We start from the raw sequence: 144,179 nt of genomic DNA on the forward strand, positions 1-144,179 counted from the left end.
AAAGTCTAAAGAAGAATAAAAAAGAAGTGCTAGAACTTAACGCTGTAACAAAAATCAGGAATACTTTTGAAGGGCCCATGAGTAGATTGGGCATGGTTGAGGAAAGATCTCTGAGCTTGAGAATATGTTAATAGAAATTTCCAAAAAAGGAAGTGCAAAGAGAATAAAGACCAAAAGAAAGAAAGAAAACAGAATATCCAAGAACTGTGGGACAACTACAAAAAACTGTAACATGCTTAATGAAAATACCAGGAGAAAAAGACAGAGAAAAAGGAACAGAAGAAATATTTGAAGCAATAATGATTGAGAATTTTTCCGAAATTAATATCAGACACCAAACTGCATATTTAGGAAATTCAGAGAACATTAAGCAAGATAAGTAAGTGCCAAAAATAAATAAGCCTTACCCCTAGGCATGTCAAATTTAAACTGTAAAGAATTAAAGATGAGGAAAAAATCCTCAAAGAAGCTTAGGGGTTAGGAGGAACACCTTACCTTTAAGGACACAAAAATAAGAATTATATCTGACTTTTTCTCAGAAACCATGCAAGCAAGAAGAAAGTGAAGTAAAATATTTAAATATTTATAGTGTTGAGAGAGGGGAAAAAAAAGAACAATCACCAACCTAGTATTTTCTATCTCTTTCTAAAGTGAAGAAGAAATAGACATTCTTGGATAAGCAAAAACTGAGGGACTAGGTTGACAGTAATTTGCAATAAATGTTAAAATAAGTTTTTCAGAGAGAAAGACAATTTAGAAATTCAGATTCTACATAAAGAAAGAGCATTAGAGAAGGAATAAGAGAAGATAAAATTTTATTTTCATATTCTTAATTGATCTAACATAATATGCTTTTGTTCAAAATAATAATAGCAATAACACAGTTAATGAATATAACATGTAAAAGTGAAAATAATGACAGCAGTAATACAAGGGGTGGGGAAACAAATTAGGAATAGTTTGTTATTATATGGTACTTGAACTATTCATGAGGCAATATAACGTTATTTGAAAGTAGACTTGGATTAGTTGTAAATGTGTATTGCAAATTCTAGGGCAAGTCTAAAAATGTTTCTTTTTAAAGTGTAATTATAAGGAGAGAACATTGAATCATGTTCAATCAAAACCATAATAGCCAAAAAAAAAATTAAAAAAGAGAGGGGAAGACAAAAACAAGAAAAAAACACACACAAAGGCAATGAATAAAAAAAACAGTAACAAATATTGTAGATATTAATCCGATGATATAATAATCACTTTAAAAGTCAATGATCTAAATGCACCAGTTAAAGGACAAATTTTAAGTCAGAATGTATGAAAAAGCAAAACCCAACTATATGTTGTCTATCAAAAAATACTTTAACTATAAAATACATATAAATTATAAGTAAAGGAAAGAAGAAAGATATACCATACTAACACTAATCAAAAGAAAGCTGGAGTGGCTATATTATAGTCACACAGGGCAAACTTCAGAGCAAGAAAAATTATCAGGGATAAAGAAAGACATTACATAATGATAAAAGGGTCAATTCTCCAAATACAACAATCTCCAAGAAAATACAACAATCTCCAATTGTTCATTTGACAGAGGGTCAAAATGCATGAGGCAAAATTTGATAGAATTGCAAGGAGAAAAAGATAAATCTGCTATTACAGTTGGAGACTTTAACATCCCTTTCTCAGAAATAGACAAATCTAGCAGGCAGAAAATCAATAAAGACATAGTTGAACTCAATGGTAACATCAATCAACTGGGTAAAATAGACATCTGTAGACTACTTCATCCAACAACAACAGAATATACGTTCTTCGCAATCTCACATGAATATTCACCAAGAAAGACCACATTTCAGGCCATAACACAACTCTTGGCAAATTTAAAAGAATGAAAATTAGTCACTATACACTCTCAGAATACAATAAAATGAAAGTAAAAATCAGCAACAGAAAGATAGAAATTTTCAAAATACTTTGAAATTAAACAACAAATATGCTTTTAAATAACACATGCTTTAAATCATAAATCTCTAGAGAAATTTAAAAATATTTTTAAGTAGAGAAAAAATAAAGCTTATCAAAATTTGTAGGACGCAGTAAAAGCAATGCATAAAGAGAAACTTATAGCACTGAATGCATGTATTAGAAGAGAAAAAAAAAATCAAAATCAATCACCTAAGTTTCTACCTTAGGAAACTAGAAAAAGAGAGTAAATTAATTCCAAAGCAGGTAGAAGTAAATAAATAATAAAAAATAGATCAGAAATCAATAAAAATTAAAACAAAAAAATCAATAGAGAAAATCTACAAAACTAAAAGCTGTTTGAAAAGATGAATAAAATTGGTATGCTGCTAGTCAAACTAAGAAAATAAGAAAGAAAACACACATGACTAATATCAAGTGTAAAAGAAGGAACAGTACAACAGACTACATGAACATTAAAAGGTTAATAAATAATACTATAAATAACTCTATTCCTGCAAATTTGATAACAAATGAAATAGAACAATTCTTTGAAAGACACAATATGTGAGAATTCACAGAAGAAAGAGACCTTCTGAGCAGACTGATTTCTATTAAAGAAACAGAATCAGCAGTTACTGTCCTTCCAATACATCAAACACTACGCCCAGATAGGTTCTTGGTACAACCTACCAAATATTGAAGAAAGAAATTATACCAATTTTCAAGTCTTTTCCAATAAATAAGAGCAAGGGAAATATTTCCTAACTTATTCTATGAGGCCAGTGTTACCTTAATACCAAAATCAGACAAAGACATCACAAGAAAACTGCAGGCCAATATCTCCCATGAAAATAAATACAAAAATTATCCACAAAATATTAGCAAATCAAATCCAAAAATGTATAAAAGGAATTATGCACCACAACCAAGTGGGAATTATCCCAGGTATACAAGAATGGTTCAACATTTAAAAACAATTAACTTAATCCATCACATCAACATGCTAAAGAAGAAAAATCACATGATTATATCAATAGAAAAGGCATTTGACAAAATCCAACACGCATTAATGATAAAAGCTCTCAGCATACTAGAACCAGGGTGGAACTTCCTCACTTGGATAAAGAACTTCTTAAAAAGCCTACAGCTAATGTTATACTTAATGATGAGAAACAAAGCTTTCCCATGAAGGTCAAGAACAAGACAAAGATACCCCCTCTCACCACTCCTTGTCAACATCATACCAGAAGTCCTAACTGATGCAATAAGACAAGGAAAGGAAATTAAACATATACTGATTGGGAAGAAAGAAATAAAAGTTCAAAAGAATTAGCAAAAAAAAAAAAAAAAAAAAAAAAACCTCCTGAACTAATAAGCAATTATGATTGCTTGCTGAACAAATTATAGCAAGGTTGCAGAATATAAGGTTAATAAACAAAAAACAATCATTTTTTTATATACCATAAAAGGCTGTATACCATAGGATTCCAACTATATAACAGGTAGAATTTGAAATTAAAAACATATTACCATTTACATTAACACCCCATAGAATGAAAAATACTTAGGTATAAGTCTAACAAAATATGTACAAGATATATGTGGGGGGAAAAACTACAAAACTTTGATGAAAGAAAATCAAAGAGCTAAATAAATGTTTATGGATAGAAAAACTGAACATTGACAAGGTGACAATTCCTCCCACCTTGATCTGTAGATTTGAAGCAATTAAAATCCCAGCAAGGTATCTTGTGGATATTGACAAACAGATTCTAAAGTGTATCTAAAAAAGAAAAAGAAAAACCTCAAAAGCCAACACAGTATTAAAATAGAAGAACAAAGTTTAGGACTGACACTATCCCACTTCAAAACTTACCATTAAACTACAGTAATCAAGAAAGTGTGATACTGGTGAAAAAGTAGAGAAATGGATCAAAAACTAGAATAGGGACCCCAGGAAAAGATCCATAGAAATATGGTCAGCTGTTCTTTGACAAAAGGGTAATTGTAATACAATGGAGAATTCACAGTCTTTTCAACAAATAATGTTAGAACAGTTAGACATCTACATGTAAAAAATGAATCCATCTCTCTCATCACTGATGTTCTATCTCTTTTTATCTCCCCCTTCCTCTCTGAAATCAAGAAAAATATATTTTTTAAAAAGTGAATCCAGACCCAGATCTTACATCCTTCAGATGTCTGCGGGGGGTGGGGCCAGTGAGTGGGTGACACCGGGCCAGCCAAGGTGGGTGCCAACGGGAAGAGGGAGGGGGCGGCGATCAGGGGGCGGTGGCAACCGGTGGCAGCGGAGGAGTGATTGGGAGACTGTCTCCCGATGGCCCCTCCGGTCCCCCCACTGGTTGCCTCCCACAGAGGGCTCCCCTGAGGGCTCCTGGACTGTGAGGTTGCAGGACCCCCCAAGTGCACGGCTTTTTTACTGGTTTCTAGGATTTTCTATGTACACTAATATGCCATCTGCAAATAGACAATTTTACTTCCTTTCCAATTTGTATGCCATTTATTTATTTTTCTTCCCTTCTTACAATAAATAAAACTTCCAGCACAATTTTGAATACAGGTGGTGAGAGTGGATAGTCCTGCCTTGTTCTTGATTTTAAATAGAAAGCATTGAGCTTTCAACCACTAAGTATGATGCTAGCTTCTCAGTTTGAAAGTTCCCTCTCTTTACTTCCTGGCAGCTTTCATTATAAACAGTTGTTAACTATTGTCAAATTTTTTTTTTTGTACCTACTAATATGATTACATGGCTTATCTCTTTTGGGGTTTAATAAGTTGAATTATATTGATTGACTATGAAATGTTGAACCAGCCTTGTATTCTCAAGAATAAGTGTTTCTTGGTCATGTTTTACTGTCTTTTTTATATATAATTGATTTGACTTTCTAAAACTTTGGTAAGAATATTTTATCTATTTTTATAGGAGATAATTGTCTGTAGTTTCATCTCCTTGTAATCTTTTTCTGGTTTTGTATGCTGGCATTGTAGACCTTATAGAATCACGTAGGATTTTATTTCCTTCTTTATTTTCTGAATAAGTTTGTGTTGAATTGGTATTATTCATCTTTAAATGTTGGCATAATTTATCAAACTATAACTAAAAATTTTATTTTGTGGATATTTTTATTTGATATTAAATTTATTTAATTTATATAGATTTTTCTAAGAATTCTATCTATTCTTGTGTAAATTTTCAAGATTTATATAATTCAGGGAATTTGAATCAGACCTCTTATCGCACAGAACAAAAAAAAAAAAATGAAAGACAGCCAGGAACAATTGCTTTGTAGACTGCTTGACACTGCAATGCCACCCAGCCCTAATAATTATCTTTGATCATCATTAAAAAAAAATTGAAACCACATTGTAACTTTATCTATCCTTTCTGATACATTCATCTCCATACTGTTATGTTCCCCAAAAAAAGTATTCTCTCAACCCAACCTCCCAATTTTCCCCACTACTTCAGGACATCCGTTACTTGACCTCATTGAGAATTAAATTATTGGGTTTCCTCCTATTCTGTTTACTCTCTTAGCTCTTTTCTGCTTCACCTTCCCTCTATCCCTCTATCATTTCAGCATCTCTTAGCAATGTCTGCAACTTCTTTGTGCTGTTATTCTCTTACATCAGCCCAGCAAAATTCAACCATGGATCAGCCTTACTTCACTTTCTCTGTTCCTACTTGTCGACTTCTAAGAAACAGTGAAGGAAATTACATAATCTCATGAACGGGCATGACCTCGAATCCACAAGAAACTCCCCCTGAGTCTTCAGCACTCAGGGATAATTTGTCTGTTCCTCTCATTAAGTTTACCCCATTTTTCATGGTGGGTATCTCAAACCTACTCCATAGAAAATCTGTACACGACTTCATACCCTTCTGTGCTTCAACAGACAGCTGGCCTCCTGCCTCATAGTCCACTAGAAATGATAACATGGAAACTCCTGTTTTTCTGCCTTCTCATCTGCAAACTTTCCTGTTTTCCAACAGGTCATGTTCTCATCTTTCCTTCTGCATGAAGCTAACCCCTCCACTTATGACCTGGATCCCACTTCCAACCATTTCTTCAGGGATTTATCAGTATCAATGATCTCCTTTCTCATCTAAAGTTTCAACACAGTATTCTACACTTGGCCTTTTTTTTTTTTTTTCTATCAGCATTTAAATGTGCTTCTCTCCCATAATGTATTACTTAACTTAAAAACTCTCATAAACAAATGCCCCACACCCAATCTTGTTCTCAATTCATCTGCTCTTCACAGACAAACTTTTGGGGAGATGCCTGCAGTAGCTGCCCCAGCCAGGAGCACTCAGCACCCAGAAGTCCGGCTCAAACCTTTCTGCTGAGACTCCCTTACTCGGGATTGCCAGCCCTCTGCTTGTTGCTAACTCTAATGGGCACATTTAATCGTACTTGGCAAAGGGCCTCAGAAAGATGAAAATTAAGTTGAATCAGGCAACTAACTCATGGACAAGCTCAAAAGCAAGGGTGCCAAGTACAGCTGGCATAACTCAGAGGTTGAGTGTTGACCTCTGAACCAGGAGGTCACGGTTTGATTCCCCGTCAGGACACATGCCCAGGTTGCGGGCTTGATCCCCTGTGTGGGGCATGCAGGAGGCAGACAATCAATGATTCTCTCTCATCATTCTGGTTTCTATCTCTCTCTCCCCCTCATCCTTCTTCTCTGAAATCAAAAATATACTTAAAGAAATTAAGAATGCTGATCTAAATGCAAAATCACTTTTTTAAAAAAGCAAGTGTGCCAATATTAGTATCAAGTGGAGTAGAATTTAGAGCAAAACTATGATATAGGAAAAAAAGTCATTTTGTATTCATAAAGTTTAAAACTAACAGAAAATTTACAATTAATTTGAATTTTTATGGATGGGATGGGATGGGATGGGATGGGATGGGATGGGATGGAAAAAATGCTTGTAATTGTTGGAAAAAAACTAACAAAAAATTAAAACAAGTGATTTAATTCTCTAAGTCTTTGTAAGATTAAGCATTTCCCCACAAAAGCATGCAGAATCAATCAATAATATAATTAGTAAGTCTAAATTAAGAGGTGGGTAGAGTTTGGTTTTATATTGTTTTATTAAGTACTATTAACCATATTTAAAAGCAAAGAAAATGTAAATAAATTTCTCCCAAAACAAATCATCTATGTCGTATTCTGTGGCCATTAAAACAATAAAACTAGATATTAGAAACAAAAATGTAAATGAAAAAACTCAACCACATGGAAATTTTAAATGACTGTGATGCATCACTACTCATAGAATGAGGAAATCAAAACTGAAATCATAGTTCCTTAGAAAATAACAACATCAATATTAAACATCCATACTTATTGGATATACACAAAGCCAAACCCTAGGAAAACCCAAAGCTTTAAATTATTTCATTATAAGCTAGATGTATTGAAAATAAATTATTTTATCCAATAGGGGAGGTTTTAAAAAAATAAAACAAAATAGAGATAAGTGTTAGAGAGGACTGATACAAACAGAAGAAAATTCAGTTAGAAATAAAAGCTGATTAATTAGTGAAGCCAAGAGCTGATGTATTTACCTAACCATACAACTGATAGAGCTCTGGTGAAGTTCACTCTGCAATCTCAAATTATACTAACCTAGAGGCCCGGTGCACAAAATTTGTGCACTCAGAGGGGGTCCCCCAGCCTGGCCTGTGCCCTCTCACAATGCAGGAGCCCCATGATCGATTGCCCCAAAGAAGTAGGCCCCACCCACCCATCCGAGGCTTCTCGATGGATTGCCCCAAAGAGGTAGGCCGGAGCTGGGGGTCCCGCTTCCCTGCCATGCACGCAGCATCAAGTCCCTGCCCGCTCGTGCACACCTTGCCACGCACGCAGCCCTGCCCACCCATGCGTTGCACACACAGCCTCCTGGTGATGGATTGTGACAGTGAGGGCATCACTGTGCGATGATGTGAGGGTGTGATGACCATTTGCATGTTAGCTCTTTATATGTAGGATGAGAAAGGGTATGGAGCCACAGATGGCGATGAGAGTTATAAATATAAATTGCTATGTACAAATTTAAAATCAATGTGATATACTCAATGAAATAAATATTTTCCAGCAAAAAAAAAAAAAAGTTTCAAAATTGACACAAGGTTGATAAGAGAAATATCCACACAAAAAATGGTTAATGATTTTAAAGAACCCCCAAATGATGCTGGGCTCAGGAAGTTTATCAGTAAATTCTAGCTAACATAAAGTGACAGATACTTCGGGTGGTATTTTAATTGTCTCAGAGCAAGTGAATTGACAGAAAGCTAGCATAATCTTGATACCAAAACCTGGAAAATATTGCATTTAAAAAACTTAGACAAATTCCTAATTATGACTCTAGAGGGAAACTGGTAGGGAAAGTATTAGCAAAGCAAATCTAGACATAAATAAATCACATACAATGAAAACACAATAGTCTTTCTCTAGAATTACAAAAATGAATCAGTCCTTAGAAAAATCTATGAACATAATTATATTAGTGGATCAAAGGAGATTTTCTGAAGCACATAATTGTCCTCTTAGATACTAAAAATATTTTTGAAATGGAAAATATGTTTCTAACTTCGTTTAAAGCATGGCTTTTAAAAATAAAAACAGAAGAATATTTAAGTAATGAGATATATTACAACTCTCTGAAACCAACAGCACATATCACTCTTAACCCTTTATTCTTAGGGGCATTATTATTAAAATTAAGAGTAGTATCAACACCAGCACCACTGTTATTTAAAATAAATTTAGAAGTCCTTGTACATACAATCAGAAGAGAATATGTGTGTGTGCATGTGTGTATGCATACATATACATATGTAAATATGTGTCTATCTATGTTGGAATTATGGAACAATGCTATCATCATAAACACAATAAAATGCATTAATTTCTGTAAATCTGAAAATCACAAATGAGAAACTATTGAAAATAATAAATGATTTTTTTTGGTCACCTGAACAGAATATATAAAATTCAATAGCCATTTCTCATACCAATAATGAGCAATATATTATTCAAGACTCTTTTGGTTGCAAATAACAGAAATCATTCTGAGCTGAATTAGGCTTTGTTCTTGGGTTTTATGAGCTGTCAGGGACAGTCATGCCCAGCCAGGAGATCATAGGCCTCTAGTCTCCTGGAGGCAGGGCTTAACAGTGGGAGCCTCCACCTTCTGCTTGCCTTCATCCTCAGTGTCTTTCCTGGTAACTTGGTTTCTCTGCCTGGCTTGAAAAATGGCATTCCCCAGCTCCCGTGTCTCGCTTCCCACATCTTCCACCACCAGAAAGGGACTTAGTCTCTAGATTTCAAGTGTAAAGATACTTGGGAAAGACACTAGCTATTCTTGTCCGGGTGAAATTTCCACCTTTGACCTATCACCTGGAGAGGGGAGTCTATCAAAACGCGACAGCTCCTGGTGAGTCTCCTGGCGGGAATGGGGGCCTGAAATCCCCCCAAAAGGAGAATGGGAACTGACAGGAAGTGCATTGGAAAAGGAAAGACCAATATCAACATGATAATAAACAACTTTAGGGACTTTAAAATAACTGTAAAAAATATTTAAAAATGTTTGGAGAAACTAGCAAAACTTGACTGAAGAAAATAAAAGACTAGCAAAGAAGTTTTCTTTAAAAGTTTTTTTATTCCTTTATCAGATGTTAAAATGTATTTAAATCTAAAAAAAAAAGGTACAAGTGAAGAAATAGATGAATAGAAAAAGATATAAAGTCCAGCTAAAACAATAAAATGCATGGTATTTACGTATAAAAGAGATGGAATTACAAATTGTAGGCTATAATGGTTGGGGAACAACTAACTATCAGAGAGAAAAAAATCAAAAAGCCTATGACACCAAAAGCAGAAAACATAAGGTAAACACTAATAGATTTAGTTATAAAAAGTAAAAATATTTGTGAGCCAATAAACACATTAAAGATGTAACTTACAATACAGTCAAATGCTTAATATCTTTAATATAAATTTTCTTTTAAGGCTAGATATCAAGGAGGTTAAGAACCAAATTGCTTTGGTAACATCTTAACTATAAAATTTACAAATCGTGTATTTTTTTAACATACTTCTTAAGCTCCCTCAGTTTCTCTATCAAAAAGTAAGTAAAAATTGTACCTAATTTATAGAGGAGTTATAAGGCTTAACAAAGATAATGGATATAAAAGCTTAAAATTGTGTCTGGCACAGAATAAATGCCAAATACTGCCTATGATTAAATGTTATCCATTAATATATAAAGGATCCTTAAACCTGAGTAATAAATTAAATACCCCAATAGAAAAAGACATGGACTAGTACCTCACATAAACCAGCAGCTATTAAAGTAATGTTAATAATCAATGAGGATATAAGGCTTTATTCAGCCTTGTAGTAATGAAAGAAATGTAAGCAAAGATATTAAAATAACATTTTTCTTTTTAATACATACAAAAAAATTAATAATATCAGAAAGAAGCAACAACAGTAATTAGTATCTTTGAGATCTGTCAAACTATGTTTCTTTAAACTTAAAATTGTGCATGCTCCTTAACCTAGAATATCCACTTTTCATTTAGACATTTCATCTAAAGAAAATAACTAAGATTTTGTGCAAAGCTTGTTTCTAAGGGTTCACAACAGCACTGTTTGTAAGAGAAGAAATATTCTTAATCTAATTATCCAAAAGACAACGAAGGACACCTAGAAATGAAATGCAGTTGACCTTTGAAAAACATGGGTTTGAACTGTGTGGGTCCACTTACACAGAGACTTTGGTTTCAATGAATATTCTAAATGTGCCTTCTCTTCTTCATGATTTTCTTCGTGTTTTCTTTTTCCAGCTTACTTTATTATAAAAATAAAATACATAGTACATATAACATATAAAATATGTGTTAATAGATGGCTTATGTTATTGGTGAGGTCATCACCAGTTGTTAAGTTTTGGGGAGTCAAAGTTATATGTAGATTTTCAACTGCATAGGATTAGCACCCCTAACCCCCATGTTGTTCAAGGGTAAACTATACTATGTTGCCCTCACATATAAAGCTGTGGAAGTATTTATTCATATTTATGTAAAGATCCTTGGCACCCTTTTAATGTTAAATGTTTCTCTGTAAAAGCAAGAGTCCTCAAGATATTTATTTAAAAAGATATTTATTTAAATGGTCATTGAGAAAAAAATAGTTAAACATGATTTCACTATTTTTCTCTGTCAAGGAAGAATGGCAGTGTCATTAACACAAAGAAAGTGGAAGTGAGAGGATGGCAGTGTAGAAAACATGGTACTCAATCCTGAAATCTAGCTGAACAGAAGCCCTAGAACTAGGGATTTAAAGAAGAAGCCACATTGAGACTGATAGGAGAGGCAGAAACATGGAACATGCTGGTCCTACACACACATGTGCCAGTTTAAAATTGGGATAGATATCTCAGCTTTGAGGCCCCCATGAGCAGTGCAGGGTCCCAGGACCACACTAGGCCTCCCAGTCCAGGGTTCCAGAGTTAAGGACAGAAATCCCTCTAACTTCTGGATATAAAAACCAGTGGGGATTATGGCTGAGTAAAAAGAAGTTGCTAGAGTCCCAAAAAAGTTCCTCTTAAAGGGCCTGAGTATTATCTTACTTGGACTCATTCCCTCTGAGCTCCAACATTGGGGCAGCAGCTTAAAACAAACCAGGGACATGCAGGGAGACACTGAATTGTCTGGCATTAGGGTTACAGCTGGGAGGGCAGCTTTATGTCTGACAAAAGTGCTGGCAGAGGACATTGTTCCTTTTCTAAGACCCCTCCCTGCCAACAGAGTGGGCAGGTTGGCACCATATCTGAGTCTCTATCAACCTGGCTCACATTGTTTGCCATGCCCCTGTAATTCCTTGAGATCTGGCCCCACCCAATTTTCTGGCCAAATGGTTTCCAGTAGCTTTTCCATACAACTGGCCTCTCTTGTCTCATGCTTCAGACTCCTAAAATCTTTCAAACAAGCACCATCTGGTCTCTGTGTACCCTGTACCTCTTGTTATGTGGCCCCAACCCAGTACTAGTGGCAGCTGGCTTTGGCTCTCCGCAAACACACCTGAATGCATAGTTTGGGTGACTGGGGAGACTGCACCACTGGGCCCTACAAGACACCTACTATACCAGGCAACTATAGCAAGTGCAGGAGACATAACAGCTCTACCTAATACATAGAAACAAACACAGGGAAGCAGCCAAAATGCAAAGACACAGAAAGATGTCCAAAATGAAAGAACAAGGAAAATTTCCAGAAAAAGAACTAAATGAAAAGGAAGCAAACAAACTACCAGAATACAGAGTTTAAAACAATGGTTATAAAGATGCTCAGGAAACTTAGTGAGAAATTCAATGGCATGAAAAACAACATAGAAACCATTAAAGAAGAACCAAGCAGAAATGAAAGCTACACTGACTGAAATGAAGAATAATTTACAAGGAATCAACAGTAGAGTAGATGAAGCCTAGAATCTTGCAATTTGGAATGTAAGGAAGCAAAAAGCATCCAATCCGAATAGCAAAAAATAATAAAAAAATTTAAGGAGACTCTGGAACAGCTTTAAGTGTAACAACATTTGCATCATGGGAGAAGAGAAAGAGCAAGAAATTTTAAATCTCCTTGAAAACAATAGTGACAGAAAATTCACCTAACCTCGTGAAGGAAATAGACATATAAATCCAGGAATTACAGAGAGTTCCAAATAAGATGAACCCAAAGAGATCCACACAAAGACACATTATAATTAATATCCAAATGGTTAAAGACAAAGACAGAATCTTAAAAGCAGCAAGTGAAAAGCCATTAGTTGCCTACAAGAGAACTCCCAAAAGACTATCAGCTGATTTCTCAACAGAAACTTTGCAAGCCAGAAGGGAGTAGCAAGAAATATTCATAGTGATGAAAAGCAAGGACCTACAATCAAGATTATTCTACCCTGCAAAACTATCATTTCAAATAGAAGAACAGATAAGGAGCTTCCCAGACAAGAAAAAGCTAAGAGTTCATCACGACCAAACCAGTGTTACATGAAATGTTAAAGAGTCTTCTTTAAGAAGAAGGAAAAAAGATCAAAAATATGAACAATAAGAGAACCAAGATGGCGGCATAGGTTAACGCCAGAGTTTGCTGCTTTGAACAACTACTTCAAAAGTGAAACCAAAAAACGGAAGGGACATCACCCAGAACCACAGGAACGCTGGCTGAGTGGAAGTCCTACAACTAGGAGGAAAGAGAAACGCATACGGACACTCAGAGGAGGCACAGTGCTGAAGTCAAATTCTGAGGTGCGGAGTGCGAGGAGCGGGCTGGCGGTGGAGGGCACGGTTGGCGTTTTCAATCAGGAGGGAGTCGCAGACTCTGAGCTCCAGATACAGGCGAGTCTTTAGGGACCCAGACTCAAACGGGAGAAGCGGGACTGTCTGGCTTCGGTCAGAGCGAGTGCAGCTTTCTCTCCGAGGATTGCAGCCATTGCTGGGACACAGAGAGGCAGAGCCCCTGGGGACAGGACTGAGAGCCACCATAACTGCTCTCTGGCCCACCCTGTTGATCCTGTGCGACCCGCCCCGCCCAAGCCCTGCACAGAGGATAGCCTGCTGTCCTCTGCCGGATAGCCTCAGGCAAAGGCTAGATTAGCACCTCCCTAGAGGACAGAAGTTCTCTCACTGCTGACACAGCTGATTCTCATAGCCACTTGGCCTGGAGGTCAAACCCTCCCTGGAATTAGCTACAACAAGATTTAACTATAAGACTGCGAACAAAGACCACTAGGGGGTGCACCAAGGAAGCATAACAAAATGCGGAGACAAAGAAACAGGACAAAATTGTCAATGGAGGATATAGAGTTCAGAACCACACTTTTAAGGTCTCTCAAGAACTGTTTAGAAGCCACCGATAAACTTAATGAGATCTACAAGAAAACTAATGAGACCCTCGATCTTATATTGGGGAACCAACTAGAAATTAAGCATACACGGACTGAAATAACGAATATTATACAGACTCCCGACAGCAGACCAGAGGAGCGCAAGAATCAAGTCAATGATTTGAAATGCGAGGAAGCAAAAAACACCCAACCGGAAAAGCAAAATGAAAAAAGAATCCAAAAATGCGAGGATAGTGTAAGGAGCCTCTGGGACAGCTTCAAGCATACCAACATCAGAATTATAGGGGTGCCAGAAGATGAGAGAGAGCAAGATATTGAAAACCTATTTGAAGAAATAATGACAGAAAACTTCCCCCACCTGGTGAAAGAAATGGACTTACAGGTCCAAGAAGCGCGGAGAACCCCAAACAAAAGGAATCCAAAGAGGACCACACCAAGACACATCATAATTAAAATGCCAAGAGCAAAAGACAAAGAGAGACTCTTACAAGCAGCAAGAGAAAGACACTCAGTTACCTACAAGGGAATACCCATACGACTGTCAGCTGATTTCTCAACAGAAACTTTGCAGGCCAGAAGGGAGTGGCAAGAAATATTCAAAGTGATGAATACCAAGAACCTACAACCAAGATTACTTTATCCAGCAAAGCTATCATTCAGAACTGAAGGTCAGATAAAGAGCTTCACAGATAAGGAAAAGCTAAAGGAGTTCATCACCACCAAACCAGGATTATATGAAATGCTGAAAGGTATCCTTTAAGAAGAGGAAGAGGAAGAAAAAGGTAAAGATACAAATTATGAACAACAAATATGCATCTATCAACAAGTGAATCTAAGAATCAAGTGAATAAATAATCTGATGAACAGAATGAACTGGTGATTATAATAGAATCAGGGACATAGAAAGGGAATGGACTGACTATTCTTGGGGGGGAAGGGCGTGTGGGAGATGCGGGAATAGACTGGACAAAAATCGTGCACCTATGGATGAGGACAGTGGGTGGGGAGTGAGGGCGGAGGGTGAGGCGGGAGCTGGGAGGAGGGGAGTTATGGGGGGGGGGGGAAAGAGGAACAAATGTAATAATCTGAACAATAAAGATTTAATTAAAAAAATATGAACAATAAAATGGCAATGAATACATAACTATCAATAACTGAATCTAAAAGAAGAAAAGAAAGAAAGAACAAGCAGGACAGAAACAGACTCATAGATACAAAGAACATTTTGACAGTTGCCAGATGGGAAGGGGGTTGGAGGTATGAGTGAAAAAGGTGAAGGGATTAAGAAGTATAAATTGGTAGCTACAAAGTAGGTATGGAGACGTAAAGTACAGCATAGGGAATATAGTCAATAATATTCTAATAACTTGTATGGTGTCAGATGGGTACAAGTTTTATCAGGATGATAATTTAGTAAGTTAAACTATGTCTAAATTATGGCATGTACACCTGAAACTGATATAATATTGTATGTCAGTCAGCTGTAATTGGAAAATAAAAATTATTAAACCAAAGAAAGTGAAAGTGAAGATTGGATTGCAGAAAAAAATGAAATCAATGCAGTTAAGCAGAATGGAATGGGAGAATTGCACGTGGATTTATAAGAAAGACAAATAGAAATAAAAACAGAACACAGAAGAAAGATCAATCCTCTCCATAGAGTTCAGTTTACTTTCTGTATAAATGCATAAAAGTGAGTGAAAACCTCAGAACAGTGCATAGGAAAAAAGACCTGAAAGCAAAAGTTGAGCATTGAGGAAAGTCTGTTACTGGGCAGCAAAAGGTGAAAGAGGATTCAGAGGCCAAAGAAGGCCAGGTCAGAGGAAAAACAAACAAGCGGGTAGACCAGAGCAGTGTTCTAGATCCACAATTGTTGACAAGCCTATGTTGCAGCATTTCCCAAATTTAAAGGACCAGAGAACACTTATTTAGAGTGAAGTCTATTGACTTTTCATAGAAGGAGCATTCTAAGATATAATTTGGGGCACACTTGTATAAAGGTATGGTAATCAAAGCAGGAAAGAACTTTAAGAGGTTGTGAATGGTTATAATGCAATCGCACACAGAAATGAAATGGCTTCATTACTCAATGGCCTAGAAGTCTCCTTACCACCCATACATAGCCAGAGTTCTTTCAACAATCAGGATATTCACTTACTCCAGCATCTAACAGTTATGTGCACAGTGAAAAAGTGAGCATTTAAAATATTTGAGGGTGTATTTGAGCAGTGCTGATCACAATGTAATAACAGATTCTCCATTTTGCTCCCTTGCTAATTGTGACTAAGACATCTGGCAGCTACTGGAATATCCTAGTAACATGCATATGATGTTTTTTATTCTCAGTCCTTCTTCTAATGCAGAGAAGAAGAAAAGAAAGATGAAACAAAAGAAAATAAGGAAAGGGAGAGAGGAAAGAAGGAAGAAGAGGAGGGAGGGAAGGAGGGAAGGAGCAAGGAAGGGAGGGAGGGAGGGAGGGAGGAAGGGAGGGAGGGAGGAAGGGAGGGAGAAAAAAGGAAAGGAGGGAGGGAGGGAGGAAGGGAGAAAGAAATGAAATATTAGATTGTTGTCTGACTATAGCCTGCATCTAGAGAATACTTTATCACCATTCAAGCCTCTATCGAATTCTTAAAATCACTTGAAAAGCTGAACATAATGATTAAAGTTGAAAATATCTACATATCTTGTTTTCAGAGATTTTTACTCTAGACCTGACTTAATTCTGATGCCAGGAGGGAAGCGAGCCGGACTGATAATAGCATCTCATTGCACCTCCAGAGCCAAAGGGCTGTTTGGTTTGGTTTTTCCCTGAGATTTCCCTCACAAAAAAATTTTTTTGAAAAGAATAAATTTCTCAGGGCAAGTAAGTTAGGAAGTCTGCGTTGCTGTGATGACTGGCAGAGCACATTGATCCGAGGTAGATACTGGCTGTCAAACTGCCACCGGCCCAGCCAGACCCCAGCAGGCCTTTGATATGGAAATCCGAAGGGTGGGATGGAAATCTGAAGGGTGGGATGCCTGTGAATGGGCTTTCGCAGCCTCTGCTGCAGACAAAGAATAGAAGCAGATTCAATACAGTCCTATTCTTGTTCATGGAAGCAGCTTGGAATTCAGCTTCCTGTTAGCCGGATCCTTTTGATTCTAGTGACATCTATGGGCTGTGCCTCAGCTGTGCTCTTTCTTTCCCTTTCTTTTCAGATCCATTGTCCCAATTCTCCTCTTTTTTAAGTTTCTTAACGTCATTTTTAAAAGACAATGGAGCCAATCTAGTGGTGCTCCAAGGGCTGCTCTCCTCTCTGTCCAGCAGAGACAGGGGAGTGGAAAGATTTCTCACCTTGGAAGCTTCATCCTGGGGTTTGATGAGGCTGTCCTCCACCCTGCTCTGCTTCAGGCACTACAGAGAGTGAGCTATATGGACAAAGGATCTTGGCATACAGACAGTATGTCGTTTTGGAACATCCTATCATCACATACTACATTTCATCTACCTGTTAGCCAAGGTTGACTGCTTTTAAGGACTGACAAGCAATTTTTTGGCACCTGGCACAGCTCTTGAACTAAACCTGGAGAGCCTTTCTAACCGTCAATGAAGGCTAATCCTCTGGATTTTCCATTTGGAAACACATGGCCATTCTATTCTCTCCTCTGCTCCTATCCCATTTTCAGCATCTTTGTTTCCTTCTCTAACTCCTGCTCCATTTGCAACCAAGTCCCCCGTCAATTCCACCAATTCCAGTCATCAATTCAGAGCACACAATAGTTCTCTATCCCGACATCCATGTCTGCTCCAGCCGCTGAAATCACACCTGTCTTACTTTAAGTGCACATGTGCGCTGCCCAGGCACTCCCTTCTTTGACCTGAGACCCCACATTTATTTCTGAATGCAGAGTATTCCACTCCTTTCTTAAAGCGCTTTGCCACATGTCAACGTTTCACTCCACAAAGCAGAAGAGGATTTTCTTTCTGAATCAAACAGCCTAGAGTCTTTAAGCTGCACTGGGTGTAAGCACAAATCTCGCATTTGAGAGGACGAGAAAATTTGCAAATCACAAATGGAAATATGAATGGCAACATGGCCCAGTGGGCTAGGCTTCAGCCAAGAACTGCAGGGGCCCCAGCCTCCAATTTGGCACTGTAATCACCAGTGACAAACACAAGACTGGAAGGTTAGAAGACACACTCTTGGTTTAAAAATCCACCTAAGTGAGAGGAACGGTGGATCAGAGGACCGTGGACTCCCTCTTTACTTGTAGGCATGACACAGCAGTAAGATCATGGACTTTGGGGTTAATAAAGCTGAGTTTGAAACCTGGTTCTCCTACTTATCATATAGGTGAGCTTAAGCAAGTCATTTATTTTATACTAGAGGTGCATGAAATTTGTGCACAGGTAGGGTCCCTAAGCCTGGCTGGCAATCAGGGCCGATCAGGGCCTTCCTTCCCTTGGCTTTTGGCTGCCGGCCAGGGCCTTCCTTCATTCCATGTTGCCCCCTGGTGGTCAGCCCATGTCATAGCAAGCAGTCAAACTACCCAGGGAACAATTTGCATATTAGCCTTTTATTATATTGGATAAGCTTTACATTCATCCGCTGTAAAATGTAAAGAATAAGGATTTGAACCACACAAATATTTACATTTCTGACATAAGCTACACCCTTTCTAGGTCTAGTCCAAAACTAGCCATCACATACCTTAAAATGACATTTTACTAAAAGAAAATAAGACCAATAATCATTGAACAGTGAGAAAGGACCAAGCCAACTTGGGACCTTCTATACTCCCTGCTGGGCTTCCATGTGCCACGACATCCTACACCCATGCTTCTCAAGCCTGGCTCGTGCCCAGCCTCAGACAGAGAACTATTACAATTAAGTGTCCCTGAGCCCTACCCACTGATATTCCAATGAGGTCCAGAAATGGTCCAGGAATCTATGTTTTCAATAGTGCGCCCAGGTAATATTAATAACCAACTAGGTTTGGGACTTACCGACCTCCTTACAGAACAACCTAGGATTCCTTTGAGATCATGAAGTGATAAATCCATTTATCCAAGACTGCTCCCTCTCCCCTAAGCTGCTAAAACAAGAAGACCCTCCATGCACAACTGCTTCACATTTTCTGTGTGAGCTATGGGTTCTCTGAGATCAAGGAGCGCACTGTCACTCAGGTAGGTTAACTGGATTCTCAGTGCAGGCCTGAAGTGTCTGAATTCTTACAGGAACCTGGGTGCCCCTTACCTTAGAGACCACACCCAGGCTTGTGCCTCCCGAAATCACAAGATACCAGTACTCCTTCTCCACTGAAGCTGAGTGTAGATATAGTTCAATTATTTGCCAGCCACCTTCCAGCTGAAATTCAGTTCCGAGTCCAGCCCTTTCAGCTTAGTATCTGCTCTAGAAATAAGCCTTCCATTGAGGAAACACACAAAACATCAGCATTCCAGGTAAGTAAGGGGCCTTGGTCGTAAAGGAGCTGGTTTGCATTTGAAACTCAGGAGCCAGAAGGTTGGAATTGAAGCCTGGAGAGTGCGTGTGTTATTTGTAAATTATATTCTTATGCCCAATCTCACACCAGGATTTCCACCCAGATCCCTTGAGATTAATCTGTAACGGAAATATACCTTACCTATTCTTCTACACCACATCGCCTTCCTTCTCTTCCAAATAAATAAAGCATTAAAAGATGCTAAATCCCATCGGACAATTTTTAAATGTGGGATTGTTTTAGCCTGGAGGTTAAAGGAGGCGGCAAATGTGCTCAATGTGAAAACTCTCCACCTAGAAAACTCAAAACAGAATTGTCTTGGTGTCAGACTCGGCCCCCTGACTTTGCCCAGCCCCCTCGCCTCCAGTCCCCCTTCTTTCCTCTGGGCCAAGGAGATGCTGACAGTTTAAACAAAGGCCGGGTTGAACAAAGGAGCCCTCCAAGGGATGAGCCTCACAGCCTCTCACCCAGCCTCACCCGCCTCCTGCCCCTTCGCCGGAGTCTCAGGCCAGAGGTTCTTCATCTTAATGAATAACTGCAGTTTTGGATGATGAACACGAGCACTTTAGCATCATTTTTTAAAATACACCATTAAGGTAGCCTGACGCTGGAGTCCTGGTAATCGGATTAGGGTGTATTGCTCAGACTGTCATTCAGAGCCCAGGTCCCTTCATCTCTTTGCTGATATGAAGCTAAGCTTCTTGACTTACTTTGCCGCTGTCTCTTTAGAGTCATCAAGAATCTGACTTCTTCAAGCCAACAATTTTATTTGCTTAATCCTGGGTGAAGAGATTAGGGATTTAGAGGATTTTCAACACCCCTGCCATTCCTAGTGAGAAGGCAGATTCTTCCCTCCTGCACACTTTCTCCCTCAGCCATCAACACGCACAACCCCACTCACAAGCACACACACACACCCCCCAAAGCAATGCAAGCCACTAACACACACAATAACACATACTCAACACACACAAAACAACACAGACATACAGCACACACACACCCAACACATACTACACAGTACACACAAAACACACACGTTGCACACACACAACTTAAAGACAGAGCGATTCAAACCTGCTAATTTCTTTAAGAAAATGGCATTTCCACAGATCCAGTGGAGCAAATCTCAGAGCTTAGGAAGCCACTGAAATCCGCTGCCCAAAATGATGCCCCTTCGTTGGAGGGCCTGCGGACCATCCAGCTGCTTACACTTGCCTACTGTGTCAGAGGTCAGCTTGAGTCACAGCCTGGAGCTTTGAGATGGAGAGCCCAAGTGACTAATGTGGCGGGGGAATGCAAAGCTTCACACTACCATGGCCTCATCAGTAGCGCTCGGCGAATTCCCTGATTTCCATGGTGTGTCAGTCGCCATTTTGCATTAGAATATGTGGTGCTCAATCCAAACCAAGCTCTCTAGCTCCACTCAGCCTCCGTGCACGACAAAATCAGGCAGCCACAGCGTAGACAACAACTCTCCTCACCTGAGAACCACCGGGAAAGTTTTATTCAAACTAGAGCTGGTTCAGAGAAGAGGGCTAGAATCAGCCGTGGGCAAACTACGGCCCGCAGGCCGGATCCGGCCCATTTGAAATGAATAAAACTATTGAAAAAAAAGACCGTACCCTTTTATGTAATGATGTTTACTTTGAATTTATATTAGTTCACACAAACACTCCATCCATGCTTTTGTTCGGGCCCTCCGGTCCAGTTTAAGAACCCATTGTGGTTCTTGAGTCAAAAAGTTTGCCCACCCCTGGAGCAGGCTGTGAAGCACCTGGAGGGGGAGCAGGTGAACTCAGGTGCCCCCGTGTGGCTGGCACCAGACACTTGTCCTTTCTAACACTTTCTCCATCTCCAACATGGGGAGAACGACAGCCTTCTATCTGCTTTGCCCTCTGCTTTGTGAGGTGTCTGTGGGTCAGATGAGATCATGCATAAAATCTCCGCACGCTGATGAAGATTGGTCACCAGGAACTCGTGTAATCAGTGGAAGAGTCTGGAGAGGCAATAAATAGATGCCTGCTGGCTGCTTTCAGAGTCTTCTCAGCTGTGTGGAAGAGGCAACAGATTGCCTGTGTATGTTCGGGGAAGAGCTCCTACAATATCAAATTACAAAGAGGTGGATGGAAACCCAGCTCATCAACCCTGTTCCATAGACACTTACTGCGCACCTCCTGTGCGCCGGGCATTCTGCCAGGTGCTCACCTGCATCCAGAGGCATCACAGAGAAGGAAATCACGGAGAAGAGCTGTCTGCGATGGGATGTAAATGATGTGTAAGGCTTCACCAAGAACGCACGGGGTAAAGTTATCACAGAGGAAACAGGACCCGCCAAGGGACATGCGAGAGAAAGTGGGAGCGGTGTTTGGACAAGAGTGGCTACTTTGCTGTAACATCAGAGGGTGTTCGAGGTGATGGCAGAAGGATCTGCAGCTGAGACTTAGCAGATCAGCTGAGGCAAGGCTTGCGAGGCTGTGTACCTCGTGCTAGGGGTTAACTCTATCCCAGTGGTTCTCAACCTTGGCTGCACGTTAGAATCACCTGGGAATCTTTTTAAAACCCTGATTTCTGGGGCTCATCCTTCGGAAACTCTGTTTCTTTGTTACTAATGTTGTGGCCCCACCCCATAACAAAGAAACAGAATTTCCGGAGGATGAGGCCCAGAAATCAGGATTTTAAAAAGATCCCCAAGTGATTTTAATGTGCAGCCAAGGTTGAGAACCACTGATCCAGAGGCAGTGGAAGTAGAGGAAGTTTATGGGCAAAGAGGCAACAAGACTAGATTTGCGTCTTAGAAAATATCTAATACCTACCACCACCCCCGATGAGCACTGAGAACACAAATGTGAAGAGGACACTGTGAGAGGTGTGCACTTTGTCTGCGATCCACAGGTGTGAGGGTCGGCTCCCTGGAAACCCAGGGTAGAGCAATTTGAGGTGTCCAAACTTAACAGCTACAAATAGAGGGGGTGCGTCACAGGCACAAATGAGCTCATGAAGCTCCTATAAATACACTCATGTTTACAATTATAAAGGTTTTCCACTAGGTACGAGAGTACCGATGGCATTTCTCTGAACTGGCAAGAGTGCTTTGCACTCATATTTTACTAACACATCTGCTGAGATGTGTGTAAATCTGCATTGCGGTGTTGCTGATGGATGTCATTCCCACTGAATGACCTTCCCCTCAGGACTAGCTCTGCATCTAAATGCCCAGGAACTTCAAATGGGCGGCTCAGAATTGTAGGGTCTCTCCTTCGACCCTGCCTGTCTCTCGGACTCAGAGCAGGGACATCAGATACGCTGACTGTGCTGCCCAATGTCAGGCAGTATTCTCCTCCCCAAGGTACAGAGCTACATCGCCTCAGCACCGCCCTGCATAAGTGTGTTGTCACACACGTGGTGCCTTGGGCCTCCAGGTGAGAGAACAGGTCTCAATTTCTGCTTTGCTTTCCCTCATCTGCCTTCCCTCTCCTCGGTTTCCTTGCAAAGTCTCTGTGGTATACACTAGCTCCTTTACGCCTGGGCTGTGTTGGGAGGAAAATTAGTGGAAGGTGGGACTCCTAATGGCAATACAATATGGTCAAAGTGACTTCACAGACTAAAATCGTTGACTCATAGTGACTCCAATAATATCTCCCATAGCAACATGTCCAGAGGAAGGTGGCTGCCGGGTCAGTACAGTGGGCCAGCCATGCTTCGAGGCCCGGCTCCTTCACCTTTTTATTTGCTCCTCCATCAGCAGTTGACCTGGTCCTTAGGCTACATGCTCAGGAGCACACACTGGCTGCTGCAGCTCCAGGCATCACACCTTCACACAAAGACCTTCGAAGGCAATAAGGGCCATTTTTCTTTGTGCATCTCTGCTAGTTGCCTTCCCTGAAGCATTTAGTATATTTCCCTTTGATTTCACTAGCCTACATTTCATAGATATACAGTATGTGTGTGCCCAAGCCCATGCTGCAAGAAGTCTATAGAACAAGTATCTGATATGACCAGGGTTATGATACGGAGCAGCCTCGGTCATGAGCAGGCAATTAAGTCAGGTGACCAACTCATGCCAGTTTGCCAAGACTCTCCCAGTTTCAGAACTGAAAGTTTCATGTCCTGGAAAACCCCTCAAGTCCTGGGAAAATTGAATGATGTCACCATGTGTCACTGTGACACGGGCAGGTGGTGGAGGGGTGAAAAGGGGTAAGGCTATGTCTATAGCCTCGAGGAGGGACCGAGGCATTGCCAGTGGCTTGGGAGCAGGAAGTGGGGCTGTGGCATGGGCTGCCCTCTGTAAAATGGACAGGGCACGATTAACATTTGGCTGGAAAACCCCAAGGAGATCCAAGCATCATTGGCGACTCCAGGGGTACCATCTTAAAAACGAGAATGCCTGTCTATTACCTCACAGTCACAGAAGTCTGGGCACATGTCCTGGCCAGGTAGCTCAGCTGCTTAGAGCATCATCCCAATATGCCAAGGGTGAGGGTTTGATCCCTGGTCAGGGCACATGCAAAAAACATGCAAGAATCCACCAATGAATACATAATCAAATGGAACAACAACTCGATCCTCTCTCTCTCTCTTTCTCTCTCTCTGTCTCTCTCCCTCTCTCTCAAATCAGTCAATATATTAATTTAATTTAAAAAAAAAAAAAAAAAGAAGCCTGGCACAGCATAGATCAACTGGTCTTGTGCTCAGGGTCTCATAAGGCTAAATCCAAAGGTCTAAACTTTGATTTATTGGCAAATTTCTGGTCCTTGCAGATGTAGGATTGAGGTACTAGTTTCCTTGGCTTGTGACCCCCTTCACCTTTATACCAAGATCACTGCATCCTATCCTTTTCCTGCCTCAAATCTCTGATTTTCCCTTGTGCTGCCAGCTCTAGTATTTAATTAAACTAGGCCCACCCAACAGTCCAGGGTAATCTTAACATCCGTGATCAGTAACCTTATTGGCTTCTGCAAAGGCCCTTTTGCCATGTAACATAATATATTCAGGAAGGGAAGGTCATGGGGACCAAAAGTCTGTGTCATTCACAAGGTGGAACTACTAGGAAGTCATTGATGACATTCTGCCATGGAAAACAGGAAAAAGGTTTTTAACAATAGAAATCCAACTTCAATTAGATGGTCCATTTTATCAAAAACTGAGCCCTCCACCCTCCCCACCAAAAAAATAATGTGGAGCTATTTAGAGTGGCCTTTAAAGAAATTCCTACACTGAGGAAGAGTGGCACTGGGTGATTCCTAAGGTTGTATCTAACTCTAAGATCCAAACTGTGGCCGGCCTGCCAAGTGGAGGAAAATGTAATATGTTTGATGAATGAAGAGACAGAACTTTGCAGAAGTTGCTCAGACTATTCTAATACAATGTTCTGACTTTCCGTGTAAACGGCTTGCAGTCTAACTTCAAAGGACCTGCAGAAATTGGTCCTTCCTTTCCCATTTCATGGTGTTATTGGTTCAGAGGCAAGGTCTGGAGACGTTTAGAGGTTCCCAATATTGCCTGTCTTAGACGAGAGCTGGGTGATTGGACGATATTATGAAACACTCCCTTGGAAAAGGCTGTTAGGGTATCTCACCAATTTGTCGTGCGGGGACCTTTCCCCCTCAGGTGACAGCCTGAGTGCTGAAAGTGGAACCAGACCCGGGGCCTCCCTAGTCTGGGCTTTATTGATGGTAAATGCAGGGAAACAGTTGCAGCCTGGATGGGGCCATGAGGAGCAGATGAGGGCTCATAAAACTTGGCATGGAAAATAGAAACCCCCGTGGCTCTATAGCCCCGTAAGAGTGGGAATGTTAACAGAATATCTTCTCTCCATACTAAGTGAGCTCTAATACCAAAGCTAGGCTCAGGGCAGGGTGAAGAACAGCGTGGCTTAGGAAACATAGCTGAAGTGCAGTAACTCTCATGATCTGCTCAGATCAGACAGCAACATGAAGTGAACGCTGCGAGGAAAACTGTCGGTGGATATTCATGAAGGTGGGTAAATGTTGGGTCCTTGCGTGCCTAGAAATGTGCAAGGGAGATGGCAGACTCCCTCCCTGCACAATTTTGGAGAGCATAATGTTTCGTCTGACAAGGCTGAGCAAGTAAGAGCAGAGTATGTCAGAATGTGTCCAAGGGATGGGGATTGCAAAGAAGGAGCCCCATAATACAGTCAGTCGCTGGACAGAAGAACCAAGACATCACAGCTTCCTAAATGTAGCACAGACTATCAGGGAATGAGCAATAAACAGCAGGAAGTGCTGAAACAAAGGTGCAGAGGTTGAGGCAATTGGAGAGGGAAGTGGTTATAATACGCTCCAACATACAGCGCACTGGCTGTGCACCAGGCCGCTCTCCACTCTGCACGCATCAGCTCCCTTCACCCCCACAGTGAGGCTCTCAGTGAGTGGCCAGCTCATGCTCAGCAGGGCACTGCACAGGGCAGCTGGTTCTGGAACACACACTCTTAAGCATGACATCACTCTAGCGCAGCTTAGAGACAGCACGTGATGCAGAAGGCTAGCCTCCCAAAATGTGTCCGGCTTTTTCACCACTATCTATGGAAAACCGCGAGAATCATAGGATCTTCATGCCCGACAGGACCACAGCAGTCACCCTTGCTCCAATTCCGGGCCCATAGCGGTTACCTTCCACAGCTGGTGACCCTCCAGGCCTGCCTGTGTTGAAGCCGAACCCATTCATGCACAGACAGCTCATTCCACTGCTGGCCATTTATAATTGTGAGATACCTCTTCCATCAGCCTGCACTCTACATCCTCTTCCCATTGCTCAGGAGTCTAGAGCTATACAGAAAAGGCCTAGCTTTCTCCACATATACAATGCAGGACGAAGTGGAAGGCTGCTGTCGCTGCCCCAAGTCCTCACCTCTCCAGGGGAAATATGATCAATTCCTTCAACCATTTTTGAAAGAAACATAGACTAACAATGTCACCATGGCCACAGTCACCAAAACCACACTGCTGCTGCTACCACTAGTCCTTCTAGTATTTAGGTGTATGAAAATATTTAATAGGTCAAAGAAAAGTCCCCAACAAAAGATAAGTATTAATTGCCCCACTACAAAAGATTGAAATACTTAGAAATGAAAGCTCAAGAGGTTTGAATAAACATTTACCAAACAATGAAAAGCAATACATCCAATTTGAGGTTTTAATATATGAATAGTAAATATACACTAGACCAGCGATGGCAAACCTATGACACGAGTGTCAGAGGTGACACACGAACTCATTTTTTTGGTTGATTTTTCTTTGTTAAATGGCATTTAAATATATAAAATAAATATCAAAAATATAAGTCTTTGTTTTACTATGGTTGCAAATATCAAACAATTTCTATATGTGACACGGCACCAAAGTTAGGGTTTTTCAAAATGCTGACACGCTGAGCTCAAAAGGTTCGCCATCACTGCACTAGACCATTAATCATTTGGGATATGCAAATTAAAACCAAAATAAGATTACCACTACATATCTACTGGAATGGCTAAAATTAAAAACACTGACAATGTCAAGTGCTGACAAGAATACAGAGCAACTGAAACTCTCATACCTAGTTCTTGGGACCAGAAAATTGTGAAGACAGTTTGGAAAACATGTTGGCAATATCCTATACAGTAATAAGTAATGATGCACCTGTCATATGATCCAGCAATCTGATGTCTTAGAATCTATTCAAGGGAAATGAAAACATATGTCCACACAAAAACCTCTATGTGACTGTTTATTCGTAATAACACAAAGCTGGAAACAACCCAAATATCCTCCCACTGGAGAAAGAGTAAACAAAGTGTGGTCCCTCCATACAATGGAACTCTACTCCGCAATGAAAAGGACAGACTCCTGACTCACACAATAAACGGATATATCTTAAATGCATCTTTTTAAAGGAAAGAAGCCAGACCAAAATGCTACATATTATACAGTTACACTTATAGGCTATTCTGGGAAAGGGAGGCCAGTGATTGAAAAGGCAGGTTAGTGGTCGCCAGGGGTTGGGTAGGGGAGAGGGACTAACTACAAAGCATGAGGGGTTTGGGGGATAAGGAAACTGGTCTGTACCACAGCTGCGGCAGATACACGACTTCACGTTTCCATCAAAACTCATACAACAGGAAGAGTACGTTTTTCTAAACATAAGTTCTTAAAAATCAATCAAGACGTGAGGTTGATACAAAAGCAGAATACAAACTGTAAGAAAATGAACCTGACTGTATTACACATTAATAAGAGAACTGCTGTGAAGGCAACAGGAAGAAAACTAACCTAAGTAACTTTGGAAAACTCTACTTTGACTAGATGTCATAAGACTAAAAACTAAAAGAACTGTGCACTGCTACTGTACCCAGGTTAGTAATTTTTCTCTCGCAGATGTATGGGTTAGCAATTCTAAAAATACTAGGGTTGAACAAATAAATAAATATAATGTATATAATAAAAGGAAGGTTTCTCCTGTTGGAGAAAGAAGTTACAAAAAAGGGAAGGGGGAGAGTAGAATGAGCCCTGTGGTGTTGGATTGGAATTAGATATATCGACATGAACACAGGGGTAAAAGTAAATAATGAGAGAGACGAGAGAGGGAGGAAGGAAGAGAGAGAGAGAGAGACTTCTGTGAATACATAGATTAATATAACTCTTGTATTCATGAATTTCTAGTCTCCACTGAAAGGGCCTAGAAGCCATGACATTTCAGTAGCAATGAGCACACCCATTGCCTAGATCTTGGTTGCTAATTACCAGTCTTTAGTGAAAAAGAGCCAGAGCTTTTTAGAGAAGTAGGTATTTCCAGAACTGGGGCAAGAAAAACAGAAGACAAACCTGTAATGTCTCGTGGTTAGAAAGTAAGAAAGTGCTGAAGAAAGAACGGGGCGTGTGGAAAGGACACAGAATTGATATAAGGAAGCTCCCAACAGCCAAAACATGAATAAGTTGAACAACAAAGTAAATAACAATAGTGTTGGATTAAAATCAATAGAATAACATAAATATTCATGAGCCTATTGAGATATAAATTAACAACTGAATAAGTAAATAGAGGGTGGAGAAGAAAAGCTATTTCTGACAGAACACTTCCAGTTAACAAATGCAAAAGAAATGAGAAAAGGAATGGAAAATAACCATCATTAGTAATTTTAGACAAGATCCAACAATGGAGGCTAAGATTTATGGGGAAAGTTTGAGGAGAAACAGAATATGTGAACAGTTCAAAAGTTTCTCCCTCATGACATATGACAATAAGAATAGAATAGTATAGAATAGAATAGAATAGAATAGAATAGAATAGAATAGAATAGAATAGAAAAATAAATAAAAGTAACTTTACTTTGGAGAAAGTTAGCAGACCTCAACCAAATGATCACAGCTAGCATCCAATAATAAGACACATCATCATCGTGCATACCTGCATTCCTGCATACCTGCATACTTCTGTGGGGCTCCTGTCACAAATCCGTAACTTCAATCTAATCATGAGGAAACATCACACAGGCCCAAATTGAGGGACATTCTACAAAGTGACTAATCAGTATGATTCAAAGTGACAAGGTCCTGAAAGACAGACTAAGGAACGGTCCAGATGGGAGGAAGCCAAGGAGATTTAACAATCAAATGCAATGTGGGGCCCTGGATTGGAAAACACTAACGGAAAAACTGGTGAAATCTGAATGAAATGTGTAGTTGAATTAACTGTATTACCGACGTGAATGGCTTAGCTTTGATAACTCTTCCATGATTGTATAAGATACTATATTACGTTCGAGAAAGCTGGGAAGCTCTATAGTAATTTTGCAACTTTTCTGTAAATTCAAAAATATTTCAAAATACAAAGTTTAAAAAACTGCAATTGCTGCCCCTTTAGAAAATAACAATAATATTTAAAGTTATGACTCACATACAGTCCAAGCTAAATTCAAAGAGAAAAATCTAACTTTTAAATGTCTTTTATTAAAAAGAATAAAAGTGAAAGAACTAAAGTTTTAGTTTAGGACATTTAAAAATATACACATATAGACATACATCTAATGATGGCAGCATCAGCGTCCAGTGTCAGTTCCTTCTATGCTCAACCCAGCAACCATCCCCTCTTCTCTGGCCTGGCTCTGATTGGCCTGGCCCCATTTGGCCTTGATCGCCCACCAGGCCTAGGGACTCCACCCATGCATGAATTTCGTGCACCAGGCCTCTAGTACAATATAAATGTTTAAGTTCATATTACTGTCTCATAGAGTTTCAATTCCCATTTTTGGAATTTTATCCAATCCCTTTCAAATATAAAGATTCAAAAATACAGAAAACAGAATAAAAATAAATTCTAAAATATTTGAGTCATTCTGTTTGTCCTGCGTTACCTCTGTCTATTGCACCTTTTGCCCAGGGAGAGGCCCCACATACTACCCTTAAACTCTCACTCGGATGCAACCTCAGAAGCCCCGCCTTCCTGAGGTTGGCAGGCTGCAGTGCTTTCCACTCTTACACACACACACCAGCCACTCTTTCCCATCGTCCTCTGTATTATAACTCTCCTTACATCTCGTGTACGTGTCCTTTCACAATGTGAATTAATTAGAAAGTCTAGCCACATTGATTTTTACAGATGCCGCCTCTGTTTCTTCTTCATTAAAAATCATTTGTAATTATATTGTTAGAATTTAATTTTTGAAAGTGTAAGTCCCCCCTAATGATTGCAGGTTAGGAGTAATGGCTCTTTTCCCTGGAAAGCTTTTGAAATTCGAAGACCCTGAGCAAGGCGGCACATCTAAATGAGGTGAGGCTTCCCTTCAGGGTTTGTGAGATGATACTCTTTCCCCAAAGCTTTTTTCAGTCCTACTTACACAAAGACTTGTACGAGTTGCGCAAAAGTAGCAGTTTCACTATACTGTACTTACCTTTTTTGTAATTCTCACCCAAGGAGATATTTTTTCATTGATTCTAGAGAGACAGGAAGGAAGAGGGAGAGAAAAGAAATATCTATTTGTTGCCTCACCGGTTGCATCAATCAATTCCCTGACCAGGGGTTGTACCCACAACCAGGGTATGTGCCCCGATCTGAATTGAACCCGAGACCCTTCAGTGCACAGGAAAAAGCTCTAACCACTTAGAAATACCAGGATGCTATACTTACTTTTTTTATTTTTGAAAAGATGGGATTTCCCAAATCTTGATCTTAAAAATCTTTTTCTTTCTTTCTTTTCTTTTCGGTTAATCCTCACCCAAGGATATTTTTCCATTGATTTTTTTTTTTTTTTTTAGAGAGAGTGGAAGGAAGACACAGAAAAAGAGAAACACAGATGTGAAAGAGACACACAGATGTGAAAGAGACACTTTTATTGGTTGCCTCCTGCACACGCCCTTGACTGGAATCAAACTCGAGACCCTTCACTCTGCAGGCCAATGCTCTAACCACTGAGCAAAACCAGGTTGGACTAAAAAAGTCAGTGCTTCCTCTTTTTCATGTACAAAGTAAGCCTATGCTGACATCCACTTCTCTGTCAGTGGTACTAACAGCAGTCAACAGCTCTGGAAAGGTACAGAGCCTACCTAGCCCACAGCGAGGTCTCTCACAATTTAGCTAGAAGGACTGCTTTCCATTTCCCAGCGGTAGGTGCCCCACCGACACTCCAACTGTGCAGAGATGAGCAGCACAGTGTCCCCGTGGGCTGCAGAGAGCAGCAGGGTTATCACAGAAGATCCGGGGTTCCCAGGGGGGTTCCTAAACACAGAGGACCCGGGGTCAAAGGCTTCACTGTGGAACACACCCCGCCCTTGCGCCCTTGCCAGGAGGAGCAGTGAAGCAGCCGCCTGCTGCCCAGGAGGGGGAGGCGAGGGGAAGACCCTGAGCACGCGCAGGGGAGATGGGGGCTCCCTGCTCCGCTCACCTACCACGCTGAGCTGAACCCCGAAGACGCGTGCCGGGATCATTCATTTGTTGTTGGTTTGTGGTGGGTTGTTTTCTGTCTCCTTTCTTCTCACGGCCTGCATTCCACACAAAGAGATGCTAAGCCCTTACTGGCTTTTCTGTTTTAAAGTAGGGGGTGGAGGGGAGAAAACGTGACATATCTGAATACCCACTATCCAGAACTAACAAATATTAACTTTTGACCACTTTAGCTGCAGAATTTTTTTAAACAACAAAAATAAAACATTGCATATGGAGTGTTATCTGTTCCCCTTTCCAGTGCTACCCCTTACCCTCTGCAGAGGAAATTACACACATACACACATGTATGCATGCATCCATGGACAGACTCTGTGCACTTATAAATGGATAAACAATGTTTTGGGTTTTATGGAAATGTAAATAAATGTATCATATGGAACATATATCTTCTTTTCCCCTCTCAACATTGTGTGTGGAGGATTTATAGATATGTTGATACATTCAACTCTAGTTCTCTCATTTTTATGTCCAGGAATGTATTCCAGAGCATGAACACACCACATTGTATTTATGCATTCCCATGTTGATAAACATCTGTGTTGTTCCTAGATTTCTGTTATTACAAACAGGCTCTTGGGTCGGGGGGTAGGACAGCCTGTGAGAGCTGAGTGTATGCATCTAGAAGTGGGGTCTCGCCCAGAGCACCAGATAGCGAATGCCTCAGGCTCTGCGGCCAGATGCTCTGTCAGGAGCCTCCACTCACCCTCTAGCAGGAAGGCTGCGGGGACGTACAGAGGCCAGCGGGCCTGGTGTTCCAGTGAGGCTGCCAGCTGCCTCCCGGGGCCCTGTGAGCTCGGCATCTGTCCCTGTCCCCTCAGACTGCAGGGGGCTCACTGCCCTGTCCTGTCCCCTCAGGCTGCAGGGGGCTCACTGTCCCTGTCCTGTCCTGTCCCTCAGACTGCAGGGGGCTCACTGCCCTGTCCTGTCCTGTCCCTCAGACTGCAGGGGGCTCACTGTCCCTGTCCCCTCAGACTGCAGGGGGCTCACTGTCCTGTCCTGTCCCCTCAGACTGCAGGGGGCTCACTGCCCTGTCCTGTCCCTCAGACTGCAGGGGGCTCACTGTCCCTGTCCCCTCAGGCTGCAGGGGGCTCACTGTCCCTCTCCTGTCCCTCAGACTGCAGGGGGCTCACTGTCCCTGTCCCCTCAGACTGCAGGGGGCTCACTGTCCCTGTCCTGTCCCCTCAGACTGCAGGGGGCTCACTGCCCCTGTCCCTGTCCCCTCAGGCTGCAGGGGGCTCACTGTCCCTGTCCTGTCCCCTCAGACTGCAGGGGGCTCACTGTCCCTGTCCTGTCCCCTCAGACTGCAGGGGGCTCACTGTCCCTGTCCTGTCCCCTCAGACTGCAGGGGGCTCACTGTCCCTGTCCTGACCCTCAGACTGCAGGGGGCTCACTGCCCCTGTCCTGTCCTGTCCCCTCAGACTGCAGGGGGCTCACTGCCCCTGTCCTGTCCTGTCCCCTCAGACTGCAGGGGGCTCACTGTCCCTGTCCCCTCAGGCTGCAGGGGGCTCACTGTCCCTGTCCTGTCCCCTCAGACTGCAGGGGGCTCACTGTCCCTGTCCTGTCCCCTCAGACTGCAGGGGGCTCACTGTCCCTGTCCTGTCCCCTCAGACTGCAGGGGGCTCACTGTCCCTGTCCTGTCCCCTCAGACTGCAGGGGGCTCACTGTCCCTGTCCCCTCAGGCTGCAGGGGGCTCACTGTCCCTGTCCTGTCCCCTCAGACTGCAGGGGGCTCACTGTCCCTGTCCTGTCCCCTCAGACTGCAGGGGGCTCACTGTCCCTGTCCTGACCCTCAGACTGCAGGGGGCTCACTGTCCCTGTCCTGACCCTCAGACTGCAGGGGGCTCACTGCCCCTGTCCTGTCCTGTCCCCTCAGACTGCAGGGGGCTCACTGTCCCTGTCCTGTCCTGTCCCCTCAGACTGCAGGGGGCTCACTGCCCCTGTCCTGTCCTGTCCCCTCAGACTGCAGGGGGCTCACTGTCCCTGTCCTGTCCTGTCCCTCAGACTGCAGGGGGCTCACTGCTCCTGTCCTGTCCCCTCAGGCTGCAGGGGGCTCACTGCCCCTGTCCTGTCCCTCAGACTGCAGGGGGCTCACTGCCCTGTCCTGTCCTGATCCTCAGACTGCAGGGAGCTCACTGCTATTGTCCCTGTCACTGGCAGTGCATTTCAAGCCCCGGCAGGAGGACTATCAATCAAGGACGACCTCTAAGACCCCCGGACATGACAAGCTCTTCCTCACAGTCACAGGCAGCGGAGCTGACAAGGGGAGGATAGAGATTGGGGGTAAAGAGAGAGCATGGCCTGACTTCTCAGAGTGAACAGTGATGGTTCCCAGGCAAATGCTGAAACGGTGGGTTTTGCTGGATCCTTCGTGCGCTGGGTGAAAGCTACTCTCCTCGCCAAAATGTACAGGAAATAACACCAGCACACTCTCCTCTGATGCAGGGAGAATGGGAGGCATCTGCCTGAGGCTCAGAAAGAGAACTTGGGGCTGGGGTAGGAGGGAGCCAGGCCAGGCTTGAGAGTGAGAGCGAGGCAGGCCCAGGACACCCAGCCAGGCAGTCAGGGAAAGATGCTGCCCCTGGCCACTCCTAAGGGACCCAGGTTCAATCGGGGATATGCTGTGGAATGGACTGTAGCCAGCATTCTGTAACTCCAAAGTGATTCCTTTAAATCCCTGTCCCTTCAGTAAACATGGCAAAAACCTCTGCCACTGTGTGTGTGGTCTCCGTGGCACAGGGCAGTGAAGGTCTGAGCCGGGACAGGGCCAGGAAAACCCAGGGGCGCTGCTGTCCTGAGTGCCAAGGGCAGCGGGGCAGCCCCCTCTCTACCACTTCCTGGCGGGTCTGCAGTGCCAGGCAGAGGCAGCGCCCAGTGAGGAGATGGGCCCTGGAAGCAGAAAGCGTTTGGACAGCGAGAGTTTTGGCTGCAAACGGAAGAATGTCTTTCTACTTAGAAATTCCATTGGGAGGGAACGCAGAAAGCCAAGACCAACTTTGCAGCCAACTAGAAAGTTTGCAGAGAAATGATTTTTAAAAATACAAGTGAAACTGAGAAGCATTATCATAATAATGAATCCCTTTAATTTGGCTGATGCCTGACAGTTTGCAAAACACTGACATTTGTCATGTCATGGTAGCCCTGGGAGGGCTGCTTCCCTCCTGTGTGGAGGCGTGCAGACCGCAGTCGTTCTGAAAGGATGCCCTGCACAACTGAGGTCCCACATCAACCCTGGCTCATCCTACCGTCTCGTCTCCACTGCCCCACCCAACCCAAGGCCCAAGAACAGCCCAATAAATCAGGACATGTTGGGGGCCATCCCTCCGCCTCACAGTGGTTCCTGCCTCTGTAAGCACAGGACTCCCCCTGGCCTGGAAGCGAAGGTCTTGGGCCACGGAGCCCACTCTCACGGGTCCTGCATCAGGAAGCACAGATGAGACCAAGGCCTTAATTAGTTGCAGACTAGAGCAGTGGTCGGCAAACTCATTAGTCAACAGAGCCAAACATAACAGCACAACGATTGAAATTTCTTTTGAGAGCCAAATTTTTTAAACTTAAATTATATAGGTAGGTACATTGTTATTAACTTAATTAGGGTACTCCTAAGCTGGCCTTTGCTAAAAACATCCTCAATCTGATTAAGGTACGTTCCCTGAGGTCGACCCCTCCCAACTTTCCCATCCACACTTGTATACGTGTTTCGTCTAACTTCTTTCCGAAAACTGACTTCTGCACGTGGGCCATGAAGTTTCAATCGCACTGTACGTGCATGCCCGCACGTGGTATTGTGTGGAAGAGCCATACTCAAGGGGCCAAAGAGCTGCATGTGGCTCACGAGCTGTGGTTTGCCAACCACTGGACCAAGTGCATGAAATTCATGCACCGGGGTGGGGGGGGGGTCCCTCAGCCCGGCCTGCACCCTCTCCAATCTGGGACTCCTCAGGAGATGTCTGACTGCTGGTTTAGGCCCTATCCAGAAGGGACATCTCTCTCGAAATCCGGGACCACTGGCTCCTAACCGCTCACCCGCCTGCCAGCCTGATCCCCCTAAGTGCTCTCCCCTACCAGCCTGATCACCCCTAACACCTCTGTCTCAGCCCCACCACCATGGCTTTGTCCAGAAGGACATCCAGAAGGTCGTCTGGAAGACATCGGTCTAATTAGCATGTTACCCTTTTATTAGTATAGATTATTCTCATGCGCCGCATGCGGCCCCTGCCACCTTGCTGATGGCATTGATGGAGAGATCATAAAGAGCAGGCTGTCTTCTCTGCAGAGTGGCATCCTTTGCAATTACACGATAATAGAGGGAAGTTTGGGATGAATGTGCTGCCTGCAATGTTTCCTGAAACCAGGAGTTAAATTTTTAACACCAAAGCCGTTCTGCCATGTGAACCAGGGACCCAGGTTGGGGTTGGTGAGATAAGGTCAGCAGATCAAGCAAAGCCCTGTCTTAGCCCAGCGAGGTGGTGAGCCCCTTAGCACCTTGTCAAACACTAAATTTAATCCCAGTTTTGTTTTCAAATCGCCTTTTCAAAATACACTAACCATTAAGCAATAGGAGGAAAGGTCCCTTTAAAATGATTTATGATGTGTTAACAGCTAAAGAAAACCTAAACAGTGTCTCCATAAACACCCATGATCACGTTTTTAATTAAGAGCCACACTTTTAATAGAAAGCATAATATGCCCATTCATGTCGGGTGCCCGCCGACGCTGGGTAATCCAGCAGGCGGACTTGATCCACACCTCGCAGTCCTCCGTTAAATAAAATAACAATAAAGTGAGATCCCTTTAAAACTTGAGTTTGGGAATTTCAAGCCAGAGAAAGGATACATTTTGTTTCATTACAGGGACATTTGTTACAGTTCCTGCGCCCACAATAGCTCACTCAGTGCTCTGAGTAACCCAAACACCCTTTAAGTTTTAATATGCAGCTAGGTCATTCTAAATGTGTCCTGTGTGTGACCCGGCAAATTCCTGTATACACGCTGGGGAGGCTGTGCCCTCTGAGAAACAAACTGTTACTCTTTCTCAAGCTGTCCCCTTAAATGCCTTTCCTCCTCTAGCCCTTTCACTGAAGACTAAATGTCCTGATGCAGGAGGGCAAGGAAGAATTGACAGCGTCCGTCAGCATCTACATCAGGCCGGGAAAAGCGAAGAGCTGCAGTTGTAAGAACCAGGTGAGCTCAAATGGACAGACCAGATGGCATTGCGGAGGAAGTTCAGAGGAGGGCGCCCCTGCTCTGGGCTTGAAAACAGAGTGGGATTCAACCTTGATCTTCAAGGACACTCAGCGTTTCCATAAACAGAGGGGAGGTGAAAGGGAAAAGTGGGTTGTAGAAGCCAGTGTTTGCCTAACTTTGTGCCATTATTAGCTAGGACAAGGGCCTCGAGGTCTGAGCAGTTCTCACTAACGCATTCTCGCTGACTGTTAAAATGCAGCGCAGCATTGTGCAGCTGCAGCTGTAAACAGGAACCCGACCAGGTAAGTGGGACCAACTGCAGAGAAGAAACCAATGTGTGATTGACCAAACAGTGTATCTACACAACGGCTGAGCCTCCCTTCAGGGAGACAGAGGTTTGGGTAGGAATCCTGCTTTTTTTGCTGCAAGTGAATAACATCACGCTGTGAAAACCACATCTCGCTCTCGAGAAGCGCGCCCCAAGCAGGGAGCCCCTTGAGTTGGGTAACACCAACGTCAGGGTTTTCACTACACCAGCCGTGGGCAAACTACACCCCTCGGGCCGGATCCGGCCCGTTTGAAATGAATAAAACTAATAAAATAAAAAAAGACCGTACCCTTTTATGTAATGATGTTTACTTTGAATTTATATTAGTTCACACAAACACTCCATCCATGCTTTTGTTCCGGCCCTCCGGTCCAGTTTAAGAACCCACTGTGGACCTCGAGTCAAAAAGTTTGCCCACCCCTGCACTACACCCACATGCTACCTCGACACTCCATGTGCCAAATTCCTGGCTAGAAACTCTACTATCATTTCTCAGTATTTTTCTTAAACTATATCACCTTTTTTTGAAGGAAAAAAAAAGGATTTTTAAGGGGAACTTCATATCAATACTGTAATTTGAAAAATAAAAGCATGTAGTCGAAAGTCAAGGCATAAGACCTCCCTGCGTGCAGAGCTCAGGCAGCTGATAGTCATCCCCGGGCAAACACACCTGGGCACCTCTTTTTCTAAAGAAACCGAAAGCACTTGTTAGAAACAGTAAATGTAGGCAAGTGTCTTAGAAAACTGGTTTAGACATTGTCTTGAGAAAAACAATGTCTGTTAATACCCCAAACTTGCCTCCCTCTCCCGCAGGCAGAGAGGACGGCTGGTGGGGCTAGAACTGCATGTTTCCTCGGGGGACTGCATTGCAAACAAACCAATGTCCATTTTAGGAAAGTCACTTATGCGGGTTGGTCTCGTATCCCAGACTGAGCCTGAGCTGTTCCACGTCAAGTGCAGGCAAGTCCAAGCGCATCTAGCACAGGCTGGGTGCCGGGGGCCAGGAGTGGGCTGCCCTGAAGCCTGAGGAAGGCCCCAGGGAGAGCTGAGTGGAAGGGAAGGCACCAGCACAGCATGAGCCCAGGACAAGGACCTCCTGACAGAGGAGGGGTCCCGTGAGCTGCCATCTGTGGTCAGCGCTCGAATTCGTGTCTGGTTTTCAGAGAGGAGCTGAAGTCTACAAGGTGTTTCCATGGAGCATGCCAGCACTCCAGGGAGCGAGCACCTGTTGGTCACCCATCTAATACAAGGGTGGGGTCTCCTAGAGGGAAAGGAGCCCTCTGTCTCCTCACTTCTGCTGCCTAGGCCACCACAGACCGGAGAGGCCATCGCTGCAGGACCTCGGAGGCCCCATGGTGAGCATCACGCCGAGGAAGCAGCACGTGGAAGGTGCCGGAGAGGAGGGGGGAGTCCATGAGTGCCTCCCTGTGCCTGGGACACCCTCCTGGGCCTGCAACCCCCCTCCCTGTGCCTGCAACCCTCTCCCTGTGCCTGCAACACTTCCCATGCCTGCACCAACCTTGCTGACTACCATGCCCTGGACACCCCCAAGCCCTGAGTTCTGCGGGCGGGGCACCCAGCACACAGAGGTCAGGGGTGAAACTAACACCACCACTCAGCATCATACTAGTAGAGGACTAAGAAATTAAATAAAAACACCTTCCTGAGCCATACCTGATAGCCCCCTTATTGCCAACAAAATTATCTATAATCAATTTTTTACGCAAAAAGAGGGTTTTAAAAACCTCATAGAGTTTTGTTCTTCTTGAGGAAAACAATTTCTCTGTTAAGAAATGATTTTTCTGAATTTAAATCCGTAAACTAGGTGACTATGTTCCAGATAAAAGAAAAGTAGATGTACATTTGCAACATTTGCTGTTTGTTTGTTAAGGATAAATGCTCTTTAGTCATTCATCGCCTTCCTTCTCATCTCCATCACATCCTCCTCAAGTTGGTGTTCCAGTGTGCTGGTTCTGGGCCGTGCCCGAGCAGGGGAATCCCACCTCTGCAGAGAATGGAGGCTTTGGTTCCTTTTGTGGCCAGTGCCCCACTTGTAAAATGGAAGTGTAAATACTACCCTCCTCAAGCGGTTGCTGAGGGGAGTAAAGCAGTCAGTACAAGCACAGCCCTCAAAACAGCATCTGCCACATAGAGAACAGTCACTAAATGTTATGAAAATCATTAGCATCACAGAAGGTCAGAACTGACAGGTACTTTAGGGTCAGTGAGGCCCCCACCCTGCTTTTTTGCTTTTTGTTTTGTTTTGTTTTGTTTTGTTTTGCTTTGTTTTGTTTTGCTTTGCTTTGTTTTGTTACCAGCAGAGGAATCTACATTTCAAAGAGCTGTTCTGAGCCAGAGTCTGGATTTCAAATCAAGAGAATCTCTTTGACACAAAATAGGCACATAAAACAGAAAGCAAGTGCTGCTCTTCCTTTGGCTACTTTGAAGACTGTCGTGAAAGAATTCCTTGGCAACGTGGTTTAAAACATTATTCTCTCAGGAAACAGGAGACAAGCAAACCTCTTCCCCAGATCTGTGTGCGGGGAGCTCTCAGAAACCAGAAAGTTAGCGAGGAGTCACTGGGTGGGTAGGTTCTCTGGGAAGCTGAGGTATCCCTTTCCCCACTGGTGCTGGGGGTGGAGTCCTTACGATATCTCAAGAAAAAGCATTTTCTGAGACTCGCAAAGGAGGATAGATGATTTTTATTTGCATGGAATTACATCCCGGGTTTCCAAAGTCCCATTTCCCGTGGTCCAGTCCTGGAAGTACAGCTGGTGAGTCAGTAAAGCTAAAAGCAAGCCAGAGTCCAGAGTTTTCATTGCATTTTGGAGCTGGGTCCAATTCAGCATCAGGCTAGTTGCAGTCCATTAGTCCACTGTGTGGGGTCCACATGAGCGTGGGCCACGTGGGCAAATGCAGGAAGCAGGAGCGAGAGAGCTCCACATGCCAGGAGTCAAGCACAACAAGAGCCAAGAGCCAAGAGAGCTAACTTCTTTGTTTAGGGGACTAAATAGCCCAAAGTTTACGCCATTGCAGTGGCCATGCCCATTCTGGCCCATGACCTAATCCCAGGTGCAACTGACAGGTATTTACCTTCCCATATCCCCCCAACTTTACTGGGCATGCATCTATCTTCCCTTTGCCCAGACCCTTAGTTAGTGTAAAGTTATAGCTTCCTGGCAAAGCTAGCCAAGTGGCATGCCTATAATACTTAGCCTTCCCTCTGCTCCTTTCCTGTTACCAATAACTAGGTTAATTACAATGGTATTAGGCAGCCAGGTTTCCCTAGGAGCAGAGTCCAATCTGAGTCCTCCTGAAAGGCCCGCCCACCAAGGCAACTCCTCCAGCTTCCTCAGAGCCCAGGCAGCTCTGCTCTGAGAAACAATGCTTTTCCCTGCAGGCCCTGGTAGGACACAGAAGTAGCTGCCCAGCACCACATGCCTCAGCCGGAAGCTCACTGAACACCTGTACTTTATTACAAAATAAGTCATGGAAGTCCCTATGTTGCTCATTTACACTTTTCAGAAATTAGAGCGAGCCCCCCGTTCCCCAGTGTAGCATGTCCTGCTCTCACTCCGGGCAGCTGCAGAGCTGGTCCCGCTGGAGGGAAGCAGAGGAGCCCGCTGGCAGGGCGCGCCTGCGTTCACTGACTTTCCGGCTTTACGGGGGATAATTGACAGGGGGAAGCCACACAACTCTGAACACAGGAGCGGGTCTCACATTTGACATCAGCTTGCATACAGGTGACAGTAGAAAAGATCCCCAACTGGGTTATAATTCCCAGTCAGCACCTAGGATTTTACAAGTTCAGTTTGGGTTCGTTTTCCCTGGATAGATCATCTTGCTTTGCTCTCATGAAAACCAGTAAGATAGCTCAGAAGGGTCTAGATCTGAATGCTGAGCTTTTAGGGAAGGCGCACTGGCTCCCCTGAGAAAATAAAATCATTTTTGTTCTTGACCACATTAGAATGTTAGAATCTTGCCTCTGGGATTGTTATGAGGATTCTAATTAATTTTTTTGCAAAGTGCTTGACAAAGTAGGTGTTCCATAAATTAAATTAATTAAATGAGGAGGCTGTTATGTCCAGAAGGCTTTGGTGGATAAACCCAAACCTAAGCCTGCAAGTGTATCAAGGCTGGAACATAGAAACATGGTGGCAGAGTAGGAGGATGCTGCACAGACATGCTTCCAGGAACAAGCTGGAATTACAATTGAAATATGGAAAGGCTTCCTGAATAATCAACGAAAAACTCACAAGAGAGAACCCTGATACCCAAGGACAGAAGGTGGAGACCGCATAGAGACTGGTAGGAGTACTGGCTGGGCACCCATAGATGGCAACTGAAGTCCCCGAGAGATATCTCAGCTGGTGGGGGGGTGGGGGGGATGCCACTGAGAACTCTGGGATCTAATCCCAAAGCTGGGCTCTCCAGCAGAGAGCACCAAACTGAGAGGGTACCCACATAATATCTGGCTGTGAAAAGCAGTGGGGTTCTATCTGCCAGGGAGTGGCAGATGACAGTTCGGCACCCTCTTAAAGAACCAAGGCACAAAAATTCCCTGTGGAGCCACCCACCTTGTGCTCTGGCAGAGGGAGGGTGAAGTGGACTGGAGCTGTGAGAGCAGAAGTCAAGACTGGGGACTTGGGGGGTAGAGCTCAGAAGACAGACACCCCAAGTTTCCTGGGCTGAGTCATTCCCTCACACAACTTTCCCACATAGACATCTGCCTTGCCTGGGGAGAAGACAGTCGACACACCCTATTGGAAAACACCTTGCCCTGAGGCCACTTAAGAGATTAAAAGTTACAATTAGCCTCCAGGCAGAAGCAACTGCCCCACCTTGATGAAAAACACTCTCGCCACACCTGAGGATGATTGCCTGGGGGCAATTCAAGTTGAAATCCTATCAGTCTGTAGATAGAGGCGGCCTCTGGAGGCTTTGAGTCTTTGCCTGATCCAATTAGTCAGAAACAGCCTTTAACACTGTCCTGCACTAGAGATTGAGAGGTGTAGAGGATCTACCTAATATATAGTCACAAACCCAAACAGAAAACCAAAATGAGGAAACAAAGAAACAACCCCCAAATGAAAAAACTAGCAAATTCTCCAGAAGAGATAAATGAAGCAGAGATAAGAAATTTATCTGAAACAGAGTTCAGAGTAATGATGCTAAAAATGCCCAACAGTATGAAAAAAAGATATAGTAACTATGAAAAAAGAACAGAATGACATAAAACAAAGAAAAAAACACATTGGAAAGAATACACAGCAGATTAGGGGAAGCTGAGGATCGAATCAGTGAATTAGAAGACAGAGTTGAAAATATCACTCAATTAGAGAACCAAAAATTAAAACAATTAAAAAACAGGAGGACAGCTTAAGGGAGCTGTGGGACAGTGTGAAACGTAACAATATTAGAATAGCAGGTGTGCCAGAAGAGGCAGAAAGGAAGAAAGGAATAGAGAAGGTGTTTGAAGAAATAATGGCAGAAAACTTCCCTAATCTGGTAAAGGAAAAAGTCACACAAGTTCAGGAGGCACAGAGAACCCCAAACAAGAAGAACCCAAACAGACCCATGCCCAGACACATCATAATTAAAAAGGCTGGGACATTGAAACTTAAGCACAGCCAATCACAGACAGACAACCAGGGTTTAATCCAGAGCCTAGCAAGCGATTTCTTGCTTTGCTTCTGAGTTTTCTGCAAGTCCTTCCTCTAGTCCCTGTCAGCAGGGCACTCAGAACTACCCCCAGTTTGGTAGTGCTCAATTTGAATGGGTTTTTTAAAGCTTAATAAAACTCTTTAAAAAATGATTTTAATCCTCACCCAAGGACATGTTCATTGATTTTGAGAGAGAGAGAGAGAGAGAGAGAGAGAGAGAAATATCTATTAGTTGCCTGCCTCCCACACCTGCCCCAACCGGGCCAGGGATCAAACCTTGTAATGCACAGGATGATGCTCCAACCAACTGAGCTACACCAGCCAGGGTTTAAAATTTTTAATATACCTCAGTTTACCTTTGAACAAATAAGTAGTCCCCTCTTATCTGTGGGGATACATTCCAAGACCCCAGTGGATGACTGAAAGCACGGATAGTACCAAAAACTATATATTTAGTGTTTTTTCCTATACACACTCACCTATGATAAAATTTAATTTATTAATTAGGCACAATGAGAAATTAACAACAACTAATAATGAAACAAAACAATTATAACAGCCCGACCAACATGGCTCTGTGGTTGAGCATCGACCTATGAACCAGGAGATTATGGTTCAATTCCAGGTCAGGACACATGCCCAGTTTGTAGGCTTGATCCCCATTGTGGGGCATGCAGGAGGCAACCAACCAATGATTCTCTCTCATCATTGAGGATTCTATCTCTCTTTCCCTCCCCCTCCCAGTCTGGAATCAATAGAAAAATATTTTTTTAAAAAGAACAATTATAACAACATACAATAATACAACTGATCTGAATGTGGTCTCTCTCTCTCTCTCTCTCTCTCTCTCTCTCTCTCTCTCTCTCTCTCTCTCAAAATTCCTTCTTGTACTGTGCTCACCCTTCCTCTAGTGATGATGTGAGATGATTAAATGCCTTATTAAGCTGAGATTCACCTTTTCACCTAAAGGAGGCACTTTGCCGCTTCTCTGTGGCAGGTCCAAATGGCCAGCATCACTGCCCTTGTGCTTCGGGCCTTCACTTAGTAACATAAGGGTGACTGAACGCAAGCGCTGCCGTTCCCAGCCAGCGGATCTGATCACCGAGAGGGCTGCTCAGTGACTAACAGGCCGGGAGCCTTTAGTGTGGAGCCACTGGACAAAGCGGTAATTCACGTCCCGGGTGAGATGGAGCAGGACAGCTGGGGATTTTATCATGCTACTCAGAACAGCACACGATTTAAAACTTGAAATTTGTTTATTTCTGGAATTTTCAATTTAGTATTTTTGGACCGCGGTTGACCACAGGTAATTGGAACGCTGGGTAAGTGGAGACTGATGTATATTTTCACTTGTAAGGTAGATAGAGCCACCCTAGTACCTCCACTTTGAGGAAACAGAGACTCTGAGAGGTTTAGTAGTGCCAAGATCAAAGAGCTAGTGAAGAGCTATAGACCTTCCCAGAAAGAGACCTGGTGGGGCAAGGACAGTGGGCATGGGTGGGAGTGATGCCAGCGAGTGTTTCAACCTGACCCAGGCTCTCGTTGCGGAATGAGAAGGAATTGAAGAGCATGACGGAAACATTTAGCGAAGCACAGTAAATGAATTACAGTGACAGTAGGCACTCAGCAGTGAGAGCTGGAGTCCTCAGACCTAAGCATGGATGGAATCTGGGTGGAAGGTTTTATTAAATGTGGGCAAGGGGGTGGGTGGGGTGGTCCTCTGCTTCTGACGCTGGTGGGGTGACGGTTGGCTCGGCTCATCCTTGTCTCTCCTCTCCAGATAGCAATTTTTGGGTCCTCCCAATTGCAGGAAACTGGGGAGTGGGAGGGGGAAACAAGGGGTCAGTGAGGGTTGCATCTGTGATGTTCCAACCAAGATGGAGCAGGGGAGGGGCAGAGCTCTAGCCTTTGTTCCCTGTTCTAACTTTCCTGCCTCAGCAGTGAGAACCAAGCTAACTTAGATTGCCTGGTGATTACCTGCAGACAAAACCTGTGGAGAAAGAAGAGGTGATTATTTAGGTGAGGGATGGAAGACAAGCTCCTGAGAATTCTTAGTGGAATCTGAAACAAGAGGCTTCTCAATTGTGCCAGAAATAGGGAACTTCCTGGGGGGGGGGGGGGGGGGAGCTAGAAAACACATTCCCAAGGGCTTGGCTGGAAACGCATTCATTCACAACTGCTGTCCCAAGCAGGTCCTGCAGAAACCTGTGGAGTTGAGGGATCCCCAGAAAATCCCCGTCCCACTCTCCCCCCCCCACACACACTTTCAATAAAACCTCTACCGCCCACAATCTCAAATCCTGCATCCTCCCACTGGCTCTCCCCTTTGGTAGTAAAGAAGGGAGCAGAGAAGGTGTGGAATCTACAAGTAAAGGCCCTTAAAGTTGCTGGAACACTAGTATTTAAGAAGCCCCTGCCCACTTCATAAACCCTGCTTGAAGAATGGTGGGTGGATGAGGTGGGGCTTCGCTTCAACTGTTGGCGAAATTGGTTGTTGAGTTTACTCAATATGAGCAAAGTGGGCCTCACTCCCCAAGACCACATGGCCAATCCATGATCTGATCACTGACGCACCCACCATGTGCACCTGTGGAAACTGTTGAACATTTCTGAGGTTTTATTTCATTCCCTCTAAAAGCAAAATAAAGTCTATAATATATAAGTTAGACATTTTTAAAAAGACAAACACTGTGAATGTTTGGGTCATTTCCATCTGCATTGAATCATTTGAAGCTCACCTTAAAAATAAAAACCTTTCCTTCACCCCACCACCATTTAGATCCTGACACAGTTTCCCCCTCTCCCTCTCAGCAACCTGTCTCGAGGGATAGCCATACGCATGTGTCCCCTTTCTCCCCTTTATTCTTACACCCTCTGACTTGGCTTTTATCCCCACCAGTCCAAACATTGTTCTTGACAAAGCTGTTGATGATTTCTATTTTGCCAAACCCATGGACAGTTTTCAGTTAAAATTATCCATGTGCTAATAATACCAAAATAGATTTTTCCATCTCAGATCAGTCCTCTGAGATCCCAGCTTTACTGTGTGGCTTTGATATAGATCACAAAATCAGGTGTGCACTTCCCCTCAAAAAGCAGTTCATTGTCCTGTAACTACCAATCATATCCATCTCTTTAAATGATACCACCTTCTACACATACAAAGCCAAAAACCTCTCCTTGGTTCTGGTCAGACTCTACTCTTCAATATCAAGTCCAATAGTAAGTCCTACAGAGTCTGACTCCACAGTACATCCCACATCCACCTGCCCCTGCGCGGGAGGATGTGCTCTCCGGCTAACCCTCTAGCTGGACCCAGGCAGCTGGAGGCTTCTCACCCCCTTCCTTGCTAGAATACACCTCCTGCCCACCTCCCCACGCAGACACTGCTCTTCAGGAGGCAGCCTTCAGCGAGCACCCTGTTATTGAGACCATGTGGATTTGAATACATGGCTGAACCCGGTAAAGGCTCTGTGTAAACTTCTAAGATTCTGGCAGGTGAGTGCAGAGACCTACTCATCCTGCAGCTGCCTAAGACAAGCTTCACAAGTAAGCTCCCTTGCTTCTTAAACCTGCTGCCTCTTAACATGGAGTGAGCCACCTTCCCCCAGTCTCTCCTTGCCCTCCTCAGACAGGGACTAGTTTCATCTGGGGAACGTCCAAGGTTTTGAAATAACAGCCGGGCTCAGGACTGATCCTCCCAGTTCCACCTTCTTTCCTCCTTTCCATCTTTTCTACACATGAGAGCAAGAGAGATCTTACCATGTGAACCAGAATGAAGCACTCCATCTGCTTAAAATGCTTTAGTGGCTTTCCATCCACTTAGAATTAAATCTCAACTCCTTACAATGGCCCTGCCTTTGCCGGCTCCCATCTGTCCACCCTCCGATTGCCCCCCACTCACTAGGCTCTGCCCCTCTGCTTGTTCAATTCCTTGACTCCTCAGCCCTCTTTCGCACCTGGAAATAAGTGGAGGCCAACCACATGAGAAGAAGCAAAGACGACTAATTCAGAACTTCCTGTAGCCAGAGAGTCAGCCAGCATCACCTGCATTTTGGCAAAGACTCTGAGACAGGCAGAGGAGTGGGCAGGATCCACAGAGTGAAAAGGGAAGGCACTGGCCGGAGGCTGTTGGCAGGAGCCGCTGTAGAACAGCCAATCGGAAGTGGGGCATCCAAAGTGTTTGCTTACGGACTCGTATTTGCTTTCTGCAATTGGTTCTAAACTGGAAATGAGGACAAAAATTAAGAAAGCTGTTGTTCCTTAATCAATTTTGGATCATTATTGTGGCTCGGCTTCCAAGATAGTCTGCTAGGGATAGTAGGTGGTCTGAGTCCCTACATGTCTGACTTCTGGAGAGCAGGCTGGCATCCTGGGCTGGTTTCTGTACTTAAGGGGTTGGTTTTCTGAGATGAATGCTGCAGGCTGAGGGTCAGTTCTACTTTTACATGTGGTCTGGCCCTGTCCATTTGAGTATTCCGCCTCATGCATCAAGGCCTTTACACAGGCTGCTTTCTTTGCATGAAGGTCCTTTCCCCATTGCTCATTACATCCTCCTCCCACTTGTCAGGTATCAGCTTAAAGAAGGTGACAACTTTCTCAGAGAGGCTCGACCACCCTATCCAAGTCAAACCTCTTGTTTTTTCTCCATCCCATCTCCTTATTGGTATGGTTTCTTTTGTAAAACTTGCCAAATTTTTTAATTGTTTCATGTATTTGTTTATTTTCTTGACATTTTTAATCTAATTAGACTTGAGAGGTATCAGAAAATATGCCACCCCAAAGTATGCCATTGTAGCATAAGTATTATTTTAAGCTGAAGGTAACTGAGAATCATCAGATGTAGAAAGAGTTTCCTGCCTTCCTTGTCTTCCTGAAAGCAGGGTGTACCTCCCTTTTGTCACCGGAAAGGGCCTGGGACCGAGGTGGGTCTGTCCCGGCATAAGTGTGGAATATGTGGGTTCTTGACTTTGTGCAGGAAACATTTCGTGACATGAGTGCGGGAGAGATTTCACAAGGTGATTCTGAGAGTCTGTTTATGAAAGCTGGGACAGTGAACCTAAGGAAGGGCTTCATATAGAAAAGGCAAGGTCATGGCCACAGAAGTGAGCCGAGGCAGAGCTGCCGTGGCCCTTTGGAAAGGAAGTCACAGAGGCTGGGCTGCGTGGACTCAGGAAACAAGTTACAGAGGCAACAGGTGGGCCCTTGGAGGCGGGTTTATGGGGTTAGCCCTGGACGAGCTGCCACTGCCCACAGCTCCCCTGGTTGCAAGTCTCATGGGAAACTTTAGAGCTTAGGAGAAAGAAAGCAAAGATACACACCCGAGGAAAGAATGGGAGAAGGGCTCAGCCTGTTCGAGGGACAGTGTGCACTGGGTCCTTTGTCTTCAGGGTTTTTATCTGTTTTCTAAAGGTGGGGATTTTAGAGGAGGTCTCAATCAGAATACTCATCGGCCTTCCATTGGATATGCTGATGCATTAAAATGAGTGTACACAGGGATCAGGGTCAATCTCTAGTCAGTTTCACCTTCAAAGAATGTCACCTGAGAGGGACTGGGACCAGGACCAGGGTGGGCCTGCCCCACCCCCACCCTCACACTGTCTGGGATGTGGAAACCATTTGCTCCTAAGTGCCCTTGGTTAGAAAAGATAAGATCTTGCCATTTATTAGCTGGCTGTAAATTGCTCGGCTGGCTGTTCAGTTAACTGTCTCCGTTTTCCTATTCACTTGCCGAAGAATTTTCCTGGCTTCTTACTCATCTGCCTCACTTTGAGAGAGATGTCCCCATACCAGAGACAAATAATTGACACCAAAATATCTTTGCATAAACAGACTTCATTAAAATAGCCCTTATCTTTAATTAGGTTTCCTTATATTTCTAGTCGCTTCCCCATTATTTATCATCCCTTTAAGCCCAAACCTTTTCATTGTTAAAAAGGTATATAAGCCTCTGAGTTTAACCACTTCTTTGGGTTTCATTTCTTTTCTGTGAACTCCCATGCATGTAAAGATTAATAAAAACTGCCATTTCTCCTGTTAATCTGTCTTTTGTTTACCTTGCAGGATCTGGGAACTGAACGGAAGCTGGTAAAGGAAATTTTTTTCTTCCCAACAGAATGTAAAGCGTTTCCAAAGATTAGGGTTGGTTGGGGAGTCGGGGTAGCATGAGAAATAAGATAGAAAAGGGAGGCAAGAGTCAGACAGATCACGGAGCACCTGGCATGTCCTGCTCGGGAGTGTGAGCCTTATCTGGTGAGTCAGCAGTTTTCACTTTGCTCAAAAGGCTGCCGCAGCAGAATTGTCTAAGGCCTGTTGTTATGCAGCTTCCTGGGATTCCTTCCAGATCCATTAAATCTGAGTCTTCAGACAACAGGGAGCATCAAAGCCATTTAGGATGAGAGGTCACTTTTGGGATGAAACCGTAGATCCACCTCATCATAGTAATGAAAGGAGTTGGAAAGGTTCTGACCAGAGGGAGCAGTATTATGATTTGCCCTGCAGGGAGAGGAAATCTCTTAAATTCGATTAAACGCTGTCAAAGGAAGGCCTACCTGAGGCAGGGCTTTAGCTTGTTTCTTTTAAATGTTATCACCAGCCTTCCATGTTCAGTTGAAATCCTTAGCAAAATATTAACCACGGTGTCCTCAAATTCTGCCCTGGAGAAAACAGTCCGGGGGCAGTCGCGCCTTTATTTACCTTCCCTTTGATTTGGGAGATTTCCCTCCACCTGCCCAGAGAGGAAGCTGTCCCTTTGTCTGCTCTCAGCTGGATTGCTTTGTGCCCAAGACTGTGAACAAGAATTCCCAGTTTAGCCAGAAAGTTTGATCATGTATCTTTCAACAGCAAAGTACAAATTTATTCATTCAACAAATATTTACTGAACATCTACCAAGTGGTGGCTCTTGGTAGGCACTGAGCACAGAATGAAAGACACTTTGTTGCTACTGATACCATTTCAGTCATTTACCGTCATAGATTGTCAATTGTCAGCTCCCCAGAAGACCACTAGGAAAATCCCTAGTTTGTCAGATCTGGTGCAGAGTCCTGGCGGGAGTGCTACCAATTTAGATGGCCCAGGACCCCGCTGTGGGGACTCCGTTCCCCAGAGGGACCCTCTGTCCTTCCCCAGGTCCTTTCTCCATTCGGTGTTGCTGAGCCAAAAACGAACTGAAGCTGAGTGTTCAGCAGCCAGAGAATGGAGAAGAGGGAGTCAGGCTCACAGATCAGCTTCTCATTCTAGAGAAGTCCAAGGGGATTATTATGGGGGCCACATAATGAGGGGGAGGCACATGCATTTGTTTTCAGAAATGGGTCGGTCTCTTTCCAGTAATGGGGGGCCTCCCTTTCTTTCCTTCTATGGTCCCAGGGAAACCTGTCATGGCCCAGCGGTGCCAGTCCGCACTCTAATGGTTATGATCAGGGTGTGATGAGGGCAGGGTCTCCTGGAGACTAGACCCAGCACCATCATGGCTCAGGCTGGCTCTGGTCAGGTTTTGTTATTCCAGCTTTTCTTTCTCTCTTTCTTTCTTTCTTTCTTTCTTTCTTTCTTTCTTTCTTTCTTTCTTTCTTTCTTTCTTCTCCCTTCCTTTCCCTTCCTTCCTTCCTTCCTTCCTTCCTTCCTTCCTTCCTTCCTTCCTTCCTTCCTTCTTTCTTTCTTTCTTTCTTTCTTTCTTTCTTTCTTTCTTTCTTTCTTTCTTTCTTTCTTTCTTTCTTTCTTCTTTCCCCCGTAACTGCCAGGGGCCTGCAGCCATGGTGATGGTGGAGAAGTGAGGGAAGGTATTTACAGTTTTAGGGCCAAGTGGTTTTGAAGAGACTCTTTCATGGCAGAGAACACAGCGGGACTTTGGATTGGAGGGCCGGCATGGGGAGGGAGGCAAGTCTTGATGAGCTAGCGTTACTGCAGGTAAGCACACAGTACGCTGCCTGGGTGGCTGTCAGTTACGTTGAAGGGGGAGGTGTTTCTAGGGTAGGCAGGTAGGTTAATTTTGCTTGGTCTCTGTATTGTTTACCACTGGAATAACAACTTATGTTGGTTCCAGTTCTCAGCATAATAGTGTAAGTGAGAACGGTGTCTAAGCCTTACTCTAAGAACACAGGCTGACCTAGTTGGAGACGTACATGATTATATTGCTGGTCCCGCTTTCCACCCTTCCTGTGCCCACACCCTTTGCCATAATACCTTGCACTGTGCGCAGGCCCATTCCCCGCTCTGAGCTTGTTTTGGTCACTGGGATGTTTGGTCATAAGCAGCATCGTGAGGTCGTGTATGGTTGAGTTTTCTCACTTTCCCACTTCTGCCCACCCCCCCAGGAAGGATGTGCCCAGGCCAGCCTGCTGGGACCAGGAGAAGGAAAAACATGTGGAGTGGAGGGGATCACACTATGATGCCCTGCCCAGCCCACCGGGACCAGAGTCCCAGCAGAGCCCTGAGTGATGAGCGAGTCCAGGTGAAGCTGGCAGAACCATCTGCCCAACCCCAAAGAGATGAGCCCTGCAGACTCTCAAGAAGGAGCTGTTCACCACCGCATGCCACTGAGGATGTGTAGCTGTTGTTCGACGTAAAGAGATGGTACTCTCGGCCTCTGGGGAAAAGGACTGCAACCGAGACTGAGGGCGGGACATGGAGGGACATGGAGAGGAGAGCCAGACCGAGAGAACGCCGCAAGCTGATGCAGACAGCGGTGTGCACAGCAAACAGATAACAGGGCCTTGTACAGATGGAGAAGAGCAGTTGACATGGAAGGAGGCAGCTGAGGCTGAAGAGGTGAGCAGGACCAGATTAGAGTCCTAAAACCACACCAGCGCTTTTCAACGGCTACGCCGCAAGAATTTCTAAGACCTGCCATCCCTGGCTCTTTAGTCAGGGGCTCTGACCTCTTCTCCCTTGGATTGTCAAGTTAAAAATGACAACAGCCAACACAGCAATAGCCATCTGATGTAAATCAACATTCACATGTACTTTTTTTTGTCATATCAGCCAAAAATATAATACATTCTTTTGGTGTGCTGCAGAATTTTAGCAATTAGTTTATGTGTGCCATGAGATGAGAAAGGGTGAGAATCACTGAGCCACATTAATGTGACATTCCAAGCACTGGCTCCCTGTATAGATGTGTATCCACACAGCCCTGGGGCCCGGTGTGTGTTTCTTGTGCCATCCGGCCCTCATCCACCCCTGCTGGGGGAACTGGTCCATGGACTGCCTCACTCTCTCAAGAACTAAAAGATGGTCGACTGGGAGGGCTGGCAGCTTGTCTCATCGATGGGCTGTGCTTAGCACCCAGATCTGGGCGTGCTCAAGTGGTGGAGAACCCTAATTTGCAGCGTTGGCTGGTGTCATGATGCAAAGTCTCCCCGGGCCATTTCTAAGCCACCAGCATGACTTCCTGAGGTTGAGGGGGAAGGCAGAGGGTGCACAGTCAGTGCAGGGAGCCAGTGCGAGCTGGGACAAGGAGCGCCAGCCTTCTCAGCATATTTGGAACAGGTTACTGAGTTATTGGCTCTTGATGAGGCAACAGGAAATGTCCTGCTAAGATAGAAGCTGAGCTCGGCTGGTTCAGTGGTTGAGTGTCAGGGTTCAACTCCTGGTCAGGGCACATGCCCAGGTTGTGGGATTGATCCCCAGTGAGAGTCGTGCAGGAGGCAGCCAATCAATGATTCTCTCTCATCATTGATGTTTCTATGTCTCTCTCCCTCTCCCTTCCTCTCTGAAATCAATAATAAAATATACATATATATTTTTTAAAAAGATAGAAGCTGAGCTGAAGAAGTTGATGACACCATCAGCAGGCAGGCATTTGGGGAGCATGGGCCTTTTGGAGCCTGCGAGAGGTTAAGGAGAGGCACGCAGAGTGAGATGGGATGATAACTCCTTACCGTAGCGAGAAAGTTAGGGAAGGGCACCATTGGCGTCAGAATGCCCCTCTCAAGGGAAAGTCTCCCTGTGCAGGGCCAACACGCTCAGACGGCTAAGCCCAGTTATGAAATTCATCTGTCCTGTCGCTTGGGAGCCCACTGACTGAAGTAACCTGGCCGAGATTCTTCCTCAGTGAAATGTTAGGAAACAGTGACTTTCATAACTGCAGGGGGAGTATCCTCTGGGAAGTCAAGATCTGGGAACCTCATCAAAACACCTCCCCTCTGCACCCTCCTCACCTGCTTTTACCTAAACTCCCACTAGCATACTTGTAGGGGCTGATTTATGCCTCCACAGGATTCCTAGGTTGAAGTCCTGACCCCCAAGTGCCTTGGACTGTGACCTTATTTAGAAACAGAATCCTCGTATAGGTATTCAAGCTACAATGAGGTCCTTAAGATGGGCCCTAATTCAATACAATGGGTGTCCTTATGAAAAGGAAGCGTGGAAGCAGACGCACCCAGGGAGAGCGCCATGGGAGAGCCAAGGCAGAGATGAGGCGATGCCTCTAACATTCCAAGGAAAGCCAAAGACTGCCAGCCGCCACCAGAGGCCAGGCGAGAGGCAGGAAGGACGCTCCCTCACAGTCCTCCAGAGGAACCGGCCCTGCCGACACCTTGCTCTTGGACTTCTGGCCTCCAGAACTGGGAGACAATAAATTTGTTACAAGCCACCCAACATGTGGGGCTTTGTTACAGCAGCCTTAGCAACCCCATACAGACACCAAAGCATGGCCTTGAGGGTTCTGAGCTGAGAACTCAGTATATCCATAGAGGTTTATGAATGAATACATAAATCCAAGAATAAGATAACTGAGGCTCTTGGTGACTCAAATCACAGAATGCCTATAAACAATTTGTAGTGAATGTAGGTATTGCTTCCTCTCCGGTGAGGAATAATCCCTTCCTACTTGTGTGCATGCGTGCATGTGTGTGTGTGTGTGTGTGTGTGTGTGTGTGTGTGTGTTTAATTTCTGAGAGGAAGGGAAAGGGAGAGAGAGCTAGGAACATCAATGATGAGAGAGAATCGTTGATCCACTGCCTCCTGCACGCCCCACACTAGATTGAGCCCGCAGCCCAGGTAGATGCCCTGACTGGGAATCAAACTATGACCTCCTGGTTCATAGGTCAAAGCTCAATCACCGAGCCACACCGGCTGGGCCCTTCCTACATGTTGTGTTCCTGGCAGTATGGAAATCATGGTACCCACTGCCTCCCTCACACGGCAAGTATGTGACCTAGGCTGGTAAGTCAGAGAACCCCTGGCTCTAGTGATCATCTCAGAGCTGAGCAAATGACTCAATCTGGCCAGCTACGCATGTGTTAGTCCTTAGCAGGAAGTCTGATTCTCGTCTTTGGGATTTGGGCTGGAGAAGGTGGACAGCTGGAGCTGGTGGTAGTCACCTGACCTAGTGTTCATGCGGGTTTCATCTGCAGGGGGAGGGAAATTGGCCGTACACTCTGGGAAGCAGAGCTCAGGACGGGGCGCCCATACCTGCAACCTCTGCCTTCACTGTTCCCACATCAACCACTGCTTCCTGCGTATAAAAGTTAAAACACTTCCTGTTCTGCTTAAGCTGCCTTAAATTATGTTCCTGCCACTTTCAGGGGGAAGAATACTGTGGAATGCGATGCTGTTGCTTTTAAGAACGGCTGTCAGTAGACTGAGCATATCTATTACTGTGCACTTCTTAGTAAATCCCTCCAGAGAATACAATCTACCTGATTGCTAACGTTTTTCCCTTCCAACTAACTGTTCCCACTTCACATGTGGTTCAAATGACATACAGAAACATCCCATGATCCCTTGCCGTATACTTTGCTTTAACCCTTACTGTCCTTTAACTGTCATGCATTGAGATTCATGCAAATCCAATCCATGACCGGAGCTAAGTGGCTCCAGAAAACGGAAGAAAATCCATCCTTTTTGGCCCTTCTCTCCATTCAATATCAGCACCTCTTGGAGGTACACATGGGAATGTTGGTTTGAAGATGCCGCATGCCTTAGGGTGGCCCTGAGGGAGGAAGACCTCCGGGGCCCCTCAGGAGGGTGTTGACAGACTCTGTGTCCCGCCTTCTGTTCAACCCAGGAAGCTCTTCTTCAAATCACTTTATACGTTGGAATATGTAATTACTTAATACATTGGAATAGACTGTAATATATGAAAATAAACTGCTGTTACAAGAACATTTCTTAAGACCCTCTCGGGCAGTGGATCCTAAGTGACTACTTATTGCATCAGTAAATAAAGGGGTAGCCTTTTGAGGACGGAGGTTAAGACCCTTGGCCAACACCTGCCCATGTGCTGTCACTCCGGGCCTGACACACGTGAAGCAGAGGTTGGGGGGGGGGGGCGGGGGGGGGGGAGACTAAGGGAACCAGTGCCTAATGAGTCCCAGCGCTGCTCATTATGTGATCTTGGACAGGTGACTCAACGCCTATAGCTCCCTCACCATCAACTGAAGGTAACAGTATTGCCCTGACATAGGATCTCTGTAAGCACCGAGTTCCTCTAAGCATAGAAAACGTTGACAACAGCGCCTGGCCCACGCGAAGCCCGCGGGAAAGGCGCGGCACCCAGGCCCGGCCGGCCTCCTCCCGAGCACTTTGCGCACAGAACACGCTGGGAGAGGAGCCCTGCACACGCAGAAGGAACGTCCATCACACACGCCTGAGGCTGTGCAGCGTGGGTCAGGGTGCCTGACTCCTCTGCACACGTTTTCCATTAAAAAGAGAGAAACTCTGTCACGGTCCAGTGCATCCGTCCCCTGGGTCTTGTGTAGGGCAGGGTTAGCGGTGACTAATCTAATATCAGAGGTGGCTTGACATCCAAGGATGTAATTTACGAAGTGTTTAGTGCATTCCTGACAAAGACTGGCTCCAACATACGGACACACGCTCATTCATGCCTTACGGCTCCCCGCTGCAGAGCCGCGGCCATAAACACGCCTGTTGGAAGGCAGGTGGGGCTAGGAGTGGATTTCCAGAGTCAAGGTTTCGTCACAGTGGGCCGGAGAGCCCGGCTCCCCGGGCGGAGGGCCGAGAGGACACCAGCCCCCGGGGCGGAGCAGGAGGAGGGCTGCAGACCTCTGGCCTGTCGGAAGGGGCTCCTCAAGCTCACTGTCTCTGGAATTTTTCTGCTGACGATGGAGGGCGAAGGGCACAGGTGGTTTAATCTCTCTCCAACTTGTAGATAAGAATGCAAGGACCCAGGGCTTCGTGGGCTGAACTTGTGTAACAAAAGGTGGCTGAAAACATCAAGCATGTTTGGCATGGAGCCTTGCCCAGGCTGAGGAGAGGTGGCTGCAGGGAGAGGGTGGGCAAGGGGGGAGGCTAAGGGGCAGTAGCTTGCGGTACCTGAGTTGAAATAACTGTGGGATGCCTGGTTGATAGGTGAGTAAATGGATGGCTCTGTGCACATTGTTCTCTGCGGGGACGTGTGTGTTATGGAAAGCATGCCAGGCTGGGAACGAGAACGTGTGAATTCTGAGATCGTCAGTGACAGGTCCTGGTTGTGTGATGCACCAAACCTCCCTGTCCTTAAGCTCCTTTACCATGGAATAGAGCTGCCCATCCTGACCCCTCCTCAGGGCTGCTGTTCAGCTCACGCACTCTCGTGTTCGGAAGCACAGCGTCAGCCACACAGCCAGATTCCAACACAAAGGAGCGGAATGCGGGTTACAGTGCCAGCTCTGGCTGTGTGGTGTCGGGGCCGCGGCTGCAGGGGGAGGAGCTCAGGACAGGACAGCAAAGGCAGGGCTCAGCGCAAATAGTGAGCCCTCCACCAGGTTGGATAAGATGCAAAGGAATCGTTTAATTTAATAATGCAAGGTATCCTCCTGGTTGGGCGTGTATTGAACAGGCATCTGAATTCTATGAAGTTGTGTAAATTGCAGGGAGTTTGTAGGTTGTTATTAAATTCCCCTTGCCTTTTATTTTATTTTTTTCTGATTCGTGTTATAGCACATTTCTATTGTGCCCTGACTTTATTCTCCTGGCAGAGACCTTGGTTGTATCTGAGAAGTTACGCAAGGCTGCCAGGAGCATCATAAAGACTAAAAACAGGTGGGCAAAATGGGTGTCAGAGGTCAAAGGGGGAAACTTCCAGGTATGAAATAAGTAAGGCCTGGGGGTGTGACGGACAGCACAGGACGATAGTTAACACTATGTTGCCTATTTGAAAGTTACTAAGGGAGGAGATCTTTAAAGTCCTCATCACAAGAAAAACACCAAACATTTGTAAGCCAGCCTGGGAATGGATGGTAACTAGACTCATTGTGGTGATATTTCACAATGTATACAAATAGTGAGTCATTATGTTGTGCACCTGAAACTAATATAATGTTATATCAAATATATCTCAACAAAATAAATGAAAATAAATTACTTTTTTAAAGTAAAAACAGAAAGAAAGAAAGGAAAAAGTGTCTTAGTTTGGGTTCCTCTTCACCCCCAGTTGAACCTGACACCAGGATTTGGGTGTAAGCAGCTTGGCTGGGAGTGACTCAGAGGGCAGTGTGCGAGGCCAGGGCAGTGTGTGAGGGGAGGGCAGTGTGCGAGGGGAGGGCAGTGTGTGAGGGGAGGGCAGTGTGTGAGGGCAGGGCAGTGAGTGAGGGGAGGGCAGTGTGCGAGGGGAGGGCAGTGTGCGAGGGGAGGGCAGTGTGCGAGGCCAGGGCAGTGTGTGAGGGGAGGGCAGTGTGGGAGGGGAGGGCAGTGTGCGAGGGGAGGGCAGTGTGTGAGGGCAGGGCAGTGTGCGAGGGGAGGGCAGTGTGCGAGGGGAGGGCAGTGTGTGAGGGCAGGGCAGTGTGCGAGGGGAGGGCAGTGTGCGAGGGGAGGGCAGTGTGCGAGGGGAGGGCAGTGTGTGAGGGCAGGGCAGTGTGCGAGGGGAGGGCAGTGTGCGAGGGCAGGGCAGTGTGCGAGGGGAGGGCAGTGTGCGAGGGGAGGGCAGTGTGTGAGGGCAGGGCAGTGTGTGAGGGCAGGGCAGTGTGCGAGGGCAGGGCAGTGTGCGAGGGGAGGGCAGTGTGCGAGGGGAGGGCAGTGTGTGAGGGCAGGGCAGTGTGTGAGGGCAGGGCAGTGTGTGAGGCCAGGGCAGTGTGTGAGGGGAGGGCAGTGTGTGAGGGGAGGGCAGTGTGTGAGGGCAGGGCAGTGTGTGAGGGGAGGGCAGTGTGCGAGGCCAGGGCAGTGTGCAAGGGGAGGGCAGTGTGTGAGGGCAGGGCAGTGTGTGAGGGGAGGGCAGTGTGTGAGGGGAGGGCAGTGTGCGAGGGCAGGGCAGTGTGTGAGGGGAGGGCAGTGTGTGAGGGGAGGGCAGTGTGTGAGGGGAGGGCAGTGTGTGAGGGGAGGGCAGTGTGTGAGGGGAGGGCAGTGTGTGAGGGCAGGGCAGTGTGGGAGGGCAGGGCAGTGTGTGAGGGGAGGGCAGTGTGCGAGGGTAGGGCAGTGTGTGAGGCCAGGGCAGTGTGTGAGGGCAGGGCAGTGTGTGAGGGCAGGGCAGTGTGCGAGGCCAGGGCAGTGTGCAAGGGGAGGGCAGTGTGCGAGGGCAGGGCAGTGTGCGAGGGCAGGGCAGTGTGTGAGGGCAGGGCAGTGTGTGAGGGGAGGGCAGTGTGCGAGGGGAGGGCAGTGTGTGAGGGCAGGGCAGTGTGCGAGGCCAGGGCAGTGTGCAAGGGGAGGGCAGTGTGCGAGGGCAGGGCAGTGTGCGAGGGCAGGGCAGTGTGTGAGGGCAGGGCAGTGTGCGAGGGCAGGGCAGTGTGCGAGGGGAGGGCAGTGTGTGAGGGCAGGGCAGTGTGCGAGGGGAGGGCAGTGTGTGAGGGGAGGGCAGTGTGCGAGGGCAGGGCAGTGTGTGAGGGGAGGGCAGTGTGCGAGGGCAGGGCAGTGTGGGAGGGCAGGGCAGTGTGCGAGGGCAGGGCAGTGTGTGAGGGGAGGGCAGTGTGCGAGGGCAGGGCAGTGAGTGAGGGGAGGGCAGTGTGTGAGGGGAGGGCAGTGTGGGAGGGCAGGGCAGTGTGCGAGGGCAGGGCAGTGTGTGAGGGGAGGGCAGTGTGCGAGGGCAGGGCAGTGTGCGAGGGCAGGGCAGTGTGTGAGGGCAGGGCAGTGTGTGAGGGCAGGGCAGTGTGTGAGGGGAGGGCAGTGTGCGAGGGCAGGGCAGTGTGCGAGGGCAGGGCAGTGTGCGAGGGCAGGGCAGTGTGTGAGGGCAGGGCAGTGTGTGAGGGGAGGGCAGTGTGCGAGGGCAGGGCAGTGTGGGAGGGCAGGGCAGTGTGTGAGGGGAGGGCAGTGTGTGAGGGCAGGGCAGTGTGTGAGGGGAGGGCAGTGTGCGAGGGCAGGGCAGTGTGGGAGGGCAGGGCAGTGTGCGAGGGCAGGGCAGTGTGCGAGGGCAGGGCAGTGTGCGAGGGCAGGGCCTGTGCCTGGGGAAGAACAGCCAGTGGCTGAGTGTACCACTGAGTGTGTCGCTGCTGCAGATGGAGGGCCCCTCCCGCTGGGCCGTCCACAGAACAGTCAGTCGTGAGGCAAGGAAGCTGACATTTACCCCCAAGTCCCTCCTGTCACTCCCTCGGGGTCTCTTCTAAGAATCTCTCCCTGGTGCTTCCGGCGCCTGGAGCCCAGGCTGAGGACACCCTGGATACCAGATGAAGCCCTCAGGCCGAGGTAGGCAGGCTCACAAGGAGGAAGCTTTAAGGTGACGGAGACCCATCCACTGACGATGCGGGTGCAGATGTGGGATTGCCAGTGTGTGTGGGGGAGGCCGTGAGGGGGGTGGGCACAGCAACAACGTCTACCACACACAGGAGGCAAACAGGGAGCGAGGAGCCTGACATTATCAATCGCCGCATACCTACTCCTGGTCCCAGTGGGACCTGCTGGAGTCTAATGGTTCTGAGCAGCATGGAACCTAAGACGAGAGGCTGCCGTTTGAAAGGACCAATAACGAGCGTTTCTTCACGTGCAGCCCGGGGCCTCCTGCTCCAGAGCCCCCTGAAGGGGCCTGTGCGGAGTCAGTATTCCTGGCCCGACCAGACCTTCCACATCTGAATCTGGGAGGTGGGTGCTGGGGTGCCTGTGTTTATAATAAACACGGAGTGAGTGCTCCTGACAGAAACCACCTTACAGTCCTCAGCCCAGCCCTCCCTCACTCTCCGCAGCTCACCCCTCCACCACACAGGGGATGCCCCACACCCCTTCGCACAGCACCCCCTGCCATGGCACATCCCAGTCACGGCCTTCCTCCAGACTCTACAGGCCTCAACCCAATTCTGCCCCATCCATGGCCTGGTTCCTTTTCCATCCCCAGGGTGGGGGGCGGAGGCCCTAGAGACAGCCAGGGGAATGGCCGAGCACACCGTGAAGCACCCGGGGGCTCAGCAAATGAGTGAGTCTGTGTGTTCTCCTTTCCTCCTTCCCCTCTTCCTCTCTTCACCTCCCTTCAACCTTTCTTCTATAACCTTCCTCCCCTCATCCTTCCTCTTGATGTGACTGCAACATGGACTTCAACTGTATGCTGGTGTGCTATTCCTGTCAAATGTAATTCTCTTTCCTTAATTACAGAGTACATAAGGCATTTCAGATGCAGGTCTTTCTCTCAAATGAGTCTACTTGGACATCTTAGTTCTGAAAGGCTTTCTTGTTAACATAGGAAGCTCTCAATATATTTCCCCCATCGGTGGACATTGCTGAAAGAGAAACTTTTCTGAATGTATTACTGGGTGAAAACACACAGATCCCAAATGTCTCAGGATAGTGCCAGGAAGGAGCGTAAGGATGTGGCTTTATTCCATAATACCCACCTCATCTCCTCTGAACCCCAGCCCACACCCGGAGAATTGCCCTTTACTCCGCGTGGCTGGCCTGAAGTTTGATTTAAAGAAGGGAGCATCGTTCAGAAATGCCCGTTTATTTACAGCTCTCTTTACATAAGGGTTTATTGTTATGCCCAGAATTCAAGATCCCCAAGAAACCACGCCAGGGAGCCAGTCCGATGCAAAAGCAGAAGGTCCTTTATTGAGTTAGCTAACCCGACCCGGGCCTCCAGTCGACGCAGCGACCAGAAACCGAGTGCCACCCATGAGAAAATCAGGGCTTTAATAGTGAGGGGAGGGGAGCTGACTGTGGGCCCTGCCGATTGGCCAGGCGCAAGTCGGGTCTTGTTACACAGGATGTGGTCATCTCTATGGCGCGCACATCCCTTGCTTGTCATTGGTTAGTTCAAAGAAATCCCGGGCGTGGCCAGCAGGGGCCTGGGCTTCTGGGAAGAAGGCACTCTTCTGAGCACATGGCCTCTGCCCCAACATGGAGGATCCAGGGTAAGATGGAGGGCATAGCCCTCGCCCTTTCATTTATAAACTAAGAAGAGTTGGGGAGGAAAATAGGGACCTGGGTGGGAGCACAAAAGGTGAGTCAGGACGCCTTCCACACATCCTTTTAGAGTCAAGTGCTGAGTCTGATGATTTACAGCTTCTACAATAGAGCAGACGGGAGCCAGGAGGCTCCCAGGGCCCTGCTCCGCACGCCTGTGCTGGGAGGCCCTGAGGAGCCCAGAAACCCTTCAGACTAGACCCAGTGCTCTGGGCCCATCCTCCTGTCCAAGGCAGGACCCGTGCGGCTCCTGGTTTACATGGGAAAGCTGAGGGCTGGGGGTGACCATGGGGCCACCTGCACCAGGTCTCCTTGGCTGCACATTCCTGGCTAACTTCAGAACCCAAACCACCCACACTTTAAAAGGAGCAGTAAAAAGGCATCCGAGGAGATGGGAGAGGAAGGACAGACATCGTGGGAGGTGATGTGGCCACTTTAAAGGGGAGCTGAGTTCACCTGAGCATCCTGAACCTTCTCTGCCCCTTCCAGACCTCCACATGAGGAAGACAGCGCAGTTCCCTTTAGCAAGACCCCTCCTTCCACTCAGGGTCAGGGGAGGGCTGGGGAAGGAAGGGGCCCTACTGGGCCAGCAGTGGCTGCACACCTAGGGCATCGGGCAGAAAAAGGAGGGGCAAGGTCCATGGCCCAAAGCTGGTCTCTCTCCTCCACTATCTGGAGGAAGGGAAAGGATCTGTGCTCATTTCATTTATTCATTTTCCTTTTATTATGCTGCTAAAATTTATTTTATTTTTTATTGAATTTATTGGAGTGACATTGGTTAATAAAATTATATAGTTTCAGAAGCACAATTCTATAATGCATCATCTGTATATTGTACTGTGTGTTCACCACCCCAGTCAAGCCTTCTTCCATCACCATTTATCCTCCTTCTCTCTCTTCTGACTCCCCCACCCCACTTTCTTTCTGGTAATCCCCATGCTGTTGTCTGTCTATGAGGGTTGGTTGTTGTGGGATTTTTTTTTTTTTTTTTTTGCTTAATCCCTGCATCCTCTTCACCCAGGCCCCTTCCCCCTCCCCTCTGACAGCTATCAGTCTATTCTCTCTATCTATGAGTCTGTTTCTATTTTGTTTATCCATTTATTTTGTCCATTAGATTCCACATATAAGTGAGATCATGTGGTATTTGTCTGTCTCTGACTGGCTTATTTCACTTAGCATAACACGCACTCATTTTAGTTTATTAATATGTTTTTTTGATTTTTTACAGAGAGGAAAGGAGAGGGATAGAGTTAGAAACATCGATGAGAGAGAAACATCAACCAGCTGCCTCCTGCACATCCCCTACTGGGGATGTGCCCACAACCAAGGTACATGCCCTTGACCAGAATCGATCCTGGGACCCTTCCGTCCACAGGCCGACTCTCTATCCACTGGGCCAAACCGGTTAGGGCATCACCCACTCATTTTAATGCCAGGCCATGCACGCATTTCAGCCCTCAAAGTCACACTGAGGACAAACACGCACACACACACACACACACACACACACACACACACACACACACACTGAGCCACAATGCATACTCACTCACACTAACTGCTCACACACTCAGGACATTTACAAAAGGGAAATGGTGAAACCTAACCCAGCAGTGTGGAGCCGAGTTCCCAGGGCACTGCCTTCTGAGGCACTGAGCAAGTCAGAGGAAGGCACGTGGGCAGGGGCACAGCTTGGTGAGCAGCTCAGTCCTGTGCTGGGGAAAGATGCCTCTTCCTCCGTGTGGACACAGCCCACGGCAGAGGGTATGGTGGTGAGAGCAGCGCAGGCCAAATTTTCACCCCCGCACCTTCTGGGCACCTTTTGCAATGTCCAAACTGCACATCTGCGCCTGCAGCCTGAGAGTGTGGGGGCACCTTTTGCACATCTGTACCTGCAGCCTGAGAGTCTGGGGGCACCTTTTGCACATCTGTACCTGCAGCCTGAGAGTCTGGGGCAAACCCAAACTTTCCCCAGGTATCCAGCCTTGCGCTTCTCAACTTGGCTCTGTCTCTGCTTCCCAAAGGGCTCAGCCTGAAATACATCTTTGCCTGAAGTTGTGTGGTGCATCAGTTATTGCTGTGCCCTTGGACCTGGCTGCACGCAGTAGGCAGATGGGCGGGGACCAGGGCAAGGGCAGGGGTCTTCCTAACGCTTCTCTGCGAAGTCCTCCAGGGTTGATTACATCAAGGCACACACGGTACGTGTGTCCACACCTGCGGACTGAGAAAGCCCGGACTTGAAGCAAGCCACACCCAGTCATTCCACAGAGAGGCGGTGGAGCCGGGGCTGTGACAAGCGCCACGGAGGGAAGAGATGCTGCTACCATCTGTGCCCCTAGAGTCAACCTCAGGTTTCCTGTGACCCTAGGGAGGACCAAAGAAAGTTTCTACATCCTGGACCACAGTGCCCCCTTTCCTCGTGTGAATCCAACCTCAAGTCAACAAGGACTCCAGGCCTACGGGATCCAGGACAGTTGGAGGCCCGCAGGCCAGTTGCTGGGACTGCTTTGCCAACCCATTTCCCGAGCCATTAATAATGGGGCAGAGGTGCCAGAGCAGGTGGGGGGCTAGAGGGTGTGGGGGGATATGGGAATGTTCCTATAACTCGGAGAAGGCTCCTGGCCAGGACGAGAATGGAGCCGGGGCCTGCACTGGGGTGTGATGAAGTGTGCCTCCAGCAGGGAAAGCGGTTATTTTCCCCCAAATGGAAGTTAGAGGTCCCTCAGGAACCCCTCCCTTTTTCATTCTAGGGGAGATGGGTACTGTTCCGGTTAAATACAAGCCGGAGGAGCACTTAGGAGGATGAGGGGAGGTCCTCAGTCCCTGTCCAATGGCCGGGGGCGGGCCCAGCTTCTGCATCGGGTCTGGCCTCCCTGCGCTCTGGCTGCTCAGACCAGTGACCTGGGGTGCCCACTACTCCCCACCAAGGCTCTCCAAACACATGCACTTACCACGGGGCAGCCAACTCCCGGAAACAGCAGGCAAGTCTGGGAAATATTCACACGACTGCCAGCCAGTCCCTTCTCCAGGTCAGCTAAGCTCAGGCCGCAACGGGCTCAGGGAAATCAACATCACCTGGCCTGGAGGTGGCCCATCCCAAGCTCCCCAAAGCAATCACTAGCTGGGCTCACACACACTCACACACACACTCACTCACACACTCACTCTCACTCACACACACACACACACTCACACACACACTCACACACATACACACACACACATACACACACACACTCACACACACTCACACACACTCACACACACACTCACACACTCACACACACACACACACACTCACTCACACACTCACACACACTCACACACACACACTCACACACTCACATACATACACACACACACACTCTCACATGCACACTCACACACTCACTCTCACTCACACACTCACACTCACACACTCACACACACTCACACACTCACTCACACACTCACTCACACACTCACTCTCACTCACACACACACTCTCACACACACTCACACACACGCACTCACACACACTCACACTCACACATACTTACATACTCACACTCTCACATACACACTCACACACACACTCACACACACATACACACACTCACACACACTCACACACACTCACACACACTCACACACACTCACTCACACACTCACTCTCACTCACACACACTCTCTCACACACACTCACACACACGCACTCACACACACTCACACTCACACATACTTACATACTCACACTCTCACATACACACTCACACACACACTCACACACACATACACGCACATTCACACTCACATGCACACGCACACCCACAATGTGCCCTCTGTGCACTCTGAGTCCCTGCTATCCTTTAACAGGAAGAGTGGGTGCTAACCTGGGTCCCAGTTTCCCTGACGTATTATGCTTGATAAGTACCAGGGGCTTGTAAACGTGACCCACTGGCTTGAAAGGGAGAGTCCACGAGGGAGAGGGACAGGGAGGCACCTGAGCTGTTGGAAGCTGCCTCGCTGACCTCCCTTCAGTGTGTCCTTTTCTCCCTCGGACAGCTGTCCCCCGAGCCCATGTGAGCTGTGAGATCTCGTTAGGACTGACCTGGCTCCCAGCCCCCGTCTGCCCATGGACAGGAGGCCTGAAATGATGCTCTGAGATCCCTGCCAACGCCGATGTTTTATGAGCCTGTGATTACCTACATTTTGTAAAACTGACACAGGGTCTTTCATGTGCATAAAAAGAAACAGAGCCTCTATTTCAACAATTCCCCTCCTAGGAATTTATCCTAAGGAGACCATCTAACATGTGTGCAAAGCTATAGGTACAAGAATGTTCCCCACAGTGTTATTTATGGCAGCGAAGGATTGGGAAAGCTCAGTGCTCAGCAGTAAAGGACTGGTTAACTCAGCATTTCCCAGAGTGTGTTCTGGGATATAAATGGGTATGGCTGGGGGGTGCGGGGGGTGGGGGAGAGAAGGGGACTGTGACATTCCATGCTCCAAACTTTTAAAGAAACATCACCTCAGAGAACAAAGTTAAAAAATATTCCTTTGATGTAGAATTTCATTGGCCTGTTACACAGCACTCAATAAAACCTGTTGAATGATTGAACAGAAAATAAATGTTTATAGTGAGAATAAAAAGTTTTTTGCTTCATTTTTTTAAGTCACAGAGCACATGCCTCCCAGTATGGGCATTAATACAGCATAAAGAATAGGGGGCACAGGTTTATTTCTGACTTTATTTATTTGCAGCCTTTCCCCCCGGGAAAACAATTAAAGCAGATGAGCAGGGTTCCCCCTTAACAGCGTTCCTGGAGTCAAGAGGTCCCGCCTTGGTCACTGTCTGGCTGTAAGACCCCAGGCCTAGAGCAGAGACAAACAACAGACTATTGTTCATGCGCCTCTCCAACAAGCCTCTTCTGTTTTCTATAAAAAAGATTAGTTTAGAATGAAAATATATATTTGTTTGGAATCCCGGATCTCAGAGTCTTCAACTAGCACTTACTGACACTGCAACTTTTCACAGGCGGCGTGTGCATTCTAAATCGGACGGGGTATTTATGTTACTTATGACTCCAGGGCCGCACTCCCAGGCTCTTCTCCAGAATCGTATTTCTAGTGAGCCAGGCGGGACCACGTGGGAGTTAGAATGACTTCTTTGTGCTCCTGGCCCAAGACTTAATGTAAAAGTAAACATAATATATAGCAAAATCAAGAGTTTATAAACACCTTAATAAACACCCAAAGCAAAAAGTTATTGGTTACCCGGCCAGTGTGGTTCAGTGTTTGAGTGTTGATCTATGAACCAGGAGGTCACAGTTCAATTCCAGGTCAGGGCACATTCCCTGGTTGTGGGCTTGATCCCCAGTATGGAGTGTGCAGGAGGCAGCCAATCAATGATTCTCTTTCATCATTGATGTTTCTATCTCTCTCCCTTCCTCTCTGAAATCAATAATGTATATATTATTGATTGCCCTAGCCAGTTTTGCTTAGTGAATAGAGCATTGGCCAGTGGACTGAAGGGTCCTGGGGTTGATTTCAGTTAAGGGCACATACTTCAGTTGCAGGTTCAATCCCTATGTGGGAGGCAACCAATCGATGTGTCTCTCTCACATTAATGTTTCTCTTTGTCTCTCCCCCTACAGTCTCTCTAAAAATGGAAAAATATCCTGGGGTGAGGATTAACAAAAAATAAATAAATAAAAGTGCATTTCCAATGGGGGAAAAAGAAAACATATGTAATGCTTTCAACAATAAATAATTTAAATTAATAAAATAAAATAAATAAAATACATTTCTTTAAAAAATAAAATGTTATCAGCCACGATGATAATAGCAAACATTTACTGAGTGCTTGGGTTTGTTAGTGTTGTTCTACATGGTTTTAGATGGATTAACTCATAATTCTTATAGTAATACCACAAGGTGAGTACCATAGCATTCCCTATTTTACACTTGAGGAAAGCTAAGGAACAGAGGGGTGAAACAACTTACCCAAGGTCACACAGCTAATGCTAGAACTAAGGTTTAGACACAGCAGCCTGTCAGCAGGATCCATGTGCTTAGTTACCATATGATGCTGTCTCTTTAAAAGCATTACATTTTTTTGTTGTTGTTGAAAGTACTACAGAGGCACTCCTTTTTCCCATCATTAAATTTTTAATTGTCCTATAAAATATAGAAAATTCAGAGTACAACATGATGACTTTTATAAAATGAACACATCTTTTTAGCCATCACTCAGATTATAAAATTGAACATCAGCCACCGCCCAGAAGCCTGCCTGATTCTGACCTCTCTGATAATCATTATATTGACATTTATCATCATACGTTAGTTTTGCCTGCTTTTGATATATGTCAAACTAGAGGCCCAGTGCATGAAAATTTATGCACTGGAGGGGAGGTCCCTCAGCCTGGCATGCCCCCACTCACAGTCCAGGAGCCCTCAGGGGCAGGAAGCGACCCAGCAATCAGGGGGAGGCAACGCCCCCATCAAACCTCTGCTGCTGCCACTGCCAGCAGCACATGCCTCAGCCAGCCCTGGTTACCTGAGCCTCGGGTGGCCGTGGGCAGCTGGGGGGCTAAGGGGACTGGGTGCCACAATCTTGTGGCTGTGGGTGCCACCATCTTTGAGGGCAGGACTGTCAATTAGCATATTCCCTCCTTATTGGCTGTGGGTGCCACCATCTTTGTGATGGTGTGAGGGTCAATTAGCATAGTACTTCTTTATTAACTAGGATAATTAAGTATATGCTCTTTCTGATCTGGATTTTCTTCCACTCACCAATATATCTGTGAGGTTAATTCATATGGTTGAGTGTGTAGCACTTGTTAATTTTTTCTCCTTCTGTTTTTGTATTGCCCATAAGCTAAGAATAGCTTTTAAATGTTAATAATATTTTGTGATGTGAAAATCATGATATACAAATCTCAGTGTCCATAAATAAAGTTCCAGAAGCACAGCCATGGTCGTTCGTGGGTGATCTGTGACTACTCTCACAGTACAACCACAGACAGGAGTTGTTCCAATAGGGGCAGCACAGCAGCAAAGGCTCACACATTTACCACCTGACTCTATTTTATTGAGCCTTGATGCTTTGATCAGAATGTTTGCATCGCCCCAAAGTCATATGTTGACATTTTCATGCTCAAAGGGATGGTATTAGGAGATGGAGCCTTTGGGAGGTGATAAGTTCCTGAGAGTGGAGCCCTCATAAATGGGATTAGTGTTTTTATAAGACATCCCACAGAGCTCCCCAGCCCCTCCTACCATGGAAGATTACAGAAGAAATATGGCCACCTGAGAAAGGAGCCCTCAGCAAAGATGGAGCTTCCAGGGCTGTGATTCTGGACATCCCAGCCTCCGGAGTGGGAGGAATAAATGTCTGTTGTTTATAAGATACTTGTCCGTTGATATCCTATATAATAAAAGGCTAATATGAAAATCAAATGAACAGCGGAACGACCAGTCACTGTAACATGCACTGACCACCAGGGGGAAGACGCTCAACACAGGAGCTGGACCCTGGTGGTCAGTGCACTCCCACAGGGGGAGCGCTGCTCAGCCAGAAGCCCTGAGCCAAGCTCAGGGCTGGTGAGCACAGCATCGGTGGCAGGAGCCTCTCCCGCCTTCATGGCAGCACTACAAATGTACGACTGGAGCAGGCCTAAGCCAGCAGTCAGACATCCCCCAAGGAATCCTGGACTGTGAGAGGGCGCAGGCTGGGCTGAGAGACACCCCTCCCCATGAGTGCACAAATTTCATGCACGGGGCCTCTAGTTTTGGTATAACAGCCCAAAGGCACTAAGGCAACTGCTATATAGTGTTATACAGTATGAATTTAAATTACACTAAAATTTATTATACATTCAATTATTGATAGGTATTTGGGTTGTTTCCAGCTGGGGTGACAATTAACAATAATATTATGTGCATCTTTGTACACATCTTTTGGTGTGAAGATGTGCACATTTTTGTTGGTATATCTAAATATTTAGCTGCTGGGCCATTGAATAGTCAGATATTTAATTTTATTAGGTACTATCAGTTTCCCAAAGTGGGAACACCAATTTACACTGTAGCTAACCAGTAGGCAACTTTGTTATAAATCAGGTGACTGAAAATGTGTGAATCTGTTTCTGGACTCCATTCCGTTGCATTGATTACTGTGCCTATCCTTATAGTAACAGACTTTTATTACTATAGCTTTAATCATCATTATTATTACTCAACCTTGACTATCCAAGAATTGCTCTTTTCATTTTCATCTACATTTTATAATCAGTTTATCAATTTCCACAGATAAAAATCTGCTGGGATTTTGATTAGGATTGTATTAAGCATATAGATTGATTAAAAAAAAATAAGATACTGTAACAATTTTGAATCTTTCAATCCATGAGCATGGTATTTCCATCCATTCATTGTCAGTAATTTTGTGTAGTTTGTGTGTGTGTGCATGTGTGTGTGCGCGCGCACGTGCAGGTGTGTGTGTGTGTGTGTAGAAATCTTGAATATCTTTCTTTGGGCATTCTGCAGGTATTTGGTGTTTTTTATACTCTTTTGAAACAAAATTTGAATTCTCCAATTCCAAACCTCTCTGGTAATCACTATTTTGACCTATAATCATAAATTAGTTTTGTCTAATTTTGAAGTTTAGGTAAGTAACAATATGGATGAAACTCACAGATACAACAGTGAGTGGGGGGAATGCCAGACCAGAAAGAGCAGGTGCTTTATGAGTCCACTTTTATGAAGTTCAAAGCAGCTCTCCTCATTGGCCCATGAGCCTCTAGGACCGCCTTTTCCATGTCTTCTCAGCCCTTCTCTTCTGAGATGCCCTCCTGGCTTTTCCCACCCACTAGGATTTAAATTATGTTTGAAATTCAGGGAAAAACAATCCATCTTTGACTTGAATTCCCCCAGACCTCTCCAATCCTGTAGTAGTGTCGCAGGGCCCTCCGTTAGTGCCAGCTATTACCTGTATTGCCTACTTACTAACCAATGATCCTTGGTCTCCCTTGGGAATAAATCAACACAACTCCTGATGTCTTGTCTCCCGCAAAAGTGTGAATTCACTGAAGATAAATATACATTATCATTCAATGTAATATTCCTCAAATACTCTCTCAGAGTACTGTGTTCAGAAGGAACTTAAAGTCAGTTTGATTCAATCCTAAATTCATTTCCCTGAACATACGTTAGCTAGAGATTGATGTGAATCGTTTAACCATTTCCTATCCTTTCTGTAATTGACTCATACATCATACACATAGTAATTCATGGATTTGAAATCTTCTAATGCTAAACTTTAAAGTGAATAAAGAGAAACATATTTTTGTTTTTATTTTCTCCCCCCCCCCCTTTCTTTTTGATGAAAGAGGTAAGCAACTGGTTCAAAAAGAGATTTAAAAGGAGACTTTATCATTGGGTGTGTGGTTTTTTTTTTTTTTTAGCTTACGAAGTCCCACGGAATGAGGCCATGAAATTATAGAAGATGCAAATCTGTTATCCATAATTTGCAGTTGTTGACATGCAAGACCTCCCTGTGTGAATTAATAAATCAGTTTTTAAAATGCCAGGCGGCATTTGGGGCTCATAAGTATTGATGGTGGCCTGTCTGACCCAAATAATTTGTTTCCTCCATTGGGAAACGCTTAGAGGTAACTGGGCCAGTTTAAAAAAGAGGAAAGCAGAAATACAGAGAGAAGAGAGAGGAAGATGGCCAGGCCGGACACATTTCACTCCCACACTGGCTCCCACGCATTGATCACACCAAATAATGAGGGGATGAAAATGAGAAAGACTGAGCTTTTAACAAAGGGGATTTTGTGGAAAGCCTATACACAGATCATTTGGGGTTTATGTTTTTTGCGGGTTTTTTTTTTAAATCTCACCCCAACAACCAGCCTGATCCCTCAAAAATGCTCCCAGCAGCTGGCTCCTAGAGATAAGGCAGAGGCATTTCACAGCCTAAAACTAATCCTGTTTTAGCATTTCAAGTAAAATGGACCACACTTTTTTCATAATGTTTATTTAAGTTCAAAGCAAGAACTTGTTATACATGTGAAGGATCCTCTTGAGTCTAAAATACAAAACAGAGGGAGAGAGAGTGAAGATGCAGCAGGAGGCAGGGGGGAGAGTTGGAGGGAAGACATGGGTCTCTTTCCAACTGAACTGAGTCATCGATGTTGGAGGGAACCTAGGCTGCTCCAGCTGCTACCCACATGAGACGAACGCTGCTGTGGAGGTTGCTGCCAAGGCCGCCAGACTTCTGGGGTCCGGGAAAGGCTCCCAATGTCCACGGATATCCTAGACTCTCACATAGATGAGGGGCCAGAAGGGAGGGGACACCTTCTGAAACCTGAGGAGCAGCTCCGTCCTCTGCCTTGCCTCCAGATCCTTCCGTGAGCAATCCCGCCACAGGCTCTGCGCGTCATTTGCTTAGACCTTCGTTGGAAAGAAGCTGGAGGCTATGACAGAAATGCTCATTAACTTTCTTCTCTTGAAACTTCTTTCCATCTTGTTTACGTTATTGGACTGAAATGTTTTCCTTCACATGTGTTAACTTGGGTGTAAGTCAATAGCTTCAGGCTAAAAACAAACTCCTATCCTTAAATTAGCTCAACCTGCAGGCAGCCAGCAGCTGGTCATCTTTATCCCTCCCACCTCCCACTATTTCAGTTATTTTCTTCCAAACCATCTCACGAAACCCCATTTCCAGATCCCAAACCCACATGGATCAGAGGACGAAAAAGAAAACAACCCTCACCTGTTATTCCAGTTCACTGCCACACAGAGGAAATTTACACCTGTGTACCTTTCTCCATGATGTTCCCTTCAGAGGTCTAAACTACTTTCATTTCTATTTCTACTTTTTGAATTTCTGGTTGTTATTTAAGAACTGTGCCAACTGTTGTCTTGCCAGTGAAATGCTGCCTGATTCCTAGGAAGAAAAGTCTCTTTCTTCATTGTGCTTTCTCAGCCTTCTCCACATGCCACAATTGGGGTACTTGGCAAATAATTACAAATCAATTTAATGTCCACTCCTACCAGATGGTGAGCAAAACAGGAAGAAAAGTAATTTCAGGGACATCACTGCTTTCGTAACCTCTAGCTGTGGTTGGTACAGAGTAGATGCACCTTAACATATTGGGTGGATGAATGGATAGATGAATGGATGGATGGATGGATGGATGGATGAATGGATAAATTGTTTCTTAGATGGAAGTAGAGGAATATTGCTGTATTAAATTTCTATTGTTGGGAAATAGAATGTTATTCCACTTCTTAATAGTTGATGGCTGACAATACTTGAGCATCACCCTTTCTGCCCCATACCTGGCCAAGCTGGTAAGAGTGTCTGGGTGTCCATTCTGGCTGGTGGCTATGTTGGTTGGAGCACCACCCTGTACACCAAAAAAGGTTGTGCATTCAATTTCTAGCCAAGGCACATACCCAGGTTGTGGGTTTGACCCCCAATCGAGGTCTGTACTGGAGGCAACCAATCAATGTTTCTCTCTCACATTGATATTTATTTCTCTCTCTCTTCCTTCCTCTTTCTCTAAAAATCAATAAAAGCATATCCTCAGGTGAGGATTTAAAAAAAAAAAAAGAATACCTGGTGCTCTCTCCATTGATGTTAATGGTAAGATCAAACCATGCAGGTGAACCGCCACCCAGTCCCCACCTCCTAAGCACCATAGATTCACCAAGACAGTTTCCTTTCCCTGCTTTCTCAGGACATTTTTGGACAGTTTTGGAGTCGTCTTGAAAGTCTTATTATGTGAGTAACAAACTCGTTCATACCCTATCTCTGAGGGGTACTTAGTGACTTAAAACACAAATGTATTACCTTTTAGTTCTCTAGGTCACAAGGGACATCACTGGGCTAAAGTCAAGGCATCGGCTGGTCTGCATCCCTTTCTGGAGACTCTAGGTGAGAATCCGTTTTTTTGCCCTTCCAAGTTTCGAGAGGCTGCCTGGATTCCTGGGCTCTCAGCTTCATCTCCCATCTTCAAAGTAACCAGTGTAGCATTTCTCTAGCAGCACCTCTGTCATCAGATCTCTTGATCTCTCTCTAACCACTGCTGGGGAGGTCTTCCAATTTCATGTCATTAGGTTGGGCTCACCTAATAGTCTTCCAATCTCAACATCTATACTCTTAATCACATCTGCAAAGTATTTTTTCCATCTAACAATATATTCACAGATTCTGGAAATTAATATATGGCATCTTTTTGGGGGGAGGCACTTTATTCTGCCTACCAAATTAAGATATATATACATATACCATTTGCACTAGCTAATAGGTTAATCTTTACAAAAAATTAAGCATAGTTGGGATTAGAAGGACCCAGGTCAACAATAACAAAAACTTAGAGATACATAGAGATTTATTACAAGGAATTGGCTCATGTTTTTATGGAGGCTGAGAAGTCCAGGACCTGCCATCAGCAAGCTAGAAATCCAGGAAAGTTGCTGGTATGATTCAGTCTGAAGCTCTAAGAACCAGGGGAATTGATGGTGTAAATTCCAGTCTAAATTCCAATGTCCCAGCTGAAACAATCAGGCAGAGAGAGAGAGAATTCACCCTTCCTCCACCTTTTTGTTGTATTCAGGCTTTCAATGGATTGCACGATGCCCATCCACGTTGGAGAGGGTAGTCTTCTACCAACTCAAATGCTAATCTCTTCTGGGAACACTTGCACAGACACACCCAGAAATAATGTTTAGCCAAATATCTGAGTACCCTAATCACAGTCAGTGATCCAGTCAAGTTGACGCTGAAGTTCACATCACAGGGAGCATGATGGACTTGGGATTTTGTGGTGCTGTTACTTTCCACTAAGGATAATAAGTTACTTCTCAGCCTCCATCCTTGTGACCAACATGAGAAAGAAGAAGAGGTTAGGGCACAGTCTTGCTTAGAAAATTATTGGGTAGTGCTTACCTAAAACCAGTGCTCTGGCTTCTGGAGCATCATGGTCAGCCGAACCAAAGGACCTGCACATCTGGTTTACCAGAGCGCCTACCTGATCAAAAGCACAGTGTTACCAGGTAAACACGTATGGCTTCTCTTCCCCTTGGCAGCTCTGTGAGTCAGTATTTTAACATGCCAATTTTACAAAGGAAGGCACAGATTCCAGAGGGTCAGTAAACTGCCTAAGCTTACTCAGTTACCAAGTGGTAGCTCTGGGATTTCAACTACGCCTCTGAGTCCAAAGATAAAGGCTTTTCCCTACATGCCATGATGTTAGAAGCCACTCTGAGTGAGCACTGCACCGTGCTGGCGAGTGGCGATGGTGTCCCTACATGCGATGATGTTAGAAGATGTTCTCCTGAGCACTCCACAGTGCTGGAGAGTGGGGGTGGTTTTCCTTATGCCGGGAGCTCTGAGACTAGATGGGGTGTGCTGCAAAGTCGACTTCACATAAAACAGGAAATCAAGGTTCTCCTTCTTGCTCAGTCACTTTTATCTACAAGATCTTGGGTTGCATTTTTTTCTGGAGATGAGGTCCTAAGGCATTGACACAGCATTTACATCAAATCAAAGGCCATGCTGGATAGAATGTTTTAGTTCCTTGCAGCTCTAGTCTTCACTTTCCAGAATAAGACCTTTGTTGTGTATCGAAAGCCCTAAATCGTGTCTTTTTTAATAGCGCAGTCTCTTCCCATAGAACTTAAAAGAAAAATTTAGAACAAACCTTCACAGAGACTCACACTCCCTGTTTCAGTAACAGTAAGGAGGTCAGTGTGCTGAATGAGAAAGAGCACTAGCCTGTAAGTCAAGAAACCTTGATTTGAGTCTATCCCTATCACTCATTAGCTATGTGCCCTCTGGCAAATATCCTAGAGTCTAGGACAGTGATGGCGAACTTTTTGAGCTCAGTGTGCCAGCTAGCATTTTGAAAAACCCTAACTTAAGCTTGGGGCCCTGTCACATATAGAAATTTTTTGATATTTGCAGTCATAGTAAAACAAAGACTTATATTTTTGATATTTATTTTATATATTTAAATGCCATTTAACAAAGAAAAATCAACCAAAAAAATGAGTTCGCCTGTCACCTCTGACACGCGTGTCATAGGTTCGCCATCACTGGTCTAGGACCTAGACCATCCGTGCCTCCATTGCCTCATCTATAATGTGGGGATAATATTTGCCTTATTTCTTTTTAAGGTAAAATATAATATCCTCATTAATGTTGTAAGAAATCCATCTACCCAAGAAACCTGCTGCTGACTGGGGGGTCTAGAAGAAAGAAGGACAAGGAGAAGAGAAATGAAGAGACAGCGTGGATTTGGAGAAAGTTGGTATTCCTTTATTTTTACCTAAAGGCAGTAGAACCTTTCAGTTCCTCATTTAGTTCCCAATATTTTCCCAGTGAAAATTATGCTTAGTTTATTTTTTTGTTTTCCCCAGTAAATATCATGACTATGAATATTAACAAGGCACAGTTGTTTTTCTTCTTTACTCTGCTGGCCTCATTAAACCATCCAAGGTTTTTCAACTGTAAAGAACTATGCAAATGTAACTCATTGCTATTATTATTATTACTGGAGGCCGGGTACATAAAAATTCATGCAGATGGGGGGGTCCCTCAGCCCAGCCTGCACCCTCTCAGAGTCTGGGACCCTTGGGGGATGCCCACTTGCTGGCTTAGGCCTGCTCCCCAAGAACAGATGATCTAAAAGAAATAATCATATCCTTGGGAGGGATTTTTTAAAAAGGTAATGGTAGCATGAAAATTCACTGCCGGCGGGGCTGAGGGGACTGGGGGACTTTGGCAGCAGGTGCATGGTGTGGCTGCCGCCCCCCTGGTGGGGCTGAGGGGATTGGGTGCTGCCATCTTGTGGCTTGGGCGCTGCCATCTTGTGAGGGCATAATGGTCAATTAGCATATTACCTCTTTATTATATAGGATTATTATTATTATTATTATTATTATTATTAGAATCAGAACAATGTGATGGAGTAGAAGGAACTCTGGACCAGGCATCAAGAACCCAATCTTGCCAATAATTAACTGGGTGACCTTGAGCAAATCAACTAACCTCTCTCTGCACTATGTTTTCTTATATCCAAGTGAGAAGTTAGACCACATGATTTCTGGTAGTCTCTTTTAGCTCTAAATGTTTAGTCTTTAGCATTGAGTAATTTTCAGCACATGTGCTAACCCATCTACAATGCTGGTTCTCAGTCTTGTGGCCTGAATGCATTTTGTGTCCCACTTATTTTTAGCTCTGGTGGTTGTTTTGAAGTGTCTGCATCCGCAGAAGCACATGTCGCAGCAGTGGCTTTATTCCCAGGCCTGGTTACCGGATTAGAGGAGCTCATCCAATGTGTGCAGATCTCCATAACCATCGTTTTATTGCACTGAAAGCTTGTGTTCAGAGAGGCAGACACGGTCACTCCGTGTTGAGTACTTCAGCATCAACTTGATTGGATCCCAAACATCAGGGTGCCTGGATATTTGGCTAAATATTATTTCTGGGTGTGTCTGTGCGAGTGTCCCCAGAAGAGATTAGCATTTGAGTTGGTAGAAGACTACCCTCTCCAACGTGGATGGGCATTATCTAGAATATTTCTAAAGAACATCAGCATAAGATGCAAAGAAGGGGAGGTAGGGTCTGAGTTCTCTCCCCACCAGGACTACTTAAGAGATCTCTGAACTTGGACATCTGTCAACCCTGGACCAGGACTAAAAAATGTATGGAATGACACTATGTCACCGACTTCTCTTGATCTGATTTAATCCCTCAATAGTCCTGTGTGGAATTTATAAACTTTTACATGCCATAAAGATGAAGGGAAGCCTGGATGGTGTGGCTCAGTGGTTGAGCATTAACCTATGAACCAGGAGATCACAGTTCAATTCCCAGTCAGGGCACATGCCTGGGTTGCATGCTCGGGCCCCAGCAAGGATTCTTTCTCACTGTTGATGTTTATATATCTCTCTCTCCCTTCCTCCCTGAAATCAATAAAATATCTATTATATATATAAAAGCCTAATATGCAAAGTGTCCCCTGGGAAGTTTGACTGACTGGGAATTCAATCACTCGCTATGATGTGTGCTGACCACCAGGGGGCTATCCAGAATGAAGGGAGGCCCTGGCCAGCAGCTGGCAGCCGGCAGCAACTAGGCAGAATTTCTTGCACTGGGCCTCTAAAATATATATATATTAAAGATGAAGGAGAAAGGGGAGAAAGGGAGGAAGAGAAGAAAGAAAAAATGGAAGGCCAGCTTCTTCTGTTTCTAGCCACAAACACCTGACTCATGGTGTGAGCCCATTATTTAGTGTTTCCACTGTGTTATGCACAAATGTAATGAGCCTAAAATCTTCCTTCAAACTTGGCATAAATATCAATGTTCTATAGGGCAGAGCCCTGTGGTTTACATTACAAACACTCTCCCAAATTGAAGCTAATCTTTGTTCATCTTTGGATCCAAGTGCTCAATAAGGTACAATGCTTCCCAGTTGTATTGTCATTCCACATATAATGTTTTACCTACCTACATAGAGAAACTGGATACATAGTTCAAATACTTTATATGTCAATTATATTAAATAAAACTGGGGCTGAGGAGGGAGGAACCATAAAAATTATAAATGTATGTGTGAAAAAGGGGGGAAAGGTATACTAGGATTTCAGTATGTCATTGATAGTCTAGTCCTATATAATAAAAGGTTAATATGCAAATTCACCAATCAATGAAATGAATGATCGCTATGATGCACACTGACCACCAGGGGGCAGACACTCAATGCAGAAGCTGCCCCTTGGTGGTCAGTGCGCCCCTACAGGGGAAGCAACGCTCAGCCAGAAGCGGTACTCACAGCTGGCGGGCACAGTGGTGGTGGTGGGAGCCTCTCCCACCTCCGCAGCTGCGCTAAGGACTTCGACTGCTGGCTTAGCCATCAGTCAGACATCCCTTGAAGGCTCCTGGACTGCGAGGGGGTGCAGGGCAGGCTGAGGGACCCCCGAGTGCATGAATTTCATGCACCAGGCCTCTAGTTATCCTATAAAATAAAAAAGGATGGGTCCATTGTGGAAACACACTCATAATAAACATTTTATCTGTACATATGGCATTTGTTTCTGTAAGTGCTCTGAATGTCATCAAACGCCTTGACTGGCAGGCCCTATCAAAAGCCAGACAAGGTGTGGGGCTAACAGTGTTGCCTGATGTGCATTTAGACCATGACTGACTGGTTCACAGGGCTGGTTACTGTTTGAAGCAGCCCCTTTTGGAAACTGGGGCACTTGTCTCTCCCCAGTTTTCTACTTTCCACCCATTTCCCACAACCCGTCAATGTGCCTGGGAGTAGTTCGTTCCAAAGACCTCTATGAATGTCAGAAAAATAGGCTAAAGTTTCAGAACAGGATCCATCTTAAATTCTTACTAGGCACTGAATCAGGAATTTTGTGTTTAAGAACTGAGGATTAAGCTACTCAATCTAGGGGTGGGGAAATGGCAATGAAATTTCTAAGAAATTTATGTGGAACAAATGCTTTTTACAGATGTAAATATTAATCAAATTCACATGTCAATGATCCGAACTGCCAATTCTGTTTGCTGGACACTTTCAAGGTGCCTCCAGTTCCGGGAAGGAGACAGAATTGCCTGCAGGTTGGCACTTGAGAAGCCGGGCTCCCAGGACAGCGCTGGGTGCAGCTAGCTTCTGGGTGATGCTAACCAGAGTTGGCTGCTGGGATCTTAGAGGATCAAAAGGAATTTTTAAAAATTGTACATGAGCCCAGAAGAAAGCCCATAAAATCATTTCCTTGTGTCTGTGGGTTCCACCCATTAATAGCCTGCCAAACCCAAATACCTGAGGAGGAAGCAGGCTGGAGAGAGAAAGAAGGAGAGCCGACCCCGAGGACAAAGGAATCAATCCCCAAATGCTGGTCTCACCAGCAGATAATAGAGGCCAAGTGGGTGCATCCTTCCTATTATGCCATGTGTGTGTAATTTTAGGGAGAGAGTTAATGTTCCTTTAACTTCACTCATCAGTGATAAGATACCCACCCAGCCTGGAAACTTGCTGGTGAGTGAGGATCTGGGAGAAGAGAAAGACATGAATGGAAAGAGAAAATTTAAGAGAACAAGCTAATTCAAAGAAAAGTAATATCTCCTCTTTTTTTTGCATAAAAGCAGTAGATTCTTTCAGTTCCTTATCCCCTCCCCCGACCCGCCCTGTCTTTTCCCAGTGAAACTATACTTAACTTTCTTTATCTTTGCTGAGCCCCAGTAAATATCATGACTATGAATATTAACAAGGCACAATTGTTTCCATTCTTTATTCTACTGGCCTCATTAAACCATCCAAGATAAGCTCTAACTTATAGCCCAGCCACTTCAAGTTGAATTTAGTCACAAGAGTTCACTTACTTTCAGTTCAACTTCACTAGGAGGACAGGCTATTTGGCAAGTTAGGCAACTGGCTCTGTGCCTCTGTGCCCACCTGGAATGCCTTTCTCTCCTATCACCCAGTGTCATGACTCACCCAGTCCTAACTCCAACCTTCGCTATGGCCCTGTCTCTTTCCCACCCCATAACACCCCGAGCCAGCAAGCCCCCTGCCTTCCCACACAAGTATTTCCCTCTCTGTGGTCTCATGACCTTTATATGTTTCTCTGGAATAATGCTCCTTACACTTCTGATTTTCTCAACTATGAATGACTCAAGGACAAGCTCCTCATTGTAATCTTCTTTTTATTACTAGTATCAATAAGTGATAGTTGAATGAATGATTTTTTATCAAAGGAAGGCCAACTCCATTCTTTATCCCAATACAAACCCTGTAGTAGTAAGAATTGAGGCATATTAAATGAGAGATTCAATTCATTCTCAATAAATGATTTCAAGTGAATTCATTGATCAATAGCATGGCTGAATAAAAGCAATATGATGAGGAGTAAGTTTGCAAGATGTTGGAGTAATTTTCTGCAATTGTCTTTATGAAAAACGTGTTGCTTAGGGGCACAACTGCTTCATAAAGTTAGTCATGGTCATCATCATCACCATCATCACCATCAACATTGTCATCAACAGCATCTGGTATTTCTATTTAGCAATGAACCTATCACCATGAACGCCTGATGGCCACCATTACAGCCAATATTCCAGGTTTTGACCAACTGCAATCACACAAGCAGTAATAGCAGCCGCATGCGCCAGGTATGGGCTATGTGCTTTGCAGCATATATTCCAGTTAATCCTCAGACGATCCCTGCAAAGTACGTATCATTATCCCTTTTTGCAACTGAGGACACAGAGCCTCAGAAATTGGCTAAATTGCAGGAAAGTATGTGGTGCAGTTGGAATTTACCCTGGGTCTGTCTGTCTGTCTGTCTGTCTGTCTGAAACAGCTATGCTTTTTTAGTCCTACACAATATTGATCTATAATAAGAAAAAAAATAGAAATTTTACATGTCAACAAACATTTCTTGTGAATACTGTAATATGATTACCTCTTTGCAAAGCTCAAGATATTCAACCTTAAAACTATTATAAAAAATTTAAAAAAACACTGTTAAAGTGAATTACAAAATCAATATTTAAAATTTATATACTGTCTATGTGTCCCCAATTATAGGTTTAAAATATTACGGTATTTAAAGATCTCATTCACAACAACAATTTTTTAGAAACTAAATAATCACATCACATGCTCCAGTCTAGGACCAAGATGGCCTTGATGATGAAAACTCATCAAGTTTTTGGCGAAGTGGGAGTGAAATTCATAAGCAGTACTCAGGGCCTATAGGAAGAGAGCAACTGGAAAACTTCACTAGGAGACACGCAGAATGAAAATAAATAGCATGTTTCTGGATGAGGAGGTTTAATATTGATATAACATTATTTTTTCACAAATTTAGTTTTACATTAACAATGCCAATAAAAACGCTGCCACAATCATTTCTGAAATTTCACAAAATGGTTTTAACATTCATATGGAAGAATATGTACACTGGAAAAGCCAAAAATACTTTGGAAAGGAAAAGTTACAAGAAAGACTTACCACACAAATATTAACATGGAATATGTACTGCAATAATTAAACCAATATGTTTTTTGTACCAAGTTGCAAAAACAGAATAATAAAATAGAATGTGAAGTATAATAGCAGACCCGAGTATGTATATGTATATATTTTATTGAGATATATATATATATATATCTCAATGTAATTTTGATAATGGAACTTAAATTTAGTAGCAAAAGAATAAATAATTCAATAAATGGTTTGGGAAAAATTGGTTAACCATTTAGAAAGTAAATGTAAATATCCAACTCATACAACACTCTAAACTCCAGATGCACTAAAGTTGTGTTTTTTTAAAAAGTAAACTATAAAACATAGTAAGCATTAATTTTTAGCAGGGTAGAGCTAAAATGTCTTATCAATGGCAGAAAGCTAAAAGAAAAACCCTGGAAAAGTTGACTGAATGCATAAATTTGTTTGTAAATTTGCTCCAGACAGTTTTCTCAGTGGTTAGAGTATTGGCTCACAGACTGAAGGGTCTCAGGTTCCATTCCGGTCAAGGGCTCATAACTTGGTTAAGCATGTGGGAGGCAACCAATCAGTGTGTCTCTCTCACATTCATGTTTCTCTCTCTCTGTCTCTCCCTCTCCCTTCCACTCTCTCTAAAAATCAATGGAAAAAATATCCCCAGTTGAGGATTAAAAACAAAAAATAATAAAATAAAGGAGTAAAGTCGGGTTGTTGTTTTTTTGTTTTGTTTGTAAATTTAAAAATTTTAAGCAAATGACAAACAAAAAAGTCTTTGTAAGTTATGAGGTAAAAGCTTGATCTTCCACATATAAAGATCTTCTGTGACTCAATTTTAAAAAATAAACATTTCAATTAAAAGCTCAGCAAAAGCAAGTTCCAAATGAAAGACAAGTAGGTGTAGTAAACACTACTAGAAACCCGAGAATTGCAAAGCAATGCATCTTGGAAGAAATGCTGCTTCAACTATCAAGCAGCAACGATTTTCTACATTGTTGGTTCAGTTAGACTAAGAGACACTTTCATACCATACTTTTGAGGAGTATAAATTTATGCAATCTTTCTGGAAGATAATCATATATAATAAAACCCTAATATGCAAATCCTATGTAATAAAACCCTAATATGCAAATAGACCGAATGGCGGAATCACCAGTGGAACAACAGGTCACTATGACGTGCACTGACCACCAGGGAGCAAGATGCTCAATGCAGGAGCTTCCCCCAACCAGTGTCTGCCCCCCAAGAGGGAGGCAACCAGCAGTGGCGATCAGGGGGCGGAGCCGGCTAGCAGGCAACGCCAGGCCACCAGCTAAGGCAGTTGCCAGCAAGGGGCCCCCAGATCACCCTGCCTGCCAGTCACCCCGCAGAGGGAGGTGACCAGTGGCAGAGGCAGCAGGGGGTGGGGCTGGCTAGCAGGCAGTGCCAGGTCATCAGCCAAGGAGGGTGCCAGTGGGGGCCCCCTGATTTCTCCACCTATTGGTTGTACACAGATGGCCCTGATCACCGGCCAGGCCTAGGGATCCTACCCTATATATTGGGAACAGTTTCTTAGATTTAAAAATTAAAACCTGGCAAGGCTACTCTAACACTGAAAAAACAGGATGATGCAGAGATAACATGCATGGACTCTGGCTTGTGAGTTTTTTGGTCAGCCCTGATTCTGACACATAACTGTGTGACAAAGCCAATTACTTAACTTCTCTCTGCTTCAGTTTTTCCACCCACAAGATGGGAGAAATGGTACTACTGCCTCAGAAGGATCATGTTATGTACTACTTTTTATAATCAGGGGGGAAAAAATGTAGCTGCCCATACAACAGTAAGATGCCTTTCACCTGTATGAAAAGAATGGTCACTGATACATGCAGCATCCTGGATTGTGAGAGGGATGTCTGACTGCCGGTTTAGGCCCAACATCCCCCAAGAAGTCCTGGATTGCGAGAGGATGCAGGCCGGGCTGAGGGATTCCCCCCACACTCACATGCACGAATTTCATGCACCGGGCCTCTAGTTCTGTAATAAGTATGCAAAAAGCCTAAAAAATGTGCCAGCTGCTCTAGAAGTAATAAGACAGAAGTAGCTATACATGCAAATAAACACTTAGCTTTTAGAGCGTTTACTGCATCATTGCTATGGTAGTGACCAACTGGAAATAATGGGAATGTGGAACTTCAGAGAAATGGTTTTAAAGAGTGATGGCACATGTGCATCATGGAATACTATACTGTTGTCATATTTTATCACATGACAGATGTTCACACACACTGAGACAGATGCGGAGGCAGTGGCTGTCATGTGATGTCCAGCAGAACTTCCTGTGCTGGTGGGCACGCTCAGGTCTGCACTGCCGGGTACAGCATGTGAGCACCTGAGATGTGACTAGTGTAACCGAGAAACTGGATTTTTAGTTCTTCTGATTAATTCTAACTTTAGCTGCCACATGTGGCGGTTGGCTGCCATAATGGACAGGTTTATAGTATGATTCTGTGTTTATCTACTTATGTGTGTGCAGTAATAGTATTGGAAGGATATATCCCAAAATGTAGGCAATGGTTGTCGCTGAGGAGTGGGACTTGTTTGGTTTAAGTTTGTTTTCATATGGGTAGTTATTTTACAAGTAGGAATACTACTGCTTTGAAAACACTTTTGTGTGTGGAGAGTGGTGAAACCACTCAGATGCGTTAGACTGTCACCCAGACTGAGTGATATTGAATGGGAGTCCCCAATTCTCCCCCCAAGGACCATTGCAGATGTCACTGCCCCGAACCCAGCACACCAGGGACCATTTCCCCGGAGTCACAGCCCTGGGCTTCGGTCAGTGTTGCTTTGCTAACAGTCCCTTAACTGATGGGCAGGGATTAAGAAAAGCATGTTCGAATGATGGGCAGGAGGCCTGGTTTTAATGGAAGCCATGCTGCAGGTTACAGGATCAGCCCCGTGTGCTTCCATTTAGCACTCCTTATCTCCCCCGCTGTCAAAGCCTTTCATCACATCGGGTGCCCCAGGCCAGGGAGGTTTGCTTCCTATTATGGCTCTCAGCCCAGCTCCAATCCCAGGAGTCAGGCCGAGGCACGCCTCCAGGACCACAGGCCCCTGAGCTGCGGGGCAAGGCAGGATCCGTCCTCCTCTGTGGGCAGTCAGTGTACTTCAGGCTCGTCTGACACTGAAGGAATCCCCACAGGGAGGTTCTGCCAGGTGCCTGTGCCTGGCGCTCCTCCAGGACTCTTGAGGGCCATGGCGTGATACCTCTTTGGCCTTCGTGGGCCTCTGCTTCACCACAAGACCAGCACGGAATAACCTGGCATCAGCTCAACCTCTCTCCCTCCCCTCGCTGTTGCATTGATCGGTCCAACAAGTCCAGTGAGGCCTCAGCACCCTTCTCAGCACCAGACAGTCATGGCCACCTATGGAACGAAGCCCCAGAAGAAAGCCATGTGGCCTGGAAATTCAAGTCCTCTCATCAGTCCGTGACAGCGGAGCCCCTGTAGTAGCCAGAATCTGTCCTTTTGGACATTGAGACCAATAGCAATGTGCTGTTGCCTTACATTTGCTTTCTGGTTTGTAAACACTCGCACTGACATCTGATTGTCCCAATACCCTGTGAAGTCAGGGGCCAGTCTTGGTGTCTGACAAGGAGCAGGCTCTTGGTCACCAGGTGATGTGGTGACGCGGGTTGTACACTGTAACTAGGGACCTTCATCGCAGGTCGCCTGACTACAGACGGTGGGTGCCCCTTCCCCCAGAAGGCTCTGCAGCCCCACGCAGCCGACAGCCCGGGCCCCGACTCGCCTGAGGCGCCCTGTGGAGGCACAGGCAGGGGTGTGGAGAAGAGGGGGCGGCCCTCGCCAGGGTCCACCACGGGGCTTCACCGCTTTGGTGACCGAGGGAATTTCTCAGACTTGAGAAGTATCGGTTACCCCAGCTGTAGACTCAGATAATAAAACCACTCCCTCCTTGAACTGTGAAAATGAAGTAACACTCAGCACACTGCCTCTCGTCACGAGCCCTGTTTTTACGGGGCCTATGACAGCGCCCGGGAAAGTGGCCGGCCTCCCAGGATAGGCGGAGGGCCTTTGCACCGTCCCCACCCAGTGGGCTCCATAGAGACTGACCAACGCCTGGAGGAGCAGGGCTGGGGATTCGGTCACAGACAAAGAAGGACGAAGCATCCGAGACTGAGTCATTTCCAGTTGCTGTTGAGGAGGATGGTTTCCCTGTTACCTTCAGGGGATCAAGGATGAGACCCCGAGTCCCGGGGGACCCAGAGTGTGAAGGGGTATGTGCTGCCCAGTGACTGCTCTGGAATTACTGTCCACCTCCTGCATCATTGCCCTGAGCCTCGCCTCCTCTCTAGGCCTCTGACTCCATCTGGAAGAAGGAACAGTCTCCCGGAAAACTTGACTTTGACAGAGTGCCATCCCATGGCCATGGTGGTAACTGCAGTCTCAGATTTAGCCAACATTTTTGTGCCAGATGGAGGCGGGAAGGCTGGAGAGCAGGAAGAAAGTGGGAATGTGAAGGAAAACCCCTATTCTGTAAAACTACTGTTTGGAATTCTCTGCTATTCTTTGGACGGCCTCTTATTCTGAAAAGTAACTTTGCTTTCTAGCCTGCTTGAATAGTGGGGGAGATAAACTTAGCTATCTGACCTTGTAGGCCAGAGACTAGATACACCCAATGCCTTGCCAGGTGCATTTTTTAATTGGATAGAACTGTATAGTTTTCAAGGCCGCTGCCAGCAAGCACACAAAGGGCTGGCTCTTCTATAAAAAGGGAAGTTCTGCTTGTAGCTTGGCTTAGATTTGGATTCATTTCCCTGAGCCCGCCGCGGTGAATAAAGTGTAACTCCAAACTCTCAGAGCATTGTTTGGTTCTGGTCCGGTTTTTCTGTAACAGGAACTCTTTTTTAACTCTTTAACCTTATAATGATGATGTTTCTAGGAATACTTTGTGGTAGGAGGTTATTGTTTCATTGCATTCTCTCTTATTTTGACACTGGCTGAGACATTTATTGCTGTGAGGCGGTTCACCACCGCCCTGGCCCGCGTGACCCTGCAGCCCTTTCGGGATACACAGGGAATGTGAGATCCCGACCAGCCTCTGAGGATCCATTTATCTGCAAGCAACCCTGAGAAGTGACCCACCCTCCTGGCCACCAAGCAGGAAAACAGTGCCTCCCCCAAGCACAGTGTCCCTCTCCGCTAGTTCAGCCCACTATCTGTGAAGGCATCTGGGCCCATCTGCATCACCCCCAGGGGACCTGAGGGTCTGAGGGACTGACAGGAACACAAGCTCTTATGGCCAGCTGTGCCCTAATAAAGGCCTTAGTCTCTGACCCAGGAGTGTCCTGCCAGCATTCCTGAGCTAGTAAGAGCTGAGCTTACCAGTCTGCAAATAGGATGAACTCCAGGCTCTGTATGGTACAAACATATGGTCTCACAAAAATGGTTTGCTCTTTGTGAAATGGTGTAGAGACAGGATCGCCACGGCACCTCGAAGCCCGCAGCCTCTTCTCAGTGAGCCTGTCCCACAAAGGTGCATCATGACACAGTCCAGGGGACTGGTCCCACAGCCAGTGACAGCTAACAGGACCTGAAGTGGGCACCAGAAAGAAGGGTGCCCATTCCTGAGCTGCCAGCAGGGTGTACTGTGGGCAAGCACAAAAGCATGAGCTGGGCCACACTCACAGCATCCAGCATTGGTGGCTGAGCTGAGGCACCACTGCAGCCATTGGCTGAGCTGAGGTGTCATTGCAGCCACTGGTTGAGCTGTGAGGAAGCAGAAATTAGGAGGGAACAGAAGCTATGAGATAGTGGAAAAACATGGAGACTTGGGAAAAGAATAGGCCAGTGAGTGACTATACAGGAAACACTAGACATGAAAAAAATTATCTATGCCAGCAGTTCTCAACCTGTGGGTCGCGACCCCTTTGCGGGGTCGAACAACCCTTTCACAGGGGTCGCCTAAAACCATCGGTAAATACATATATAATTACATATTGTTTTTGTGATTAATCACTATGCTTTAATTATGTTCAATTTGTAACAATGAAAATACTTCCCGCATATCAGATATTTACATTAGGATTCATAACAGTAGAAAAATTACAGTTATGAAGTAGCAACGAAAATAATTTTATGGTTGGGGGTCACCACAACATGAGGAACTGCATTAAAGGGTCACGGCATTGGGAAGGTTGAGAACCACTGCTCTGTGCTGTGATCAGTGGTGCAGCAGAGAGCGAGGCTTCACCAGCTCAGCCAGGCAGCCCATGGAGCCACCTAGGACTCATAGCCACCCCGCTGCTTCCTGTTCTTGGCGCCTTCTTGTCTGGCCTTCCCTGGAGTTCTATGCTTGTGCACACTCTTAATAAAACCCATGACTTGAGGTAACAGAAATCCCCAGTAAAACAGACATGTATCCACCCCCCCACACACACACCATTCCTTTGCGTGATTTTTTGTTCAAAGAATGGAGGCCTGGTTTGCAGAGAGCTGGGCTAGATGAGCAAACCACCTTTCCCAGCAGACACCATTCCCAGGGGACAATTGCCCATGGGCCTCTCTTGGGGCTCCATCAACAGAGGCCCCCAAAGGAACTGAAGACCCTGAAGCCTTCTAAACTCCTTTATATTTCACAGGAAACCTGGGCACAAAACCTCAGACACAAAGTAATATGGCGCCCATCTAACATAGTATGTTTTTGTGGTACTGTTTCAAGCAAGTTTTAGAACAGAAAGTTGGAAATTATTTAGTTATAATGACACCTCTCAATACGTGGCTTTCAAATTAATATACAGTGAATTTTGTGTACACGTCTACAATTCTATGACTTTATGTGAACATCCATGTAAACAACACTACAATAATGATGGGAAGTGACCACTCATCTCACAAAATTCCCCCAGCCTGCACTTCAGTCAGTCGTAGCTAAACCCTGTTCCTAACCTATCGGCCACTACCCATCTACTGTCCTTTTTCAGAATGTCAGGTAAGGAGCAAGATTTGAGATCTTGCTTTCTGGTAATGTTTTTGGTTTAACTCAAATAAACTCCTATAAAATTTTTTTTTAAAAAAGTCATGTAAATGGAATGACATAATACATCACTTTATGACAGCGGTTCTCAACCTGTGGGTCGCAACCCCTTTGAGGGTCGAACGACCCTTTCACAGGGGTCGCCTAAAACCATCGGAAAACACATATATAATTACATATTGTTTTTGTGATTAATTGCTATGATTTAATTATGTTCGATTTGTAACAATGAAAATACATCCTGCAGCCCTAGCCGGCCTGGCTCAGTGGATAGAACGTCAGCCTGTGGACTGAAGGGTTCCAGGTTCGATTCGGACCAAGGGCACATGCCTGGATTGCGGGCTCGATCCCCAGTAGGGGGTGTGCAGGAGGCAGCCAATCAATGATTCTCTCTCATCATTGATGTTTCTATCTCTCTCTCCTCCCTTCCTCTCTGAAATCAATAAATATATATTTTTAAAAAAAGAAAATACATCCTGCATATCAGATATTTACATTATGATTCATAACAGTAGAAAAATTACAGTTATGAAGTAGCAACGAAAATAATTTTATGGTTGGGGGTCACTACAACATGAGGAGCTGTATTAAAGGATCCCAGCATTAGGAAGGTTGAGAACCACTGCTTTATGAGATTACGTGCTTTCACTTACACAGGCCTTTTAACCCTACCATGCTGTGGTGTGTATTGCCAGCTGGTTCCTTTTTATCAGTGAGTAGTATCCCACCAGGAGGATATACCACTGTTGTTAACCCGTTTACCTTCCAGGTGTCCATGTTCATAGGGTGATGGTGTTTCTGCCATCCGCCCTCTCCCCATCACGGTTGGATTCCTGGTCAGGGTACATTTGAACCCGAGTTGCGGGCTCCCTCCCCAGTAGGGGATGGCCCATTAATGATTCTCATCATTAGCAGATGAGCATCAGCTCTTTCCTGAGAGCTTTTAGAAAGCATTAACATCTTCATCTGCCCCGACCAGCAAACATTCTGGAAATTTCTTTTTGCCTTTTAATGAGATAAAGGAAACTTTTATTCATTTGGGCAAAGTCTGTTGGCTGAAATGAATGCAAATTTGGACAAAGATCATGACCTTTTTGGGGAGCTAATCATCAAGACTATCATCGGCTGAGCAAAGGGAGAACTCAGATGGGAGTCTCTGGGGGTCTGACTCTCAGGGTCATGGTGCCTCCGCCCCGGGAGCTTGCTGCTCTTCCCAGACATTGCCACTTCCACAGCGAGGGGATGTACATGGTCACACCATTGCACTTTATCTCTTTTTCTTCTGGATTCTATGTTTGTTCCTTTATATATGGATCCTGTAACGGCGTCTTTTATTTCTGTGTGACTTCCCACCTCTTGGGTCATGTAATGTGGAAAAAGGACACTGTCGATCCAAATAGTAGCAGCAGACGGCGCGTTATTCATAGCCACAATGGTACTCCTGACATTATTTTTCATGTTCTCATTTCCCTCCTTCCCAAGCTCTGTCCTACATGTGGCATCGAACACAACAAACGCCTTCAGCACAATTCACTCCAAACCACACGTCGCTCTGGGGCAAATTAGTAACAGCCCAAAGTAAAACAACAGCAGTGTTGAGCACATAGTTAAGTTTCAAATAATTTTAAATCATTCCAATTGAGACAGTCAGCAAACCATCATGCGAAATCAGACCCAGGAGGCCGCGAGGAATCAGAGTAAATGGTTCCATGATCATTTTCTCAGAAATGTGGACAGATCTTCCAGGTCAATCACAGTCCACCCAGTTCCTAGCGCAGGAGCATCTGCGGGATGTGAAGTTCCCTTCCTGATCACCAAAGAGCACAGTGTCCTGGCATTTCGGGGCCGGGGCAACGCCTCTCATTACTCTGTAACCACCTTGTTTGATGTTTTCGTTCTTCTCCAACAGCCCAGCCCTTGTAGACGAGCCATTGTGAAGGGATGCACTGTGCTTCTATTCAGTGTCTCCACTGAAATAAATTTCCCCATCCAACACATGTACTCCTCCAAATAAGTTGCTAGCAGGCTTGACTGATTGTGGAACCAACTCAACATGTAACGGGCTGCTGCATCATTACAAAACAAAACAAAAACAGGTATCCCCACTACACACACCCACATGTTGACAGGAATGGGCAAAACTATTTTCCCAAGCCCATATCAGATCCCCAGCATTTTAATTGGGATTAAACATTCTGAATTAGTATCTGTTTTGTCATCACAAGTGATCCTATTTCTGGAGAAGTGAGTCTGTGTTTCAGAAAGTCTCCTCTCCTCAAGAAATCCTATGCATTTTCATTGATACTATGACTAGGCAGCATAGTAGAGTAATATTCTACTCAGAAGCAATCACTGAGGATTAGTGATTGGGGATCAGGCTCTGGAGCCCAACTACCTGGGTTTGAACCCTGTCTCTACCACTCACTAGCTGTGTGGCCTAGGACAAGTTATTGAATCTCTCTGGGACTCAGTTTCCTCAACTCTAAAATGGGGATAATGCTATTTGACACACGGGATTGTGGTGAGGATGAGGTGGGTTATTAAAGTAAATCACTTTGCCCAGACAGTGTGGTTCAGTGGTTGAGCATCAACCTATGAACCAGGAGGTCACAGTTCGATTCCTGGTGAGGGTACATCAGAGCTCGAGTTGTGAGTTGTGGGTTCCATGCCCAGTAGGGGGCATGCAGGGGACAGCCCATTCATGATTCTCATCATTGATGTTTCTTTCTCTTTCTCCCTCTCCCTTCCCCTCTAAATCAATAAAGTATATATACTGAAGTAAATCGTTTAGCTGGGAGCCTGGAACATGGGAAGTGTTTGGTAAGTGTTAGCTACATACCACACAGGATGTTCTTTCCTGGTTTTCTCACCTTGCATGCGGGTATATCCAGACCCAAAAGATCACAAAGAACCATCTTCAACTTAAAGAAAGTGTCTAATTGATCCCTTTCTGTCCTGTACAGGTTTGTGGGCTCCAGAATAAGAACCCCTGATGAAGACAGAGAAGAGGACCGCACAGAAGGGCTGAAACCCACTGATCTGATGACATTGACCCCCTCCCACCCCACACCCCCGGCTTCGAGCTCTGCCGGGGCTGGTTCTGCTCACGGCCACTGCAGAAACATTCCTCGTCACGCTGGCCAGCTCTCCGGGTGCTGCCAGCTCCGTTTAACCCGACCTCTTGTACACTCTATTTTTTAATTAACCTTGGACCAGGAAAGCAATATCTGTTCTCCAAATACAGTCATATTTTATGCAAGCAGTGACAAGCTAATTGAGTTAATTATTATAACACCTATCTGTGTAATGAAACTGGGGCTGGATGATTCCAGCTGCTTCTCCTGAAAGTGCATCCCAGTGATGATTAAAAAATAATTAATATTTCACCAAAGACAGGAACAAGAAGTTAATTAAAAGACGGAGGTGCAGCCTTAATGAAACATATCCAATTGTGCTCCCCACAATGCTTTACAGCCAAATCCCTCCTCAGAATATAGATGAGCATCAGCGTGCATCAGCTCTTTCCTGCGAGCATTCAGAAAGCATTAACACCTTCGTCTGCCCCGTCCAGCAAGCATTCTGGAAATTTCTTTTGCCTTTTAATGAGATAAAGGAAACTTTTATTCATTTGCCTGAAATGAATGCAAATTTGGAAGAAGAATATGACCTTTTTGGGTAGCTACATCATCAGGACTGTCACCCTGCTGGTACCAAAGCCACCCCCACAGGTCTCAACTCCACAGGAATGCTCTTGCTATTCCCATTGTGTCTAATTGTCCTGCCTCACGAAGGAAAGATTACATTAAATGTCATGGTGAGGATGCTCAGAACGTGACTTTGATTCAGCTACTTCAGCTTCCAGAGCTGCTCCCCCTGGCTGGCTGGGACCCCTGATGCCCCACCTATGGCTGACAGGATGGTTGGTTTGCTGTGCACCTGGGACAGGTCAGCAATGGTGCGGCCAATGTCTAGGTCAGAGGAGGATCCCAGGGACCAGCCACACGCCACACCTGCCAAACCACTTCATTCCGTGGGAGGAGGAACCTGGAATCATTTGCAAAAGGAGGGGACAGGAATCAGTATTTTAGCCGAAATTATAACCAACAGCCAGTGCCTCTCACAGCTGAAGACTGGGGTTCCCGTCCCCGTTCCACTCAGTGTCCTTAGAGAGGACACTGCGTCTCGGAGCTTCCGCCTCCACCTTAGTAACATGAGGTGGGGGCCCTAGCCTCTAACTGCAGTTCCTCATCAGGCTATCCTTCTTTGGATCTAAGATATCATCTCAGAGATTTTTTTTTAAGGTCAAAATGAGAGACACTGGGATGATTCAGCCTAATTTGCAGGTGAAATGCCAGCCTCGCAGATCTCCCAGAACTTGGTTCGAGTTACTTAACTTCGTCTCCTCTGAACCTCAGATTTCAGACAAAACACCAAATATTCTGCTCCCTCATCAAGGGCCCCATTGTTGATGCTTCAAGCAGTGCATCCACTCACCCAGCCCCTGCCAGGAGCCCTCCCTGGCCCTGCCTCAGACCTCAAAGCGCCGGACCCCCCAGCAGGATGGTGATGGCCTCACTCCTGTCTTGTTTGTTTGGCTTTGCTTTGTTTCCTCTCCTGGATGCTCTGGAACAAAGGGGAAGGGACTCTATGAAGGGCCACAGCCACATACAAATCCACTTAATGCAGTCGGCCCAGATGGGGCTGTGCTGGAGTAACAAATCCTGGGGCGCTCATCATTAACACCTCATTTGCAACAGGCCTCTCCCTCTTCCTCTCAGGAAGCAATCACGCACAGGCTGCCTGGAAACTGTCCCGGCTTTGGGGCTGGCACAAGCAAAACCCGGAGGAAAGGGGTTGCTCTCTCCTTTGTTTGGAATGGGGGCTGAGTCTGGTGTCTGGTGAAGGGCGAAGACATTTTAGAAAGGGCTTTGGTGCCTGAAGAGGGATGGATGGGTTAGGAGGTGGGGGACTCCTCAGTGGGAGACCCAGAGATCTAAATGGGATTCGGTAAAACCCCGCTGAGAAGTGCTGTTGTTCTGGGGTTTGGAGTGCAGAACAGCAGGGCACCTGTAGGGGCTCCTGCCAGGGTCTCCCGGGGCCTCTGAGCCTTTCTCTTTAGAAAGTCCTACAACAGGACCAGGAACTGGCTTCCATCTCCGAGCACAGGCCTGTGTGCTGTGGGAGGTGCGGAGAACCCCACACATGTGTTCTGGGTGGGGGTGCATGTAGAAGAGAATCCCTGCTGGGTCAGGACTGGGCGGGCACCTTCTCCCCGCTCCCTACACTGCAGCTCACTGTGGTCACAGCAAAGGACGCCCAGCTCTTCACGCAGCTCGCTCTGTGTCCGAAGCACCCATAGCCACCGTCTCACCTGAGCCGCATGCAAATAACACAGCTAGTATCCTTGTCCCCACTTTACAGATGAAGAAACTGAGGCCCAGAAAGGCTTAAGACTAACATTACACAGACTCTAAGCAGCACAGTCAGGTCCTGGACTGAGGGCTTTGAGTGAAAGCATCCCTGCCCGAGCCCTAACCTGTACGCTCCTCTCCCCGCACTCCACTGACTCCTCCCCTGACTACCCAGAAGGCTGCTCCTCTGACGCAGGAATTTGAGACACTCAGGTATCCCAGTAGACGTGGCACCCACCTTTGTATTACCAGGGGTCAGGCTAGCCAGATCTGAAATTAAGGTGCTTGAGAACACGTTTTTTTGCTTCCTTGAGAAGGTTATACCTTCCTTTCTGCAAGAAACCCAAGCCCTCCCTAGGGTCCTAAGTGGTCTGTGTAGACTGCACCTGCTGTCCATTTTATTTTATATATTTTTATTGATCTCAGAGAGGAAGGGAAAGGGTGAGAGAGCTAGAAGCATCAATAATGAGAGAGAATCATTGATTGGCTGCCTCCTGCATGCCCCCCACCGGGGATCAAGCCCTCAACCTGGTCATGTGCCCTTGACTGGATTCGAACCAGGGACCCTTCAGTCCACAGGCCGATGCTCTATCCACTGAGCCAAACCAGCTAGGGTGCCTGCTGCCCATTTTAGACTTTCCCTCATAGTGATGCATGGATGGGCAGGTGCCCAGCGGAGAGCCTGCTGAAGGGAGTGTGGGCTCCAGGTCCGACCCCCAGGCTCACATCGCTTCCCCATGCAGTACATTGGATCTCCAAAAGGCTGTGTCCTCTCTCTGTTCCTGTGTCCTCATCTCTAAAAGGCATGAGGTCCCTGCCTCTGCGGGTTATTCTGAGATTAAATGAGATGAACCCAGGGAGGTTTAGCACACCATTCGGCATAGTCAGAGACCCATCATGTTAGCTGTTACTGTTAGGTTTCCACAGCAACACTTGGTACAGAGCATCACTCATGGATGAACAAGGCGGAAGTCCCACCTCCAGGAAGCGTACAGTCTAGTGGCTGAAATGATGCATCGCAGGACGCTGAGCTGGTAGGGAAGAACGCACGAGAAGCCCCTGGAGGGGATGTTAAGGCACAGGGCCTCCTGCCTTTGGTTTTGATAGATATGTTGGGCCCACCCCCAGAGGTTCGAAATCAGGAGGTCTGGGGTGAGGCCTGACAACTTATATTTCTAGCAAATTCCCAGGTGATGCTGCTGCAGAGGCTCCGGGGTTCCCACTTTGGGAACCACTGGTGTGGAGAAAAGAACAGGCTCTGGGGGCACAACATCCTGTCTGCCCCTTGGCAGCTTCCTGCCCTCGAGAGGGCGTGGTTACCTGACCTCCCACTTCTTCTTGGAGGGTTGATGGGGAGAATGTATGAAGTGAGCCACAGCCTCTAGGAGGGTGGAACCTTGCTGTTGGCCGGACTTGCCTTCATGCAGCAGGAGAGGGCAGTCGGAACGGAAGACAGGAGATGCTCACCCAGCTGCAGGGGGGCTCGGGGAAGAAGTTCAATGTGATAGGGTCCTAGCAGCTGGGAGTCATAGTGAAAGTAACAGAAATGTTTTGAACCTTGAGCAACAAACCTGGGTGATTGAGTAGGAGAGCGACTGGAGCACCTGTCCCTGTATTGTGATGGACTTCGACCTGTCTGAACCTTGAAGCACGAATGCTGGCGGATGGCCAAGAGGCACCCAGTTCTTCCCACCGCGATCCCCATGGAGAGTCTTCCACACGGGCAGTCTCCAAGACGTCAGGAGGGATTTCTGTTGCACGCAGCAAAGCACCAGGAACCACACCAAATCATTTTCTAAATTAAAAAAAAGTGTTACCTCTATTACCTAAGCCAGTTCAGCGCTGGCACTGCAATCCATTCCTTTCACTCACTCGCTGTTATAATTCAACGCTTCACTCACTTGCAGTTTGAAAATGTTGATGTAAAATGTGGCAGACATTTCCTGAACACACGAAAAGTCTGACAACTGCCTCCCAGGAGAGTCATTTCAAATCGCTCAACGGACTTGCCCACAACAGAATCCAGGGCCCTGGGTTCGCAGGCATTTCGGTGGCTACAGTCCTCTCCCTCGTGGACGTGTGCCTGGATCCCCAAACCACAGAATATGGAGCAATTGGACATCTGGCAGCTCCTGCAAACAGCAAAGATGCAGACGGAAGCGCAGGGTGGGGTGGGGGTGGGGTTCAGGCCCGCAGGAGGAGTGGGCTTCGGCTGCACACAGTCTGCGCGTCCAGAGAGCCAGTTGCACAGCCTAGAGGACAGGTCCGACCCGGGACGGGGCCTGATGTCTCACACCCGGGACTAGGCTGCAGCAGGACCCCCATTCCCCAGGTCCCTGCTTAGAGGAAAGGCCGGCCTGGCTGTGTCCCCTCCAGGAGCAAAGCAGGTTTTCTCAGATGCTATTTTCCAAAGGGCTCAGATGCATAAGCGCTTGGAGCACCTGTCATTTCAAAAAAAAAAAAAAAAAATCAGTCTCCCTGTCCTTTCCCTTGGGGCCCAACACCAGATGTATGCAGGCCTCTCTGGGCAAGTTCCTCTGTGTTTGCAAACTCTCCCCCTACAGTGGTGACCATTGCCACTCTGACTTCTCCTTCAGGCTGTACGAACAGTGAGCACATGGGTGGGCGTGCCCTGCCAGGTGTCTCCTCTTCCCCTCTCCTTGCTCACACCCCGCACAGCCCCAGGCTGAGTGCCAGCCTGAGACAGAGACACAGCACTTCCCAAACCCCTGCGCGCCTGAACCCTGAACCCCAGGGGCTGTTCGAGCGCAGACTCCGGCTCCCTGGGGCTGGGCGCGGCCTGAGCTGCTTCCTGGACCAGCTCTCAGGTGACGCCGCTGTACCTGGAGTGACACAGTGGTAGAGGATCTTAGCGCGCGCGCTGAAACCAGATCGGAGAGCACTGCTATTCTAGGTCCTCCACCGGGACCCAGCAGGAGCGGAGGGATGGGAGGGTTAAATCTCATCTTAGTGACGGTTTAATGCAAGTGGGTTTTATTTGTGCAGCAGCTGCGGCTATCATGTTAGAGTTGGAGGTTATGGGTGCTACCTTGTTGCGTGTCTCAATTATACTGACAGCAGAAGGGAAGTATGCGGAATGACAGAGGTGCGGGGGCGGAAACTGCGCTGGCCTCGGAATCGCCCGCCAAGGTGGGAATACAAAATATGTACAAAGCTTTTGCCATCACTAGGGGGCGCTGAACATGCCGCTAACATTTGAAAAATGGGAATAAAAACTGCCCTATTTAACCTAACGGGGCTGCCTTAAAGATCAAAGTAGATACAATATGGGAAATTCCATGCAATTTCAAATGATACAGTACTGACAACCCCCTCTGGGCTCAGTGGAGCATCAGCCCATACGGGTTGCAAGCCAACCCTCGTATCAAGAAGGGCGCATGTTTTCACTGTCCATCACGCTGCCTGCCCTGGAGCGCACGGTTATATGCTCCCCCATCCCACTACCTTTCCTACAGGACACCAGTGGCTCTCACAGCCAAAATTATCACAGTGATCCAAAAGTCCGGCTCGTTTTCTTCATATGGGAACAGAGAAATTGATAGAAGTCCGCTTAATTCAAGCTTGGCCATCCTTCCAGCAGACATGTCCCCGGAGAGCGGCCCTTCTGGAAAATGGTCGCTTTCCCCTCCTGTGAATTCCTTCCCAATGTCAGCTCTTCAGGAAAAGATGGCTCAAGTGTCCCCGCCAACACCCCTCGCCTCCTCTCTGCGCAGGGGGATGTCACATTCCTGGACCCCTCCGGGAGGACCAGGAAGGAGAACGTGAAGGTGTTATTTTTTGGAACCGGCCGCCTTAGAAAGAGGCCCAGCTTCATGAGACTGGAGTCCCGTGAGAAATTAGGCCCCTGTGTCAATAATCATAATCCCTGGCTAAGTGCTTGCCAAAGGGCCAAGCTTCAGCGTCCAATTTGTATCCCTTTTACAAAGTGATGTTACAGTGCGGGGCCTGCATATTATACAATTACGGAAGGCGATTTCCATGATGTTATTAGAGCTGCCCTTGTTGGCGGCAGTGCCTGGCTGTGCCTCCCAGCTGCTACAACTGCATTTCCAGTGTGGGTGCCACGCGTGTCCTGCTCCACGGCTCTATATGGGGGTAATGGGAAGTCCTCCTCACCCCGGATGGGTTTTGATTGGGCTCAACTTCTGGGAGAAACTGGACTCCTGGGAAGCCCAGCCAAGTAAACAGAGCTCCCCTCCCAGCGTCGTTAACCCTTTTCTGGTCAGGCAGCGAGTCACACAGATTTAAACCAGATGGTGCGGGTCTCTGCGAGAGGGGAAAGCATTTTTATACGCTCCACATGGGAAATGACCGGGTGAGTGGCATGCATTAGTCGTGTGTGTTTCGGGAAATCTGTCTTGAATATTGTGTGAAGCTGGAGTTGGCGGGAGGTTCGGACCTGGTGGGAGAGGAGCCCTTCCCAAGCCTTGGCTAATGATGACCCCCGTGACCATCCTAACAGCCTCTGGGGCCAGGATGTTGCGGGTCAAGCCGGGTCGGCTACAAATCAAAACTTTGGTTGATAATATCAGCCTAATCGCTCAGTAACTATTTATTGTGTGTATTCAGTGCAGAAGGGTCACCTGGCTTTAGCCCCAGAATTTCAGGACGCGGTCAGGAAACGCCACCTTCTCAAACTGAAGCTAATAAGAAGGAACATGAAATTGAAGCAATCAGCCATCTGCGGGGATGTTAAGTGGCCCTCGGAAATGTGTTGCAGATGAGACTGGGGTGTTCCCTAAATCTCCACCCAGAGTGTAGACCCAGAGGTCTTCATAGCCAGGCAAGAAGAGTACCCCTTAAGGACATAAGGCAGCTGCTTTTGTGAGCTCTCAGAACTGAGGGAGGCGCCGCCCAGTTACGACCCTGGCAGGTGGCCTCCTGAGACAAGCACCTCAAGCTGAGAAGGGCAATTCATCTAGTTACCCCACCTGGAGGGAAAGGACACCAAGGAACAGGCAAGGCCTTTTGATTAATTCTAGACTCAGCAGGCGAACGGTCCCCACTTACTGATACCAGTTACCCCACCCAAAGCGGTTCCCTGGATGAGCTAATCAATTGACATTCCAGTATAGATGTGACTTGCCTGGCTTTGAGGAACAAATTTACACTAATTAAGTCTGAACGCCCCTGGGTAGAATCGTAAAACTGACAACTTCATTCATCCCCTCATTGTCCCATGGAACTGTAACAGCACCATCTCTACCAGATACCGCGTTAGACATAAGGAATGCCGAGGTAAAGTCCAATGTTCCTGCTGTTAAGAAGCGTCCAGGGCATTACAGTGTATCTAAGGCTATGAGTTGTGATCCAGTGGAGTGTTATGGAATCAATTTAGTTGGTTATAAATAGCACTTTAAAAAAATTGAAGACAATAGAACAAAATTAAGAAAAGAATATACTAAAATAAAATAGAATAGCAACTATTAGGGTATGTTGCTGCTTGTCATTTTTACACCAGCAACAGCCACCAATCCTCCCACTCTCTGACGACCGACTGGTGTCCAGTAATTTAACTCTCACACTGAATTCCCGGAGTTACACAGACTCCAGAGGCTAAGGGCTCAGTTCCACAAAACTGCCCCCCCTTCAGATGCCAACCACAAATGGGGTCCCCAGACACCTGCCCTTTAAATGGACAACTACAGATTTGCAGGTTCCCATGAGGCCCTTCTGATTTGATCATTTGCCAGAATGACTCACAGAACTGATAAAAAAACCTTAAACTTATGTGGAGGAGAAAAGGGTTCTATGGAAAGTAACCTCACAGGGCGATCTGATCATAAATTCATAACTAGGCAGGTCATGGTGGGTATATAATTTCTCCAATAAAAAGCAAATCACTTTCTCAGTAAAAGGCTTATCTTTGTTGTAAGCAAGCCCTGTCCATTGTTTCTAGGTTAACATACCTTAGAAATGCCTCCTTTCAGACCTTAGTTCTAAGTGTGACCACCCTCAAGAGACTACATAATCTTATTGACAACCCCACCTTGCTCTCTTCCACTTTCATGTAATTTTCCTATGTTCCCTCCTTAATTCCAATGCATAAAAGGAATTGCCAAACTGTCCCTCTCCCCAGAGCATTTAAAATCTTGCTTCCTGGTAATTGTCCTCAGTTTGGCTCAAATAAACTCTTATAAAAATTCTTTACAGGGTTGGATATTTCTTACATCAACACTTACTGTTGCATTTTATTATGAAGGATATCCTATATAATAAAAGCCTAATATGCTAAGTGTCTGACCGTCCATTCATTCAACTAGCCACTATGACATACATGGACCACCAGGGGGCAGATGCTCTGACCAGTAAGATAACATGCTGCTGTATGTTAACCAGGTCTGGCTGATCAGGACTGGGCAAGATGGGCTGGACATGCCCTGGAGCCCTCTCGCAGTCCCTCCCCGGCTCTGATCATGCACTGGTGGGGTCCCTCAGCCTGGCCTGCACCCTCTCGCAATCTAGGACCCCTTTGGAGATCTTGGACTGCCAGTTTTGACCTGATCCCCACAGGCCAGGCTGAGGGACCCCACTGGTGCACGAATCTGTGCACCAGGCCTCTAGTAAATTAATAAACAAATGAAAAGTTCACTGGCTGAGGTCTGGGAGTGTCTCAGTGCCAGAGTCTCCACCCCAGGGAGTTGGTATGCACATGCTCCCAGTACCTGGAGTTTTCACCAACTCAGAAGCTCCTCCAACACGCAGTCCTGAGTTTTGTATTTTGTATTTGTTCCATTACCTGAGCATATTTAATTGAATCATGGGCCATTGGTGACTGACTAAATTCCTAGCCCAGGGGTGGGCAAACTTTTTGACTCGAGGGCCACAATGGGTTCTTAAACTGGACCGGAGGGCCGGAACTAAAGCATGGATGGACTGTTTGTGTGAACTAATATAAATTCAAAGTAAACATCATTACATAAAAGGGTACGGTCTTTTTCTTTTTTAGTTTTATTCATTTCAAATGGGCCGGATCCGGCCCGCGGGCCGTAGTTTGTCCACGGCTGTCCTAGCCTCTCTGCTCCCCCTTGGAGGTCAAAGGGTAGAGCTATCTAGAGGTGCCAAGAATCACCTCATTAGCATAAACTCAGGTGCGGTTGGAAGGGGCTCATTATGAATGAAAAGGTTACTCCTATCACTCTAATTCCTCAGATAATTCCAAAGGTTATCAGAGTTCTGTGCCAGGAACCAGATATATTTTTCATTATATCACAGTGGCACATAGCAAAAATTAGTGTTACTTGTTCTCAGTTGTTCATAAATGTGTGCTTGTGTGTGTACTCCTACTGGATCGGGACATAACAGTTATTTCTTACTCTGGATTGTGGGGAAAATTACTGAAAAATTCTATCATGCAGAAATGCCTGCCTCCCAGATTGCCCTGTAAACCCTGACTCCCGAGCATGCTCGGGCACAAGAGGGTGGATGGTTCTCTGATCCTTCAAGTACCCTTTCTGAGCCTTCACATCCCGGTCCTTCCTACAGTGTGCAGGGTCTGATTACTATCATGAATCCTGTTTTTTATATTTTTTTAAGTTTGAAAGACACTTTACTAGAAGAAACATTATGCAGTATTTATAAGGATTTGTGTCCATGTCTAGGGGTTCTACTAAAAGAAGTGAACATATGAAGAAAGCCCAGACAAGAAGTGACCTTAAGAGGCAGGAAAGGCGTCTTAGGAGAAGTAACATTGAACTAGATCTTAAATGATGAGTAGGCCCCACAAGTGTTAAAGAAAAAAAAAATTATGACAGTTATTAAATAGGTAAGAAAGACTTTATTCAAGGTGGCCTGTCGTGATAGGTGTAGGGACCCCGCAATGGGGTTTTGCTATGGGGAAGATATTGGACTCAACTCCAAGTACAACCATGAAAAGTGGGAACTTATAGCCAGGGAGCAGTTTGGGCATCAGGGGATGGATACTTATCAAGGGTCAGTGGGGATTCTTGTAAACTGACCCAACAGGGTTCTCTCTGAAGCAGGCCAGGGTGATCAGATATCACCTGGGGATAGTAGAAGCTGAGGGACCTGATTATGGAGGGTGGTCAGATAAGGAGGAGGACAGATTCTAGATAATATTATTGAGCAGAATTCTTGCTAAAACTGGACAATTCAGAGATGAACACAGAAGTCAAGGCCTAGTTGAAAAAGAGGACCCTGGGTAGAGTTTGGTCAAGGTGGGAATCTTTGTCATCATTCAAGACAAAGCAACAAATCTGCTTTTCTCTTTTTCTCCCTATTTCTTAACATGATCATGCGACTTCAACATGAATATTTCTTCTTCGTTTATAACCTGAAAATTCAGCCAAATGTGGGCCAAACCAATACAAAATCAGTCTGTTTAGCTGTACACCTGCGTTGGTATTTTGTTGCAGGTATGATTGTTCCAGGAAGCCCTAACCGGTTTGGCTCAGTGGATAGAGCGTTGGCCTGAGGACTGAAGGGTCTCAGGTTCAATTCCAGTCAGAGGGCATGTACCTTGGTTGCGGGCACATCCCCAGTAAGGGGGTGTGCAGGAGGCAGCTGATCGATGTTTCTCTCTCATCAATGTTTCTAGCTCTCTATCCCTCTCACTTCCTCTCTGTAAAAATCAATAAAATATATTTTAAAAATAATAATAATAATAGTCTCAGGAAAACAACCCCAAAGCTTAAGCACCAAAGGGCTACCTAAGACTGAGGTTGGACCAGGACAACAGAGAACCAGTTCCTCGACATGAAAGCCTTTAAAATAGACACTCAGATCCATTGGTCAAGTCCGCAGGCCAGAAGAGAGAAAACCAGGGGTCTTAGATTGGTGTCTATGTAAACAGGCTTGGAGATGGAGGGTGTGTGCAGAAGGTTTATTGGAGAGAAATATCTCCAAGGCCGTGGGGAAGTCAGGAATGGGCAGCGGGGAAAGTTGATTCACAATGTGCCTGCAACTGAGGCCTCGGCCAGTCCCAGGGGAGCTCTGCATTTGGGGTGCCAACCTTACTGCAGCTAGTCATGGACTTTGACCTCCACCTCGGGGGGGCACGTAACTTTTGTGGAAGCAGGTCCCTGTAGTGCAGCCACTGGCAGTTCTCAGTGAGACAGGTAGCCAGGAACAAGATCCCCAGGAGCTAGAAGATAGGTACGTAGGTCTTGAAAAGGACACCTGGACACTGCATCCCTGGATCTAACACAGCTCTGGATACAGTTAACACAGCTCTGTGTTCAGTTGACACAGCTCTGTGTTCCTAATGGGTTTGGTTCCTAATCTGAAGGTGGCTTCCCGGTGAGCTAGCCGGGAACACACCTGAGCTCCCTGACACACTTTGCCACGGCTAGACTAAATATACCCCATGTGATTCCTTTGCTGTAAGGACACAGAATTCAAATGCATATAAAGAAAAGAAACAAGGCCTCCCAGGCAGGGAGATATACCAACCCCCCCACACCAGCAAAAGAGATAGAGCAAAGGCCAATCCAGAAGGAAGACAACAGGCCTCAAAAATGACCAGCTCCAGAGAGGGCTTATGAAGAATGACCTATCATTTCTGGATGCCCGGAGACCATTTCCTCCTCTGCTGGTAACATCATCTTGACTTTCCTTTGGAGGACCATCATTCCTTTCCCTCCATCTGTCTCTGAGTTTCAGAAGGACTAGCCCTCGCCTTCACTCTGTATGTGGCCAGTAAACCACATATAAGTGGAGTGAAGTATTCCTAACCCTGGGACTAGCTTAGAGCTCGGTGTGTGACCAAAGCTGAGCCAAGTGAAGCCAATGAGCATCAGCCCCAAGATTTTTGCTAGAACCTTTGTGAACAAGGTATTCTTTTTCTGCTGGGGTTGCTGAGAGAATGAACCATCTGCCTAGAGCTGTGGGTGTCCTTACGTCTCTTCCTGGGTGGAATCCATCTGAGAATGAGGCCAACAAAGAGAAGCCAGGAGCTCAGAGGGAGCGAGTGGGACAGCTTCCCGTGACGCCGTTAGAGCACCTGGGTTCAGCCCACCTGAAGATGTCTTACCAGACCCCCTCTGAACTTTACGGTGGTGGAGCTAGTAGCTGTGGTTTTTAAATTAATCCCTTAAGTTGTTTTACCGCTTTCCACCGGAAGAATTCAGACCTACATCACATGACACCTGAAAGGAAGCTGGTGCTCCTACCAACTCCTCCCACAATCCTCTCCAGCCTCATCCACCCCAGCTTTTCACCCTTAGTACCAGCGATCTGATCCTCCCACTCCTCAGGGCATGTGAGAGTGGGGAGGGGCCTGCAGCTTCCTGAGAGGAGTTAGGGAGGCAAGGAGACTGGAATGTGGCCTCTAAAAGCAGCCTGGGCAGACAGAGAGGAGGCTGAGGGGGAACGGAACATGCGAAACTGCAGAGAAAGACTTTTCCTCTATTCCTTCAGGCTCTGTGGCTGGGCACGCCTGGGACTTAAACTGACAAGTGACCGATTAACAGGAGAAAAGCAAAGGCTTTATTTGGTGTTAATTTTTTCCTTGTACACAAAGGCCTTCATCTATAAGAAATGAAAAGTCAAAGAAGTGGCTTGAGAGCTTAGAAACCATTTCAACAAAGAGGGATAAATTATGGCCACAAATGAACATCTGGTTGTTCCTTTGCATAATTTCATATCCTTTGTAATAACCCAGTAATCTAGTAAGTCAACTATGACAAGGAAAGGAAAAGGGGTTTTTGGCTAGGGTGGTACATTGTGAGAAAGTGACTAGGAAACTGATGTTGGGAAGATATGGGAGATAAGGATGATTTTGGTAGGTTTGTTTGTACAGGTTCATCTCAACAAGAATTCCATCTCTGGCGACAACCTTCTTTTTTCCTGGCGCAGGGAGGGTCCCTTGCTGTGACCCTGGATTTGCAGTAAGTATATAGTTTGGTCTTTATACCTGGCTCAGAGCTCCTAAAACGTTATCAATGTTCTAAGCAATAGGAGTAGCGGGAGCATCTTTTGTCATAACATGTGGTCTCTTCTTAGGTCCTGCAATCACTGCAGAGCCATAAAGGCAGAACAATTTCCCAAAAGCCCCTTCAGCCATGACTGAGTCTATGTTAATGAAGTGACTTTTGGAAATTTCCTAAAGGTGGGAGGTGCGGGGGGAGCTGTTTCCCAGAGGAACCAGCCATGATTAGAGAGTTGTAGTTTCAGTCCCAAGCAACCACCAATGGCCAGTGATTGACTCAATCATGCCTGGGTAATAGAGTCTCCCTCCACCCCCCCCCCCAAAAAAAAAACCCTCCAAAAAGCAGGTTCAGGGAGCCTCTAGGTTTTTGAACCAGAACCCATCCATGGATGGGGCCTCAGACTCCGTCCATGGATGGGCCAGAAGTTCCTTCGTCCCATTTCAGACCTCACCTGGTGTATCTCTTCATCCGGCCCTTTATTTATGCTTTTAATATCTTTTATAATAAACCAGTACTCTAGTGGATAAACTGATTTCCTGAGTTCTGTGAGCTGCTCTAGCAAATCAGTAAAAGCCAAGGAGAGGGTTGTGGAACCTGTGACCTGTAACCTGCTGGTCAGAAGCACTGGTGACATCTGAACTTGAGATTGGCCTCTGAAGGCGGATAAAGGTAGTCCCTTAAGACCAAGCTGTCTCCGGGTAGATAAGGTCAGCATTGCGTTTAATTGTAGGATACCCAGCTGGTGTCAAAGAATTGCCTGGTGGTGTGGGAAAAAAAACATGCATCAGAACGGGTGTCAGAATCATACTTTTTCATGGGAAATGTATATTCTGCTTTAGGTAGAAAGGGGGAGATCAGCGAGCCCTGCTTGCATCTACTAATTCTCAATTGCCTTTAGCTCGAAATACTTGATGTGCCAACGTAGCATGTTGTGTGGTGCATGTTCTGATCCCCCCACAAGCAATGAAACGGGCCCCACTGCAGCGCTGAGCACACCTGAGGGGTGTTCCCGAGAGGCAGCAGGAGCACGCCTGTGGTTGGCAGGAGGTGCGCCCCTGTTCTCCCTGCATCACTCCTGCCCTGCCATCCAGCTGTGTGGCCTGGGACATTTTATGTCTCAGTTTTCCCAACCATAAAACAGGAATAAAAATGACACTCACCTCATATAATTGCTATGAGGAGTAAGAGAGTTTAGAGTATATAGAAGGTGCTTAAAAAGTGCCTGACACATACCAAATACAGAGTTACTCTTAGCTGGTATAATTTTTTATTTGCACCTATGTGGTAGGCGTGGAAAAGCAGACATGGGTTTGCAAGTCCCTCCTGTGCTGTGTGAGGGGGGGCTGGATAGCAGCCCCCCCCAAAGGTGTCCATGTCCTACTCCATAGAGCCTGTGAAGATGTCAGCTCATGTGGCAAAAGGGACTTTGCAGAGGCAATGAAAGTGAAGACAGAGAGATGAGATTAGTGTGGGTTAGCTGGGTATCCCCTGGCATCACCCAGTCATTTTTTTTAAAAAATATATTTTTATTGATTTCGGAAAGGGAGAGGGAGAGAGAGATAGAAACATCAATGATGAGAGAATCATTGATCAGCTGCCTCCTGCACGCCCCACACTAGGGATCAAGCCCACAATCCAGGCATGTGCCCTGACCAAGAATCAAACCATGACCTCCTGGTTCATAGGTCAAGGCTCAACCACCGATCCCCACCGGCCAGGCCATTACCAAGTTTTAAGAAGAAGGAGTCAGGGTCGGAGATGTGAGGACTGAAGCAGAAGCCAGAGGGATGCCAGCTCCTGGGCCACGGTGAGCGGGCAGCATTTAGGAGGCCGGACGGGTGCCAGCACATGGGCAGCATTTGGGAGGGGGAAGAGATTCCCGTGGAGCCTTGAAGGAACCCGGCTCCCGCAGCCCGGTTTAGACTCTGACCCTGAGCTGTCAGGGAATAACTGTGCTGTGTGAGGCAGCAGCGTGGGGAAGTCTGTCACAACAGCTAAAGGAGAAGGGAGGTTTGAGGAAGTGCGGAGGCCGCCTGGGGCAGGAGTCAGTGCATGAAGAGATGCAACCCCCACACCGCCCCAGGCGCGCTGTCCCCTGTCCTGACCCAGGGGCACCTCTGAGAATCTCATCCAACGGCAGGCAGAGGGGACACAGTGGTGCACATATGAAAACACACCTCCAGCAACTTGAAAGCAAGTGTTTTCACAAAGAAAGGCCCCTCCATTTCTCAAGCTCTCTACGTCTCCCGGGGAGGAGGGCAGGAGCACAGATTCTGGTCGTTAGAGAACCAGGCCCAAGGACCTCACTTGCAGGGCAGGCCCAGGGCGGAGACTGTGGGCAGGTCGCCTGGCTCTGCCCAGCAGGCTCCTCTGGTCCCAGCAGGCTCCTCTGTGGCCCCGACAGCACCCTTGGCAGCGCCTGGACACCTGTTAGAAAGGCAGTTTCTCGGGATCAGAAACTCAGGGGGAGGGCTCGGCTGTCTGCCTTCTAATACCGCCCCCCCCCCCCGCTTCCCCTTCCCCCCAGCACCCCAAACCTCTCAAGCTTGAAGGCCTGAGGGGCAGATTCTTCCTCTCCTTTCGGAGTGGCAGGTCCCTGCGAGGATGGCTCAGGCCAGGGGCTCTCCCCGAGAAAGATAGCAAAGACTTTGGCGCACAGTTCGGGGGAGGGTGGGCGGCGGGGGGGGCGGGGGGGGGTGATGTCAAAGGCCTCCATGAAGTTCATTTAAGAAAAGTCTGAAGTCTGAAGCACCCAAGAAAGGCAGAACGCGCCACTCCGCCTACAGACACGTAGGCTCCTTCAAGGACTTGGACCCGGACCCCACAGGTCCATGAGCTCCTCAGTTTCATTATGTGGCTGGCAACCCCCCCCCCTGCCCTTCCCCCCCGCCCCCGCAGCTCCCAGCAGCAAGGCAGGCCCCCAGCCTGGCCGCCAGGCCCGCGCTGCCCGCCCAGGCCTCGGTGGCATCTCAGCACTGCCCACCTTCCAGGGCGGCACTTTAAACCTCCCCGTAACATGTTTTTGGAAATCAAAGACCAAATTCAAGAAGGGAGGAGGCGGGTTCCCTCTGTTCTGTGAAGAACAAAGGGCACAGCACCCCCTTTTCACCACTAGAGGGAGGGCACAGAGACAAATGCCCATAAGCCCAAGGTTCCTAGGGGCCCAGATTTGACTTCCATGCATCTCCTTTTTGGCCCACAGAGTTTATAAAAAAGTTCCAGGAAATCTCACATTAAACCTAGGTTTCCAGATTCATGTGCATGGCAGCCGAAAGGTCTGGCACTGTCTGGGCCTGCACGTCTCGGGGGACAATGCGTGGCTGGAGCAGAGCTGCCCCTTCAGAGGGGCACCCGGACCCTGCCCTGCGCCCTCTCCAGCCCCTGCTGGGACTCATCCTCCTCGCCCAGTGCGGCCTCTGCAGGCCTGGACCGCGTCCAGCAGCCCAGCACCACCTACTAGTAAGAGGGCGCAGGGTGAGATTCCAGGGGGCTTTAGGCACTTACTCATTCAGCGCAGCAAAATGAAGGTTGAGAACAGTCTGCATACATTTTCCATCCTAACATTTTACTCTTCACTTTGGTCTTTCCTGTCTACAAACCCAGTTCGCTCCTCTTGCCCAAAGCTGGGTGAGGTGCCTGTAACATGTGCCCCACAGCACACCACAGAGTTCCTGCCACAGAGCACAGCACACTCCCTGTGCCTGGGTTGATTCTGTCTCCACCTTTAGTTTGCAAATTCTATGAGGGCAGGAACGAAGATAATCTTCTACCCAACTCCTCAAAGGCATTCGTGAAACTAGGCAGGGAGGGAAGGAGAGAGGGAAGAGTTTACTCCAACACAGCGCTGCTCAAACCTGAGTGGGCACCGGGCCTCCGGGAGGGCCTGTGGCAGCAGGACCAGCAGCCCACCCCCAGGTCCCCTCCAGCAGGTCGGCCGGGACCTGAGTCTGCACAGCAACAGGTTCTTGGCTGATGCTGATGCCATGGCCCTGGACCCGCACTTTGGAAACCTCTGCTCTTGGTGAATCTTTTTCAAAATACCAGCTTCTAGAGTTTACAGGCTTTTAATAAGCCTCTCATGTCTGTCTTTCCTGTTTAGCATTTATCAGGAATTCAATACAAGTGGCGCATGAAGGAATGGCTAGTGCCCGCGTGTGGTGCTGGGAGGAAAAGGGCGGCCACAGATCCCACCGGAGACCAGGCCCCACAGAGGACGGGGTCCTGCGTGTAAGAAGGGGAGTGCACTGCCCTTCCCCACGCAACACTTTCTGGACAAGAAGGTGGAGCAATGCCAGAGGGAAGGAGGAGAAAATGTTCTCAGCGTGCGGGTCAGACCAGAGGGTGTCAGCTGGGGGCTGCCTTCTGCGCCCCCACCTGGGACCAGTGGACGTGGAGGCCTCCCAGTGGCACAAGGAAACGACTTACCTGAGACTAGCAGGGGAAGAGGAGCCATCTTTATTCCATGGAAGGAAAGCCCTGGGTGTTCATGCCCCTTTTTTCCTGCGTCCGGCCATGGATACATCCATCTTGCCTTCAGCTGGCCTGGAATTAAGGCCACTGCCCGGAGCTTCTGCTTCCTATCACAGCGCCGCCCAGGCCAGCACCTGGCGGGCTGCACTTGTGTCCCCAACTGCAGCCCATTGCGTGTGGGGTCCACAAGGCCAGGGGCCACGTGGCTCCTGAAGGCCACGTGGCTATGATGAGAGGATGGGCAAGTGCAGGTCATGGAGCAAGAGAGGAGCAAGCAGGCAAGAGCCCAGCAAGAGCGAGAATTCTCTGTCTGGGGATTATAACCAAAGCGGAACCAGTGAACCCTTCAAGAGTCTGCAGACTTGCAGTGGTTTCACTAATCCCTCCCTCCCCCCGCTAGCCAATTACCTTTCCCAGGTGCGACTGAAGGCCAGCACCTTCCCTACGTCACCCCGGCTTCCCTGCACATGTGCCTGTCACCCCCTTTGTTGGACCCCTTCCCCGGTGGCCTGCAGGGAAGGGACCCGTGGCTCCCTGGGGAGTGTGAAGTTGTAGCTTCCTGGTGAAGCTGCCCAGATCACCATGCTTATGTCTGGCCTCCCTCTGCTTTCTTCCTATTACTAATATCAATAACTAGCTAATTACAACGGTAACCATATCACGTACCAGGCACTTCCGCTGCCCTCCCCAGTCCACATGGGGAAGTGAAAGGGTGGCACATATGGAGCAGACGTTGCCCATCAAGCATCACCGTCTTCTTGCTCCCTGAGCCTGGACATGAGGCCTCCGCGTGCTTCTTAACACCACACTGAGCGGCTGCCCTCAGCCAATCAGAGTTGGGGCAGAGATGCGAACTACCCTCTGCCTGATGTCCTAGGGAGAAGCTGCTGGAGAAGAGATTCCAGAAAAGAAACCACGGTGGTCCTCCAACCCAGACCCCGAGGTACCAAGGGGCATGGAGAGGCCCATGGTGGCCGGGCAGGAAGCAGCTATTCAGCGAGCAGAGGGTCACCCAAAGGCTCGGTGAACTTGGGGCTATTGGTCACAGGGAAGTGGTTGGCAAAGGAATTTTGTGGAGAACGAAATAACGCGTGTCAAGCAAAGGCCCTGAGAACAAAGCTGTCCTGGTAGGAACTCTTCCGCCTGCCCCGGGCTGCTCAGCTGCAGAACAGATGGAGGCAAGGTAGCAAGGTAGCGGCATTCTTCCTCACAGCTGCCCAGCCCGGGGCGGAGAGTGAGTGCACACTGCCACCTCGTGGCCATGGCCGGCAGCACCCCGCAGCTGAGGAAATAGGCATGAAAATCAGTAACTGTCTAATGAATGGATGCATGAGAGGATAAAAACTTTATTTTATTTTAGTCTTTTACAGTGAACTGAAACACACATTCCCATTTTTATAAATAAAACGCTGGGGTAAGTAGCACCCAAGGAGAGTCAAAGCCTTTAAAGATCCCAGGCCAGATATTTCTGACCAAGAAAAAAATAGGTGAACTGGGAATTCAAGTCAGGCCCCTTGGATCCCATCCAGATGTTCAACCAGCTGGCCACACCCAGTCCCCTCCAGTCAATTACTTTTCTTGATGTTTCTAATCAACAGTATTATATATGTGATGCTATAAACTTTTATATTTAATATTAGCTCATAACTCAGGACCCTAAACCAGATGTTTTGGGTGAGAAAGAAATTGATGACTCATCAGTAGATTAAACCCAGGCCACTGGCTGCTCTCCAGGCACTTTACCAGCTGAGCTGCAAAGTGAGTGGCTGCTACCAGCTCCCTTTAGCTATGGGGAGAGAGAGGGAGAGGGAGAGAAAGATGGGGGGGGGGGGCGGAGAGTCAGAGAGAGAGAGAGAGAGGATGAAAACAAACATGAACATAAAGCAGCATTCAAGGTCTTTTATGCATTTTTTTTCTTCTTCTAAAACAGGAGCTTGTCATATTGTCTCAAATCATTTCTAGTCGGGCATTTGCAATCCTCTGAACACATCTTCCTCTCCTTTATGAAAGGCAGGTGAAGATGAGGATGAGGGGGAGTAAAATACATCACCAAGTAAAGGTGGCACCATTGACAACCAGGTGGCATCAGGTCTTTAAACTCAACTGATTCTTCCTCCCAGAGGTTCCCACCTTTGCACATCCCCCATCCAGACAGCAGGACCCATTCATGGTGGGGGTGGGGGGTAAGGGGCGGGGATATCAGGCTGAGGAGAGAGGAGAGCAAAGAGACCCCTGGCTATGGCTCAGTCTCCCAAGGAAGAGGAAGTCAGCCCCACCTTTCTCTTGAAAACATCCCCCAGTTGGCAGAGCAGGGAGAGCCTGGCTGACTTCCTGGGTTAGAATGCTGGGCAGTGAGGGATCCCAGACAGGGCGGGCTGCATGCAGGGTCTGGCCAGATAGGGCCCGATGATCCCCAATGAGGTCATCCTTGAAAAGCACCGTAGTGGGGTGCCCGGTACACAGCAAGTGCTCAATAAATTGCAGCTGTTCCTGCCTTTCATCAGATGCCTTCAGTCAGAAAGACCAGGCTCCTGGGCCTGTCCTCAGCCAGGGACAGCCAGCACAGGCCCCTCTCCCTTTCTACCTTTCCCCCCAACATCAGACAAGACTACTTATAAATTTTATTTTTTTAAGTATATTTTTATTGATTTCAGAGAAGAAGGAAGAGGGCCAGAGAGAGAAAACCATCAATGATGAGAGGGAATCATTGTTCGGCTGCTTCCTGCATGCCTCCTACTGGGGATGGAGCCTGCAACTGGGCATGCGCTCTTGACCAGAATCGAATCTGGGACCCTTCAGTCCACAGGCCGACACTCTATCCACTGAGCCAAACTGGCTAGGGCAAGACTACTTTTAACTGTTTCCTAAAATGAGTCTATTTAAACCAATATGTGACGGTTCATTTTCTGTGAAAATTTGGCTAGGCCAGGGTAACCAAATATGTAGTCGAACATTATTCTAGATGTTTCTGTGAAGGCCTAGTTTAGATGAGATAAACACTTAGATCAGTAGACTTTGGGTAGGGGGAGTGCCCTCCATGCTGTGGGTGGGTCTCACCCGGTAAGTCAAGGCCTGAATGGATAAAAGACGGACCATCTCAGAGGAAGAGGGCATCGGCCGCCATGTGGCCTTGGGCCTGCTGGCTACCTGCAGGCTCTCAGCTTGCCAGCTTCCCCAGCACATGAGCCAGTTCCTTACAATAAACCCTCCTCTCAAAACACACACCACACACACTCACATGCACACTCACACACACACACATGCACACTCACACACACATGCACACGCACACGCACATCCTGCTGGTTCTCCAGAGCACCCTGACTAATCCACGTTTCTACAAACAAGACAGCAGCCGCATAGCCATGCTTTTCCTCCCGGCCCTGGGAGGACACTGCTGTGTTCTTATGGAGCCGGGCTTTCAGCGGCCCTGGCTGGACGGAGCCTGCCCTTTTGCCTAAGCACTTTCTCGTCTTCCTGTTGAGATTCCAGGTTCCACTGGTTTTGCTAGGACTTGCTGGAGGCTCCCTCCCAGCCTCCTTTCTGGCTATTTCCTCTGCTCCGGTCTTGGGCTGGGAATGTCGCTGTGTCCCAGGGCTGGCCCAGGGGAGCAGGGGAGGGGGAAACCCTGGTCCCTTTGGAGATCATGAGCAGATTGCAAGGGGAGGGGGCGCCGTCCCTGAGGCCTGGTGCTTGTGCGGATCACCTTAGATGCCTTCAAATGAGACCGCCAACAAACGGGGGGATCTGAGAGCGCGGCTGAGTAAACCCCGGCTGCATGCTAAAGCTAAAGCAGCAAGGCCCCCTCCGTGATCTTGATGCCTGTGTATAACCTGGCTATTACTGAACAGGAAGGGAGGAAAGGGAAGGCTAGGTATAGGCATGTCACTCCTACAGCTTGGCCAAAGGCTGCGTCTGACATTCTCCAAGCCTGTTCCCCGCTGATGGAGGGGGAAGGGCTGGAAGAGGGCAGTTTAGACACTTGCCTAGAAAGGTCTGAGTGACGTGGGCGGTGCCCACCTGTCTGCCAGTCATACCTGGGAACAAGTTAGTGCCAGGATGGGCGTGGCCACTGAAAGTTGGAGGACACCTAAATATTTAAACTTCTAAACAAAGAAGTGTACTCCCCCTCCCCCCCACCCCCATGGCAGGGGGATGCACAGCCCTGTGCTCACGTGGGTGGCGCATGGCCACGATGGACTCCCACAGGGACTAGGAGCCGTTAATTAGCTCGGGTGCTGACCCACACCCGCTGCACCTCCAGCTGAGGGGCAGGGCTTTTGGTACCTGAGGAATGTAGCTCCACGCCAAGAATGCCTTCTTCCACATCTCATCCTCCTGTGGGGGCTTCTGAAAATGCTGACTTCAGGGGCACTCCAGGAACCTTGCTCCCCCCAATGACAGGGAAGTTTAATTCTCCGGTAGCCATCTGCCTGTTGCTGACTTCCAGGCCACAGCCTGGCCCTTCTCAGAGGAGGCCTGCCTCATCCCATTTATCCTCAGGTCATAGCAGCTGTTTGAGGGTGACATGCTGACGTGGGGGAAATGGAAACTGAAGGACTGGGTGGCCTGGGTTTGCATTCTAACTCCATTACTTATTACCTTTGTCATCTTGAGCTGGTGAATCCCTTTCTGTCTCTGTTTCTCACCTGTGAAATGGGGTTATCACAGGCTACGGTAGCAGGGTCATGGGAGGATGAGACGATTTACACATTTAGATTCATGGTCCATGAGCAGCTCTCTGCAGCCACTCCTGTCTTTCATAGCTCTGCCCCGCACCCTCACCTGGCCATTCTAGGGATCTAGAAACTTTCCTAAATTCTGAGCATGCCATCTGCTCTGAGAGAAGCCTTCTCTGACACCATTCGTCTGCACCAGAGTACACCTGTTAACACACATCCTCAAATCAGGTGCTGAACTGTGTATTGGATATGACTCTCAATGAAAACATTAGTTGTGCAAAAAAAACCAAAAAACAAAAAAACCCACACATAATATATGTCTTATACCTTCACTTGAGCCATTAGTTGGCAGAAAACTCAGACCTATGAATTCTCTGAAATTTCAGAATTCCCAGTACCCCAGAATTTCAGAATTCCCAGTACCCCAGGGGCCAAGTTGGGTACCTGAGCATGGGCTGAGTTAGTCTGCTCCAGATGCCCAAGCAAAATGCCAGAGACTGGGGCTTAAACAACACACATTCATTTTCTAGCCCTGGCCATTGTGATTCATTCCGTTGCGCATAGTCTCATGCACCGAGAGGTCCCGTTCAATTCCAGGTCAGGGCACATGCCTGGGTTTCAAGCTCAATCCCCAGTAGGGGGCATGCAGGAGGCAGCTATTGATGTTTCTCTGGTCAGTGTTTCTGTCTCTCTCCCTCTCCCTTCCACTACCTCTAAAATCAATGAAAACATATTCAAAAACAAACAACAAAAACCTGTATGTGACCCCAAAGCCTGTCACTTCTTATAGAGATGAGTCATATCATGGTCAGAAAGGTTAAGGAATATACTGAATGTACTCAGCATATTACAGAGCCCTATTTCTTTAAAAAAAAAAAATGAAGTAGAAGAAGAATAAGAAGAAGGAGGAGGAGGAAGAGGAGGCGAAATGTCAGTTCTGGAGGCTGGCAGTCCAAGATCAAGGTCTGGTTCTCCCTAGGCCAGTGGTCAGCAAACTCATTAGTCAGCAGAGCCAAATATCAACAGTACAATGATTGAAATTTCTTTTGAGAGCCAAATTTTTAAAACTTAAACTACATAGGTAGGTACATTGTTATTAACTTAATTAGGGAACTCCTAAGCTGGCCTTTGCTAAAAAACGTCCTCAATCTGATTGAGGTACATTCGCTGAGTCGACCCCTTCCAACTCTCCCATCCACACTCGTCTTGTATACTTATTTCGTCTATCTCCTTTTGTTCATCCTCTCTATATGTCCAAACCATCTCAACATACCTTCTCAATCCTCAACACTACATCTTCTTTCACTCCACAACGTTCCCTAAAATTAACTTAATAAACTTTACTTAAAGTTTTAAGTCAACTTTGCACTGTAGGTGCGTGCCCACACGTGGTATTTTGTGGAAGAGCCACACTCAGGGGGCCAAAGAGCCACATGTGGCTCAGCAGCCGGCGTTTGTCGACCACCGCCCTAGGCTGCTGTCCTGGCCTCACTCTCTGGTGCTCCATTGTGCCCCAGCCTTCCCTTCTCATAAGGAGTTCCCACCCTCATGGTCTCCTTGCCTCTTACTTGCCTGAATAAAAGCCCTGTCCTGAAACAGAGGTACAGCCCATGGCTACTGGGGATTAGGGCTTCAACATGTGAATTTTGGAGAAACTTGATTCAGTCTGTAACCTGGGGCAGTCCACACATTATCAAGTCAAACGGGCAACCCATCTGGTGCTCAATACCCGGCCCCAGCCCCGGGATGCCCAGCAGCCATTCCTCCCTGCAGCCTGTGGTCCTCGGGCTCTCATGGGTCCAGGGCACAGGCACCCTACACTGCTGCCCACTTGCCTTTGCTCTCACACCTGACCCCAGTCCCAGAGATTCTGTCCCTATCTCCCAGGGAACCCTTCTCTCTTTACTTTGTGCAACAGACATTATCTGTCGAGCAAATCCTCTCTCCCCAGGAGCTGACGCTTTGGAAACAAAAGCAAGGCAGACCCAGGGCTGCTTTTGCTCTCCTCGTGGCCACATCCCTCTCCAGGGACATGAGAGGTGGCTTATGTATTGCATGAAGTGGGTGAGGGCAGACCCAGAGAAGACAATTGTAATAGGGCAACCCGCAGAGATGACCACCAGGGACTCAGATCAAGATTTAGGAGCCTTTATTAAGCTGGCCAGCAACTACAGTTACAGCATCCTGCCGAAGCAGAGGCTGAACTGCAGTGCCGACTACAGGAGTTACAGCGTTTTTATTTGCAAAAACCACAAAGTTAGTTACAAAGCCTTGTTTACACAATTTGTTCCCGACACAGTACAGCATCAGTACAGTGACTACCTTCCTATCTATGTGTCCTAGGACAGTGTGCTCCGCCTGGCCGAAGCACCAGATATGCAGACCAGCACCTCTGGGCCTTCTGAGAAAGAAGGTCTGTGTGCTGGGAAGGGGTCACGAGACCACATCCCAAGGCCTGGCCTGGTGTCAGCACTGACAACTCTGTCTGGGGCATAGTTTACGGCCTCTCTGGAATGGGAGTAGTAAGCCAGAATAGCAGGGTTAAAAGTTCAAACAGCAGTTTTATATAAGATGGACACTCCATGTCAGTACACGATTCCACCAGCACAACATTTTCCAGAGCCCCTGAGCAAACCGGGGTGCACCTAGGACCCCACCTTTGAGGAAACAACTGGGTTTATCTCAGGCTTTGCATTCTGACTGTCTGTGATCCTGAGCAAGGCATGGACCTCTCGGGGCACTGGTTCCCTCCTCAGTGACTCCCCACGGTCTTCACCTTCCTCGTGTGGTGTGAATGTGTGCCCGCCCCTTAAATGTGGGTGTTCGTAGTGACTCCGTAGAAGACGGCAAAGGGATCCAACATAAACTCCATGGTTTGATTCTAAAAGTCAGTGCCTGGCCCAGCCAGAGTGGTTGAGCATCATCCTGGGCACTGAAGGATTGCTGTTTGGTTCCTGGTAAGGGCACATACCTAGGTTGTGGGTTTGTACCCTAGTTGAGGTGCATACAGGAGGCAACCAATTGATACTTCTCTCTCTCACTTTTGGGCTCTCTCTCTCTCACTCTCTCTATTACTCTCTCTCGTCAATTTTTTAGAAAAAAATTAATTTAACAATTTAAAAGAAAATCCATTTTTTTAATCTTCATTGTTGAAAGTGTTACATATGTTAACTTTCACCCCACTGACCACTTCTAGCCAATCCCTACTCCCCCCTCCAAGGCCTTCACCCTATTTTCTATGTCCCTGGGTTATGCATATATGCATACAAGTTCTTTAGTTGATTTCTTCCCAACCTGAAAAGTTTTTAAAAGTTGATGCCTACCCTCTTGCTCACTCTGATCTGTTCTCTCTCTCTCTCTCTCTCTCTCTCTCTCTCTCTCTCTCTACTGAGGAATAAGCCTCTGTGCTGTGAGTTGCTATCTGGAGAGACCCACATGGCCTAGCACTGAATGAGACCAACAGACAGAGAGGAGTCAGGCCTTCCATCAAAACTGAATCCCAAAGACCCCCAAGTGAGCTCAGACCCTCAGTGACAGATCCTGCCTCAGGAGAGACCACAGTAGTCCCAGCTGAGCCATGCGGATTCCTGGTCACAGATGTGTGAGCTAATAAGTGTGTTTTGGTTAAGTCTCTAATGTGGGGTAACTGTCAGCAATAAATCACTAGCACAGTGGTCCCACACCAGGCCCTGGCCCTGCCCTTCTATCCCCCTCATTTTCTCCTATCATTTCCTTCCAACCCCCAGCCCCTCATTTCTCACACCCTCTGCCTCCAGTTTGGATGGTGGCTGTGAAACTTAGAAAGGACCCTGCAAAGTGGAGCCAAACTGAAAAGTGTAATTTGAAATAGGAAACAGCTTCTGTTGAGAACACAGTTCTGAGCTTCCGAGGTAAGGAGACGCTCCACGCAAGGCAGGCGGCTGCCCCTCCAGGCCCACTCCAAGTGCATGCAAGTGCACTGTCATCACCATGGACCTCTAAGGTAGACCTGCCCCTGATTTCCAGACCTCCTTTAATTTCACAAGACTTCATCGGCTGCCACTGTAAAATCAGGATGAAGAGGGTAGACAAGTACTTATTCATCTTTCTGGTTTAGAAATCACATCCTAAAGAGAGCCTGTGCAGTGCCCCCACGATGGGCTCACGTTCTCAGGGCTTATGGTCCTCAGGGGTCAGTGGGAGTCTCATCAGACTCCATTCAGATTTCCTTTCTCTCTGTGTCAACCAACAGGGCTGATCTCCTTGAGAGCAGGAACCCTGGGTGTGGTCCCCAGTGAGCGCCCATTTGTCCTGAGTCAGTGTAGCTTGTGCCATGGCGGGGTGCTGAACAAGGCTGCTAGTCCATCCTCACCAGGGTGGTTCAGAGCACTGAGGAGGACTGATGTAAAAGGAGAAGCCAGGCTGTCTCCACAACCTTGTTCAGCCTTGGGGCGTGAGAAAGAATGGCTGCTGGGCTCTGGAGAGACAGAAGAGCCTCAGGAAAAAGCCCAGCTGAACCAGAGCCTAGGGTCTGAGGGCAGAGAGAAGCTCTGACCCCAGAGGAGATTTGGAAGTGGTGCCTATGGAGGAGATGAGTGTGGACTTCTGGCCCTGGGACATTCCCTGTCCCCTCTTCAGTGCTGTGGGCCAACAGAGGATATGCTCAGAAAGCTGCTCAGTGTGCGTGGAGCAGGTAGAGTTTCTGTCCAGGTGCAGGTGGCAGTCAGGGTTCAGGAACTGCTTGGTGCTGGTTAAACCCTATAGCATTCTGCAACGTGGACGCCAGGGGGCGCATAAGGCCAGGCTTTGTCCATGTGCTGGTGGGAGATCAAGTCAAACAAAATGTGGGTTCCCAGGGGCAGCCCTGACATAAAGGGTCCCTTCACCAATGCTCGTAGGTCAATTTCCCCCAGAGTCCCATTGTCTTGAGCCTCAAGTACATCACATCCTTAGAGCAGATGGCTCCTGAGAGACTCATTCTTCCCAAACTATGACTCATAGTAACACGATGCAGGCCCAGAAGAAACAGACTTGCTCAAGTCCCTGAAGGATTGTAGAGTTAAATTTTATAAAACCTGTTAAATTTATGTTTGAGTATTTCATTACATTTTCTTTAATTAGACTGAATGTTACTGAATAGTATGAAAAAATACATAAAGTTATAAACATATATATGATGAACACAAATATTTTAAAACTTCATATAAATGAGGGGAGGGAGCCCTCTCTGCCGTGGCAGCTGACACATTCTGTGGCCCAGGATCTAAGACCACAGGTTCCAAAGGAGCTGAGGTGCGTTGCTCACAAGCTGCAGGTGGGTCCACATCTGGAGGTTCAGTGACGGCTGTGCCTGGAGCCTGCTCTGGCTCTGGAGAGGGCAGCAGAGTAGGCGTTGCCGCTTTAGGTGTTTCTTCATCTTGCTCTGGAGCTGCTTCTGTAGATCCAGGAAGAGAACATGTTACCACCATGACTGCCTTTTGTGTGCCTTACAAGGAAGAAACCTCCCATCTCCATCACTGAAGTCCCAGTTCAAGGCCCCACCCCAGGAAGCCCTCCAGACTGCAGGCCCTGGGCAATGACCCGAGTGGCTCTGTGCTCCTGCCTAAGCCCAGCCTCTGGGAGCTCTTTTCTGTGTGGGCCAGCCTGATCCCCACTCACCCACACCACCCAATCCACATGCACAGCTCTCTGACTCCTTCCATTTTTTTCTAGCAGAAGCCCTCACACCTCTGCCCTCTTGCAGAAATCTCACAAGGCATGGGATCCAGGGTGTTGCCAGCTCCTCCAAATCACAGTCCCATACTCCCCTTAAGGCTCTGGTCCAAACCACATTCACTTTTTCTGCTGGTCTAGAGATCCACTTTCTGCTTCACAATATGTGTAGATCAGCGATACTTTGAGGAAGAAGTCATATGGGCTGTACTGTGGATGCTACCTGCCTGTGCAGCCCAGTGTGACTGAATCACTCCTGACTAGAAGGAAGCGCTGGAGTGCAGTCCTGGGGTCAGGGCCTTTGCTGAATGAATGAGCCCAAACCACCCCCATCTCAGAAGGCTGGGTGAGCCTGGGGTCCCCCTGCTCACCCCTGGGATTTCTGATCTGGCTTCACCCAAGACAGAGACCCTTAATGGAATCTCCAACATCTTTAGCAAAAGAGAAAATAGCTTAGCCTAAGGCCTGAGGAGAATCACAAATAAGGCACAAGTTTCTTTAAAAGAAGAGAAAATGGCCATTTGGAACAACCACACAGCTTCTCCAACAAAGCTCTCCAGAGTACAGGCTCCCAGCAGGCCTTTTCCTGGGAGGAACCCCCTCCCGCCGCCCTAAGTCCCTACAATAACCCTATGAAGCTGGGCCTAGGCTCTCCCCATGTTCAGAGAAACACTCAGGGACATACAGGGATCGGGAGACTCACAGCAAGCAGGTGGCTGAGTGACCACCGTGCTGTGGAGGGGCAGGGCTCACCTGGTACATGGTTGGTCCCACACACGTTGGTTAGTCCCAAAAGTTCTGTATTAACAGAATGGTGGGTACGGACCAAGGTGGGGATGCTGCCCAGGAAGCTGGGCACCAAGTATTTGACCAGTTTTTCCATTAACTGTTCCTGAGAGGTCTGAACCTTACATGTCGATTTTTATTTTTAATTTTAATTTTTTTTTCCCCCTGTGAAGGTCAAGCATATTTGGAAGCCTGAGTGAGTGGTGTTGGGGACAACATGGAAGCCCAGGGGTGAGCTGACAGGCCTCCATGTTGGACTTAGGATGCCCCCACTGGGAGGTCAGCTCTGAGTCTGGGCACAGGGTGGAGCCAGCTCCCTGGGAAGCAGAGTCCTGGCTCTAGGAAGGGCAGGTGGAGAAGGTGAGGGCAGTTCTCCCTGGGTGGGTCAGGGTCCAGAAAAACAGACTTGCTCAAAGCTTTGAGGGTTTTTAGGGTTAAATTTTATAGACTCTAAATTCAGTTTCTGTTAAGGAGTATTTCAGTATATTTTCTCTACGGTACACTATATGCTATTAAATATCATAAAAATATAGTAAAATTATAAACATAAGTAACAAGAACAGAAAACATTTAACACTGCGTCTAAATGGGGTTAGGAGGGTGTCCTCTCTGCCGTGGCTGCTGACACGCGTTCTGGCCCGTGATCTAGCACCACAGGCCGCCCAGAAGCTGGGGTGAGTTGCTCAAATGCTGCAGGTGGTTCTTCTGCCTCTTGAAGTTCAGTGAAACCTGGGCCTGGATCCGGCTCTGGCTCTGGAGAGGCCACTAGGGTGACGTTGACTCTTGAGGGTTTTCCTGATGTTGCTCGGGAGCTGGTTCTGTAGATGCAAGAAGAGCACATGTTACCACCCTCACGGCCTTTTGTGTGCCTTCCAAAGGCACACTCACCCACACCACCCCCGGAGGCCTCCTCCTCCTCCTGTCTTGGCCTCAGTGGGCTCAGGTGCTCCCGCTGAGGCACTGGGCCTGTTTGGCAGGTAGGAGACTGCAACTTGAGCTCTATGGAAGCCAACAGCATCATCAGGCTGGGAAATTCTGGAGGTGCTGGTCCAGCCAGATGCTCAGGATGCAGGAGATGGCCCTGGGGAGAGAGAGAGGTGAGCAGCAGAATGTGAGGCCTGCCTTTCCCTTCCACACGGCCCTCCCAGAGCACCACTCAGAGAGCCTGGGGTCCTGTGCCTGCTGCTCCTGCCCATCCAGAAGCCAGACCTACTTCTTCTCCAACTTCAGTCTGGCAGTCCTGGCAGAGATGGGCCTGGTCACCCAGGAATGGTTGGCATGAAGCCCTCCTACCTGACAGCTCGGGATCAATGAGGGAACCACCTGTCCCCTTCTTCAGGGGAACCTGACATGCTCTCCCAGTGTCCCTGTTCCCTCCCATTAGGACTGAGAGGGCTGGTGTCCACCCAGTTCATGTCACTCATTGGCACTGAGCAGGTGCTTCAGGAATACTAACCAGTGAGCAAACAAACAAACCCCAGGGCCTTCCTATCACCTCAAACTTTGGCTCCTGCACCGAAATGCTGCCTAAATCACTAGCTGTCCTGTGTGGTTCTTTGCCTCCCACTGAAACTCAACTCCCACAGGACGGGGTACCCCAAGCTGCCACTGTGGAGGTTCTACCAGATTAGGGAGCAAGGTCCCGGGATAGGGGTGCAGACTGGGCTAGAATTAGGAGTGGAAGGCTATTAATTGTCTGAGGGGCTGTCTGTCCACTGACCTCCCCACTCGCCCGCACCACCCATATCCACTTGCACAGCTCTCTGACTCGTGTCCTTTTCTCTAGGTAAGCCCTCCGACCTCTGCCTCTTGCAAAAATCCCACCATGAGTGGGATCCAGGGTTTTGCCAGCACCTTGAATTCACAGTCCCCATACTCCCCTCATGGATCTGATCCAAAACTGACTCACGTTTTCTGATGAACAGAGGTTTACCATCCTATTCGCAATATGAGAAGATGCAGCCATAGGGAGAGGAGGCCAGGAGGACGTCACATCAGGTGTCCTGTGGACACTAGGAGCCTGTGCAGCCTAGTGGGACTGAATCGCTCCCTCCCAGAAGGAAGCTCTGGAGTGCAGGCTTGGGGTCTGCTCTGAGCACTGGGTTATGGTCAGTGCCTAGAAACATTTCTGTACCTGGCAGGGATTCTAATATACATGCTGATTGACTGAGCCCAAACCAGCCCCATCTCAGATTGCTGGGTGAGCCTGGGCCCCACTGCTCACCCCTGACATCTCTAATCTGGATTCACCTGGGACAGAGACCCCTAATAGTATCTCCAATCTCTTTGTAATATTAGAAAAGAGCTTAACCCAAGGCCCCAAAGAGAATCAAAATTTGGCAGTGGCTTCTTCAACAGGAAGAGAAAATGACCAGTTGGTTCAATCACAGCCCCTCCAGCAGACCTCTCCACTGTCTAGGCTCCCAGAGAACACTTACCAGGGAGGAACCCAGCGAGTCCCGACAATAACCCTATGAGCCTGCTCCCTGCTTCTCCAAGGTTTCAGAGGAACAAACACTCAGAGAGTTGCAGTGACCTGAAGGCAAACAGCTAACAGGTGGCCTGGTGAGCATGTGCTCTGGAGGGGGAGGGGCTCACCTGGTAAATAATTGGTTCCACAGCTGCTGGGTGATAACAAATGTTCTGTAGTAACAGGAACGAAGGTGGGTTCCCTCCTCAGGTGATCGACCACTTTGTCTAGCCAGTGTGCTAGGGCGATGTGCACCATACAGGTCATTTTTCTTTCTGCCTGTGAGGCTGAAGTTCACTGGTAACCCTGAGTAGGTGGTGCTAGACCAGTTTGCTGTCCGGCAGCTGTTTCCCAGGGCTGGGCTGACTGGACTCCAAGTTGTGCTCAGAATACTGCCATCAGAGGCTAGCCTTTGACCTCTGGCTGCCAACCTCTGAGTCTGGGCACAGGTTGGAGCTGTCTCCCAGGGAAGCAGAGTCCTGGCTTCCTGGAAGGGCAGGTCTGCAAGGCCAGAACCCTTCTCACTGAGAATGTTGGGCATCCTGAGGCCAAAACACATCTTCCATGATGCTCCAGCTCAACGCTGCCCTCCTGAGTCCCACCCGCCACAGTGTTCTGGTTAAGAACAGAGCATTGAGGAGCTCCCAGGGAGGGGCAACCCCCTTAGGTTCCAGGCTGTGAGCACATTCTCTTTGGGTTCCCAGGGTCTGTGTCTGTAGTAAACTGAACTGTTCACAGAAAAGCAGCTGGGTCCTTCTGGTCTTGGCCAAGGCAGAGTGAAGGGCAGGGGGAGGGGCAGGGCTAGAAGGTGGGATTGTTGTGTCCGAAGATGCAGATGGGGAAGTGCTTGATGGGGGAGGACCACTGGGCTGACAACTGGAAAAACGCCAAGTCATTTCACTCCACGCCATCAATGATGACCGGCAGCATGCTCTGCTGGTGCTTGGCCCTGCAAACCAGGCGACCAATGCCCTGGATGCACTGGCTTTGGGACTCCACATCCTTGTCCGTGGTTTTCTAGGGCGCCTTCTTTTTTCTCTCCTTGGTGACCACAGTCATGGACAAGGCAGGTGTTGCTGTGCCCTCACCAGTGCGGGGAAGCCTGCTGACCTGGACAGACTGGAAGAAGCACTTGTGTGTTTTTGGTGGTAGGCAGCTGTTTCTTCTCTGCGACTCTCTTCGTATCTATTGGCTGGGCTGCTGTCCAGTAATCCACCTGCAGCTCCATCATCTGTGCATGGACACTCTGGCTGGTGGAGGACAGGCCCCCACTCATTGATGGGGGGGAGAGTGTGTTGTGTGAGGCCTTCCCGGTAGGGGACAGAAGCTCACCGGAGCATGAGGTAACTACATCATCTGATCCTCCTGACATGGATGATGGTTCCACTCTTCCAACCTTCACTGCCCCCACAAAGGGGATGAGCTGTGTGGACTTTTCATTGGGGCGCTGCTGCTTAGACATGAGAATGGCCTCAGCAATGGGCAGCAGGTAGACACAGTTGGCCCCCGCAACGTACTCAGAGATTCTCGACACAACATACTGTGTGTCCTGCAAGGTGTTCTCAGACTCCAGGTTGTTGAACATGTCCCGCCAGTACAGGTCCTGGAAGAAGTTGTTGTAGCGGCAGTCCATGGAGCCCAGGTAGCTGGCTAAGGGGTGGGGACCCAGCGGGATGACCAGGAAGCGCATGTAGTCTAGCCATTGGGGTGGCTGCTGGGACAGCTGCCTCACGAAAACCCGCAGCACAGCGTTGAAGTAGGGCTGTGCCCCTGCCACCGCCATCTTCACAGGCATCAGGGCCTGGGAATTGCTGTTGCAGTATCTCTGCATGTGTGAGACGATGATGCTGAAGGCCTCCTGGACGTCATCTGTGGAGCAAGTGCACACCACGGGCAGCGTGTGCCCCTGCAGGATGTCCGAAAGTAACTGGCCTTGCCAGGCGCAGGTGTTGACCAGGATGATATTCTCGGGCATCTTGTCCTGGGAAATGAGGATGTTGTGGAGCTGGTCACGGACGGGCTTCCTGGGGATCTGCTGCTGGCTCTGTGGGTATGGGCTCTCGTTGTCCAGTCTGTTGACCCACTCATTCAGGGCTGTGTCGCAGCCCCGGTGGCCAGCCTGCTTCCTCTTGGACCTGCTGGAGGGCAGGACCAGAGACTTGGTGAAGCGCACTATGGATGGCAGCTTCTTGGTGAACCAATGCCGGGCGGAGGACCCTGCCTCCCGGTTGTCCTCCAGCTGTGCCAGCTGCTTCCCAGGGGAGCGAATTGTGTGGGCCATTGAGTCAGAGCTACTATCGCTTGACATGCTGTCAAAGAATCGCCTGAGTTTGGGCTTTGGGGTGCTGGGGACACTGATATCGTCCTCCGTGTCTAGGCTACTGTCACTAGAGCTCAGCACAATATCATACCGACGGTGCAGAGCCTTCTCCACTTTGGGGACATGCCTCACAAGGGCCTGTTCTGAGGATATGACCTTCTCCGACACTTGGGCCCTGAGCATAGATGCCACGGCTTCCTGGTGGTAATTGTGTTGCCTGTTCATGCACCTCCTTCTTACGATGAGATTCCCTTTGTCCAAGTTATTCTCCTGGGACTGCCTTTGGACGGCATTGTGGCTGGCCAGCTGCTCAAACAAGCAGCTCTCAGATGTGCTGGCGAGGTCGTTATGCGAGGTTTGGGCCTTGTTGCAGGCCGGCATGGCAGTGGCCTCCTGATCGATAGGCTGGCGGGACAGGGAGGCCATTCGAATCTTAGTGGTGGGTGTGCTGTAGGCCACAAGTTGGGAGTCACTGTGGCTTGTCTGCTTGCCTCCCAGGGCCCTCGCGTCTCAGGCGGGTGGGCCAGACTCAGAGGCTCCATTTGGATCCTGGTGCTGTGGAGGCCCCGCATCTCCATCGGCAAGCTGGAGTCTGACAGGCCTTCCATGTATGGCCTGAGCTTGGGATTGGGGCTGCTGAGGACACTGTGATTGTCCTTCATGACTGGGCTGCTAGACAGCCCTTCAAAGTATGGCCGAAGCTTAGGTATGGGGGTGCTGAGGACGCTGCCATCGTCCTCAGTGTCTGTGCCACTGTCACTGGGGTTCGGCAGCATGTCATACAGGAGGTCCAGGTCCTCCTCCACCTCCGGGACATGCTCCCCATGGTCCTGCTCAGGGTCCAGGACCTCCTCTGAACCTTGGACTGTGCGCAGCCATAACAGGACTTTCTGGAGGTAGTTCTGTTGCGTGGTCAGGGTGCTCCTTGTGAATATGAGAGTCCCCTCATCACAGTCACCCTCCTCCTGGTCAGCGGTGTGGTAGCTGGCCTCCTGCTGCGAGAAGAAGCTCTCACACATGCACTCAGAGTAGTTGTCCGAGGACTCAGACTCGGGACTGGCTTGCCTGGCGCTGTCCTCCTGGTCGATGGGCGGCATGGACAGAGAGGAGATCTGGATGTTGTCCACCTTGCTGGTGGGTGTGCTGTGGGCCACAAATCCATTGTCGTTCTCACTTGGCTGCTTGCCTCCCAGGGCCCACGAATTCTTGGGCATGTGGGGCAGACTCAGAGGCTCTGTTTGGGTCCTGTCACTGTGGCTGCCCCACATCTCCGTCTGCAAACTGGAGTCTGACAGGCCATCCAAGTATGGCCTGAGCTTGGGCCTGGGGGTGCTGAGGACGCTCTCATCATCCTCCAGGTATGGGTCACTTTTCCTGCGTTTTCCCATCATGTCAGACCGAAGGTCCCTCTCTGACACTTTGGACCTGTGAAACAGCGCCAGGACTTTCAGCTTCAGGTTTCCTCCTATGGATGGCCGCTGCTTCTTTGGCTCCCCCTTCTCCAAGGCATCCTTGTGCAGGTCCTGTCTGTGCTTTCCCCTGCCGCTGGCCTGCAGCTCATCCTGCCCCTCGTAGTTCCCTGCCGACTTGGCCTTAGGGCTGACCTGCATGGCACTGTCCTCGTGTTCGATGGGCTCACTGCACAGGGAGGAGATCCAGATCTCGGCCACCGCAGTGGAGGATTCCTTGATGCTGCGAATGAGGCTCACCATCTGGCCACACCTGGGGTTTCGCTGCATGACGTCAGCCATGTGGATGGCGCCAGAGGCCAGTGTCTCTTATAGCCCAGGACGTTTCTGTTCTTAGAGCACTTCCTCTGCTCCAGCATGATCAGGAGCTTGTTACCTTCTCCCTTGAGGAAGTGGTTGTACTGCAGGGAGAAGGTGAGCGCCAGGTTGGTGTGCACTGGTCTACTGCGGGGCAGCACAATCTCTTGGGACCTCAGGATGCCCTTGGAGTCCCGCATCCTCACGGAAATTACCACGGAGTTGAGGTCCTTGGCCAGCTTCTTGAAGATCACTAGCTTCGTTACAGTGAGACTACACCACCTGGGCACGCAGCTGGGGCTGGAGCAGTCCACCTCCCAGGTGGCGAACAGGTCCTGGGGGACACTCAGATTATGCGGCCCGCTTGGGCTCTAGAGTGCTGTTGTCCACCCTCCATACGGGTCTGCGGCAAACAAGGAGGCATCACACATCCTTCTCTACTCCCCGTCAGTGAGAGGAGATGAGTCCTCCCCCAGCCAGGGTGTTGGAGCTGAGCTGATGGGGCTGCAGGTGGACTCCTGGATGGCAGCCCAGCCCACAGACAGAAAAGGAGACTCTGAGAACAAAGCCCAGGCTACCGCCAACAACACCCTCCAGTTCCCCTTCCAGTTTCCCCAGGTGAGCAGGCTGCCCAGCAGTGGTGAGGCTGCAGCCACGCCCTCCGGGTCATGGACAAGGAGAACAACAAGAAGGTGATGTGTTTCCCAAGAAAACCAAGGAGAAGGAACTGGAGAACCAGAGCCAGTGCCTGGAGGGCATCAGCCGCCTGTTCAGCAGGGCCAAGCACCAGCAGGACAACTGTGGGTCCTTGTTGACGGTGTGGAGTGGAACAGCGTGGAGCTCCCACGTCCAGCACTTCCCCACCTGCATAGTCGGAAGCTCCAACCCCACCTTTGAGCCTGCCCGTCCCCTACCCTTCCCCCTGCCCTGGCCAAGCCCGGGAAGGATGAGCTGCTTTTCTGTTCACATTTGGTTTAGCACCGAGACAGACTCTGTAAACACAAAGTGTAACCCTTTCAGTGTGAATAAGCTCATAACCTGGAAACTAACGTGGTGGTGCCCACAGGGAGCCCCCAACTGCTCTGCTTATTACCCAGAATGCTCTGGCAAGTGGGAGGCCAACAGTGTTGAGCTGGGCAATCATTGAAGGTGATGGTCTTCAGGACCCAAAAACTGCCATTGACAAAGCTTCTCAGTGCCAACACCTGCCCCTCCTGGAAGCCTGGACTCCGCCTCCCCGGGGAGTCAGCTTCACTTTCTGCCCGACTCAGTGCTGGCCTCCCATGGGGGCACCTGACTGAGAACAGAGGCTGGTCAGCCAGCCTTGGGCCCCACTGCCCACCATCCCAGTGGCCCCAGCACTACCCGCTCATGCTGTCCCATAAACTCCATCCTCGTGAGGCAGAACAGAAGAGAAACACCAAGGACCAATGTGGTACTGACCACCTGGGCACACTGACTGGACAAACTGGGCAAATACTTGGTGCCCACCTTCCTGGGCAGGGACCCCGCTTTTGTCCCCACCTCTCCGTGTTTTTATGGAACATTTGCTACAACAGGAGTTGGATCAACCATGTACCAGGTGAGCTCCTGCCCCTGCACAGCACAGTGGTCATTTGGCCACTTGTTTGCTGTGAATCTTCAGGTCACTGCATGTCTCTAAGTGATTGTTCCCCAGAATGTGAGGCCCAATAGGGTTATTGTAGGGTCTCAGTGGGGTGCCTCTGGGTGCCTGGACAGTGGAGAGGTCTGCTGGAGGGCTGTGTTTTAGCCAATTGGTTATTTTTTCATTCTGTTGACAAAGTCTCTGCCAAATTTGTGATTCTCCTCAGGGCTCAGGGCTAAGCACTTTTCTCATTAGATAAAGAGATTGGAGATCCATTATGAGTCCCGGTCCGTGGTGAAGCCAGATCAGAAACCCCATGTTTGAGAGGTGGAGTTCAGACTCAGCCAGCTGTCTGAGATGGGCATGGTTTGGGTTCATTCATTCAGCAAATATATGAGAAGGCCTGCCAGGTACAGACACGTCTCTAGGCACTGACGATGATCCAGTGCACAGAGCAGACCCCAAGCCTGCACTCCAGAGCTTCCTTCTAGTTGAGAGTGATTCAGTCACACTAGGCTGCACAGGCTCCTAGTGTCCATAGGACAGCCGATGTGACGTCCTCCTGGCCTCCTCTACCTATGGCTGCATCTTCCCATGTTGTGAAGAGGACAGTGGACCTCTGTTCCAGCAGAAAACGTGATTTGGCTTTGGATCAGAGGCATGAAGGGAGTATGGGACCTGAATTCTAGGTGCCGGCAGAACCCTGGATCCCAGGCATGGTGGGATTTCTGCAAGAGGGCAGAGGTCTGAGGCCTTCTCATAGGAAAAAGAGCAGGACTCAGAGAGCTGTGCATGTAGATATGGGTGGAGGGGACGAGTCGGGAGGTCAGTGGACAGAGTGAGCCCCTCAGAAAATTCACACCCTTCTGCTTCTAGTCCCAGCCCAGTCTGCACCCCTACTCAGGGACCGTGCTCACTAATCTGGTAGAACCTCCTCAGTGGCAGCTTGGCTGTTGCTCTCTACCCATGGGAGTTACATGTCAGTTAAAGGATAAGAACCCCACAGGGCAGCTAGTGAATTAGGCAGCACGTAGGAGCAGGAGCCAAAGTTTGAGGTGTTAGGAGGTCTCTGGACACCAGAGGTGCAGACGGATTTTCTTCGTTCACTCATTGGTCACCTATACCTGGAGCACCTACTGTGTGCCAATGAGTGACAGGAACTTAATAGACACCAGCCCTCCCTGTCCTCATGGAGTTGACATTCGGATGGGAGGGCATTGGGCGGGTACAGGGACACTGAGAGAGCATGTATGGTTCCCCTGAAGAAGAGGACAGGCGGTTCCCTCAGAGATGCAGAGCTGTCAGTTAGGAGGGCTTTCTGCCAGCCTCTCCTGGGTGACCAGGCACATCTCTGCCAGGACTGCCAGGTTGAATGTGGGCAAGGGATAGGTCTGGCTCCTGGATGGGCAGGAGCAGCAGGCACAGGACCCCAGGCTCTCTGAGTGGTGCTTTGGGAGGGCCATGTGGAAAAAAGGCCAGGCGTCAGACCCTGCTGTCTGTCTATCTCTCTCCCCAAGGTCATCTCCTGCATCTTGGGCATCTGGCTGGACCAGTACCCTGAAGATTTTTATTAGCCACCAGAATGTCCCACCCTGATCATGCTTTTAGCCTCCATAGAGCTCACCTTTCCAGTCCCAGATGTGCCAACCCAAGCCCAGTTTCTCCACTCACAGCTGGAGCACCTGAGCCCACTGAGGCGGAGTCACAGGAGGAGGAGGAGTGGGTGGTGTGTGTGAGGGGGAGGACACGTGGCTGCGCCACTCAGAGAAGAACTCCGAGAGGCTGAGCTTAGGCAGGAGCACAGAGCCGCTCAGGTCAGTGCCCATGGCCTGCAGTCTGGAGGACGTCCTGGGGTGGGGGCTTGAACTGAGACTTCAGTGATGGAGATGGGAGGTTTCTTCCTTGAAAGGCACACAAAAGGCAGTCATGGTGGTTACATGTTCTCTTCCTGGATCTACAGAAGCAACTCCAGAGCAAGATGAAGAAACACCGAAGGAGGAAATGCCAACTCTGGTGCCCTCTCCTGAGCCAGAGCAGGCTCCAGGCACAGCTGTCACTGAACTTCCAGATGTGGACCCAGCTGCAGCTTGTGAGCCAATTGCCTCAGCTCCTGGGAGGCCTGTGGTCCCAGGTCCTGGGAGGCAGCCTGTGTCAGCTGCCTCAGCAGAGAGGACTTCCCCTCCCCAATAATAGCAATTAAAAAACTTTTTGTGTTTATCTTGCACATACTAAGAAGGTTAGGGTATTTTTCTTACACTATCGAGTAAAATAAAATGTGTTTTAAATAAAACTTAGTAATATTATATTAAAAATAAATTTAAATTTTGTAAATTTTAACTTTATGATCCTTCAAAATGTAAAGTCCAACATCGAGTATATTCACAATTTTTCACAACTGTTCCATAACATCACAAACACTCTCCAGTTCCACAACATTTTCAGAACCCACATCCGAGGTATGTGTCGTGACCGGGAATCAAACCTGCATCCTTTTGGTGTATGGGATGACTCTCCAACCAATTGATGAGGCACCCTGTCCAGGGTGAGAAAGAGCAATATTTTCATTTGAATTTTTCATTCTGGTTTAAACTGCAGTTGAGTATCTTTCGCATGCTTTTGGCCTATCCCTTCTTTTGGAATTTCAGTTTGAGACCTTTTGCCCTCTTTTCCATTGGATTGTTAGCAAATCTGAATTGTCGTGGATATCAGCTTTTTGCCATGTAACTTCCAAATGGTTTCTCTAGCTTGCCATTTGTCTCCATTTGATATGTGTTTTGCCAAATAGATGCATTGCATTTTGATGTGGTCGAATCTGTCTTCTCTTCTCATGCTCTTTGATCTTGTCTCTCACTTTGAGTAAAAAACATGTTTTCCGTCTTATCGGGAAGACAGGCTAGGTTGTATTGTTCTAACAGAGCCCTAAATCTCCGTGGTTTGCAGCAGCAAAGGTTAATTTCATAGTCATAGTTAATTTCAGATGGATTTAACAAGAGCTCCTGTTTTTCAGATCGTTCATCTTTTTTTTTTTTGGTAAGGATGGAAGTAAAGACTTCCAAGGTCTTATATGTCACAGTGGAAACCAGAAGTCAAATACTTATTTGACAATGGCCTGTGGTGGACATGACTTCCATTTTCCCCTTTCTAACAGCTGCCAATTTCCACATCCAGCTGTTTCTGGGGGGTGTTATTCAGGGCCCCAGACTGGAGGTATCAGCACATCTAACTGGCTAGACCACAGTGATGATGGTTGTATGTGGACATGTGACTTCAGTGAGTTTCATAAGATTATTTATACTAGTGACCAGAAGAAAATTCTGGATGTTTTCAATGAAATTAGAGCAGCCTGTGAGTGAGAGAAATAGACAGAAGTGGGAACCAGTGGACTGAAAGTTCTTGGGTTTGATTCCAGTCAAGGTACATACCTCAGTTGCAGGCTAGATCTTGGCCCTGGTCTGGGCAAGGGAACCTTGTCCTTGGGTGAGGATTGACAAAAAAAAAGTTTTAGTGCTAAGAATGACACTGCCACTTGTATTAAAACCTCAGGTATGTTAGCTGAGTTCTTTAAGTCTTGTTCTTTACACGTGAAAAATGAGTTGCAAGGATAAAATTGAATAATAAAGTGCTTAACGGAAAGAGTTGGCATATGGTAGGCACTTAATATATATTGCCCATTACTATTATAAATACACTAGAGGCCCGGTGCACGAAAGTTTGTGCACTGGAGGTGGAAGGGGGGGGTCCCTCAGCCCAACCTCCCCCCTATCACATACTGCGAGCTCTCAGGCATATCCTACTGATGGCTTAGGCCTGCTCCCTGTTCCCCTTGGGCAGCAGGCCTCAGCCACAGTCTGGCCTCCCTTTGTGGGAGGCGACAGGGCTCATCAGGGGAAGGCACCAGCCCCATCACCCCGCTGTTGCAGCCATTGCCAGTCACCACAGCCACCAAGGTGTTTTCATCAACACGGACTCCAGTCCCTTCACCATGAAAAAAAGACAACTTTCTTTAGGCATTTTCAAGATGTGTCTTTCATAGGATATGACATTTCTTTCTTTCTTCCTTTTTTTATCCTCACCTGAGGATATGTTTCCATTGAATTTTAGAGAATGTGGAAGAGAAAGCGAAAGACAGAGAGAAACATCAAAGTGAGAGGAACACTTTGATTGTTTGCTTCCTGTATGAGCCCTGACCTGGGCCCAGGCCAGGGAGGAGCCTGCAACCTAGGTACATGCCCTTAGTCAGAATTGAACCCGGACCCTGTGGTGGGCAGGCCGAGGCATTATCCACTGAGCAAATCCAGCTAGGGCAGGATATGACATTGCTTAGTCCTCCAGTAGCAGACCTTTCTTTTTTTCTCCAGGAGTGTGGTAAAAAAACCTTAGATCACCTTATTTGATTCTCATTATGCGAGTTATTAAGAATATTACCAGTAGCATACAGGGAGCTTAGCCAATGAGCAGTCAGAAAAGGTGTTTCCTCTGTAGTTACACCAATTGCTGGCTCCTCCCCTGCCCAGGCCTAGTGCCTGTGGCCAAGTCATTAGGCCTGGGCAGGGGACCTCCAGCTCCTCGCCATGGCCGGCTCCGCCCATGCTCCCCACCATCGCTGGCTCCACCCCAGCCCAGGACTAACACCTGTGGCAGAGGCATTAGGCCTGGGCAGGGGACTCCCAGCTCCACGCCTCTGTATGCAAATTAACCGCCATCTTTGTTTGGTTAATTTGCATACTCATCCAATTGGCTGGTGGGCATAGCAAAGGTATGGCCAATTTGCATGTATGTCTATTATTAGGTAAGATATGTATGTAAATAATCATTAGGTGGAAATACCATGTGTAACATCAACAAAATAATCTAAAGCAGTAAGATGTTAACAGGAATTGCCTAGGGCCTTCCAACACTCTATTTCTCCATTTAATCACAAATGCATGGACTTACTCATTTCTGGATAGAAAGATAAAATATTATAAAGGCACATACTCTCCTGGATTAATCTAAAATGTACATATATATGTAATATGCAAATTAGGCCAGGAAGCTTTAATGCAGTTGTTCTCAACCTATGGGTTGCGACCCCTTTGAGGGTTGAACAGCCCTTTCACAGGGGTCACCTAAGACGATTTGAAAACACACATATAATTACATATTTTTTGTGATTAATCACTATGCTTTAATTATGTTCAATTTGTAACAATGAAAATACATCCTGCATATCAGATATTTACATTATGATTCATGACAGTAACAAAATTACAGTTATGAAGTAGCAACAAAAATAATTTTATGGTTGGGGGTCACCACAACATGAGGAACCGTATTAAAGGGTTGCGGCATTAGGAAGGTTTAGAACCACTGCTTTAAAGGGTCACGACCAGACAGGAGGAGGTTGCCTGTGCAGGTGAGGCCAGGAGCAGAGATAGAGACAGACACAGTGGGGCCTGCCTGAGCCAGAGTGGACACAGGCAGGGGGGCCAGGGAGGCCTGGGATGGGCTGAGTCACTGCGCCTGGCTAGGGCAGCCCTGGAAGGGACACAGGCAGGGGAGCAGGGGGGCCTGGGGAGGAAGTCAGTGTGGGTCCAGCTGCCTGCAGCGCAGGTCAGGTCCAACTCCTGTGGCAGCCTTCAGGGTGCCTCCTCCCGCGATTTCAATAGCGCGCTGAGCCTCTAGTTGAAAGTAAAAATTATAATAGGATTTTGGGGAAACAAACACTGTTCTAAATTTTATCTACAAATAAATATGCAAACAAATCAGGAAACAGTTGAAAAGAATATAGGAAGGGGACTTGCTCTGTCAGTTAGGAAGGACTTTCAGGCAGTGCGGCCCTGGTGCTGGAGTGAGCAGGTCCTGTGAGCTGGGCAGCGACATCAGGAACAGGGTACAGCACACATGAGACTCAGGGGATTATTGTGGCGGCCCTTTGGCAGCAAATAGCACTGGGGCAGCTGCTCAATTATTGAGGGGAAAACTTTAGATCAATATTTCAAATCTCACCCAAGACATTTTAATGTATTTACGATTAATATATTTTACTGTCTTTTCCTTCTGAAAATCGAATGAAGGTGGAATCACAATTTTAAAAATAAAAAATGAGAGAATATACATAAACTCTATTTAATTCCATGATATAGAGAACACTTTCCACATGTTGATGTCTCTTTTGGGTGAGATGTAAAGGAGAAAAAAGGTCAGTCCTATGAAGTCCTGAGCAAAGAGCCTTGCAGACAGAGAGGTGTGTGTGCAAAGGCCTGAGGTGGGAAAGAGCCCACTGGGGTGAAGGAATGACATAGGGGCCAGGGTGGCTGGAGTTAAGAGGAGAGTGTGAGACAGGACGTTGTGCTGGCCAAAGGGGTCCCCACGCCTGCAGAATCCTGTTCAGGCTGTAAAATTTATTCCAAGTGCAATGAGGACATTTAGAGGATTTTAAGTGAAAGACATTTAGCAACTATCTTTCTGTTTGTATTTGAAAATAGTACTTTAATAATCAGTTTCGGCAGTTGCATTTTTTATCAGATGCTTTTTCAGTGCCTAGCACTTTTTATTAACTTTTATAAAGATACGGTTTTTATTTTAGACTATTCATTCCTAGGTTTAATTTCTTAACAAACCTACAGCATCTGAGAAACTTATTTATTTATTTTTAATTTATTTTTAATTTAAGTATAGTTGATATACAGTCTTATACCGTTATATTTTTTCTGGTGTATGATATAGTGAATCGACAATTTTATCACCTTGCCAATTCATATAACCATCTGTCATCATGCAAACTTATCACAATATTATTGACTATATTTCCCTTCCCCTTTTCACCCATCCCCACACCCTCCCTTCTGGTAACCATCCCTTTTCTCTCTTTTTTATGAGTCTGTTTTTGTTTTCTTTTGTTTTGTTTTTTTGATTCCACATATACATAAAGCTCTATGGTAATTGTCTCTCGCTGCCTGACTTAGTTCACTTAGCAGAATACCTTCTAGACTAGATCAGTGGTTCTCAACCTTGGCTGCACATTAGAATCACCTAGGAACCTGTTTAAAATCTTGATTTCTAGGCCTCATCCTCCGGAAATTCTGTTTCTTTGTTACTAATGTTGTGGCCCCACCCCATAACAAAGAAACAGAATTTCTGGGGGATGAGACCCAGAAATCAGGATTTTAAAAAGATTCCCAGGTGATTCTAATGCACAGCCAAGGTTGAGAACCACTGTTCTAGACCCACCCATGTTGTTGCAAATGGTAAGATTTCCTTCTTATTTATGGCCCAGTAAGATTCCATTGTACATATGCACCACATCATCTTTATCCAGTCATCTGTTGATGGGCACTTAGGTTACTTCCGTATCTTGGCTATTGTCAATAATGCTGCAGTGAACATAGGGGTAGAGCATAGGCGTAGAGCTTTTAAAGCTCTCCTAATATTAAACCATACTTGTGTTCCAGTATAAGCTAAGGAAGTAGATATGCTCATGTTTGGTCCTCTTAGTCACCTTTATTAATAAGTTGGTCCACAGCTTTTTATTTTTATGTGCCAAACTTCCTTTTTATTATGATATCTGTTGCATTAACTTCCATATTAAATTTGTATCCACATATGTTTATTTTCTACTATTTGGATTTTGTTGAATTTTTGTAATATCATCTAATCTAATAAAAGAGAAACATGGTAATTGGCGTACGACCACTACCCTTCCCATTGGCTAATGAGGGAGATATGCAAATTAACTGTCAGCCAAGATGGCGGCCGGCAGCCAGGCAGCTTGAAACTAACATTAGGCTTGCTTGCTTCAGTGACGGAGGATTCCAACATTGCCCGCCTGCCTTGCCAGGCTCTGAGCCTGCAGTTTGAAACATTTTAACAAATATAGAAGCTAAAAAAAACCCAGAAACCAGCTTTCAGCGAGCTGGGATCTCAGAGCTGGAGTCAGAGCTGGAGTTATACATTGTTTCAATTACTTACTTTCAGCAGCGGAGGCCTAAGAGATGGAGCCTCACAGCTAAAGCTGGCCCAGAATTCAAAAAAAAAAAGGAAAAAAGGAGCGGTTGGGAGCTTCCATCACCCGCCAGCCTGAAAACAGCCCTCAGCCCCTCACCCAGACTGGCCAGGCACACCAGTGGGGACCCCCACCCTGAAGGGTGTCTGACCAGCTGCAAAGAGCCCTCAGCCCCTCACCCAGGCTGGCCAGGCACCCCAGTGGGGACCCCAACCCTGAAGAGTGTGTAACCAGCTGCAAACAGCCATCATCCCCTCACCCAGGCTGGCCAGGCACCCCAGTGGGGACCCCAACCCTGAATGGTGTGTGACCAGCTGAAAACAGCCATCATCCCCTCACCCAGGCTGGCCAGGCACTCCAGTGGGGACCCCCACCCTGATCCAGAACACCCTTCAGGGCAAACCAGCCAGCCCCACCCATGCACCAGGCCTCTATCCTATATAGTAAAAGGGTAATATGCCTCCCAGCACCGGTATCAGCGTGACAGGGAGCAGTGCCCAAACCCCCTTATCGCCCTGTGGCTCTGTGTGTGACAGGGGGTGGGGCCACAACCTCCCATCTGCCCTGCTCTGTTCGTGACAGGGGAAGGCGCCCCAACCTCCTGATCAGCCCTGCTCTGTGCCTGATATGGGGGAGCTCCCCAACCTCTGATCGCCCTACGGCTCTGTGTGTGACAGGGTGCGGCGCCCCGCCCCCCGCCCCCCCTACGGGCCCTGCTCTGTGTGTGACGGGGTAGAACCATTACCTCCCCATCGGCCCTGCCCTGAGTGTGAGAGTGGCGGCGCCCCAACCCCCTAATCCGCCCTGCTCTGTGGGTGATACAGGGTGGCGCCACAACCCCCTGATCTGCCCTGCTCTGTGTGTGACAGGGGGCGGTGCCCCAACTCCCCTATCGGCCCTACTCTCTGAGTGACAGGAAGGAGCTCCTCAACCCCCTGATTGGCCCTGCTCTGTGCGTGAGAGGGGGTGGTGCTGCAACCTCCCCATCGACCCTGCCTTGAGTGTGACAGCGGGCAGCACCCCAATCCCCCAATCGGCCCTACTCTGAGCATGACTGGGGGTGGCATCGCATCCTCCCGGTCCGCCCTGCTCTGTGCATGACAGGGGGCGGTGCCCCAACTCCCCAATTGGCCCTGCTCTGAGCCCGACCAGGGGCTGCACCTAGGGATTGGGCCTGCCCTCTGCCACCCGGGAGCAGGCCTAAGCCAGCAGGGCGTTATCTCCCGAGGGATCCCAGACTGCGAGAGGGCACAGGCCCGGCTGAGGGTACCCCCTTCCACCCGAGTGCACAAATTTTTGTGCACCGGGCCTCTAGTTAAATATAAAATGTAAAGGAAGTAAAAATCACCCAGGTCTTGTTAACAAAATTCTTCCAATTTTTGTTTTCTTACTAAATTATTCTTATTCACTCAATGTGCTGGTGAGCATACTCTGTAAATATTTTCATCATTTTTAATGGCTGCATGCTACTACATTTTGTGATTGCATCATATATATTTTTAATCAATATTGTGATGATGATATTTAGCTTTCTTTCTGTCTTTCCTATTCAGACAATGGATCAGTAAATGTGTTTGCACATCACTTTTGGACAGATTTCTCGGTACATTCAAAGGGAAGCACACTTCATTGTTACACATATTGCCAGAGCGTCCTCCAGGGAGATAGTTTCAACTTGCATTCCCCAAGTTCATGGAAACTGTCAGGTTCATGCAGCCCTGCCAATCTGATCTGTGAAACAGGTTTAATTCTCACAGCTCTCCATACTGGTAAATCAAGGTGAAGATAAACAAGTTGTTGTTTTTAAAAAATTAGTATCTTAAGGAAATAGCAAAGGGAACTTTTTGGAGCTAAATCACAAATATTGAGAAAGCTATCTCTCCAAGACGCAAGGATAAGAATCATAAATGATACAGAAAATTATTGCAGATACATGAGACCCAGAAACTGTTTGCTTTTATGCTAGAAATCATTGTGATAAGATTAGTCACTGAAGCAAATACCAAAGTGCTTATATTTGTTCTTCCAGTTTATTGTAAATTTAATTTTACATTTCTTGAAAGTCTTGGAAGTATGCTACACAGTCACTCCTCTCTCTCTCTCTCTCTCTCTCTCTCTCTCTCTCTCTCTCTCTTATTCTTGAGTACCACGGTCTCCATATTACTGAGTATTTTTCCACACACACGAAAAAGGAGAAAAATATACATTACATTGCCATTTTGTGACTTTAAAAAATAAAGAAATAAGAAGGACATGCTTTTGATTAAATTCTAGTTCTAGAAATTTATCTTCCTATCTAATAAAAGAGAAACATGGTGATTAGCCATACTTCCGCTACCCTTCCCATTGGCTAATCAGGGAAATATGCAAATTAACTGCCAGCCAAGATGACGGCCAGCAGCCAGGCTACTGACACGAACAGGAGGCTTGCTTGCTTCAGTGATGGAGGACTCCAATGTTCCCCGCCTGCCGCTGCTGGGCTCTGAGCTGCTAAGAAACATTGTTACAAATATAGAAGCTAAACAAAACCCCAGAAACCTGTTTTCAGTCAGCCGGCATCTCAGAGCTGGAGTCACAACAAAGTTTCAAATACAGAAAGTAAACAAAGCCAGAAACCTGCTTTCAGCAGCGAGGTCTCACAGCTAAAGCCAGCTCTCAGCTCCAGTGACAGCCATAAATCCAGAATAAAAAAAAAAAAAGGAAAAAAGGAGCAGTTGGGAGCTTTAGTCACCCGCCAGCCTGAAAATGGCCCTCAGCCCCTCACCCAGACTGCCCAGGCACCCCAGTGGGGACCCCCACCCTGATCCAGGACACCCTTCAGGGCAAACCAGCCAGCCCCAACCCGTGCACCAGCCCTTTATCCTATATAGTAAAAGGGTAATATGCCTCCCAGCACCTGGATCAGCGGAGCTGCGAGGCCTCCTGGCCCCTGGAGCAGCGTGACAGGGGGCAGCCCCTGATCGCCCTGCAGCTCTGTATGTGACGGGGGCAGGGCCACAACCTCCCTATGCGCCCTGCTCTGTTCATGACAGGGGAAGGCGCCCGAACCCCCTGATCGGCCCTGCTCTGTGTGTGACAGGGTGCGGCACCCCAACCCCCCGATGGGCCTTGCTCTGTGTGTGACAGTGTGGAGCTACAACCTCCCCATCGGCCCTGCCCTGAGTGTGACAGGGGGTAGTGCCCCAAGCCCCTAATGGGCCCTGCTCTGTGGGTTACGGGGCAGCGCCCCAACCTCCCCATCGACCATGCCTTGAGTGTGACAGGGGGCAGCACCCCAACCCCCCAATTGGCCCTACCCTGAGTGTGACTGAGGGTGGCATCAAAACCTCCTGATCGGCCCTGCTCTGTGCATGACGGCGGGAGCTACCCAACCCCCTCATTGGCCCTGCTCTGTGCGTGACAGGGGGCAGTGCTCCAACCCCCTGATCGGCCGGCTCTGTATGTGACAGGAGTGACACCACAACCCCCTGAACCTCCCTGCTCTGTGGGTGACAGGGGGTGGTGCCGCAACCTCCCCATCGACCCTGACAGGGGGAGGCACCTAGGGATCGGGCTTGGCCTCTGCCACCCGGGAGTGGGAATAAGCCAGCAGGATGTTATATCCCAAGGGGTCCCAGACTGTGAGAGGGCACAAGTGGGGCTGAGGGACACCCCCACCCCCCGCCAGTGCAGGAATTTTTGTGCACTGGGCCTCTAGTAAGAATATAATTGTCTATGATGGTGGGATTGGGCCAGGTGCTGGGTTGCTTCCCCTCATGGACTTTGTAAACCAGCACAGGAGAGAGCTCCTCAAAGCAAGCAGACAGGACAAAATAACCACAAACCGATAGATGCTGCAAGGAATCAGTAATCTGGAATAGAGAGTCATGGCGGGGCGGGCTGGGGGGAGAGAAAAAGGCAACGTCTTGCATTAGATGGTCAGGGAGGTTTTCTCTGAGAGACTTTGAGCTGAGTCAGACAGCTGAGAGTGTCTGATACTCAGAGAGTTGGGAAAAGAGCTTTGCAAAGAGAAGGAAGAACATCTGCAAAGACACAAAAATGTGTCTCAAGGACTGAAAGGAAGTCAGTGCTGGTGTTTTGTGAGTGAGGCTGTGAGAGACACTAGTTGAGGTTGGGAGGTCCATGGGACACAACAAGCCAGTGAGTCATTCTGTTTTATGTTTTAAGGACAATGAGAAGTCATTAAAGTGTCTTAAGCAGGTAGGGTGGGATGGCTGGTTTTAAGTTGAATGGATCACTCTGGTTGCAGGGAGGAGAACAGGTGGAAGACAGGACAAGATCAGAAGCAGAGAGAGCAGAGGCCCAGCAGACGGGGATGGTGGCCTGAACTAGGACAAGAGCAGGAAAGGTAGGAAAAGAACTGACTCCACTTGCAGATGAAATCATGACATGTCAATGGTGGACTGGGTCCTGGAGATACAAGGTAGGGTCAAATCAAGGATGACCCTTCATTTTAAACTAGGGGACCTCCAGGAGGGTCCATAAAGGGTTAATATGGGGAAGAGTTTGAATTCCTGAGAGGTGAGCAGGAGAGATGGCAGGAAGGAATTTAGATGCATAAGTCTTGGATGCTGGTATGAATTTGGAAGAGGAGATGCTACTGATAATAGAATCCAATTGAGTAAGACAGGGACACAAGGCAAAGGAAAGTCACAATGAAGGTAAAATTGGGGAATGAAAACCAGGACAGGAGGTCAGAAAATGTTACCACACTTTGAACGCTGCATCAAAGCAACAAAGTCGGGAGCTTTTAAATTATGAAGCCAGGGAAACAACTTTAACCACACTTTCCTTTGACAAGTTCAGGAAAAATCATTTCACTTGCAGATGAGCAATAGGAAAAGTTGAGTACTGGAAAGAGTGTGAAAAAATGGCCACTCATACATTTTAGGGAAACATTTTATTGGGACAAGCTTATTAGAGAATAATTGAGAGCAAGGGTCCTCAAACTACGGCCCGCGGGCCACATGCGTCCCTCTGAAAACATTTATCTGGCCTGCCGGGTGTTTTTGCCACCGCTGTGTGCATAGGAATTTGTCCATAGTTTTTTTTTAAACTATAGTCCGGCCCCCCAACGGTCTGAGGGACAGTGAACCAGCCCCCTGTTTAAAAAGTTTGAGGACCCCTGATTTGGAGAATCCATACAAATTAAAATATTCAATCTTTTTGACACAATTCCACTTTGAACGTATTTTATAGGAATTCAAGACACAGTGTAAATGTTGAAATATATGAGTACTAGTAATTTTATGACAATATTGTCATTATAAAATTTTGGCATTACGGCAACATCTATCAATAGACAACAGAGAAAAAGACATTATTGTGCATACATAATGAAATACTTGTGCAGTTGTAAAATGGAGTCATGTTATCTTAAGGTAGACATGAATTTTTCATGATGAAGTTTAAATTAAAAGCACAAGTGTTGAGTAAGACTCCCTCCACGTTCTGCGTGGAGTAGGGTTCGGTATCTGAAAGAGGAGCCGCACAACAAATGAGAGAAAAAGACACGAGATAATTTTTCAACATTGGGGGACCAGGTGGCTGAGTCCAGAAGGACTTCCACCCATGCTCAGGCTGCTCCAATCTTTTATTGATCCAGAGTAGCCCTTAGGCAGGCGACCTGCCATTAACAGGAAGACTAGCCCATCAGCAAGGATTTACATAATAATAAATGGGGGAGTTCTTCCAGCTACCACTGTCTGGACAAACAGAGGTGGTGCCTAGCTCAGACCTTTGCTAGGGCTTCAAAGGCACCCAGCCTTCTGGGGGTTTCGGGGAGTTCTCTGTCTATGCTTATCAGATAGTGAAGGCAATAAACAGTTTCCCACATCTCCCCCTTATTTTTTCCTTAAAAAAACAGAAATAAACATATAAGAACAAAAAATGTTTAAGTCCCAAAATCAATGTCCAACATTCTGAGTCCATGTTTCAATGTCTGACAGTTCATGCGTACACGCCAGGAATGAAATGCTGGTTCTGGATGGTGGACAAATGCAGGTCTGGTCCTCTCCGGTTTGGTCCTGGGCACCCTGCAGCTACTGTTAACGTAAAAAACCATTGAAACCTGTAAAGAATTTTTGTGAGTTTATTTGAGCCAAACTGTCGACATATGCCATGAAGCAGAACCTCAATGAATTGAGATAGTGCTCCGGAGAATGGCAGGGTTACATTCGTATTTATACATGAAATTCATTGGTGACAGATTTAAGGAGGTGGGATTAAGCGAAGCGGGGAAACCTCTATGATAGGATAAAAAGTAAAATGATGGACACATACTTAGGTGGGTGCAGGATCAATCAACATGATAATGAAGGAATTTGTAGTATCTGCCCTGGCGCCCAGAACATTTGGTTGTGCCCCAGGGGTTCCAGAAAAAGGGAAGTTACAAGTTACCCAGACACTTCAAAGGAATGTTATCTTAGAGGCAAAAAGGCAAATGGGCTCAGTAAGGATCAAAGTTGATCTTGTCAGTGAAGATACCGGCCTAGGACATAACTGCCCACCATAACTGCTTTTAGTCAAAGTTTAATTTCAGACCATCCTTTGTGGTTACTTTAGGTCTCTGAGTCTGCTAGGCTGCCATGCAGGCCTTCCCTGAGCTTGTCAGGTCAGCGTGTGGCCCCTTTCGTCCACACTACGCACAGCTGCTGACTGCTAGCATGGCAAGGCGTCTTCACCATCTCCATCTCTGAACTGTCTCTTCTGTCTTTGTGGCTGGCTTTCTGTGATCCGTTGTCACAGGAATCCACATGGTCTCGTAGCTGTTCTCTGAAAGTCTACAAACATATTCTCGACCAAAGGTTAAAGGAAAAAAACAACCTTACTTGGGGTCTTTTCTTACACATGATCTTTCCCTGGCTTACCCTGGCATAATGTGTGTTTTTTCTGGGTGTCTCACTATTAGCATTATCAAAGAAAAAAAATTTTCTCTAAATGTAATTTAGTTACAGGATCTTTTTCCTTACACGGTATTCTTCCACTATATTTTCCACTATCCCCCTTTTTTTTCATTTAATTAGGAGACTTCTTGGAAATTTTATGATGCAGTCTAAATAGCTTTAAATATTAATTTTTTGCAAGGAAAAAAAATGAACCTGAACATGCTAAACTATTGAAAGGATGGTCAGCTCAAGATGTCAAGTTTTATGCCACAACTGGTACAGTATTTCCTTTCACATCATGGTCTAGAACAGCATTGTTGGATATTGGCGATACTAGAGAAGTGAGGTTTGCCTCTGTTTCACTGATGGAGAGGGATCTAAGGAGGGGTCAGGCATGTGAGAAGGGAGTAATGTAGATTTCTTTAGTTGTGGCACCAGCCAAGCCATTCCATACTGAGCCAGACACTTAGAAGAAGGACAAGGAGAAGTCTGAATGGGGATTTTTTTCTCAACACTTTCTCATACTGGCAAGGAAAAAAGAAGCTAATGTTTAATTTAGGTTCGGATTTGGGGGTGGGGGGACGGAAATGGATGGTGGTGGTCGCAGTCATGAGGAACATGGTGTTGTGTTAGTGCTGGCAGTGTATAATAATGAAATTGATTTACTTTTTACATGGTAGACTATTGAATATTGTTAAACTATTGAAAGGATGGTCAGCTCAAGATCTGAAGTTTTATGCCACAACTGTTCGTTTTTCCTTTAACAACTTGGTCTAGAACAGCATTGCTGGATATTGCAGATACTAGAGAAGTGAGGTTTCACTCTTAACTGTTTCACTGATGATTCACTTCATCTTACATTTGCCCCATACATAAATAAGATATTAGTAATAAGGGAAATTGGGTATGGTGTACATGGTTATTATCTTCACAATTTTTCTGTAAATCTGGAACTATTCTAAAATAAAACATCCATTAAAACAACCCTCAAAAACCTAGGAAATGGTAGCAACTGATCATAGTGGAAGGGACCACTGAAATGACGGGGGAGTATGGGAATTGTCTTAGAGGAAACACCACCTCCTTGCCATATGCTAGACTATAATGGAACTAGAAGAAATGAGAGAGAGAGGTCAGTCTGGGAAAAATTTTAGGAGTTAAGCAGAAGGTCTCTGTTCTATAACCAGAGTGTCTGAGATTTCTGCATCCTCTGCCACCCCCGCCCCTCCTGGATGGTCAAGCTGAGGCTTTGTGATGTCAAGCCACACCATGGCAACCACTGATTCTGGGCAACCAGAGCTGAAGTAAGTGGCTCCTCATTAACCTAAAGAGTTTATGTAGAGGCCAGGACCCTTTGAGTAGTTTCTGTTGCCTCAAGATAGCGA

General features: G+C 47.0%; 1 protein-coding gene across 1 annotated transcript; it reads right to left on the reverse strand.

Moving 5' to 3' along the window:
• Positions 1–123,032: 123,032 nt before the first annotated feature.
• On the reverse strand, positions 123,033–126,643 carry LOC308532640 (phosphofurin acidic cluster sorting protein 2-like; the record flags this gene model as incomplete). Its single annotated transcript, XM_081110165.1, is given in 7 exon segments — positions 123,033–123,128; positions 123,132–123,248; positions 123,252–123,366; positions 123,368–124,366; positions 124,448–124,956; positions 125,043–126,326; positions 126,329–126,643. Coding segments are annotated over 7 exon segments (3,309 nt in total). The 5' UTR covers positions 126,518–126,643.
• Positions 126,644–144,179: the final 17,536 nt, after the last annotated feature.

This window comes from Myotis nattereri (genome assembly GCF_964212035.1).
Source record: "Myotis nattereri genome assembly, chromosome: 16".
NCBI lineage: Eukaryota > Metazoa > Chordata > Mammalia > Chiroptera > Vespertilionidae > Myotis > Myotis nattereri.